Here is a 144,179-nt window from a genome sequence, read left to right on the forward strand (position 1 = left end):
TTACACATGGAGTAAAATGATTTAAATATATGAAGTTGTATGGACTTTTGCTATTTTTATTTTTCAGATAATGACTTATATGATATCATGTGCCAAATTGAGGGGGGTAAATGATCCTTCATTGATTAAAAAATCAAAAAGAAAGGACAAATCTCATAACTTATAATGTGCACTTTTCAAAAATACCTTATTTAAAAAAAATGCAAAAATATTCCTTTTTATAGTTTATTAGTAGATTGTTGGTTACTCATTACTAGATTAGGAGTAAAAGGGATACTTTTGTAAAAGTTTTTAAAAATGAGGTATAGATGGTAATTTTTCTTTTTTTCAATTCAGTGTGATTTTGGACAATTTGTTCATAAAACCTAATAGTTGTTAAAGTATTGAGAAAATTAGGATAAATACTCAATTTTTTAAAATTATATGATTTCCTACCTCACTAATGAAAAGATAAAAAAAAAAATATCACCCTTATAATGTTTTTGTTTTTTTACTCTAACACCTATTTATATTTTTTCTCTCTCAGAAAATAGGCAATATATTAATTTGATAAGAGATTATAAATATAATAAAGAGACACAACTATAAAAGTTGTTGTATTGTACAATGTTTAACCTCTTGTGCTAATTTATGTGTCTCTTTATTGAACTGTCTATTAATATACATAATATTATATTTCTGAAGCCGTTGTTGGAGACACAATATATCTTGACAAATACCTCAGGCATGACTGGTTTGCACAACTGTAGAAGAAATAGAGTGAGATACTTGAAGAGCGTCCGTTTCCAAAAATTCATATAAACAACCTCTAGATTTTTCCCACATAAGAGCTTCTCTAACAGCAAGAAATTCAAGAATACCCATATCGCAAATCCATCGAAAAACGAAATGAAAACTACCAATTTTGTTACTTGTGTTAGAGAAAGTCACTGCCGCTACAGCTCCAAACTTGTAATTTGTGGAGGTAGTTGTATCTACTTGAAGTCGAACTGTATCAACTAGAATTTGCATGGACTGAGTGTGATGATGATAGTTCATAGTAGTGGCAGTAGAAAACATATTCTGAGATTGAAGAAACGACTGAGTTGTTCTGTATTCAACATGAGCTTGACAGGCCAACTTAAATACCTCATTTTCAAACTGTGTTTCATGTCTAAATATTTTGACATTTCTGGCATTTCTAAATATACCATAAAATAAAACAAAAGAGGTGCAATGCATGTCCGGAAGCATCCATTAATTTCAAATAAGAAGTTAGGCCTAATTATAATGTAGATAGGCTTCCCTGTGAAGAAATAGTTGACTGCAATGCCAAAAGAGAGGACCATATACGTTGCACAAAAGAACAATTAAACAATAAATGTGTAAAGGATTCTTCTTGTGCACAATGAGGTCATATGATAAGGTGATAATGTGATTTTGTCTTATATTATCCAGCTGTATCATTACATTATCATATAATAATCAGCTATATACGATACTGGTAATGACATGATAATAAGATGACCATGCAATATCATACACTAATAATTACATGCTAAGGTGAAGCTGTGATAATCATATGATAATGTGATACTGTGAGTAAAAATATAAAAGTGTTGGAAACGTGATGTATTTTTGTTAACTTTTTCATGTTGAGATATAATTTATAAATATTTTCTTATTTTAGATAAATATATAAATTTCCCTAAATTATTTTGAATTATTTTCATTTTTAAATAATGAAATTCTCGGTCGCCTAAAAAAACAAAAGTCATTTCCAGGACTTCATTTCAAGTTTGTTTTACATAAGTGTATTTGGAATAAAAAGGCAAAAGGTATTGATTGGTCCCTATGGTCGGAATCCCAGAATATTTAAACCCTTGTGGTGGATGTCGTCTCACATAAACCCCTATGGTTTTCAAAAATGGTGCAAATTACACCTAAACTCTAACCCTGTCTAATTTCTCTATATGTCTCTGGTCCTTCGCCACAATACCACCACCACCACCAACATCAACACTTTATGTTTGGCCAATTATCAAATTAGTATCTTTTGCATTGACCAATTAAATGTGTATAATTAAATCACAAAACAAAAACAAAAAATTATAGGGGTTTCGATTCAATTGACATAATTTTCTTAGTGATTTTGAAGAATCATCGATAGAGATAGACGAAACGTTAAATGCTTAGCAAATAAACTTATTTTCTGCATACTAAAACTTGTCATCAATCGATTCCAAGTTCTTCAATCTTCTCAGTCACTAACCGCCGCAGCACCGTTTTAATTCTCACTCTCTACCCTCTCTGATTTGAACCTCTGATAAGCTTTTTCACTACCGGAGGCGATTTAAAACATAAACGCGGAACAAACAATATGTCCATTTCACCATCTTCATCATTATATTCACCAGCTTTAGTAACATGATTAGTGATGGAATAAACAAAGTAAACAAAGGAAAAGCGTTAAAACCACAAATTCCCACATTGGCTGGGAAAAGGAGGAATAGAAAAACACGTTGGAAAACACTATAAAAGGGACACAAGCCCATACGTCCAAGGGGACCCGACACATCCTACTCACCATGCAACTAACGAATAGAAACCTAGGAGCGGATCCTGAGTCCTCGACCCTGCGGATCTCGTCTCTCTCTCTATTCCTTTTGACACAACTCCAAGGTCATAGCCATTTGTCAAACATCTGGATCCATCATTTGGCGCCGTCTATGGGATCCTACTCCCGAAAATATTTTACTGATCAGATCTAAAGATGGCGGATGTTAGCAAAGACGCTATGGGAGAAGCGGCTAAGGAAAAAGGCACCTTGCCACGTGGACAAGGAGGATCGGAAGAGGACAGTCCACGAACCCCCATGGCCCTAGGGGCAACAGGGAGATCCGGGATCTTCTTCCAAGGCTTCGGCAGTCCAACACCCACCCCGGAGGACAGATCAAACAAAGACTTCCAAGAAGCCATGGACCGCACGATAGATGGCGCGATGAGATGTTTTCGAGAAGAAGTGGCCACTATGGTCAAGGAAGTGATCGAATTAATTATGTGCCAGACACTCAATGGAAAGAACCAAGACGTAACCGGGGGACGAGCGAGCGAAGGGGAGAAAACGCTTTGTGCAGGTGGCGACATGGAAGGAAAGGAACCGAAAGTGCTCATAGTAGGAGATGACGAGAAGGAAGAAGCAGGCACGCCTGCTCTTTGGCGATCAGAGATAGGAACAGAAAGCGTGGATCTGAAGGAAGTACAAAGGCTCATAGCAGAGGCGATGCAGAGGGCCGTCGAAGAAAAGTCAAGAGAACACGTCCAAACCAGCAGCATAATGGAAGGAAAATCACCCTTGGCTACAAACCTGCTGTTCGAGAAGTAGTTGGAGAGGCTCAAGATACCAAATTTTGATAATTTCGACGGTACCGGGTGCCAGAAAGTCATGTCAAAGTTTTGCAACAAAATGCTCCTATTGTCCCAGATGCAATACTCTGCAAAACATTCCTGACCACGCTGAGCGACACATCACTACGATGGTACAACGGGTTGAAGGCCGGATCGATAGCTACATGGAGGCAACGTAACCGACAGTTTGTGATAAGGTCCTTCACAAACATATCGCCAAAAAGAAGCTCAGAAGAGCTCTGCAAATGCTGGAAAGGTGAAGGAGAGACACTCGAAACGTACATTAAAATATTCAACAATAAAGCCATGAAGATTGAGGATTTAAACAACGACACGGTGGTGCAAGCCCTGTAGAAGGGTACGCGAATGGGAGTGCTAGGAGACAAGTTGAGTTCAAAAAAGCCAAAAACATATCAAGAAGTGATGGTAGTAGCCCAAAAATGTATAAATGTGGATGATGTAAGGAAGCTGAAAACTAGCGACGCGCCAAAAAAGGAGGAAAACAAGGGAGGCACCTCTCAAAGACAATCATCTCACTCGTGAAAAGATTATGGCATGAGTGACTGCAGCATCGGTAAGTACACATCGTATGAAGACAAAAACCATTGGAGGCACGACAACAGGTACACCAGCGATTACCAATCAAGGTACGGTGACAGAGCAGAGGCATTCACGCCACTAAACACAACAATGGCGAATGTCCTGATGTGGGTTAAGGAAAATTGGACGTCCGTGACATGGCCCAGAAAGATGATCCACACATGAACGAGAGATAAAAACCGGTACTGTAAATTCCACAAGGATTACGTGCAAGACACAGAAAAATGCTACGACCTGAAGAAGGAAATAGGAAAGCTGATAGAGTCTGGAGCGCAGAGAAAATTCACAAGCCACAAAGAAGAAAAGGAGCAACGGAAAGAATGAAACGACAAAGAAGAGAAGAAAGAAGAAGAAAAAGGAAGGAAGGATGAAATTGCAAGAGTTATCAACGTCATCATCGGAGGAAAAAATATGAAAGAAGGAGTAAAAAGACCAATGGCTGAAATAATGCAGGTAATGGAGCAGACATGGAGAAGGACAGAAGCAACAAAGACAATTACTTTTTCGGCGGACGACGGAACACACGTAAGGGGACTGCATAGTGATGCATGGTGGTAAAGGCAATTATCAATAATTTTCTGGTCATGAAGCTACTAGTAGAAGATGGAAGTGCAGTAATAATAACAAGAAGAAAAAGGAAGAAAAACAAGCAAAATAAAAAACCAAAACGCAAAGATGTATTATTTAAATTACATGTGCAGCACATTAGGAGGCCACACTCTCCATAAAAAATATAATAATAGAAAAAGATAAAAGAGAAGGAAATAAAAATAGGAGCAACAAAATCGGAGTGATGTTCCGTCAAACGCCACCGATAGAAGGAGGAAGAGAGCTAATCACCAAAGAAGAAAAGACAAAAAAAACAGCGGGAAAAGGAGCAAGAGATGCTGCATTTGTAACCAAGGCCGAAACTGGAGAAGCGCCTCCGTGAGAGGGGGAAGCACTAACTAAGGGCTCCAGTGCTGACTTCTGAGCATCTAAGGTGGAAAGACGTTGACTCCGAAATCGAGCCAGATCAACATACTGAAAGGAAATATCCGCCACCGGATAATCCTTCAGAATAGCTAATCTAACGGACCGGCGATAATGTTGGAACATCAGAGGAACCGCCTCGGTGGCTTCCTCCAGTTGAGTTTCCAGGGCCTGATTATGCAGCTCCAAACGCTCACTCAGCCTCCACCTCCGCCCGATCCAGGCGAACGTTTTCAACGTAGCTTTCAGGTCCGCAATATGATTCTCCTGCGACCGGAAAGAACCCTGCAGCATCTCCACCTGCTTGCCTCGCTAGTCGAACTGCTTCTCTAGAGAAGCGGCAGTCACGGTCTTCTCACGAAGGTCAGCCTTCAAGGAGTCTTTCAAAGCCTTCTAAGAAATAATCTCCTCAGCCTGATGATGTCTTAACTCTTGAATCCTCTTCAGAGCGGAAGACATCAGATCGAATTGAGAATCGACCTCCGACCGAGAATTAACATAAGCAGAAAGACGAGTCTGGTCATCCTCTAACCAACGAACGTCGTCAAGAAGGCGAAGAGCGCTAATATAGAGAGAAGGTGCGCCTCCAATGCCAGGAACCTGTTCGGAAACAGGCAGCGGGCACTGACTCCAAAGATAAGCGGCTAAGGCGTTACGAACGTGGTTAAAGTCCAAGGGAGAGCCCTTCGGCAGAATAAAACTATCTCGGTCAACAACGCTACCCTTGAGGAAAAAAGTAGAACGAGGAACATCCAGACGGGGGCGAGAGGCTGGCTCCGAGGAAGACTCCGGATGACTGGTAGCAAGACGCTTCCTGGTCCCCTCGTAGGAAACCGAAGGAAGAGAAGCGGACAATGTAACAGTGGGAGAAGATACCACAACAACTGATGCGGAATCAGTGGCGACGGAAGAAAGGGACCCAGAAGAAGGAATAACGAACATACCCACTGGGAGAGAAGCCAGGGAAGCAGCAGTAGTAGAGGGAGGAAAGTCACCGGTAGAAAAAGAAGGCTCATCTTCATTATCAGACAACAGGGAAATAAAGGGCGTAGATGGTCGGTCAAGCAAGGGAAGACTAGACATGACAGTGACTTCGTCATCGCTCAACATGCCCGCATCCATAGCATCAAACATGTTCTTGGCTATTTTGATGAAAGAAGGAAAACAAAAACAGCAAAAATCTAGGAGAAAATTTTGAAAGAAGTAAAGAAAAGAAATGATAAGGAAGAGATCTATTTATATTCTTTCCGAAGAAGGTAAAAAGAAAGAATACAAAGGGGTAAATGAGGCATGCGACGAAGCAATAAATGGCAATAAAGTAACTACAACCACTGCAACGCTAGGCACAAACAATCCAACCGTCAAAAACAACCAGGAGAGAGAAAGCACGATACGCGAAAAAAGAGGAAATTCAAACCGACGTAACAAATATAACGCACCACCCCACGACACTATAAAATACAAGGGAAAGAAAGAAGAAAATCACACACGAAAGAGAAAAGGCTTACGAATGGGGTCTCCTTGAGCCTTTTGGTAGCTTATTTAGGTTGGATTAAATAAAAGGCCTAATGTCTTAAAAAAACCCGACCTTTTAACCCCTTTTCAACCATACCCTGACGATGAAAATTTGTCAATTTTACCCTATTTTGCATTTTTGTGTTTCAATTGTACCCTGAAAAATTAAATTAACATCTTTTGCGTTTGGAAATTTGTTTAAAACATTCTCCATGTCTCGCATATATTAATTGTATATTTTTAAAATTTATTTAAATTAATTAAGAATTTAAATTAGTGTTAATTTGATTATGGTTTTTAGTTAGTTTTTAAAAATAAAGGACTTATTTGTACTTTTTCAAATAAAAAAGAATTTAATTTCATGTTTAGACTTAATTAATTGAATGATTTCATCATTTAAGTAAAAAAATTTAACAAAAATTAAAATATTGGGGTACAATTGAAAACGGAAAATTCAAAAGTGGGTAAAATTGACAAATTTTCAACGTCGGGGTGGAATTGAAAAAAAGTTTAAAGGTGAGGGGTTTTTGAGTGATTAGGCCTAAATAAAACCAGGCAACCAAAACAAGCTACTAAAAGCACAGACAGATCCCAAAAATGAAACAAAGAAGAATTAGAAGAAGGCAGCCTCGTCCACTCCAGACGTTCGTCCTGGTTCTTTCCACACACAAAGAACCAGCACAAACCGCAAAACAAAGTAGAACAAACTTCGGAATGAAGAAGGTCATCAAAAACCTAGAACCGCTGAAGCACAAGAGGAGAAGGTAACACCAGCAAAAAGAGAAGCGGAATAAAACACACATGACAAAAAACCAAAATTAGGAAGATTCAAGAGAGTTGTGAAAATGGCAATGATAAACGCTAGGCATGAATATTCAGTCATCGCAATAACTCATGGGGGGTTAATGACGGAATAAACAAAGTAAATAAAGAAAAAGCGTTAAAACCACAAAATTCCATATCGGCTAGAAAAGGAGGAATAAACAAACACGCTGGAAAACACTATAAAATGGACACAAGCCCATACGCCCAAGGGGACTCAACACATCCTACTCACCATACAACCAACGAATTCAAACCTAGGAGCGGATCCTGAGACCCCGACCCGCGGATCCCGTCTCTCTCTCTTCCCTTTGACACCACTCTAAGGTCCAACCCGTTTGTCAGACATCCGGATCCATCAATTAGTGTTTGAGACTATTATCTCTTTGTCTTGAAATTTAATTTCTAGAGATTGTAGGGAAGACTTAGCTGCCGATGGCTCGAAACAGAGATGATTTTTTTAACCAATTCTTCGTAAAAAAAATTAGTTTCAGTATTGTCGGCGGGAGCGAAAATAAATTTGATTTAACTACGAGAATAACAATGAGAGAATTACAAAATTATGAAAACAAAAACTTGGCTGGCTATTACTGGCCAGAATAATTTGACAAAGATAGAGAAGAAAAATGATTGTTAATTAGAGATTCAAAGAGAAAAAACATAGCAAGACCCAACTCGAGCAAATGGAACAGCTTCTATGAGGAACGCAAGTGGCGACGGTACCAAAATTAGAGTATAACATTTTTTGCCGATTTGACATTGTTAAAATTAATGAAATCAACGGAAATCATTGCAAAAAAATTGGACTAAAAGGTTATTTAGACCCTTATGGAAAATGAAACATCATCCACCATAAGGATCTAAATATTTGTGGACTCTGATCACAAGGGCAATCAATACCTTTAATCAAAAGAAAAGGATCAACACATGTTAAAATGGGCTAATAATCATGGACGGTCCTCGACCTTTTGCACTAAGCTTCCCTAAACCCCCTCACCTTTCAAAAGCTTCACTAAACCCCCTGACCTTTATGGCAGCGCCATTCACGGCCCTTCTGGAAAAAAAAACACAGAATCGCGGCGCCGCCAACGATTTAATCGTTTGCATGCGTTTTTCTCGCCACCTGTCGACCCACGTGACCTGTCCTTTGTCAGAAGCAACAGTTCCTCCGTCAGAGTTGCAGGTTGACTTTTCAAATTTTAAAATAAAAAAAAAAAAAGTAACCGCTCGGTAACTTTTCTCTCTCTTTCATCTTCTTTCTGACATACACTTACTTCCTTCCCTTCCCTTTTTTCTTCTAAAACTGTCATTTTCACACCACCATTGTTTCTTTGATTGCATGTTCATCTTCCGTGCTTTCTGTGTTCTTGCATTGTGAAGAAGAAAAAATAACGAAGGAACAAAACAGAAATTTAGAGTGAGAAAGATTGATTTTTACTCTTGTTGTCTGGTTCATGTGGTTTAGGGTTTGATTAACATTGTCACGACCCAAAATATTGAGCCGCAACCGGCGCTAGGGAACGGGAGTGGTAGCTCCGGAACCCGTAGCAAGCCACAAACCACAATTAATTTTTCGCAAATAATAAACAAATAACAACAAACAACGGAAGCAAATACTCATATATAACATAACCAAATATATACAGTAACTGTTCAAAAACCTCGCGGGCTCTAGTTATCGTACCCTGTACGAACTGGCCTCGCGGTACTATATCCATCAGTTAGTGTATCCAACATATCACTGGCATCTGGTGCCGTGAATAAAACATAAAACACGTAGCCTATCAAAACATATAAACAAGACAGCAAGTATTATTACAATCAAAATGTACTGCTGTCTAGACTACGACTCTGTTACACGGAACCACTACTGCAGCATTCACAGAAGTCAGAAACTATACATACACAGCTGACTTCTGGACTTCAAAATTGGCCTCTAGCTAGGTCCACATACTAAGTACCTGAAAGACATCAAAGGTGAGGGGTCAGTATTTGGGAAAATACTGAGTGAGTTTGCATTTACTAACGGTATTATTATAAAAACATAGCATCGCATCTCAATAAAACAATAATATAAAACATATAAACAGGTATTTGATCCGTACGAAACTAATATCCTAGCATGCGACTCATCTCTCGAATAATCATATATCATTCAATTCAATCGTAAATATCAATTGCGAGTCCAACTCGCTGGTGGCCCAGCCACTAGATACGGGAACTCCAGACTACACCGTAGCCGAGTACTCACTCGTATCAAAAACCCAATCGTAAATTTCATAATCATCATCAGCTCCCAGCTGTGTCAAGTCATTTATCAAATGCAAACATACTAGACTGACTCGATACTGGTGATCACACAGCCTATTGACACCCAATAGGTAGCTAGTTTCTTCGGATCGCATACTAGTTCTCGTATATAAACTTAATAGAAACATATAACATTTCAACCAAATTATATAACATGCGATGCGTATAAATAGTATATATATCTATATAAAATATCTTTAATAATAATACACAAAAGTAAATACAACTCACAATGACCGCAATCCAATCAATAATGTGGTCGATGAAATGATATGCCCTCGCTATCCCATGTCTACTGACCTCTCTGCTCTGACACGTCTGATAAATCGTTTAATAGTCAGACGTGAAACTAGTAATTTTACTCACATAATACTTCTAAGTTTTAGGGTTTAATTTCATTTTAAACTTATTTACGTATTTGATAACTTTAATCGTATAGTCGACTTCGCGAATACCATTTCTCATAATTGAGAATCGCTTAACGTCCTTGACGTTTTCCATTACTATTAGTTATCTAAAACGTCGAGCTAATCTCAAGATTAATGATTCTCAAAGTCCGAAATCCATCCTTTAGAGTCAAATTACTCAAAACGTTGAATTTCTACATCAAATATTCATCATATACACATGGATACAAGTCGGGGTGCACGGGCGTGCATTTTGGTGGGTACACGTTCGTGTAATCAAGTACACGTTCGTGCACCTCACTGGTGCACGTTCGTGTACTCTCAGTCCACGTTCGTGCACCATGAAAAGTGCACGTTCGTGTACTTTAGGTACACGATCGTGTACCATGCTAGGTGCACGTTCGTGTACTTCCAGTACACGTTCGTGCACCTGTGGTGCACGGTCGTGCACCACGTGCACAGCTCCCCGGAAGTCGATTTCCGGGGTTTTATCACCATTCCGACGTGCTTCACACACCCATACTCAATACCCATCTCTCGGTTTCTTCAAAAACACCATAATAACTTCAAAAACGTCAAAATCAACCTTTATACTCTAATCCATTACAAACAGCTAACATATTCAAATTTAACACCAATTCTCGAGATTTTTACCTCAAAACAAAGCTTGAGATTGATAGAGGACGAGATTCCGGAGAGATGGCCGCAAAAATCACTCGAATCGGACATCGAACGGAGAAACGGCGGCGGAACGATCATAATCGGCGTTATATCTCTCAATTTCTCTCGATTCTTCATTTCCTTCTTCTGATTCATGTTTCTCTCTATATATATTTTGGCAAATATACCACTTTGGTGCTTGTTCTTTTTATTCATTATCATTTATCCTTTAAACTTTTCTTTTGTACGATTTAGTCCATAACTAAATCAATAAACTCTTAAATTATAACTTATACGTATTATTTATATCCAATAAATAATACGAAGCTCGATATTAATACTTTCCAGTCAAAATCCAAAATTTCCATTTTCGACACAAAGTGGCTAAATTACCACTTTGGTCCCTCTATTTTATTTTGGACCTTTCTTGACATTTTTCCTTTTAATTCCAATTCTAACTTTAGAATTGAAATTTAGCCTTAATTTTCTCACAGTTAATTTCTCAAAACCGACCTACTTGAAACTTATTGACTTTATCTTTTCAGAAATTCTTCTGATATCACCACTCTGGCGAATCAAAACTGGACACGTGGTTCAATTAGCTAATTAAATATTTTGGGGTATTACATTCTTACCCCCTTATAAAAATCCGTCCTCGAATTTTCATAAATCTTGTTAGGATCTTAACTCATCCTTACAATTTCCTTGTCGTCCGTTAATTCGTTTTGATCGCAGCTTTTCCTTTTACTTAACTCTTACCTTTCCACGTATGGCGGTGATCCCATTAATCGATTATCTATTTTGGTCACCGTAGTCTCTTGCTGTTGTATAGTTGAAAATCTTCTCATTATCATCTTGTTTCATCTGTCGTCTTTCCAGAATAATGTAGCTGTAATTGCATCCTTAACATCATAATCCTTGCATCGTTGTTATTTGGTTGTAACTAATCATAACTTAATGTTTTCTCGTTTCATCATTTCATTCTTAGTAACCATAGGGTTGCTACTCGTCTCCTTTATACGTGAATAGTCACGACGTGTTGACTCCATCTTTAATAACGTACTTACTTTATTCATACTCCTACGAGTATTTTCCTTTGTAATCACAATCTACGACTTTTAATCTTTACTATGTTCTGTGTTGTCACTTTTCTTTCTTAGCTAGTTCTTGTCATTTCTCATTCCTTTCTATCATTGTCTAATACTTCATTCCTCATTAATCAATATTTCTCAACTTGCACCATGTCTAATACATTCACTTTTTCTTAATATAGCTAGGCCTGATACTTCCTTTACTTCTTCAATTTGTCCTTCCTTTGCTTTGCTAAGCTATCGTGAATCTCTCATCATTCTGTTAATTATGATTCTTTACTCATTTATCATTGTTTTTAACGTTTCATTTCACGTTACTTTCGATCATATGGCTTGTATGGTTGCCCTTCTTTACTAATACTACTCGTATTCTTATCCTCTTCACTTCTCTCTAGTTGCTCCTTTGAGGTTCGCCTCAAATCTCTTATTGAATTTATAGTCAACGATGTTCTTCTCTTACGTCACAGTTTCCTATTCATAATGACCTCATAAGAATCTCATATGTTTCTTTATCATTTAACTGTTTCGAGAATCTTCCTCGTTAATTAACTTTCACTTAACTTCTTTCTTATCTTTAACCTTTAATTAAATTCATCTTTAACTTTCATCCTTAACGGATTCAGTAGATCTTTAATAACTTATTTATTTCCTTAATCGTCATTCCTTCCTACTATATAATCAACTTCCTCTCTCGTCATATACTCCTTCTTCTTACTTTCGAATAGCTTCATAACTTTATTCTCATTCTTCAAGGTATTAACTTAATACTAATTACGATCATTTCTTAGTTTGTCCTTATTCTGTCTTTCATCTTCTTCTCGAAATGTTTCCTTAGTACTTATATCATGATTCTAATTATTCTTTTAAATAACTTGGTTTCTCTGTACTAGCATCATCTCTCGTCCTTATGACATCATGGCCTCTTGAATATAATTTACTTCTATCTGTTCAATAGCAATGAAGTATCATCTTATCCTTTACTTACTGTGTTCATTGTGTCCTTCCTTCACTTATAATAGCTCCATTAATGCTATTCCACTCTGATAATCCTTCTGTCGTATTTCTAGAACTTTCCACTTCTCTATTTATCTTACTAAATCTTAAGGGTATATGAGTTTCCTCATTATATTTTCTTTCATATTATCCACAATTCTTATATTTACTGACACGTATGCCTATACGTGTGCCTTTCTCTTTATATTAAGTCTTATAGCTTAACTTTTCTCCTTTCTGTTAACGCAATTAATAATTTTTAATGCTGATACTAGTGACTTCACTTAATATCAGTCCATTAGTATCACTATTTCTCTTGATCTATCCAACTTCGAACCTTTACATCTTATTGGATTATCTTCTTCATCGTTCATCACTCATATTATCGTCTTCTCGTCCCTTATACTTTCAATTTCCTTTTTCTAGTATATTTCTCGTTCGCTACGTTACTTATTTCACCATAAGAATAATCGTTATATTCTCCGTCCTTACGTATTTGTTACGTTTCTTTCGTCTAACATGACTCTCCGTCATTTCATCCTTTATTTTATCATAAGGATAATTACTATATCCTTAAATATTGCCAGCGCATTGCATCTTAACTGCGTTCGCTCTCCGGCAATAACTCCTCGTTCACATTTCACTGTAGCTCCCTTAATATTATTGCAATTATCATTAACAAGACTTTATTCTATTATTGGGATTTACTTTTAAATTTTATTCTTATTTACTAAGAACATTTTATTATCCGTCGCAGAGTTTCACATCTGAGTTCACTTACTAACAAAAGATTTCAAAACATTCTTTGGCTGGCCAGCTCTTTTAAATCACTTTTCATAAATCGTTTGAAATCATTAGTACAATTGTAGCTCAGAGTGATGATACCTCTCATCACCAAAGAGTTGCTCAAAATCGCATTTTCTTCATCATTACGAAAATATGATGCATGGTCTATATTTTGAAAATCATTCTTTTATACATTCCTATCGTGATTATGCAATGTCACATGCGATGTCTGAGCACAATTGTATCTTGAAAAATCATAAACACTTTCAAATTTTTCATAAAATCGTAAGTTTACTCTAGATTGTATATTCTGCGACTATCAACGGCTTTCTTTATTATTATTGGGTACATTTCAAATTTTTGTATTGCTGTATTTTTCTGTCATTTTCCTAACTATTCTTCTGTCACATCACTCCTTTCTCCATGTCTCCGATAACTCAATTCACTTCAAAGTTCTTTATTGCCGTAATCCCTACATCCCCTCCTTCGATACACTATATCATATTATATACAAACGCAGGTACCGATGTTCTACATCGATTACCTTTAGTAAACCATCTTTTCCTTCACATGTTCTAGAACGTAATATAGGAATTACGTTTACATCAAATGTATTATATGGTGTTTATTATGTTATTGCTTTTGTAAATTATGTTCATATGTTCTTTTATTAGTCGCGTGTTTATTAACATCGCTTCCTCTAGGTTCTAGCTATCGAAGGTATTATCCTATAGGCATATCCTTAATTGCTATGCTCTGTTATGCAATGCAGCATATATACACAATAATGCAACACGTAAACACAATTACATAAAGCATATTAATCATTTGATACCGGGGTGCCTGATGTGGAACGCTAGGTTTCCTAATAACTATTCCAATGTGTCGACCCTTAACTCTTCTACTGGAGTTGACTCCGCCTCTATGCACGGAGTGGGGGTTAGTCCTAATACCAGAGGATCGACTAGTATAATCCGGATAGAACGCACGTCAGAAAAAGTAGGGTCGAACAGGATTGCCATCCCACTCGCAGTCAGCCTCGATCTTACGGGCCATCATAGTGAGCGTCCCGAAGTGCTCGTGAACATACTCATATAACTCATCAAATTCGAGTCCCAAACCCCTAATTTATCTACGGTTAATCGTCCTATTATCTTCATTAAGGTCTGGAACTCTTTCGTCCATGCGGAAAAAGTCAGAGGAATACAGTCCCACTGGTAGTATTCTTCTAGAAAAGGAGCGTATTTGCCTCCTAACCTGATTCAAAACCACTTGTGCCTGACCATTTACTAGCCCTCCATCTTCTCTCAAATTGCGATACCTCCACACATTGGACTAGAAATGTTCACTTCGGTTCCTCAACGTCTGACTCGTCTAACAATTCTTCTTCTTCTAAGTCCTCCTCAGGATTCTCCTCACTTTCTTCACTGTACTCCATTTCCAGCAAGTGAGTTCTACCTCTAACCCTAGAAGAACTACCAATTTCTGATACTGACATGAAACCATTCTGATATATCTCAGATGATTTCCCAATATCTATGTGGAATCCATTCTGGTGGATTTTGGATGGTCCGTCTATTTTGTTGCGAAATCCATCTTGACAGATAGGAGGCACTTTCTCCTGTTTCTCTGTAGCATGTAGCTGAGCTCCATTTTGCCCAGACATGCTGAAAAGAAACAATTCCTAACGTCACCGACCATCTGAGCCCCTTTTTCCTTGCTTAATTTTATTATCATTTCATAAGGCATCACAAATATTAAACTTTCAATCAGTCTATACATAATTCATAAATATGGAATCACCTAATATTCCTTACACGAGCAATACACACTTAATTGCCTTAGCAGTTCGCATTTGCAAATATTAATCATTTTATTCGCTTAACTATCTCCGTTCGCGCGCGTTATGGAACTTACTAATAATGCACATATCAATTAAATGCAAACAACTAAGGTTTGACTCTCTTGCTGCAGTAGTTCCTAGGTTTACTTACTGACAGAGTATTCAAAGTCGAAAGACATTCAGACACAACTAGCAGTGGTAACTAGACCAACTGCTCTCAAACAAATACTGAAACAAACTTGCAGTGGTAACTGGACCAACTGCTCTGATACCAACATTGTCACGACCCAAAATATTGAGCCGCAACCGGCGCTAGGGAACGGGAGTGGTAGCTCCGGAACCCGTAGCAAGCCGCAAACCACAATTAATTTTTCGCAAATAATAAACAAATAACAACAAACAACGGAAGCAAATACTCATATATAACATATAACCAAATATATACACTAACTGTTCAAAAACCTCGCGGGCTCTAGTTACCGTACCCTGTACGAACTGGCCTCGCGGTACTATATCCATCAGTTAGTGTATCCAACATATCACTGGCATCTGGTGCCGTGAATGAAACATAAAACACGTAGCCTATCAAAACATATAAACAAGACAACAAGTATTATGTACAATCAAAATGTACTGCTGTCTAGACTACGACTCTGTTACACGGGACCACTACTGCAGCATTCACAGAAGTCAGAAACTATACATACACAGCTGACTTCTGGACTTCAAAAATGGCCTCTAGCTAGGTCCACATACTAAGTACCTGAAAGACATCAAAGGTGAGGGGTCCGTATTTGGGAAAATACTGAGTGAGTTTGCATTTACTAACGGTATTATTATAAAAAAATAGCATCGCATCTCAATAAAACAATAATATAAAACATATAAACAGGTATTTGATCCGTACGAAACTAATATCCTAGCATGCGACTCATCTCTCGAATAATCATATATCATTCAATTCAATCCTGAATATCAATTGCGAGTCCAACTCGCTGGTGGCCAAGCCACTAGATACGGGGACTCCAGACTACACCGTAGCCGAGTACTCACTCGTATCAAAAACCCAATCGTAAATTTCATAATCATCATCAGCTCCCAGCTGTGTCAAGTCATTTCTCAAATGCAAACATACTAGACTGACTCGATACTGGTGATCACACAGCCTATTGACACCCAATAGGTAGCTAGTTTCTTCGGATCGCATACTAGTTCTCGTATATAAACTTAATAGAAACATATAACAATTCAACCAAATTATATAACATGCGATGCGTATAAATAGTATATATATCTATATAAAATATCTTTAATAATAATACACAAAAGTAAATACAACTCATAGTGACCGCAATCCAATCAATAATGTGGTCGATGAAATGATATGCCCTCGCTATCCCATGTCTACTGACCTCTCTGCTCTGACACGTCTGATAAATCGTTTAATAGTCAGACGTGAAACTAGTAATTTTACTCACATAATACTTCTAAGTTTTAGGGTTTAATTTCATTTTAAACTTATTTACGTATTTGATAACTTTAATCGTATAGTCGACTTCGCGAATACCATTTCTCATAATTGAGAATCGCTTAACGTCCTTGACGTTTTCCATTACTATTAGTTATCTAAAACGTCGATCTAATCTCAAGATTAATGATTCTCAAAGTCCGAAATCCATCCTTTAGAGTCAAATTACTCAAAACGTTGAATTTCTACATCAAATATTCATCATATACACATGGATACAAGTCGGGGTGCACGGGCGTGCATTTTGGTGGGTACACGTTCGTGTAATCAAGTACACGTTCGTGCACCTCACTGGTGCACGTTCGTGTACTCTCAGTACACGTTCGTGCACCATGAAAAGTGCACGTTCGTGTACTTTAGGTACACGATCGTGTACCTTGCTAGGTGCACGTTCGTGTACTTCCAGTACACGTTCGTGCACCTGTGGTGCACGGTCGTGCACCACGTGCACAGCTCCCCGGAAGTCGATTTCCGGGGTTTTATCACCATTCCGACGTGCTTCACACACCCATACTCAATACCCATCTCTCGGTTTCTTCAAAAACACCATAATAACTTCAAAAACTTCAAAATCAACCTTTATACTCTAATCCATTACAAACAGCTAACATATTCAAATTTAACACCAATTCTCGAGATTTTTACCTCAAAACAAAGCTTGGGATTGATAGAGGACGAGATTCCGGAGAGATGGCCGCAAAAATCACTCGAATCGGACATCGAACGGAGAAACGGCGGCGGAACGATCATAATCGGCGTTATATCTCTCAATTTCTCTCGATTCTTCATTTCCTTCTTCTGATTCATGTTTCTCTCTATATATATTTTGGCAAATATACCACTTTGGTGCTTGTTCTTTTTATTCATTATCATTTATCCTTTAAACTTTTCTTTTGTACGATTTAGTCCATAACTAAATCAATAAACTCTTAAATTATAACTTATACGTATTATTTATATCCAATAAATAATACGAAGCTCGATATTAATACTTTCCAGTCAAAATCCAAAATTTCCATTTTCGACACAAAGTGGCTAAATTACCACTTTGGTCCCTGTATTTTATTTTGGACCTTTCTTGACATTTTTCCTTTTAATTCCAATTCTAACTTTAGAATTGAAATTTAGCCTTAATTTTCTCACAGTTAATTTCTCAAAACCGACCTACTTGAAACTTATTCACTTTATCTTTTCAGAAATTCTTCTGATATCACCACTCTGGCGAATCAAAACTGGACACGTGGTTCAATTAGCTAATTAAATATTTTGGGGTATTACATTAACGTGGTGTATTTACGCTCTCTGTGTCACAGGTTTTTATAGTGAAAGAATTACAAAAATGAGAAAGAAAGGAAAAGAAAAATCAAAGGAAAGAGATCTTGAATATATAGGACCACCTGGAACTGCTGGATGGGGTTTAATGGATGAGAGCGATAGTGACGAAGTAGAGGAAGGTATGTAGGACCACATAGTACTTTGGTTTCTGTAAATGTTTGTTATTCTATGCTTTGATTTGTTTATTGCTTTTGGACATAGGACTACAAGTTGCTTTATGTTTGTTTACTGCTGTAGGACCACTAGTTGGTTTGATTTGTTTAATCTTTGTACGAGTTGTTTATTGTTTTCACGTTTCTGTTGGTTGGCATTTACTATTCTTTTTGTGTTGCTTGATGGTTGTTGGTGTGTTTAAATATTTGTCTGTTTGCAGTGTCACCAGGTTTAGAATTTTTTCAAATCAACCTTCACATTAATGGGGAATTGGGGGAATGGGGTTACCATGATGGGGAAGTGTTCACCGGCATTTATTCTGTGTCTGGTATGACTATGATGAAATTAGATAAATGGGTGAAAAGAGAAAAAGTTAAGGGCTTAGTTGATTATTATTGGAAAGAAAAAGACAAGGAATTTCATGATTGGATTAGACCGATAACACGAAGACGATGTTATGGAAATGGCAAGTGCTGGGAAGAGGGATGGAGAAGTGGATGTCTATGTTAGGAAACTGACAATTAAAGACATTGAGTCTTTAGTCCCTCCGCCCCCGTCGCCCCCACATGTTGTAATTGAGGAGATACCAAACCCCAAAGATTTAGCTTATGTGTATCCCACTCCCGTGAAAAAAGTAAGGAGTAAACCATTGGCTACCAAGGCTGGTGGGAGTAATCCATTGGCTACCAAGGCTGTTGGTGAAGGTCCTTCAGAAAGTGGGGGGTCATGGTTGATTCCATATGTAAGTGAAGGGGCTTCTATGATCCAGGGAGATACGGAGGCTCAGGGGAATGAAGGGGCAGATTATTTGGGACAAACTGATACTGGGAATGATGAGGTTGCTGGTGAGGGGGCAAATGAAGAGGTAAGCGTTCAGATGCCTGATGAAGATTGCCATGATAAGGGGGATGGGGCTGCTGAAGATTGCCAACTGAATGGGGCTGAGGCTGGGGCTATGGCTGGGATTGAGGCTGGGGCTATGGCTAGGACTGAGGCTGGGGCTATGGCTGGGACTGAGGCTGGGGCTGGGGCTGCTGAAGATTGGCAAGTGAATGGGGCTGAGGCTGGGGCTGGTGAATATGTCCAACCGAATGTACCCCACGAGGAATATCATGGCCAACAGCATGGGCCACAAGAGGAAGAAGTTCAAATTCAGGGGCTGCATGAGGAAGCTCAGGATTTGGGGGCTGACGATGGGCCGCACATGGATGAGGGAGAGGGGCTGCATTATAAGGGTCCTACTCAACAAACTCAAGATGTGGACTTCGACAATTTCTTCCAGACCCAACATCAGCCCCCTTTTGAGGGTTTATTTGAGGACCAGAACAGGGAACTGCCGCAAAGGCAAAGTGAAGACCAGCCACCGATGCCCACTGAAGAAGAGCTTCATCATTCACATGAATGGGTTGAAGATTGGGATGATGATCTAGATGAGTGCATTGTAGATCCTGATTATGACATCTTGGATGGTGATGAAGATTTGACTACCGAGTTGAGGTCAAACGGTCAGTTGCCTGAAGAGAATGAACAGAATGAAGAGAACGAAGAGAATGAACAGGATGAACAGACTGAAGAGAATGTTGGTGCTTCGCAGAATAGGGCTGGTGGGAGACCCAAAGGTAAAGCCCAATTTGAGTCTGGTGGTGTTGACAGAACAATTCACCAGGACACTGTGGGTGGTGATTCAGAGTACATAGAGTCTGATGGTAATAGATCTATTTCAGATTCAGAAGAAGAGGGGGGAGGATTTTAATGTGTTTGATGAAGACCACGACCATGAGTGTCCAACTTTCTCTATTGGGATGTTGTTCACTAACAGGGAGCAGTTTAAGAAGGCCTGCCGTGAGTGGGGGATACACCACAGGTACCAACTGCACTTCCCTGTAAATGAGATAACAAGAGTGAGGGAAAAGTGCTACTCAAAGACCAAATGTACGTTCTACGTGTTTGCCTCAAAGCTGCACCTCAAAGATCCCAATGACAACACATTCCGAGTGAAGACCCTTGATCTGCGCCATTCATGTCCTAAAGTGAGCAAAAACTTCCACCTGACTAGTGCATTCCTCGCCGACAAGTACTTAGAAGAATTTAGAAAAGATCTTGAATATAAGTCTGAAGTGTTTGTGAAGAAGATTCAGACGGACCTAAAACAATCAATAAGCATTCAGCAAGCAAGAAGAGCAAGAAGGGCAGCATTGGACAAATTGGAGGGTGATGAAGACCGGCAATATGAGAAGCTGTATGATTACAAGAGGGAGGTTTTGAGAACCAACCCAGGCAGCACGGTGGAGTTTAAAGAAGCAAGGGGGAAGTTCCAGGGAATGTATGTATGCTTTGATGGGTTGAAGCAGGCCTTCGTGAATGGGATGAGACAGATTGTCTGTCTGGATGGGTGTTGGTTGAAGGGTAAATACGGGGGTCAACTTCTTTCTGCAACAGGGATTAATCCAAACGACTGTATGTACCCCTTAGCATATGCCTGGGTTAAAACGGAGAACACAGACACCTGGATGTAGTTTATTGGGCTACTTCAAGCTGATCTGCACCTTACAAATGCCACTGTTTTCATGTCCGATAAACAAAAGGTACATTCCATGGTTGAATTATCTTAGTTGATTTTAGTGATCTTGATTAATGTGTTGTATTAGATTTTTTACATTAAGATCAGGGTTGTTTGGTGAATAATGTACAAACTATAGGGTGTGTTATTGATTGCATGGGTGATTATATTTCGTGCGTTTGTGCAGGGTTTGTTGAATGCTGTGAAGGAGCTGTTCTCATATTCAGAGCATCGATTTTGCTGGAGGCATTTGTGGGCCAATTTCAGGAGCACGTTTCACATGCAACACATGAAGCCCTTCATCTGGAACATTGGAACAGCAACATATAAAGCAGCCATAGATAGAGCAATGAAAGCTCTGGAAGACAAACATGACGCTGGCTACCAATAGATCAAAGAGAGGGACAGGAAACACTGGTGTAGAGCGCTGTTCAAAGAGGAAGTCAAATGTGATATCCTCCTAAACAACCTGGCTGAAGCATTCAACAAGTACATACTTGCTGCAAGAGAGAAGCCAGTGTTGACAATGTTCGAAATGATAAGGACTCAGCTTATGAAGAGGATTAATGACAAGCAGAAGTTTGGGGGAAATATGGAGGGTGTGCTGTGTCCAAAGATCAGAAAGAAGTTGGCCAAAATCATTGATTATGGTTGGAAGTTCACCGCAGATCCTGGTGGTAGCCCTCAGTGGCAGGTAGAGGGCCCAGGGGGGCAGTTCGTGGTTGATTTGGCTAACAGAACATGCACATGTCGAAGGTGGCAGCTTAGTGGAATCCCATGTTCGCACGCTACACCATGCATATATGGAAATAATCAACGACCTGAAGAGTTTGTGGATGATTGCTACAGTGTAGCTACGTATCAGAAGGTATACAGCTATGTAATCAACCCTATGAATGGGCCAGACATGTGGGAAACAGACCCTGAGCCATTCAACATCATACTCCCACCATCCCCAGTACATAAGAAGAAGAGGGGCAGAATACCAACGGCTAGGAAAAAAGAGGCGGAGGAACTAGAGAAACAAAGGGTTGAAAAAGCCAAGGAAGCCGCTGCATGTAGGGAAAAGTTGCCAAGGAAAGGAAATATGAGAATGACTTGCAGTTTATGTGGCCAATTTGGACACAATAAGAGGGGTTGCCTAAAGAGAAGTGGGGGTCAGTCAACTCATGAGGTTGGTGGTCCGTCAGCTGAAAGAGTGCCTGGTGGTCAGTCTGCTGAAAGAGAGCCTGGTGGTCAGTCTGCTGAACGAGAACCTGTGCTTCATGACTCTCCAGTCACCCTCCGCTGGATGATGGATGTTAGTGAATGTGTGGTTTTGTTGTTTTCAGTTTTTTGGTTTATTATTCCATTAAAATTTTTTTTTGGTCTGTGTCTTTCCATGGCAGGGTACAAGTCAAGTTGTTCATAGGTCACCGAGTAGACGTGACACCTTTCCATTTTTGGATCAAGCAGTTCAGGCGGAACCTCCGGTTGCTGACCAAGGCCAACCAGACCAGAACAACTTGAACCACCCAGGTGATGCAGAAGAGCATGCCTTCAACAGCCAACGGAGCAGTGTTGAAGATGGAGCTCCGTCCCAACCTATCCCAACGCAAGCTGAAAAAGGAAAAGGGAAGCGAAGAGCTAAAGATGTTCCCTCTAGATACATGAACATCATGAGGAAGAGACCCAAAAACACGTAGTGCTGAAACATGGTTTAGTGGTAGTTATTTTGTTAATTATTTTTGTGGTGCACATAGGCAGTATTTTGTTAGGGTGTGCAGGTAGGTTGCCCATTGTGATTAGAATTTTAATGGATGGATGTATTGGAATGGATGTGTTTGAATTGATTAATGGATGTATTAAACAGTTTGTGTATTAAACAATTTATAACAGTTTATGTTTGTCTGTTGTTTTTTAGCAACCATAAGGTCAACTTTTTATATCATCACCTAAGGTCCTTATCCTTTGTTTTAAAGATCAGCCACGGTCCTCAGTCTTTTATTTCAAGAACAGACATGGTATTTCAACTTTTAAGCAAATATCACTTAAGGTACTTAACCTTCATAATTAAAACACTAAAGGTTCGTTGTTAATTTAAAAAGGGACATCTGTCACACCTGACAACAAAAAGCAAATCTGAACCCTGCATAAATGAAGGTGCAACACATTATTCAACTGAACACTCAACCCCTTTCTGAAAACCCTCGTCTCATTCTCTTTTTTCTTACCAGCCTTCCCATAGATCTCCAGTTGCAAGACACAACGACAATGGAAGGAGAAGCTAAACAAGTTGTGTGCGACTGTGGAATTCCATGCCGTATGCAGATTTCCTCTACCGAACAAAATCCAGGACAGAGATTTTACGGCTGTTCGAAGAGAAATGTAAGTATTTTAGATTTTACGGCTGTTCGAAGAGAAATGTAAGTATTTTATTTAAACTTAATCTTCCTTTGTTGCCATTTAATTGTCGTTTGACCTACACTACACAGAATCAATGCGATTTTTTTGCCTGGGTGGATAACGACATGGCCTATCAGATGACGATGGTCAGGAAGTTCAAAAGTGAGCTTAATGGCATGACTGAAGAACGCAATGCCGCTCTACTGGAACTAGTTCATGCCCATACTCAGGTGGCAGCTAAAACTGACGAACTAGAGCAACTTAATGAGGCCTTCGAGGGATTGAAGGAGTCCCATGAGATGTACCACGAAGAAAATGTGCTTATGATGCAGGATAGTGGTCTGCAACTTATGGAGATAGAGACTCTGAAGGAACACGTCAAGCTGATGGAAGTCAAGTGCTCAGACATGGGGAGGAAAAACAAGATCATGAAGCTAGGTTTTTTTGTGGCTTTTGCATTTGCCGATTGCAGTTTAGCCGTTGCTTGTTTCAAGAAAAATTGATGCATTTTCTGTTAAGTGACAATGGCTTGTGTTTGTGCAGTGTTGTTAGTAAATTGCGTTCCAATAATTTTTTGTATTATCTTAAACTCATTTAATTTGCTTGTTGGGAAAACTTTGTGTGATTCAAAAATTTAAATTACAGTACTGTCGTTGATTATAAAATATAAGTGCAGGTGCTGTCTTTCATAATTAAATATAAGTTCAGGTGTTGTCTTTCATAATTGGTCGAAATTTCAAGGGCTATATTAGACTTCACAGAGAAATAAACCGCCAAAAATGAAAACTTAATGGCAAAGATTAGAAATGGGTTTTCCAAGAAACCCTTTCATTACACCCGTTCCATCAGTTGTATTGTTCCAATGCAGCCTCTTCGTTAACTATAACCACTAATTAATTACATCCACAAAGGGCATCTAAAGAAATTGAAGAGTCATGATGGTAACTTATGTAAATAGGGAACCACAGCAACTGATTCAAGCATTTCAGAGTACACAAATTGTTCTTATTCTCAAAATAACCAGAAGATGTCTGATAATATTGTTGTGTGTTCACTTAATATGGAACTCATGGATTGCCCAATATGCTGTGAACCCTTTACAACTCCAATTATTCAGTTTTGTACCCATTTATTTCTCTTTACCATTTACTGTTATTTATTTCTGTAATTGTATTGTTTAGTAATTGTATTTTTTCTGTAATTATATTTAGTGTGAAAATGGGCATGCAACATGCAACGCATGCTCGGAGAAGACTCAAAAGTGCCATTCTTGCATCCTGCCTATCAGAAGAATGAGGAACCGGATTCTGGAAGATGTTGCTGACTCTTTGAGAGTTTGTTGCTCGTTCAAGAATTATGGATGCCCAGCAACTGTTAGGTACCCCGATAAGATCAACCACGAAAAGTTCTGTTCTTTTATAGAGTGCTTATGCCCCATTGAAATTTGCAATGTCAAGGGAACCTCTGAAATGATTTATGCTCACTGTAAAGTGATGCATAAAGATTTTGTGAAGCCGTTTGTTTTTTGTCGTAAATTCCCTGTTTCTGTCCGGCTGAATGATAATTTCTTTATTCTCCAAGAGGAAAACACAGACATTGTGTTTGTTCTGAACAACACAACGTGTTCTTATGGGAATATTCTTACAATGTGTTGTCTTGGACCGTTAGCAGCTGGATGCTGCCCCTATGAAATTGAAGTGAACGCCAACTCAAGTCACAAGTTTCACAGTGCTACCCAGAACATTCAAGGCACCGGCAATTACTATCGTTCTTTTTCAGGGTTCCTTCTTGATAGTGACCACAAATTTTTTGCTGACGGTATGATCAAGATGGAGTTTTGTGTTTATCGTGCACCGGAGCTTGCTTAAGAGGATGACTTGTTTATGTAGTCTTGTTTATGTATTTTTTGGTTAATTTTGGCGAAGATGGATATTTTTGTTCTTGTTCAGGGTTCGTGGATGTTAATGTAATTTTTTTCTAAACGTTCTGAAATGTTTGAATATTTAATGAAGTGAATTATTAATCTTACTTTTATGCTTGTTTATATGTCTTTATGAATTATATTTTACATGTTCTGTAAGTAATGTATGTTCTATATGTTTTATGTACATTTTTTTGTCCAGAGTAACAATTAGCAGGGTCCACTGCTCAATCCATTTTAAAAAGTCAGGGACCTTATGTGAACAAAACTATAAGAATGAAAGACAATGGTCATGCATGAACCATACATATTTCATTTTTCTAAAAATAAATTTATAAAATTTCCAACATATAAGTGTCTTTGAATAAAATAACAACATATCAAGAAATAATAAACAATGCTAAATTATGAAATAGGACATATAAAAAACATATAATTGTTTTAAAATAAAATAACAACATATCCGGAAATACAAAACAACGCTACATTTATTTGTTCTTCCGTTTTTATTTGTTCTTCTGTTTTTTGTTGCACCCTTCTTCTGGACCTTCAGCCACATCAGATGGGCCTTCAGCAGCAGCAATCTCCACTTCCAAGGCTTCTACTTGGCCCTCATCTTCAGTGCCATACCACTCTAGCAACAATATTTCATCACCTGGACCTTCTTCAACTCCCGCAGCATCTTCAACTGCCTCCACTGGACCATCTTCAACTGGCTCAAATGGACCATCTTCTTCAATTTCTTTCAATTCTAACTTGGGTCCACTCTCAGGCACCAAATTATGCACATCATCAGAGGTTAAATATCTAACGTAGACATCAACCACACCTTCTTTTAGTCCAGCCCTTGCCATCTCCTCAACATCTCTATCATGTTCAAGAGGTTTTATCCCTCGATGATAGTCGAACTCTGGCTGCCTCCAATAATACATAACCAACCCCTTCACTCCAATTTTTTTGGCCCACAAATCAAGCCTATTCAGTGACAGTTGGGAAATGTCAAAACATCTTGCACACACCTCGCCCCACAAATAACCACCTTCTCCAAATTCTCCATCGTAGTGCAGAACAATTTCCAGGATCTCAGAATCCACTTCCACGGTACGGGCTGTTCAAACAAACAATGTAGAGACATTCACAGACATTATGCAAAACAAATCAACAAATTTTACAACCAACTTGAGAATAACTCCTCCAAAAAAACATATCCATAAACCTAAAAATTTACAATAAACCTAAAATCACAATTTCAAGTATCCAAAAACACATACCCAAAAACCAACAAAATTACCATAAACACTAAAATTAAAATTCGAACCTGGCCGTTTCTTCCCTTTCGTCTCATCACTGCCGAAGAAGATCTTTTCTTTTCCCATTATCTTCTTAGCCTGTTTTACCATATAAAGATATCAATACCAAAAATGTGTCCACATGACAGTAACTCTATAAAAATTAATCAACCATTTTTTTTCATACCCGGATTTGTTCTTCCTCGAAATGCAACGCAGGTGAACTACAGAACGAGAGAAAATGAAGAGCAACCAAATGACGATGACAAACGTCTAGGTCAGAGGAGATGGAAATTAGAAAAAGACTGATTTCAAAAACAAATATAATGAAGAAGAAAGAGTATGTCAGAAGGTGAAAAAAGAGAGAGAGAAAATTAACTCAGTCGGTTAAAAAAATTTGATTTTAAAATTTGAAAAGTCAACCGACATGTCGGAGGGAGGAACTGTTGCTTCTGACAGAGGACAGGTCACGTGGGTCGACAGGTGGCGAGAAAAACGCATGCAAACGATTAAATCGTTGGCGGCGCCGCGATTCTGTGTTTTTTTTTTCAGAAGGGCCGTGAATGGAGCCGCCATAAAGATCAGGGGGTTTAGTGAAACTTTTAAAAGGTGAGGGGGTTTAGGGAAGCTTAGTGCAAAGGTCGAGGACCGTCCATGATTATTAGCCGTTAAAATGTAATCCATTGTTTCACGCTATTGCTTAAGATATGTTTGTAAATTGCACAAATCAAAGCTAATTTCTAAAGACAACAACATGCAACCAATAAAATATACATAGGCCTCGCTTCGTTCGTATAATAGCAATTTTCGAAAAATTAGCTTTCCGGAAAGTATAATTTCTGAAAAGTTAACTTTTCAAAAAGTTTGATAAATATTACTTGTTTCAATGTTTATTTTCCAGAAAATACGGAATTAATTTTAATATAATATATTATAATTTTAAATAAAAGACAAATATCCTTTGATAATTTTTATATTGTCAAACAAACAAGTATTGTCTTTTTTAAATAGAGCAATAAATACTTTAATTGTCGCTTATTAACTCATATCTTTTTCTTGCGATTCAAGTACTATTCAAGAGAGTTTTTAAATATTAAAATTAAAAATATAATTTTTTATAGTTTAATTTTACATAATATAAAAATTGTTGATAATAATATAAAATAAAAATATTTAATTTTATTATAAATAATAATTATAAAATAAAATAAGTATATTTTTCGGAGTAAATAAAAATATTTTATATGAGTTTTAGAAAAAAGTAAAAAGAAATAGTTAAGGATAAACTAGGAAAATACCATAAAAATGCTAGGGAAGTTCTACTTACCTAGGTTTTACTAGGTAAGTTACTTTTTTAGTCAAAGAAAAATCAAACATATAATTTTTCAGAAAAAAGTGTATAAATAGAACCAAATAAAAAAAATTACTAATTAGAAGTACAATTTTTCTATCCTACTTACCCACAACCAAGCGAGGCCTTTATATATATATATATATATATATATATATATATATATATATATATATATATATATATATATATATATATATATATATATATATATATATATATAAAATACATATTTTCATCAAACTATTTGTAAAATTATTTTAAAAAAATACACTTTTAGTAGATCATTGATAGCTTTTTTAAAAATCATGTTTTTGTCAAAACAAATTTTAAAAAATATATTTATATCAAAAGTTCAAAAATAAAAATATATTCATATCAAAAATTCAAAAAAACGCAAAGCATATTTATGCAAAAAAATACATATAGTGCCTAAATAAAAATAAAGTCTATACAATACAACATGGTGCAAAACTTTGACTATTTGAACATAAATCCATAGATTTATAAGGATTTTTTTTTAATAATAAAATTTTAAACAATTCATCATTCTCTAAAAATGGCCGATTTCAACTTTTCCAACATGCCAAATAAATGATGAATTTTAGAGGACGGTGTTATAAATTTAACGATAATAATTAGTAACTAATGAATACTTAGAATAACAATAATAGAGCAAATATTTGAGAGGATTTTACTACTTTTGTAAGTATATTTCACTTGTAAATTTTACATGGAATGGAACATATTTATAGACAATTTCACCCACCATGTAATTAATGCATTTACATGCATGTCAAATATGGAGGGTTGAAATATTTTCACCTAATTAGATAGGTAACTTTGAATTTGTCATCCATAATATTTCACACACTATTCATAACACTCCCCCTTGGATGACAAATTGTTTATTCTAAATTACGCTATGTCGTACTGCCTCATTAAAAACCTCACTAAAAAAAACCCAACGGGATAAAAATTTTAGTTAGGGGAAAAGAGTGCAGTGCGTAATTTCTCCCCCTCATTGCAACATAGATAATCCTTCATGTATTTCGCAGATGGTGCATTCCAATACTATGAACTTTTTTTCTAAATATTGTTGTAGGAAGTGCCTTCGTGAAGAGATCAGATGAATTGTTATTTGATTGAACATACTAGATGTCAATTTCTTGATTCTTTATGAGTTCATGAGTGTATGAAAAGAATCTTGGAGGTATATGTTTGGTTCTGTCACTCTTGACGTATCCTTTCTTGATTTGTGCTATGCATGCAGCATTATCTTCATATAGAGCAGTTGGACTTTTATGGACTGGAAGACCACAAGATTCTTGAATGTGTTGTGTTATTGATCTGAGCCACACACATTCCCTACTTACTTCATGTAATGCAATAAGTTCAGCATGATTTGAGGAAGTGGCTACAATTGTTTGTTTCTGTACCGCCAAGAAATTACAGTACCTCCACTTGTAAATACATATCCAGTTTGAGACTTAACCTTAGGAGGATCAGATAAATAATCGGCATCTGCATAACCAATCAATTCTAGATTTGAATCGTTAGAATAAAATAAACCAAGATCAGTGCTTTCACGAAGATAACGTAATATATGTTTGATTCCATTCCAATGTCTCTTCGTGGGAGCTGAACTGAATCTTGCTAATAAATTGATAGAAAAGGATATGTCAGGACGAGTGCAATTAGCGAGATATATAAGTGCTATGATTGCACTGAGATATGGTACTTCAGGACCAAGAATATCCTCATTTTCTCCACAAGGACGAAATGGATCAGTTTCAACATTCAATGATCGATTAACCATAGGAGTACTTAAAGGATTTGCTTTATCCATACCAAAACGTTTTAAGATCTTTTATATATAATTTGACTGATGCACTAATACGCCATTGTGCATATGTTCAATTTGTAAACCAAGACAATATTTAGTTTTTCCAAGATCTTTCATTTCAAATTGTTCCTTTAAGTACACACTTGCTTCATTGATCTCACTGTATGTTCCAATAATATTCAAATCGTCAACATAGACAGCTATAATCACAAATCCGGATGTTGATTTCTTGATAAAAACACATGGGCAAATAAGGTTATTCACACAGCCTTTATTTATCAAATAATCGCTTAAACGGTTATACCACATGCGCCTTGATTGTTTTAACCCATACAAAGATCTTTGTAATTTGATTGAATACATTTCTTTGAATTTTCTATTTAATGCTTCAGGCATTTTAAATCCTTCAGGGACCTTAATATAAATATCGCTATCTAGCGATCCGTACAAGTATACTGTTACAACATCCATGAGACGCATTTCTAATTTCTTAGAAACTGCAAGACTGATCAAATATCAAAATGTAATTGCATCCATGACAGGAGAATATGTTTCATCATAATCAATTCCAGGTCTTTGAGAAAACCTTGAGCAACAAGTCTAGCTTTATATCTTGTGATTTCATTTTTCTCATTTCGTTTTCGTTTAAAGACCCATTTGTAACCTACCGGGTTCACATCTTTAGGTGTGAGGACAACAGGTCCAAACACACTTCTCTTGTTAAGAGAATCTAATTCAGCTTGCATAGCATCTTTCCATTTATCCCAATCATGTCTATTTTGACATTCAATAACTGATCTCAGTTCGGGATCCTCATTTCCATTTATGATATCACATGCAACAGCATAAGAGAAATTTTCGTCAATATTTTCCATTGTGTCACGATTCCACACAATCTTTGTATTATTGTAATTAATTGATATTTCTTCGTTATTCTCATTTGTGTCCTCTTTTGGGTACTGCCTTGATTAATTACATTCATATCCTCTTCTGGGGCATTGTCGTGGTTAACCTCATTTATATCCTCTTCTGGAGTATTTTCTTTATCTTGTGTTTCTTCAGGAACACCTTTCTCTTTGCTAGCATGATTGAGATTTTCTGCTCCTTTTCTTTTCCGAGGATTTTTATTTTTTGAACCAATCGGTCTTCCACGCTTCTGGCGTGTCTTTGATTCACGAGCGACTTTATTTTCAGAATTCTCTTTTGGAATCTCAACTCTAGCAGGAGCATTAACTGCTGGTATATATGATTTAGTCACTCTTTTTGTATTTGTAAATGCATCAGGTAATTGATTTGCAACAGCTTGCAAATGCACAATCTTTTGAACTTCTGTTTCACATTGTTTTGTGCAAGGATCAAGATGCGATAATGAAGGTTCACACCATGCAATATTTTTATCTGATTGTTTATTTTCTCCCCCTAATGGTGGGATCTCTTCTTCATTAAAATGACAATCGGCGAAACGTGCTGTAAAAACATCACCTGTTAAAAGTTCAAGATACCTAATTATGGATGCGGACACATAACCAACGTATATTCCCAATCTTCTTTGAGGACCCATTTTTGTGCGTTGTGGTGGTGTAATTGGCACATATACAGCACAACTAAAAACCCTAAGATGGGCAATATTTGGTTCTTGACCAAATGCTAATTGTAATGAGGAGTATATATGATATGCACCGGGTCTAACACGAATTAATGATGCAGCATGTAATATAGCATGTCCCCATATAGAGATAAGTAGCTTAGTTCTCATCATTAATGGTCTAGCAATAAGTTGAAGGCGCTTAATTAGAGATTCAGCTAAATCATTTTGTGTATGTACGTGTGCAACAGGATGCTCAACTGTGATTCCAACAGACATGCAATAATTATTGAATGTTTGAGATGTGAATTCACCATCATTATCAAGTCTTACCCTTTTAATTGTGTAATCAGGGAATTGAACACGCAATTTAATAATTTGAGCAAGAAATCTTGCAAATGCAACATTGCGAGTTGATAATAAACAAACATGTGACCATCTGCTGGATGCGTCAATCAATACCATAAAGTATCTGAATGGTCCACATGGTGGATGAATTGGCCCACATATATCACCTTGAATTCTTTCAAGAAATAAAGGTAATTCATTTTCAATTTTAGCCGGTGAAGGTCTCACAATTAATTTTCCAATAGAACAAGTTGTACATGACATATTACTTACTTGGGGAATTTTCTCACCTTTCAGTGGATGTCCTTGTGCACTGTCAATTATTCTCCGCATCATTATTGATCCTGGATGACCCAATCTTTCATGCCATAATTTTAGTATTGAAGCATCGCAATACGTTTTCTTTTCAGCCATATGTGACTCGACCACATTTATATATGTATGATATAAACCAGAAGAAAATGTGGGCAATTTTTCAATTACATGTTTCTTACTTGAAACATTTGTTGTAATGTGAAGATATTACATATTATCATCATTTTCTGTCTCAATATGAAATTTATTCAGACGAATATCTTTAAAACTTAACAAGTTTCTTTGAGACTTGGGGGAAAATAATGCTTCATTAATGGTAAGTATAGTTCCCCCTTATAATAGAATAATAGCTCTTCCGGAGCCTTCAATTAATTTTACCTTACCAGATATTGTACTGACATTTGTCTGACATCTTTTAAGATTTGAATAATATTTTTGGTGTTTGAGTATAGTGTGGGTTGTCGTACTATCCACAAGACATATGTCTTCATTACTGAACTTGGACAAAACAACATGCTGAGAATTATCCATATGCTTCTTAATTCAAACAAAGAAAAATTCATCATAAGAAACTATAGAATAACATAACAATACATAAGTAATAATAAAAACATTACAATACATGCTGGATTAGTTTTCATTATTATTGTTCTCAAGAAAATCAGAAACATCTAAATGTGTCATGTCTATAGAGTCATTATGCATCAGACTGTGGTCAAAATCATCATCAGAAACAAAATTTGTTTCTATATTCTTTCCATTTTCCTTGAGCGAAGCTTGGTAAAGCTCAACAAGATGTTTGGGCGTACGACAGGTACGCGACCAATGCCCAGTCATGCCACATCAATAACATTTACTATCGACATTTTTCACTTGATGTTTGTATTGTCCACTGTTCCTGTTTTCTTATTTCTCCTCCTTCTTATCCCACTTCTGGTGGTGATTCTTATGCTTATAGGAGTTATTATAACCGACATGGTTGTAATTATTTCCACCTCGACCATAACCATGACCACGACCACGGCCACGACCACGAGGAGATCTATATGCGCTTGCATTTACTTCAGGAAATGGAGCAGAACCAGTGGGTCGTGCCGCATGATTTTTCATTAACAGCTCGTTATTCTGCTCAGCCACTAGAAGGCAAGAAATCAGCTCTGAATATTTCTTAATGTCTTTCTCACGATACTACTGCTGGAGTACCACATTAGATGTATGAAAAGTGGAGAATGTTTTTCTAATAAATCTTCATCAGTAATTGTTTCTCCACACAATTTTAGCTTTGAGCTTATTCGGAATATTGCAGAATTGTATTCACTAACACTTTTAAAATCCTGCAATCTTAAATGCATCCAGTCATAACGAGCTTTTGGAAGAATTACAGTCTTCTGATGGTCGAAGCGTTCTTTTAAACTATTCCAGAGAACAAGTGGATTATCTTCACTGAGATACTCATTTTTTTAATCCTTCATCAAGATGATGGCGAAAGAAGATCATTGCTTTTGCACGATCTTGAGTAGAGGCATTATTTCCCTCTTTAATAGTGTCCTCATGACCAGAGGCTTGCATATGTATTTTTGCATCTAGTATCCATGACATATAATTTTTTCCAGATACATCAAGTGTCGTAAATTCAAGTTTTGTAAGGTTTGACATGATTAAACTATCACATGAAAAATAAATATAATTAGAACTAATATTTATTTATGCGATAAAAGCATAGAAATAATAATCATTTATTTTCAAGATTAAACAAACAAATACAACCATCATATTTTTGGCTTATAAATATGCATAATCAACAATTATTGCAGCAACTAATAAAGGTAGAACAATAAATACAAAAATACCTAAATATAAATAAAATTCTTCCCACGGAAGATTAAATATACCAATAAGTATTAAACTAAGTAACATAATAATAAAAATACAAAATAGCTTCATTTTTTGAATTTTTGAAGATTAAGAGATGAAAAATTGTGTAGTGAAAATAAATAGTAAAGTGCGTATATATAGAGAGAAATATAGCCGTTTTATTACCGTTATATAGCCGTTTGTTACCGTTATATAGCCGTTAGATTATTTTATATTTTATTAAAATTATTTAGATGAGACAACAATAAACTAAATTAATTATGATATAAAAATATTTATATTTGTATTAATAGTGTCAACTAAATAAAATTGTTTATTGCAGAGGGATTACCACTAAAGCATCAACAATTAAAATTAAATTAACAAAGAGTTATTTATAGGAAGCTTAGCATTCCATATAAAAATTAATAACATAAATATAAACATATTAAATTTAATATTAAGTAAATGAAATTTGTAGGAGGTATAACCTTCCATTACTTAAATAATTAGATAAGTATTAAGGTTAGAGATTTACCTTTGGGATACTTTACCGAATCTTCTTGGATTAGGAAATCGTAAATTAATAGAACGATCGTGCTAATAACGTGTTATAAATTTAACGATAATAATTAGTAACTAATGAATACTTAGAATAACACAATAATAGAGCAAATATTTGAGAGGATTTTACTCTTTTGTAAGTATATTTTACTTGTAAATTTTACATGGAATGGAACCTATTTATAGACAATTTCATCCACCCTATGTAATTAATGCATTTACATGCATGTCAAATATGGAAGGTTGAAATATTTTCACCTAATTAGATAGTAATTTTGAATTTGTCATCCATAATATTTCACACACTATTCATAACAGTCGGAAAATTTTGGGGAAAGTGGGATTTTAAGAACCCATGGATTCTCACAATCTTTTATCATGACAAACAATGATTTTTAGTGAATCTAGTACAAAATCTATATTTTTGTCTATCTAAAATCCAAACGGTGCTTAAGAAAAAAAAACATGCGGTGGCCGCATTCTGTTTCCAATTCAAATCGTATTGCTCCTTTTAGTCATGTGGGATGTTCCTTTTTGTTCAACTGAAAGGCTTGAAGGGATGCATCCTAAGACTGAAACACCCCCAAAACTCGGACATTAGCACTAGATAAATTATGATGCCGACACATTTTTAGAGGGAAAATTCCTAACAAATGACATACATCATGTGCCATTTACTCGAATAATTATACAACGCAACGGTTGTGACACATTTTCAGAGGGAAAATTCCTAATAAATGACATACATCATGTGCCATTTGCTCCCTCTCATTCTACCTTACAGAAAGCCAATAAACTTCTGAGTCTAACAAGTCATGTCAAAAAGGCTAACCAGCTGATTTCAAGTAGATGTGCCACCAATAACTAAGATCTGCATATCTGCTTGTTGATATTATACAGTATCGAAATGGAACAGCGGAAACTTGAACAATAAAAAAACTTAACAGCAAGTAGAAACAAACAAAAAGGACAGCGATTCTACGTATAGTAACATCATCTAGAACAAGAAATCCAGTTATGTTCCTGAGCCAGACAGCACATGTTATGCTTTAACGAGTTGGAATTTGAAAGCTTATAAAACAGAGTAAGATATTATGTCATGCAAACAATAATGCAGACAGATTAATTAGTGAAAGGTAGTCATAGTCATTGTCTCTAAAGTATAGCTCCCAACACCAGATCATGCATGTGATGTCTTATTGACATATTATTGCAGGGTCCCCAGTACCTAAAGTCAATGATTTATGCTAAATAAACTTCAAGAATGAAAAGGAAAGGTAAGTTCCCTCCAACTATTTCAGATTTAGCTGCATGATGGCTTACCTCAATAGCATGAATCTCATGCACCTCAACTTTTCTTTTTTTCCCTGTATCCATTTTTCAGAAAATTACATAAAACAATTCTAGTGTAAACTAGGCTCTCCAATGTGCCACAAATTTTTGAACGCGTAACCCAGCTGTCTCCAATATCATTTGAACTCAGAAATAGCTCAAAAATCTTACACTGAGTACAGCCATCGTATAAGATTCATATGCTCAACTTGGTTTTACATCTTCTTATTCTTGCTTGGTATCAATAACAATAGTACGATACCCTGTTTGTATTCAATCTAATTTCTAAAACAGTGTTATTTATTCAAGCATGTTATATCTAGGGCAAACCAATGATAACGGTACGGGCCTACACAAAACAGCCTTCAATTAAAATATTCAAAAAGGATAAAGATTATTTCTTTGGAAGTAATATACATTTCTTTTTAATATTGTACATAAACAATAAGGAGCCCTATTATAACTTACGTCAAGTGTAGTAGCGGTTGTTGATCCAGATCTTTTTGTGAAATCATGGGAAACATTTCATTCTCTGCACATAGACACAGAATGAGACCAAATTTGTTCCAAACACGATGAATTTTCCAATTCACTACAATTTGAAATTACCTCTCTCTCAATTTCAATAGCAAAGGCGGCGAGTCTTCGCCTCAAGATTGATCTGTCCTCTTCACATGCCTCCATCACTGCGTCTAAAAGAACCACCAGAAAAAGAGCAACAGTAACTAATTCTATTCAAGATGGAATAAGACAACTTTGAATCTGATGCTTATATTTAAGCTATGTCTAGGAGCCTTTTGATAAATAAAGTTAACCACTGCAAATAGCAAGACTGCTTGTGAAAGATAGGCTTTTGTTAGTTAATTAATTATATTACAATAATTACTTAATGATATTGGGACAGATATGCCTTATCTGTGTTGTTATCAAATCCTAGTCTCCAAATGCCCTCTTTCCTCAATTACCTGCTGGTTTGAGGATTTAAATTATAAGGATATCTCAGGATTTCTTTTGTCGGTTCACAGTTCATATGAACTTCTTTTGAGCACAATGAACATGGACATACAGATAACCTTACCTCCTGTTTCCCTCTTTCATGTTACTTTCTCCCTCAACTGAATTACTAAGATCAGAAGTAACTAAATTCTTCTGCTAAATGTAACAGTCTAGTCCCTGGTTAGCTGTGTACTCAATTGTAAAAAAACAATCGAGCTCAGACTACCCATTGTATTAATTTTCTGATTAGTAAATTTTCGTAAAGTTTTAAAGCTCAGGGTTCCTTCTATTTATTTGCTTGCGTATTAGATTATCTAATTGCGAGCAGACAAACCAATCATTCCAATCATAAAAGTAAGACTAATTGACAGTTTGAGGAAACATGATCACAACTTGTATGCCTTAATAGCATTTTTTTAGTTCTAGAGGTAAGAAGTCAAATCAGAAACCTTCCAAATTTGTTTCTTATTGAAGGCTGCCTCCCATAGGCACATCCTGTCTCCACAATAATTAGTACTACATTAATGCTTTGTGGCTCATAAACATTGAACTTACTCAGAAACATGCTTCTAAAATTAAGTGGCTACAGACGATCATGCCTGCTCCCTGATAGGTAAGGTGATAAGGTCCCAACAATTTTGTACAAGAGTAGGAACAAAATAAGCATAAAGGTTTGCACTGAACACAGCACAAACACAAGTTCTGTGGGTACAGAACATATGTCTCACCAAGAAACCAATAGTTGTGCATTTATTGTTTAGAGTCGAGAAGATCATGCGTCCATATGTCCTTTTTCCTATTCAACTTAGAATATTATTGCATATATTCGCTCTACAGCCTAGATGGTTAAGTATATGCATGAAAATATCAGGATCCTCAGGAAATAAGACCTTCAACCCACGCTGATGGTTGAACAGCACCTTCAGATTCAATAGAAAATTCCACCAGGTAGAAAGTTGAATATCACCTTAGGATTCAGTAGAAAATTCCATCAGGGATTGTTAAGGATTCTCATAAGATTATTATCACTTAGCTCTAAGTGGTACTGGGAGAATTCTAAGATCATAATTTCCTAAACCCTTTTCCAGTAAACAAGTTATGTTCAGAGCTACTTGAACTTATAAAACAGTTAACCTCTGTGCAGAAACCACTAGTTCCTTGGGGAGCTTGAAAGCGAGTCCTCAAGCTTAAGGGAATGCATTTTTGTAGCTTCTTAAATTAAATATTAAAATATGAAGTATTTAAATGAGTACATATGAAAGAATAGCATTACAAACCTGCTTAATACTTACCATAGTAATATGAGGAAAGAATTGTGATGCGTTCAGTTGGCTGAGAAAAGGCATATCATAGGAATAAGATCAGTTCTTAAACGGCAGTATAATGCATATTGATATTTTCTAAAGTCAATCGTATATAACTAAATTCATGACCTGTTAAACTTTAGTCTAATAGGAGAATCCTATGACGTCCGCGCTAGATATCTAGTTTGAGTCTTAGGCTATAAAATGTCACTATAGCATAGTTTTCAGTTTTGCTCAAATTTCTGATATTATTATCTCACTTATAAAAGATAACATAATTCTACTCAGGATAATTAGATTTGAAGGTGAAAAAAAAGAAGCATACCATCACAAAAATTCCCTCACGGCGAGTAGGCAGCTGCTCAAGCTTTGTGAGAGTGTCATCCCCTTTAGTAACTTTACCGAAAATTGCATACTGAAAAGATTCAGATTAACAACACCTCTATATTAGAAACGAAATGTGGTTCGGGCAGTTGACTTAGCATTTACCTGGCCATCAAGATGAGGAGCATCACCAAGAAGCATGGAAAACGAAGACGACGCACTATTTGGATCAGAATATCTACACATCAAACGAGACGAATATTAAAACAACCGCAGCATCTAAAGTAAGCGAATGAGCATCTAAAGTAAGCGAATGAGCATCTAAAGTAAGCGAATGAGCATCTAAATTAAGCGAATGAGCATCTAAATTAAGCGAATGAGCATCTAAATGAAGCGAATTCACGTTAAGAATCAAAAGATCGACCTGCCCATTGAGAGAATGCCTCGAACATGCTTAACTTTACTAAATTCGCCGATTACCGTCTTTTCAGCTTCTCTTCTTTGCACCTCATTCATTGGAGCTGATCTTCCTCCCACTACATCTGCCACTTGTGCAACAAATCCTTTATCAACCTGCAATCATAAATTATCAATAAACACCTTATAATACACCTAACTTATCAATTAATCAATCAATAGATTACCCGAAAAAAATGATTCGTGTTGTAACATCCAAGTCTAACTAGCTTGTAAATGTGCTCCACAGTTTTGGGCGCCACATTAGGATAAAATCCAAACTCAATGTCTCCATAGTTAGTCTACAAAGAATATCAATTATCAAAATATTAATTACTGTTAATTGTAAATTTAAATCGCACCTGAAAAACGACACGAGCGGAACCAAACTCAGCATCATCCGACGAAGCGGCACTCAAAATGGCGGCGGAAGCTAACCATAGGCAACCGGCAATCCACATTTTCACTTTTCTGTCACCTAAATTTGAGCGCCTCGTCTAAAACAACTACTCAACTGTTTCTCAGTGTCAACGATACGATCAGTATGATGAAATTTGAACAAATGATCACCTTATCCCCGAACTTAGCACAAAGTATCAAAATCGTCCAAATTAGCAAAACCGGATTATTTTTACCCTGAATTTGGCAAAACCGTTTCAAAAACACCCCTATACTGATGTGGCACCTTAAATGGTGAGTGAGGTTCTAAATTTAAAATAATGAACTCTAATCAACTTAATTAAATAAAATATTTCACTTTAATTAATTTAAAATCCATCTTCCTCCACTACCACTATCCCTATTCCTTCACCTCCACCGACCACCACCATAATCCACCGTCCAAACCCATCCGACACCGCCGAAACACCGTCGCAGCGGCTGAGACAAAAATGGAGTTCGTCTCTCAGCAGAGAGACCAACTGAGTTCGTCTCTCAGATCTGAGAGACGAACCGATTCGTCTCTCAGATGAGAGACGAACTCTCATATGAGAGACGAACCCAATTCGTCTCTCAGACGGAGAGACGAACCGATTCGTCTCTTTGACGAACCCGATCTGGGTTCGTCTCTCGATCTGGGTTCAGAGAGACGAACCCAGTTCGTCTCTCGGACGGAGAGACGATCTAGGTTCGTCTCTCTGACGAACCCAGATCGGGTTCGTCAGAAAGACGAACTGAGTTCGTCTCTCAGACGAACTCCGTCAGTTCGTCTCTCAAACGAACTCCGTCAGTTCGTCTCTCTGACGGTGAGCGGCTGCCGGAAAAATTTCCGGCAGCTGCTCAGAAATTAAAAAAAATCGAATTTTTTTGGCAAAATATACAAAGAAGTTCTTTATATTTTTAGTTAATATAATTTTGATATGTAAGGTTTTAAAATTAAATTGCATTTTTTAAATTATTATGGACTAATTTATACAATGTTAAAAAATTTAAGATTATTTTAAACCTTTTGTCACTAAAAACCACGTAGGAACAAAAAAACCACCACCAAAATCAGAGAGTGTGTTTCACTCTCTTAGGTGAGAGTGGGGAGGGGGTTTTTTGTACCAATTTTGCCAAGTTCAAGGTAAAAGTTATCCAGTTTTCTCAATTTGGACGTTTTTGATACTTTGTGCCAAATTCAGAGGGTAAAATGATCTTTTGTTCCATGAAATTTGCATCAATACGCCGAGTTTTCTTTATGTGGGCTTATACTAAAAAAGAGGATTTTTTTTGAAAGAATTACATCATTTACCATTACAAATAATAATATTTTGGTCTAATTATTTAAAAACCATTTATGCTGAACTTTTTTTTTATTTATACTCCAACATGGAAAAACAAATATTTGTACCGTTTTTTGGATTTTTAATTTTCATCTCTATCTAAACAAGGGTACAATTGATGATTTAGTTAATTTAAGAATGAAAATATTTAAAACAACTAAATATAACGTTATATTATATTTTTATCTATTTAAAAAAATACAAACAAATTTTTTAATTTTAAAAATATTTAAATAAACCAAGTAATTAATTAATTTTTTAATTTTTATAGGTAAAACAAAAAATTATTTTTTACCAACCCCACCTGCCACACAGAAAGAGCTGCTGCTACTCTTTATCGGAGAAGGAGCGGCTCGCTCCTTCTCTAATGAAGAAGGAGCGGCTCGCTCCTTCTCTAATGAAGAAGGAGCTCTATAATAGAGAAGGACCGGCTACCCCTTCTCCAAGCAGCTCCTTTTCCATGGAAAAGGAGCTGCTCCGGTGAGCATTCAGAATTAAATTTGGATAACTTATATAAACCGCCTAAAAGTGCTATAGTGGTATATTTTTATCTTAGCATTTAGATTTGGCAAAAATCTCCAAGAAAAAAAAGTTTTCAAAAATCTCTCATTTATGCCTCCTTCTTCTTAACTTAAAAGAAAATGAAGAAATTGAAGATAACTCTCTGGTCGGACCGCGGTGGTCGAATTACGGTGGTCGGACCACCGACGAGATAAAGATCCACTGCCGGCAAGAGATGAAGAGAGTTTGTAATTTATCATGACGGCAGTTTTTAGATGCGGAGGATCAATGCTCGGACTAAGAAAGGAGATTGAATCGATCGGGCTGGATTTTTTTCTTACAAAAATGGCAGCATTTTATTCTTTACATTATCAACATATCAAATGCTTTTCAATTAGTTTTTGTTTTGGTTTAGAAACTAATCTGATGTTTTTGGAAAAAATTAAATTGAAGTAGTAATGATGTTCAAAGTTAAATCTAAAGAAATTTAAATTGAAATAGCAATTATGTATATTATGTTCAAATCTGGAGAAAATGAAATATAATGAGTTGTTGCATAATGATTTTGTTTACACGTGTTCCAGTTCATCGTTTATATTTAACAGACGAATTACATTCATTTTCTCTACTGCTTCTTTGTTTAGCATGTATACTGTGTCAAAAATTCACGCTCAAACCTTGCGAAATACTCATGTCCTCTTCTAATCTTTGCATATATAATTCAACCTCCTCAACCTTGTTTAACCACACTTGCATTTTATAGTTTATGCTTGCCCCTCTTTGTTGAGCTTATCCTTCACAACTTGTTGCACTTGGATAATATGCAGTGGCTTGATCCTTAACGCAACCTGTTTTCAAGGGGTCCTTGACGCAACCTGTTTTCAAAAGGGTCCTTGACGAAACCTGTTTTCAAGGGGTACATTATGCAATTTCAACAATAGGAGTGACCAAGATAGCCAAAATCGATGTTTGCTATGGAGTAAATGAAGTTTCATGAAACCATAAGAATTCAGACATTAGAGTTTATTGGAAGACGTTTACAAATATAGAGTAGAAGGGCATATATATGTTAATTACTTGGAATCATTAACCATCAACACATGATTTGTAAAAATCTTATCTTTGGATGGATAGTGGAGGCATTGTGATTCTTAAATGTTTAAAATATTATAGTTTAAAAAACAATCAGGTCTTCTTAGGCAAATGCATGCCATAACAAGCCCATCAGATGTCATGTTTATGAACACAACATGAAGACTTGCAAGATTATGTTTAAAAAAATAGTTCAATATGTGGCACTATTTCAAGTTCACATACGGTTCACATCATATTGATTTTCAGTTTTATAGATTGTCAATTACATTTCACTTAATAAAAATTATTCAATTTTTGTAATAGACTATATCTCAAAATTCTCTCTATATAAAATGTCAAATAGAATTGTAACGAGCATCAAGACAAATTTTATTAAAAAATTAAGATAGTTTAATTGATATAGGTTAACATCAGGTTGGTTTTTGATTTTTTATAGACTGCCAAATATATTTCACTTAAAAGAGATATTCAATTTGTTATTAAACTAAATCTCAAAATTTTATTTATATAAAATGTCATTTAAGATTGTGAAGAGCAGCAAGACAAATTTTATTGAACATTGAATTAAGGTAGTTTAGTTGATATAGGTTCACATCCGGTTCACATCAGGTTGATTTTCGATTTCATAGGCTGTCACATACATTTCATTTAAAAGAGATATCCAATTTGTATATTACACAAAATCTCAAAATTCTAATGTATTTAAGATTGTAAAGACCAGCAAGACATATTTTCTTAAAAATTGCATTAAAATAGTTCAGTTGATATAGATTTACATCCGGTTCACATCAAGTAATTTTTCGGTTTTATAGACTGACAAATAAAATGTTCTTGTACTTGTATAATCCTTTTACATTTTTAAAGAGATACCTCTTTTTTTTTTAGAGCAGATGATGTAAGAGCCTAAAAAAGAGATGAGAAGGTTTTGTTGCCAACTGTGTCTAAATGAAATAATAGTTTGGATGAACTTAAAAGAAAATCAAAGAAAAAGATTCTATTAGCTTATAAAATCTAATATTCCAAAACACCACAATTTCAATTCTATTGTAAACATATCTTACTAATACTTTTTATCATCTCCTTATTAAATCTGCAAATATCATTCAATTATATAAATTTTAATACATAGGAGTATAACCAATTAAAGGTTGAAATCACCAAACCAAACATAATAAACATAAGCAAGTTAAGTATTGAAAAGGAATTCGAATTATTATCAGTAATTCAAATTACTGATATAGCAAAATCTAAACATGTTTTCTGTTCAGTGAACTAATTTTTTTTTTATTTAGTTGTGTATGTGTAATGCCACTACCACGTATCCTACCACGACTACCTCGGGTATAATTAGATAAGCTAATCGTTTACTAAATATGAATCCCTAAAAGATCATCTGAGTAACTTCCACAAAATGAAAAAAAAAAGCCATGGATGTTGACTATGGCACATTGAATAAACCAAAACCATCAATACAAACACCAAACTCGGCCTTGTATTCTTCAACAGAGATTGTAAAACAACAAAATTTCACATATTTAAAACAATTATAACTCGTAAAACTCAGAAGCATACACTGCTACATTGTAACTCAAATTGATGGTCATAAAAGCAAAAGAAGAAGCAATAGGAGTCGGGAGGAAAAATGCTCACTAACTTTCTATGAATCTTATAAACTTTAAATCTTCTTCTATCGATAAATAAAAAACTTCAATTCAATTAAAAATCAACAATGTTAACAAATCATTAGCACAATTAAAATCAACTGTCTTGAATCAGAGATTAGAGAAGAAAAGAAACTTTATTATTGATAACCATCAAAGATTACAGCTTAGGAGCTTTATATACAGCTCAGAAAGCAAAACAACAAAGTAACTGCCTATACACGCTATTACTGTGTGGATCTTGAGATGAGTAGGTAAAGGGAACAGAACTGGCTTAGCACCAGTTAATCCAGAATCTGCAAGTATGTCTAATATGCATCTCTGTTGACTTAAAGAAATACCCTTAGGAGTTCTGTGAATTTCAATACCTAGAAAATAAGTCAAAGGACCTAAATCCTTAATGGTAAATTCCTTATCCAGAAACTGTTAACAACAGCAATTCGATGTGAATCATCTCCTGCAAGTAATACATCATCAACATATACTACCAATGCCAAGAAATGACATGCTTTCTGTCTGGTAAACAAACAATGATCATGTGAAGACTAAACAAAACCAATTGTTAAGTAGTGATTTTGTAAATCTAATATTCCACTGCCTAGAGGCCTGTTTTAAACCATAGATAGATTTGATCAGTTTGCAAACTTCATGAGGTTTAGCTTTAATATATCCTCATGGAGGTAGCATGTAAACTTCTTCCTTTAAGGAACCATGCAAGAAAGCCTTGTTCACATCTAATTGTTCTAAAAGCCAACCTTTAGAAGCAGTTAATGCAATCAACAATCGAACAGTAACAAGTTTAGGAACAGGAGAGAATCTCTCTTTATAATCTAAACCTTCTATTTGATTATACCCTTTTGTTACAAGCCTATCTTTAAGTCTATCCACTGTACCATCAGCCTTATGCTTAATTTTATAAATCCATTTTGACCTAATAGCAACTTTATCAACAGGCAAGGCAGTTAAGGTCCATGTATTATTTTGTTCTACAACATCTAGTTCTAATTGCATAGCACTTACCCATTTAGAGTCTTTTTGTGCTTGATTATATGAAAAAGGTTCTTTGATAATAAAGAGCAAGCATGATCACTAGAATCGGGTTTGGAGCTAGAAATAAGGGAAAATTGTGGTAAAGGATAAGGTTTTCCACAAAGTGGTTTAAGAGAAGTGGCTGCATTTATTTGATAATCTTTGTGCCAGAATGGTTTGGATATTTGTCTAGTACTTCTCCTAACAACAGGTTAATCAGAAAAAATTCTAGCTGGGGTGCAAGAAGAAGGTGTATTTGAGGTTGGAATAATGGGGTCAGGTGGAGAAGAAATGGAAGAATGAAAAGAAGGAATAAATTCAGTAGATGACACAACAGGAAGTACTATGTCATCTATAAAAGATTTATGCAACTCAACATATGGAAATATAGTTTTAAAGAAAGTAACATCTCTACTTACAGAATATTTTTCTGTAAGCAAATTCATCAGTTTATAAGCTTTCTGAGTGGAACAATAGCCTAAAAATATTGACTTGACTCCTCTAGAATCAAACTTATCTTTAGAAGGAAGTAGATTTAAAGCATAGCAAAGACAACCCAAAGTTTTAAGATTTGAATAATCTGGAAATTTAGAATAAAAGATTTCATAAGGTGTTCTCCAATCCAAAATCTTCATAGACATTCTATTTATCAGATAAGTGGCAGTTAAAAGACAAATCCCCCAGAATTGTTTTGGCAAATTTGCCTGAAATCTTAGTGCTCTTGCTATTTCCAAAAGATGTCTATGTTTCCTTTCCACCACTCCATTTTATTGTGGTGTGTAAGGACATGTGTGATGATGTATGATACCATGATTTTGAAGGTAAGAATTTAAGGTTTGGTTTAAAAATTCTAAACCATTGTTAGTCCTGATCACTTCGACTTGAGTATGGTATTGGTTAGAAACCATTTCTAGAAAAGTGAGTAGAGTTTGAGTACAGTCAAGTTTCTACTTTAACAAAAAAGTCCAAGTGACTCTAGTTTTGTCATCAACTATAGTCAAAAAGTAATGAGAATTTTGGGTGGAAGGATATTTGTAAGGACCCCATAGATCTATATATAACAACTCAAATGAATTCTTACTTTTGATGTCTGAAGTTGGAACAATAAATCTATGTTGCTTGGATTCTGCACAGATTGTACAAGGGGAGAAGGATGGAAGGTTATGAATCTAGGAAGGTAAATGAGAAAGAGTAAATAAACTAGCATGTCTAAGTCTAGCATGCCATATGGAAAAATTAGAAAGAGTAGTAGATGCATTCACAAGAGAACAATCAAAATTGTGAAAATTATTGAATTCAAATGCATTAAGGGAGTCGTCATTATCAGAATTATGAAAAACAACTTTATTTGTAAAGCTTTTAGAGTCAAGTCTATACAGTCCTCCAACTTGATTTCCTTGAGCTAGTATAGCTTTAGTCTTTAGGTCCTGTATCAGGCAACATTTTCAAAAAAATGTTACCTTAAGTGGATTGGTTTGAACCAATTTACTGACAAACAAGAGATTATATATGAATTCTGGTATAAATAGAACATCTTTTAGAGAGAGTATTATCAAGGACAACTTGTCCTGTTTTGTTAACTGAATTGACAGTACCATTTGGTAAACAGACTTTAATTGGTCGTGAAAGTATGGTTTTTGTTGAAAGTAGGCTGGGATTATGGGTCATGTGATCAGAAGCTCTTGTATCTATTATCCAAGAATTATTATCATATAATGCAGAAACATTAAAAGCATAAGATGAGTGTGTACGTGCAAATGTCAATGGATCTCCATAAGTGCATTCAACAGTTCCAGCAAACTTGCCTGAGTTGTTTCCAGTCTTCATTGATGATTTGCCTTTGATAAACCTCAGCATTCCAAAAAGAGTATTTCACATCTGTTCATAGTTAACAAAACTATCTAATGGTTCCCAATTTTCTCCTTTGGTCTCAAAAGATCCATCATTAAAAGTGTCATTATTTCCACAATAGATTTGTGTTTGTGCTACCATCCTAGTGTTTTGTTGTTGCGCCTTTGGTTTATTTCCCTTAAACCAGTCTGGGTATCCAATGAGTTTAAAACAACTAGACTTGATGTTTCCATTTTTATTACAATATTCACAATGCTCTTTCTCTTTATTATCTCTCTTATAGTCCTGTGCATATTTCTTCTTATTTTCCCAGTTATTTTTGTTGTATCCTTGTGGATTTGCATAGAGTGATGTGCTATCCACTAAAGGTATGTTACTCCCTGTGATCTGTTTTTGCTTCTCAACTAATAAAATCATTGAATAGGCTCTATTTTCATTAGGCATAGGATCCATTAACAGTATCTGATTCCTAGAGTGTTCATACTCTTCATTCAATCCCATCAAATACTGAATTTTGTGAGAGTTATAATCTGTCAATGCTTTCCCTAAACCACATGTACAATTTCTCATCACTCCACAAGTACATGCTGGCATTATTTTCATGCAATCAAGCTCATCCCATAACCTTTTCAGTTTTGTGAAATAGATTAAAACTTCATCAGTTCCCTGAGTCATCAATGCTATATCTTTCTTCAATTGATAAAGCAATGGTCCATTACTCTGACCAAATCTTTATTTCAAGTCATCCCATAGTTGTTTTGCAGATGATGAACACAAAAAAGCACCAGACAATTCACGCGAAATAGAATTAAGCATCCAAGAAATCGCCATACAATCTACTTTTATCCATTGTTCATAGCAATCATATTCTTCATCAGGCATCACACATTTTCCATTAATAAACCCTAGCTTTGTTTTCACTCCTAACGCAATTCTCATAGCTTTACTCCAACTAAAGTAATTGTTAATCGTTATAGGAGTACTCACTAGAGTTAGATTTGGATTATCAGAGGATTGCAACAAAAAAGGATCTCCATTGTATCTTGAGTTTTGAATTCCTCCATAATTATTGCTGCTGTTTGCAGTATTCTCCATATTTAATCAATCATCTTCTTCAATTCTCTTTAATCTTCTTCTTAAATCTTTGAAACCCCTAGGATCGATTTTTCCTAGAGCTCTAATACCATCTTGAATAAGAGATTAGAGAAGAAAAGAAACTTTATTATTAATAACCGTTAAAGATTACAGCTTAGGAGCTTTATATACAGCTCAGGAAGCAAAATAGTAAAATAACTACCTATACACGCACATCAGCAAGATAACAAACTATAGTGCCACATTAGCATAACTTCTATAACAAACTAACTGCTACTGACTTGTATAATAATAGCAAAATTAAGTTCTTACTAGACTATTAATGGTGGAACCACCACCGATCTCTGACCTGTTTCCGTTGAACCAGAAACCACCGAGATTGTATCAAGAATCATTACATGTTGAACCAGCAGCTCCAACCACCATGCCATCCATAATTCCTAATTTCTAATTTATAAGTGAAGGAGATAATAGGTCTAAATTAAAATGAGATAAACCTTGCAAATAAATTCTTAAAAATAAGAGATCGTTGCAAAAAAAAAATCTCGAGTCACTAATATAAAGATTTGGAAAATTGAGTCATACAATGTAATTTTCTCATCAAAGTTTTATTTTTTTTATAAAAACTATTGTTTACGGTTCTTGATTTTGAAAAATTATTGCTAATTAATGTAAATTTAAATTAAAAATTATTATTTTTTTAATTTTTTTGAAAGAGAAGGTATTTTTGTACAATTAATAATATTAACGTTTTTAATTAAAATATGGGCATTAAATGAAAGATTATTTTGAACTTTTTTCCAAATGAAAAAAAAAAGATCAATTTAATACTTTGGGATTAGGGGTGAGCAGAAATCGGACCAAATCAAAAACCAGACCAATCCAAAACAAAATTTAGTGTGTCTCCATTGTTTGGTCATTTCAGATTGGTTTGATTTTAAAATAGGGGAAGTTTGGATTTCGGTTAACGATTTGGTTTGAGGGTTTCAGTAACCGAACCAACTGAATAACCGAACCAACTGAATTTCCCTAAACTACGTCGTTTTGCTCCCCCTCTATTCTCTCCTAAAACGGCAGAAGCACATGGGCCAGCATATATAAACTACCCTTAAAATGTTCCTAACCTAACTCATTCCCTGAATCCTTCATTTGATACGTTGCCCTTTCTTTCTCACTCAAACTCGCTCTCTCTCTACAACTCTCTCAAAATCCCCTGAAAACCTAACCCTAAATCTTATTTTCTCTCTTATTCTCTCAGTTTCTCACTGATTGAATCTTACATCTTACAAAATACAGTCTTCGTTTAGCCCTAATCTGTTGTCACGACCCGATTTCCCCCTCGAAACTCGAGCCGAGACCGGCGCTAGGGAATGGGAATGGTTGTTCCGAAACCCGTAGCAAGCCTAAAACCTCTATAAATATTTCGCCTCCTAAATATAAATATATATATAAATCTAGATCGTACCTCGTATACGACCCGTTTTCAGAAAACATCGTTAAAACATTTTTCCGTTTAACGTGGAAAACACATTCTGAAAATATTTATATAAGCGAAATTGCGTTTTCAGAAATGCTGGTTGAATAACCCTAGTTATTCTGACCCACGCGCATTTCTGAAAACCGGTACAGTGGTACAGGGACTTGGCTCACGTGCCTTGCCTTGCAGGCAGCCCTATCTCAAATCACGCACCCGAACAATATGTTTAATAAAATATATCGAACACTTTCCTTTTCAAAGCGTTATATCAAACATATTAATAACATGCACAGCAGGCACACAAACGTAAGGCCAGCTAAAACTACTCACAGTGTCTTTGCAGACCAAAGACACAAAGCTTGGCCCACCCGTAGGGGACACCATAAAACACCATATGCCTATTAAGTAGCCACTTATTAGAGCTAGACAAAGTCAGGTTCCTATCAGAGTATATAGACAGAGGAACCATGACGTGGCCACAGGCATATCAAACCTATATACACTATTGCAGCATCTCAGAGTTTAAAGTGTTATTTACATAACAACAGAATAAGCTTCCCTGATGGAAAAGGGTGGAAGCTCGACCAGACCCGGTAGCTAGGTACCTGAAAATGATAAACAACAACGGGGTCAGAAATATAAATATTTCTGAGTGAGTAGATAGGTTTACAGTTAAATACCAAAATCGCGTATAGACAAAATATCGGTATATAAAAATATTACCAGTCCTCGATCCATATGAAACCCTAATCCTGATTACGTTATAATGCTATCATATATATAATGCATATGCACAACTCTTGTTTAATACAGGATGTGATGTATACATATGTATCACAGCCATCTTGACTCTGTATAGGGTTGCTGGGCCGGAACTTAAATCACTGCCACCTCAGGACTACCCATTAGGTTTAAGCCGCTTAGCAAGCATCTGGCTTAAAACCTAATCTCAGTATGTATGCTTATAATATTTACCTCTCATCTAGTTCTTTAACACCGGTGATCACACAGTCCTATTGTTGCCCAATAGATAGCTCGTTTCAGTGGATCTTCCTTGGCTAAGTTTCATACTTAGTGCGATTTGTGGATTTAAAAACAATTGAATACTAATATTCAAAAGTAAACAAATAAACTCACAAACACCGCTAGGTCTGGAACTTAATCTTGTGGTTGTGGTCAGACTGCTGGCTAGCTGGTCGGACTAAACACACAAAGCAAACAGGATAAAACACATCAATATATGTTTCCTATAAAACTTCTAGGTCCTTAAACCCAGATCTAGGTCAAACATATAACCATATAAACACGTAACACTTATGGTCTGTTTCTTTTAAAACCATATTATAAATTCTCGTTTTGAGAAAACGTTCTAACTTCACTTTAGAAGTTACTTTAGGTATTGCAATACCTAAAGAAAACCATTTATAGAATAGACCTAATTGTCAAAACAATTCTCGGTCATATACTAAGTATTTAGCAAAACTGATTGCTAAATCTTTTAAACCGTTTAAACATTGACTTTAACTCTTTAAAGTCTGTTATAAACATTTTACTTTACTTTTAAAACCTCCTTTTAAAAGTCTTTAGGTTTAGTTTTGGAACTCATTTCACTTTCTTCCAAAAGAAGTTATTGTTTTAAAACGTTTTCGGATCAACAAAACTATGTCAAGTTCTTAGGGCAAAAAGCCCCAAAAAGTCCCCCCTTATCGACATCTCGGCATGGTGCACGATCGTGCACCTTGGGGTAGTGCACGATCGTGCACAATTGGTGCACGTTCGTGCACCCCAGATGGTACACGTTCGTGCACCGTAGTGCACGTTCGTGCACCCTCAGATGGTACACGTTCGTGCACCGTAGTGCACGTTCATGCACCCTCTCATGGTGCACGTTCGTGTACCAAATGGTGCACGTTCGTGTACCAAATGGTGCACGTTCGTGTACCAAATGGTGCACGTTCGTGTACCAAATGGTGCACGTTCGTGTACCAAATGGTGCACGTTCGTGTACCAAATGGTCCACGTTCGTGCACCCGAGTGCACAGCCCCGGAAAAGTCAATTTTCCGGGCTTTCCGACGTGCTTTAACTCCATTTTTCCGTCCCTAAGACGTATACACATTCCAATCTATCCATATTCACGTTCGAAACGTAAAAATAATACGTTTACGTTCGATTCGATACGGTAACCGTTTATAAACGAATATATATTCGAAATATATCGAAATATATCAAAATAAACGTTTAATACGGGTATACTACCTCGATTACTTGAGTAATCGTTGAAGAAATTGAGTTAGAATCGAGAAACGGATCGACGGCGCGAAACCCTAGCTTCGGTTTCGTTTCAGAGAGCAAAAGCTCTTTTTCCTTTTGAAAAGGAAAAGAAGGTGCTGTGCCTCATTTGATTCATTTGAATCAAATTTATACTAAATGGCTAAATGTCCATTTTAGTACTAGCTTCCTAATTAGTCGTCCGTAGCTCAAACGGAAACGATTTCCAAATTTCGTGAAAATTTTACCAAAAATCAAATAAAATATAGAAAGAATAAAAATATAATTTTTATTCCCATCCAACTTATATTTTATTCTTAATAAATCATTTTCGATTTATTAAGCCTGCATTGACTGCGCTTGATAAAATTTCTGCTTCCAAATTTTATCAAATTTTCACGATAACCTTTTTAAAATATTTTGCGAATATTAGTACCAAAAATATTCGCTAGGGACTTATGAATTATTCTGCACCCAATTCATAAATCCATATTGTCTCCGTTAACTATATAACTATTCAAATTTAAATTCCAAAAAATTAAATTTGTAATCCTATAGCCATATTAAAAATTTAGGGACACTTGTAAATTAAATTTATCTTTAAATTTAATTTACCTACTCCCGTCTAATAAAATATTAGATACGTGGCTATATTTTAATCCTTAAATTTCCGGGTTATTACATCTGTATTCATCAACTATTTTATGCTTTGAATCGAAGGAAATGAAGGATTTCAACCTTCGAATTTGATAATCTCTTAAAGTCTCTAGATCTCACTGACTAATGAATATGTGAGTATATCTTCTATTATCCTCTGATTTAGTTTAATGTCAATTTTTAATTTTTAGGGTTTTGATTTCTGCGCTATTTGATAATCGTTTTTTCCGTTTTCATGTTCAAAAGATGGGATTTATCGATTTGCATGCGATTATCATGTAAATAATACATATTCCTTTTTCACTTTATTCTTGTTCTTACTGTTTGTTATAATTTTTTCATTATACTGTAGCCGATTGGTGTATTTCTTTCTTCCATTCCATATTATAAACTAGGGATTTCTTGAAATCCTTTCGGTTATGGCTTTGATTTTACAAGAACAGGTAATTACATTTTAGGGTTTTAATTTTTAATCTTGTTGTTATGTTTTATGTTCTAACTATCTGGATGTAAACTGATAAATGTTTTCTGCTGTTTTTTCTTCATGGCATGTTTATGAACAATTTAAAAGATTCACTCACTTAGTTAATGAGTGAATCTTTTGTGTTGGAAGCTCTTGGACCCTTGAATCACTCTCTAAGTGAATGAGTGATCAAATCTAAAATTGAGACTTAACTGATCCAAAATCTAAAACCTAATTTGCTTACATGCTGTTTGGTTTACATCTGCGAGTATGTTCTTCATTCGTTCTTATCTTTATTTAAGGGAAATTGGTTTGTTTGGTTTGTATATGCATGTTGGATTGGTTATTTTGGATTGGTTTGGTGGACTGTTTTGTAGTCTGAATTTGAATATATTGGTTTGTGTGCTTGGTTTGGATGATTTTTATGCATTTTGTTGCCTGTTTCTTGATGCCTCTCTATGGATGAAATGGAAATCTTTGGTTCTGTGCCTCTCCGTAAATGATTATTTGGTGAATCAAATAGTAAAAACTTTAAACTTTAAAGTGGTATGGAAGCTAGTTAGTTAGCATGTTGTTGCCTATTTCTTGATGCCTCTACAACTGTTAAATTCTAATATTTGGTTATGTGCCTAGCTGTAATTGATTTATGATGAATCAAATGGTAAAAACTTTAAATTTTAAAGTGGTTGGGAAGCTATTTATTTGCACTATAAGTCTGTAAATGATTTATTGAATAAATGCCATTCTTTTCTCACAGAGATGTCCAACCTTGAGCAACTTTGAGTTGCTGGTGTTGGTGTTGAGGGGGTTGTTGGCTCATCTCCTGAGTTACCCCCTTCAACTCAGCAGCAACAACCTGTTGCTGCTGGTGAGGGCTCATCTGAGCCTTCTCAGCAGCAACAAGAAGATGCTAATCCTGATGCTACTGGAGATAAACCAGTTGATAAAAAACGTAAGCAAGTTAGTGTTAGATCTAAAGTTTGGGATCATTTTGAGCGCATTATTGATGACAATGGAAATTTAATTTTGTCTAAATGCTTGCATTGTGAAAAGACTTATAACTGTGATACTAAAATTAATGGTACTCTTACCCTTAGATCCCATATTCTTTCATGTTTTAAGAACCCTCATAGTAAATATACTAGACATGCCTTGTTAACTCTACAACCTGTTGATGCATGTCCTGCTGGAAATGAGGGGAAGGGACAGTTGGAGACTTGGAAATTTAATCGGGAAGACATTAGGAAAGCACTGTCTTATATGCTAATCATTGATGAGCTACCTTTTAAGTTTGTTGAGGGTTCGGGGTTTAAGAAACTAATGAGTGTTGCATGCCCTAGGTTTCATATTCCTTCTACATGGACTGTTAACAGAGACTGCTACCAAATGTTTCTTGATGAAAGGTTGAATTTGAAAAATACTTTGAAAAGTGGAAGCCAAAGAGTTAGTATCACAATAGACACATGGACTAGTATTCAACGTGTTAATTATATGTGTGTTACTTGCCATTGGATAGATAATGATTTTGGTTGCTTCATAAAATAATCATTAATCCTGTACCTGTTTGTGGGCATAAAGGAGACTACATAAATAAAACACTTGAGAATTGCTTGCTAGGTTGGGGTCTTAGAATGTTTTCACGGTGACTATGCATAATGCTGGTAATAATAACACTGCAATTGCTACATTTAAGAAAAAACTAATGTCTTGGGGTACTGATGTGTCAAGATGTGAATATTTGCATATGAGATGTATTGCACATGTCATTCATATGGTCGTATCTGATGTCTTGAAAAAAATGAGTAGGTCTGTTAAGAAAGTTAGAGATTGTGTCCGTTACATTAGAAACAGTCCATATAGACTTAAGAAATTTAAAAATCTTATTGCTGATGCTAAACTTGGCACCAAAAAGTCCTTCTGTCTTGATGTGGCAACAAGGTGGAACTCCACTTATATTATGCTTGACACTGCTTGCTTATTTTAGTCTGTTTTTGAGAGTTATGAAGCATCTGATGAGAATTATAGGTCTGATATGATTGAAAGAATTCCTAATTTTTTTAATTGGGAAACTGTTAAAAAATTTGCTACTTGCCTATCCTATTTCTATGTCACAACTTTAAGAATTTATGGTTCTTTTTATGTCACATCCAACATGCATTTTCAAGAGATTTGTTACCTTTCTATTATGTTGGATGAAATGCTTGTTAATAAGGACATAGAAATTGTGCAAATGGGCAGAACAATGAGGGAAAAGTTTAACAAATACTGGGGTGATCCTCAGAAGATGAATGTTTTAATATTTTTTTCACATGTCTTTGATCCTACCAACAAAATGAAACATCTGTAGTTTGCTTTATCTAGTTTATTTGGTTCTGATCAAGGACCAAAATTGTTTGAAAATGTCAATGATAAGTTAACAAGTCTGTTTGTTGAGTATCAAAAGGCCTCTGTGAATGCTACTTCATCTGCATATGTTAGTCTTAGTCAATCTGCAGAGGGTGTTTCTGCTCAAACACCAGTCCTGCCACCACCTGCAAAGAAACATATGTCCCTTATGAAGGCCAAATTTGATATTTAGAATAAGGGTATAGAAAGTCGTAGTATGAAATCTGAGCTGGAAGTGTGCCTGGGTGAAGCTACAGTTGAGAATGATGAAGCATTCAATATTTTGAAGTGGTGGAAGCTAAACTCAGGGAGATTTCCAGTCCTTTTGAGGATGGCTCAAGACATTCTTGCTGTCTCTATCTCAAATGTTTCCTCTGAATCAGCTTTCAGTACTTTTGGAAGAGTAGTGGACTGCTTTAGGAGTTCTTTAACTCTAAGAATATTGGTGGAAGGCGTTGGTGTGCACTCAGGATTTGCTTAGAGCGGAACCTTGTCCTTTGGTGATTGAAGAGTGCCTGGATGAATTGGAACCATTTGAGCAAGGTTATGTGCTTCAACTTTGTTTTTTTTATTAATTCAAATGTTTTCTTTATATACTTCAAACTATCTAATAATAATATATGTTGTGTTTGTTCTTACTATAGAGTTGCCCAACTAAGAAGTTGGACTCTTGCTGCTTTTTGCTTTTGTGACAACTTGGTGTGGAAGCCAAATTTTTGTCGATGTTGCTTAATGATGCATATTGCCTAATGCTGCATGTTGCTAAATGCCTAATGTTGCGTGGACTGACCCTGTCTCTAACCAGAAAAACATGGCGGTGGAAGCATAAATGTTTTGATTTAATTTTGAAATTTACATTCATTTTAACTAGTATTGCAATATTTTAGTTTGAAATTTAAATTTCTTTCAAACTTTAAAATGCTTTACTTTGTAGTTTTACTTGTACATTACTTTAAAACTATTTATTTTAAAGGTTTTTAACTTTTCAATTTGCTGCTAAACTGTCTGTTTTGGTTTCAACTCTTAATTTGCTTTTAAGTTTGAGTTTTTGTGCTATGATGAAACTTGATACATAAGGCCTTGATTTATTTGCATGATGAGGATCTTTGTTAGCCACCGTGCGGGTTACATCGCCTTATCGTGATTTGAAAACCTTAGTCTGAGCCCCTGGTTTTTTAAAAATATCATTTTCTGACTTCAAAATGCAAATACTTGCTGCATTTTTATAGTTCAAGTTTGTTAAATTAAACTACTTGAACTCTCAACTTTTCAATTAGTTTAAGTATGTTTTTTTACTTGCTTTTTAGTTTGAGTTTTTGGGCTATGATGAAACTTCCACCACTTATATAATCTGAAACATATGTCTTGACATATTTGCATTATGAGGCTCTTTGTTAGCCACCATGCGGATTACATTGCCTTATAAAGATTTGAAAACACCATGTTTTTTTAACAAAATTATTTTCTGACTTTAAAATGATACTTTACTTGCTGTATTTTAAAAGTTCAAGTTTGTTAATTTATACTACTTCTGCTTCAACTTTCAGTTTTCCAATTAGTTTAAATTGGTTTCAATTCAGGAAATGATTCTGAATTCTGTGATTCGTCTTTAATGCTCTCAATCTGCTGTAAATGGTTCTTTTTGAATGCTATAATTGACAGTGGCACAGTTTAGTTATATGTTTTTGCTAACTTTTAACCATTAATTTGAGTTTTGGATGAATGTAATACATAACTTGGTTTTTGACATCACAGCTAAAGTAGGATGAATGTAAAAGTTTACTTATTGATTCATTCAGGGTCTGTAATTTTACTTGTAATCTTTCTATTTATACCAGTTTGTATTTAGCAAATTTTTCTGTAATTTATTCAGTCAGTTTGTTTAGATCAGATTGTATTAATATATGTATTTATGCTTTCAATTTTTGGATGAATGAGAATGAATGTTTTTATTATTTATGCTTTCAAATTTTTTTTACAAGGCTTTTAACTATTTCGGCCGTTAAAATTGATGGGCTTTTTCAAAGGCCCAAACTGATTTAAATTATCGATACCAAACCGAATCGACGGACATTTTCGGGTAAAAAATATTTCGGTTTTTGGTCAAAAAATAAACAGTTTGGTGCCCAATTTTATTAATTTCGATATGGTCAGTTACGGCTATTTTAGAACCGAACCGATCGATTCTTACCCCTATTTTGGATAGAGGTGAAATATGAAAACCCAAAAAATTATAAAATTGCCAAAATTGAGGGGCCAATCTCCAAGATCCCGCCATTTTAGCGACGACGGATTAGTCTTGAATGAATTAAATATCCAAGTTATTCTTGAATGACTCCAACAAACCTTATATACATACCATGCAAGTTTATGAAGATTTCCAGTTAAGAACTGACTGCTCATGAACCTCGCCAACTCCTCACGCTTGAGACAATTCAATAGCCTCATTTCGTTGTTGGGATCATGCAAAAGCAGCTCTGATACGACTCAAATTCATAGTTTTATGATCAAAACTGGTATAGACCGTGACCCTTTCGCTGTAAGCAAGCTTCTTGCTGCATCTTCACTACAAGACCTGAACTACGCAGCCTCCATATTCAAGCACATTCAAACTCCAAATCTATTTATGTTCAATACTCTTCTGAGAGGCCATTCTATTGGTAGTGATCCCAAACAAACTCTTGGTGTTTTCAAGAAATTGAGGGCCCAAGGCATTGATCTTGATCAGTTCTCTTTCATTGCAACTCTTAAAGCTTGCACCCGCGCGCTTGCTGTTAGTGCCGGTGAAGGGGTTCATGGACTTGTTGTGACATCTGGGTACTTGATGTTCATCAATGTAAAGAACACCCTTTTGCATTTTTACAGTGTATGTGGCCAAAGCGAGCATGCACGTAAGTTGTTCGATGAATTTCCTCAGTTAAATGATTCGGTCTCTTGGAACGCTTTGATGGGTGCTTATTTACAAGCATCTCAGCCTGCCGCGACCCTTAAATTGTTTAGGAAATTTTGTAGGAGTTGCTTTAGAGTGAGTGATGCCACATTGTTGATTGTTTTGGCTGCTTTTGCGGATTTAGAAGATTCGAATGGAGGAGAGTCAATGCATGGGCATTGCATCACGATCGGGTTTTCGTCCAATCTCAATGTGGTTACTGCTTTGATTGAAATGTATGCCAAAACAGGACATATTCACTCAGGACGTAAAATTTTCGATGGTGTTGTTAACAAGGATGTTGTTATGTGGAATTGCATGATCGATAGATATGCAAAGGTAGGGCTCCCAGAACAGGCTGTAGCTCTTCTTCATCTCATGAAACATGAAGGAGTAAAACCGAATTCTTCGACACTGGCAGGGTTGCTTGCAGCTTGCTCTGCCTCCGGATTGATAAAATTAGGCCGATCTCTTAGTAAATTCATAGAAGAGGAGGAATTGGAACTGAATGCGGTTCTCGGAACAGCTTTGATCGACATGTTTTCTAAATGTGGGTTTTTGAATGAGGCTATTCAAGTTTTTGATAGGATGGAAAGCAAAGATGTAAAATGTTGGACAGCAATGATTATAGGGTACGCAGTTCATGGGCAGGCAAGAAACGCCGTTAGTCTCTTGTATAAAATGGAGGACGAGGGATTTATACCCAATGACGTTACTTTCTTGGGGGTTTTAAGTGGTTGCAGCCATGGCGGATTAGTGACAGAAGCAATGGAATGTTTTGAAAGGATGGTTCAAGCATATGGTTATTCACCAAAGATTGAACATTACGGATGCGTGATTGATCTTCTAGGCCGTGCTGGCTTGCTAGAGGAAGCACATGACCTTATTCAAAGATTGCCCATTCGGAGCGATGCTACTGCTTGGCGTGCATTACTGGCAGCTTGCCGAGTTTATGGTAATGTTGAACTAGCAAAGAGAATATCATTTGAAATAGATGATCAACATCCTGCTGATTCAATTCTTCTTTCTAATACTTATGCCATTGTTGGGAGACTGCCGGTCAATTACATGTCGCAGCAAGGGGGCGAAGAAAGAATCAGTGCAAACTATGGAAATAGATCAGTTCTAGGGACCGGACGCAGCTCAATTGAAATTTTGTCATAACTCGATCAAACCTGACTATATTATAAATAACTGAAGTAATAAAATGAATTATGTATGCATCCTATCTATTAGTTAACTCATGCCATTAGAGAGACTCTGCTTTTGAAATAAAATTCAATCCATAATAAGTCTACTTTCTTTTTACACATCTGTTTGCTTCACGTGCATCTTTTTCTTTACCTACATTGAGGACAACTCAACAATGCGCTTCATTTATCGTTTACTTTTATCCTCTTCTCCTACTTTCCGTCAAACGCACATCCATGATCGTCATCAAAATTCCACTCGATGACTCGGGTCAAAAAGGGATTTTACAGTTTCCAGTGGAGAGGCAAAGGCTCATGGAAAGTAATGTCAGTCCGCTAATCTGTATTCTGTATGTTGTGCCGCTCACATATCCTGGTTCCATTTTCTGTCCACCACTTCTCTGCTTGTTGTTCTGTAAAATGTTTCCGACTGCACAAGATAATTTACTTGAATCATTACGCAAACAAGAAAAAATCAAAGCCCTAATGTATGATGCAGTGCACAATCACCAAATGTTCAAAACAAATATGTTTTGAAGCAATAAAGACAGGAACTGTCCGTGAGTTGACTTGAGTTCTTAATAAGGCTTCTATTTCGCAGAAAATGAAAATATGACAAGAGTTCCAAAGATTTAAAGAAAAAGTATGGAATTACATTCAACGAAACTTATATACTATATATGAGTCCTGTTCTAGGAAGACAGGCAATCAAATTGTTTGACGCAACTTGCTCTTCAAAATTGGTAACTTAATGATCAAAAGTATCCTAAAATTTACATGTTCAGTCAGTTGTATTGAATAACTAGAGTCTGTAACAGTGGTATAAGAACTGGTATAACCATAGGGCATGGTCCACAGGAACTAAGGTGTAAATGCTTTTAAATTCACTGATATAAAAGGTTAAAATCAATACCTGAAACGAATCCGTTTGAGCTCATTAGAACCACCTGGCAAGGAAGACAAAGTCATATACACGCCTGGTTCAGCTTGTATGACCCACTGCTTATCAGTTTGAGTTTTGGTTTTATACAACATTTGATGATCAGCTAAATTGCTGTTGGACTCAATTTCAGGAGAGCGTTCACTTGAAGAATGACTTTCACTCGATGATATGTTTTGAACACTGGAGACCTGTTTGATAGTAGAAGCTGAAATAGGGCTAGTACTCCGCCGTTCAGGCAGCTTTTCAGCCATTTGCTTCAACTGCAACATGCGCAATCTCAAAATGTTAAAAACGCATATTTCTTAGAAAAGGTGAATACAGCGTATGAATGAATAGCTGACCACTAAATATAACCCCAACACATACACAAATGTAAAAAGTGACAAGTAGAGTTAGTTACACTTTAAAAATTTACGGTTGGCTCCCGTTTCAAAAATTTATATTTAGATATTTTGTAAGTTTCCCTTTAAATACTGCTACGAAGGCTAGGAAGCTGTTCATTTTAAAAGTTACAGATAGCCACCATTGTAGCATTTCATAATTGTAATGCTAGGATATTGTAAATCTGATGTTGACTTCCTCCTTGTAGAGATAATTCTGATTCCAGGTTATTTACCATGCAGTCACCACTCGGTGAGCTTCACTCAAACAACTCCAGATATATGTCCCAGACGCTGCAATAGTAATCTTCAGTTCAATGACCAAACAAAAAATAATCTCAACTTGGCTATGCTAACTATATAAATGTTCCCAGTTGCTAATTTGATAGTCTCATCATAAATACTAATTCATAAAAGAGCATCAAAGTTCAAGGATGCAATTTCTTATGCTCATGCATTTACTTTAGTTATGAATCAAGCCATGTGACAAAATTCAACAACAGTTAGCAAGCTCGCTTCAAAAGATAAATGCAAAGAATCAAACTATATAAGCAACTCAACCCAACCTGAGCAGTGAGAGTCTTGATAACTTCCTTTGCAGATTTACGTTTTTCAGCTTCGTCTGCTGCTATTGCAGCAACCTCTTTAAGCTGTCTGGATTTTCTTTCAAGTTCAGATTCAAGGCGATAGGATTTCGAAGTAAGATCTTCTACCTGCAAGCAGAATTTACCAAGAATTCAAAACTTTAATCAAAATTATAACACACAAAATTTTATATTCTTTCCCCATTACCATTTATAAGTCTCCATCAAGTGACCAAAACAATTACAAATTGTAGTGAAATATAAAATTATGCCAAATTCATGAATATTTAATATGGGCAGAACAACATCTATCAATCATAATGGCGTCCAAAGTACAAAACCTCCTTTTAGCTATGTTGCAGTCACTAAAAGAACATGGAAAGTTTTCCTAAAACGGAATGGAGTCAAATAATCTTCTCAACGAGGTTCCTATCCCATGTTCAGTGGGTGGCTGTTGCATTATTAAGTTATTATTTTACTCCATGGCAGTACATTTCTGAAGAATCCAACATAACTATAGCATTTGGACAAAGTTATGTTATCGTTATCCATAAAATCTATAGTACAATTCACTAAGACGTTCTCCCTCATGTAATAATTATGTAGATTACCTGTGCCCTTAATCTTGTAACTTCATCACTTAAACTGTTATTTACAAGCTTTGTATCCTCAAAAGAAGATCTAGGTGGAGTAGCCCTCCCTGGAAGAGGGGGCATTCTGTGATAGGTAGCTGGACTTGGAGATCTAATTGAAATTCCACCTGGAAAAGTTGATACTTTGGATGAGTTAAAGCCCCCCAGCTGCCCATTCCCATGTAGATCAGAGAAGAGTCGGCTAGTATCTGATTCAGATCTTCCATCATGCGCCAAATTCCCGCCTTCCATCTGACATATAGACTCACCAGACGAAAGTCTCGAGAGTTGTGCCTGTAATTTAGGACCCAGAATCTCACTGTCTGCTGCCTCATTAATTTTTTGGTTCATATTTGGAGTCCTGGATCTAGGAATTCGTGGAAATGAACTAGGTTCCGCAGCCTTCTTCAGTTTATTGAAACAATCATCACAAACTCTATGAGGCTTGTTCATGTTTGGAGCCAATGAAGCTTTCAGAGATTTCCTACTGCTGCATGCTTTGCAAAAGACTAGACCACAATTGTAGCAATTGTGCCGTTTTCTTCTGAAGCCAAAAGGATTGCGGCAACCGGAGCATACTGATTGATCAGCACTAGAAACCCATTTATGAAGACATATAACTGCAGTGAAGTTTGAGCCGCATGCTATAGCCTTCACTTGCTTTTCTTTTACAGAGCCAACAACTGTCGGTGTATTTCTGTCCTCATTATCCCCATGGCCTAATTGCCCATTTGTGCCCTTTCCCCATGTATAAACCTCTTGTTTGGAAGTCAAAACTGCAACGTGATAAGAACCGCAAGCAATTTCTTCAACAGATTTGCCTGATATTTTACCATCAACAATGGCCGGAAACTTCCCAGTAGCCTTAGGACTTCCAAGTTGTCCAAAAGAAGTACTCCCCATTGTATACACCCGCCCTGCTGTTGTAAGGGCAAGTGTGAGGTCATGCCCACAAGCTACTTGACATATATTTTCATCACCTAGAGTAACCACACACTCGGGAAGAAGTCTAGATTCTGTATCACCATGTCCAAGACGGTATTTATCTCCATTTCCCCAGGTAAATAGTTTTCCAGATGAAGAGCCACCGGAAGCTCCTGGACTAGCTAATTCAGTTGTTACTTCAACCGCAGCAGCAGTGTGCCAAACACCACAAGAAACCCTCATTGTTTTAAGTCCTCTCAAGGTTCCCACTTCCCGTGGCAAGCTTGAGCTACTGTGATCTCCATGGCCAAGAGCCCCAAAAGTTCCATCCCCAAACGTAAACAACCGGCCAGCAGACGTCACTGCAGCAGTATGCCAAGGTCCACATGATATATATGATACGTGTATGCCGTCCAGGTCGCCACTAATTCTTTTAGGTATCCAATGACTCGCTTCACTTCCATGCCCAATAAGACCACATGAGTAAGCACCATCACCCCATGTGTACAAATCCCCAGAAAGTGTAACAGCACAGGTGTGGTACTCTCCACATGCTACTAACTCTATATTCATACCAGCCAAGCTATCTATAAGCTTTGGATGGGGAATATCTGCTTCTATGCCATGCCCCAGTCTACCTCCCGACTCTTCCCCCCAGCTAAAGATCTCACCTTGCTTAGTAACTAACACAGCATGCCTGCCACCACAAGCAATATTATGCACATCTAGAACAACTTTAGACTCCAATGCCGTTGGCAGAAGCGCGTCAACCTTCGAGCTAGATAAATTTCCAATTCTATGTACACCACCGCCTACAATTCCATCTCCAGTACCTTCTCCCCAAAAGAAAACATCACCCAAGGCATCAAAGTCTTCATGACAGGAACCCTGGCTAGATGAGCTTACTGCACTAGATAAACTGACTCTGACTGTGTCTGTCGTAGAAGTCCGCCCATTTGTGCTGTCTACACATGCAGCATTTAGTAAGCTAAAAGGACTAGCATGTAATTCTGCTTGTGTGGGACTCTTTTCTCCAGCAGTATATGATATTATATCACAGAATGCCCTTCCCAGTCTATTTGATGGAATACTTTCACAAAGAACGTGACTTCCTTTACCATCTCCTTGCCCAGGATCCTGTTATGATTTGAAAATAAACCAATCAGGAGACAGATAAAAAGGTGAAAGTTAGCGGTAAATGCTCGCTGCACTCAAATCATTTTTAGAAGAAATGATTGAAAATGCTGTAAAAACAAAGTAAGAAACAAAAAAATGCTACGAACAAAAGGTGAAATTGACGGAGAATGTTTCCGTGTACGAGTTTGTGGACTATCTGACGATGTACTTTCAGTTTTGGACTCCAATCTCCACTTGCGTTGGTAGGTATTACGAGTTATCAATGCCTTAAGGCCAACAAACCATACTTCAGCCTCATCCTTGTCCTTACATATCTGTCCATAAAGGTGTGAAACCAAAAGCAATTACGCGTTTGTAGAGATGTTAATCCGAATTCTCATAAAACAGATACAACCTATGTTAGCTATGTACCCTGAGGACGAACAGAGTGAAAAAAAAGAACATTGCGAAACTCACCAAGTCCAATGACCTATCATTGTATAAAAGAGAAAAGGATTGGTACTCCTTTTCAGGCCTCGGGTAGCGCTGAAATATTGCCTGAAAAAACAACACGGATGGTCATGTTTTGCATCAAAGTCTTCATGTAAAAAGTGAATAGAAACAGACTTACAGTACGTTGGCCAGGAATAATCTTGGAAACTTGAGTAAGTTTTAGGTGCTTCTCTTCTTTTCCGGAGTACCATACCAAGAGAGACTCATCCTGAAAAACACCCACAGTATGATTAGCTGTAAACAAGTAGAAAAACCCGAAAACATTACGAGTTGGGTGTGTCTACGTTTGAAAGCTGAAATGGGCAGAACTTAGGCTTTCCTCTGCGGCCATACTTGAGCAAATAGGCCCCTTTCTTAAGCGACGTAATGGCCTACACATGAAACAAAACGAGCTGTAACTCAAATGGTATAAACGCTGGACAGCAAACGCTCCCTGCCCGATTATAAAAACAAAAAAAAAACCATTACTAAAAACCTGGTCGATATCCCTCTCAACAACACCAACTCTCTGAGAATCAGCCATTCAACTAAAATAATAACACAAACAATGCCCATTTGAACACCCTAAAACCATTACTAAAAACAGCTCAATTCCTCCCACAAACAAACCCTAACACCAAATTCAATTTTCAAAAATTGAATATTCGAATCCTACATGCATTACCCAGAAGAAGATTGCCCCGAATTCTCCTAATATTTCAAATTCATCTCTTTGCAAAAACCTAAAAACATCAATAAAACCGCACATCAAAAAATGGGGTCTTGATTTGGGTGCAGGATTGCGACAATCGCTAACGTGCGCGGCCTCTCATGTAATGATCAACCTTTTTTGGCAGTTAAAACTGTTACAATTGTCAGTTTTTTTTCCTGAATGCAACAAAATCAAGTGAAGGCGACGTGTTGCGTGTGCGAGGTGCCACGTGGTCAGGTTGAAGATCTGTTTGTAAGAGCGGGACCATTTAAGGACAAATAGATTGGATTCATATTGGAAAAAAAAGATTGGAAAAAAAATAAAAAAAGATTGGATTCAAGTGTAAAAATAAACAATGGAGATGCGGGGTATCGATCCCCGTACCTCTCGCATGCTAAGCGAGCGCTCTACCATCTGAGCTACATCCCCATATATGATACTTAAACTTCTTTGCAACTTGTGATTGTAGTAACGTGTTAAGGTTATAATTATTATAGGTAAAAGGTACAAAAAAACCCTCGTAGTTTTCACAAAAGTACAAATCAGCCCTTTTACTTTTTTGGGGTATAATTAAACCCTCTTTATTTTCAAATAGAACACATCCAACATCATTAGAAACACTCGTTAATGGCTGACATGTCTCTCATAATCATATAGGAAAAAAGTTCAAAAATATTTTTAATATTTAAAATATTTACCAAAAATTTGAGGGGTTAAGTGTCCCAAAAGTAAACTAAAAGGGTTTATTTGTTCGATTTTAAAAATAATAAGGGTTTAATTGTTCAATTTTAAAAACACGGGGGCTTAATTGTGCCCAAATAAAGTAAAAGGGCTGATATGTACTTTTGAGAAAAACGCGAGGGCTTTTTTGTACCTTCTGCCATTATTATATTTATAAATCGAATTAGGATCCTTTTAAGTTGATTGAACATGATCTATCATATTTAATAAATCTATTCCATTCATTACAAAATGAATAATATAAATTAAAAAAGTATAAAATGTGTTAAGTTAATCTACACCATTTATTTTGTAATGAATGGTGTAGATTAATTGAACATAATACGTCATGTTCAATCGCCTTAAGAGTATCTTAATCCTTATAAATGATAAGCATGTCAACAAAATTGAAGCAATCATCCAATAATTAAGTGAAAATAGTTAATATCTATTTTCATACGAACAAAGCGGTTCTTAAATTTATTTTTCGGATTAAATAAGTAAATTTTATTTTATTTTTTTGTCAATTAAATTTTTAAATTTATCTTTTTGAGTCAAGTAAGTCGATTTTAATTTATCAGTCAATTAGGTCCCAAACACTTTTAATTTACATCAAACAACTCCAAAGTTATATACCTCAAATGTATACTTATTTGATCCTTAAATAATGGAGTATGCTTTGGATAACCAAAGTGTGAGCAGAGCGGGGTTTTTGGGGTTGCTCGCTCAGTCTTATTGCTGACTTTGGATTTGAAAATGGTTTGAAAAATGAAGTCGCCACCTAGTTTAACTACGAATACCATTTATACCGACTAGATAACCTTACTCGCTTATAGGTAAGGTTATCGTGCATCAGACCAAAAGACCGGGTTTGTGGACCTCCCCGAGACTCGTGTGCTTGGCTTATATGTTACTGGTTTTATTTACCGGATATATTCATTTTATTGTTATCTCAATATACAATTAACAGTCCACAGGTGTGAGCGGAGCGGGGTTCGGGGGCCGCTCGCCCAAGGCTTATGGCTGACTTCTCGATCTGGAAATGGTTTAAAAAATGAAGTCGCCACCTAGTTCAACTAGGAAATGCCTTTTAGCCGACTGGATAGCCTTACTTGCCTCTGGTAAGACTATCGTGCATCGGACCAAAGACAAGGGTTCGTGGACCTCTCCGAGTCTCATGTGCTTGGCTTATCTGTTACCGGCTTTATTTTCTGGACATAATCATTTTATATCTCATCTCAACAGTATATGCAGTTCACAGGATATGAAAGCTGTAAATAAACAGTGATGAAAGCAGTAAACACGTTTGACGCGCATATGACTCGATCTGAACTGGCATTTGAGGCAAGTAGCAGGTACTCCTAAGCATACATCTAACCTTAGAGGTTTCTAGCGAGTAGCATAAGTCTGGCTGGTCTAGATTAATTATATGCACAAAGCCTAAAACCGGATGTATATGTGTGATTGATTGATTATATTAGGTGAGTTTTGAAAAACCTATACAACCGTTACTACATTTTCGTATTAGTCCTATGATGTCTAAGTGATGGACTGGATTTGCATTAATGGGCCAATTTTGAGTGATTAGCCCTTTAACCAGTTATTATTGGATTTGGATGCTTTTGGAAAGCTGTAAACATTGCAGGCATACTCATGGGCAGTTGAATATACATATAAGGTTAGAGATACTTTTAAACCTCGTTGACTTTGAGTGCCTAGCACTCGCGCAGGTTTTGACCATCGGTCTGGCCAGAATGGGGTTCCGGTCAGATCACGAGAGTTGTGCGTCTCGTCGATCCGGTTCTACTGGTTTGATCCAGAGTCGATTCCGAGTTTGGGTTAGCCCGGAATCGGCTCTGGAAGTTGCTGGTTTGCTGGGTCTCGGGCTCGTGGGCCCGGTTTATACACTATGATATATATTTGGACTTCTGGGTCCGTTTTATATCGGGTCTGGCCCGTTACATTACATAATATTAAAGTACATTAAATTCTCTACGTCTGGGTTCAAACTAGGCCTGATTTGGAGTCCGGATGGGCCCAGAAACGTGTTTTGAAGTTTGGATCGCGTCTGAAAAGATCTGAGAGCAAGTCTGGGGAGCTGAGGGAGGAAGAACACGGCGCCGGTTCATAGTGCCTGTCACGACCCAAATTATTGAGCCGCGACTGGCGCTAGGGAATGGGAGTGGTAGCTCCGAAACCCGTAGCAAGCCTAAAATCGTTATTAATTTTTCGCAATTAAAAACATATTATTATATATAAAACGTTTTCAGAAAGCTCGTTTAAACATTTTATTAATAAATATCAAAATCTCATATTACTTTCTGAAAACCATTAAAACACGATTTGTCATAGCTAGGGTCTTACAGTGCGATATCCCATATCCAGCCCTGCTTCTAGTCACAGTCACTACCAATCCCACATATGGTAATTGGTTGACGAAATCAAACGGTTAAACATTACTGTTACGCACAGCTTCTTATATCAGAATTCATATTTCAAATACCGTTTGAAAATAAGCGTAAATCTCATATAGACACCTGTGGACTACTGCAGCTCTAAAGGACAACGTGCTTTGTGCAAGTCAAACGACTTCCAACACAAAGGAGATGGTCTATCTGATCCGACTCCGATCACCTGAAAACAACAATGGTGAGGGGTCAGTATTTGGGGAAATACTGAGTGAGTCTGCATTTTACTAATGGTATTATCATAAGAATATAGCATCGCATCTCAAGAAAAAAAAAATATAAAACAGATAAACATGTATTTGATCCGCACGAAACTAATATCCTAGCATGCGACACATTTCTCGAATAATCATTATCATTCAACCCAATCGTGAATATCAATCGCGAGTTCAACTCGCTGGTGGCCCAGCCACTAGATGCGGGGACTCCAGACTACACCGTAGCCGAGTACTCACTCGTATCAAAAACCCAATCGTAAATATCAATTGCGAGCTCAACTTGCTGGTGGCTCAGCCACATAAATTTTATAATCATCATCAGCTCCCAGCTGTGTCAAGTCATTTCTCAAATGCAAACATACTAGACTGACTCAATACTGGTGATCACACAGCCTATTGACACCCAATAGGTAGCTAGTTTCTTCGGATCGCATACTAGTCTTTCATATATAAACTTGATAAAACATATAACATCTCAATCAATCATATGTAATGCGATGCGTATAAACAATATACGTATATATATGAAAATAAATTTTATACTAATAATACGCGAAAGTAAATTTGCCACTCACAGTGACCGCTATCCCAAATTGCATTATCGTCCGATCATGTAGGTTCCATGCGGCATTCAATTACGTAGCTATTCCCGCTCGTCAGTCTAGTAGCTTGTCGGTTCGTCAATCACCTATTCAAGTTACTGTACGTTTAATTCATAAACGTCATCTGAATACTAAAACCCTAATCGTAAGCGATGTGTTTTACGTCCAAAAATCACGTTTTCGGAGTCCAAAAGTTACTATCGGGTTAGGATACTTAATGTCGGGCCTCGGAATGGCATTTCCATGAAGAAACACGCTTGGATAATCGTGCCAAGCCTCCCTCACTTCGTGAGAATGGTTTCTCACGTCGTGAGGCATCCCTCACGTCGTGAGGCATCCCTCACGTCGTGAGGATCATTCCTCACGTCGTGAGGAACCCTAAACAGACCAATAGTCTGCCTCGAGGTGGTTCCAACCTCTTAAAGACCCTTAAATCTATTCCTTCATACTCTCATATCACTTTAACACAAAACCCATATCGAAATCCATCAACAACGTCAAAACAATACGGTTACGATTAGTTCGACACGTTCATGACATAACAGCCCTAAACTATTGATTTCCAGAGAATCAAACATCAAAATTACCTTGATTTTTAGGGCTGAGAAGATAGATAATCCTTTCCTCTTTCCAACGCAATGAGAATCGATCAATTCCGAGTCCGAACGAAGAAGTTATGCCGATTGGAAGTTCGCTTGCAACACGAGATCATGTCTCACGTCGTGAGACATTGTCTCACGTCGTGAGACACCCTCAAACAGCCCCAAAACTTTCCTCGACATGCTTCCGACATCCCTAACTCATTCCGACATGTTTCTACATCATTAATACACAAAATTCAACTCAATAATCATCAAAAACGTCAAAAACGACGTGATTACGATTAGTTCGATTCGAACTCGATGAGGGCAGCCCTTTATTATTAAATTTCAGTACTCAAAATGACAAACTTACCTTGGTTTGCAGATTGAGGAATATAGAGAATCGAATTCCGAACAAATCGATATAAAGAACGCTCGATTTGGGCGAGAAACGGCGAAACGGCGACGGATCGAAGTTAATCGCCGAAAACCCTTCGTCTGTTTCTTCTTTCTTCTTCTGATACCTTTCCTTATTCTAAAGGAATGTATATCTATACTATATATAAAAGCACGAATGGGGGGGGGGACAGGCACTTTTACTAAAAAGCCCTTACTAATTGATTATATAACTAAAGGCTCTATAGTAATTTACTAATTATTTATAACTACATATAGAATTAAAATAATTATTTAATTAGTATAGAATTCTATTGTAATAAGGAAAGCATTAAACTTATTATTAATAAGGAAATTAAGATTTTTCGATTTTTGTTCTTGAAAGTGTAAGCTATATTATAAATTTTATAGAATTATATTGCAATAAGGAAAGCAATTGCTATTTTTATATGGAGATATTAGAACGTATAATGACTACTATTTATAACTATAATACTGTAAACTTAGAAATATGATAAGGTAAAATAAAAAGATATTACGACAATTTTTAATGAAAATTGTAAAACAAGAATCTGAATTTGGTAAAGTTTGTTCAACAATTCTTTGATTTTTTATTTTTGGTAATACTTGATTCTCAAAATCTTTAGTTTAAAGCTTTATTTTAAATAAAAATTAGATTAATTTTTAATTAAACTAATGATATTAAATTAGATTTATAAAGACATTAGCATTTTATTATGAACTAATTTTTTTTATGAATAAGACATTAACACGTAAAATCTGAATTTAATTAATATAAAAAACTTGACGAGTTATATTACGAGCCACGTGCGTAGCACGTAATTCAAAACTAGTATATATATATATATATATATATATATATATATATATATATATATATATATATATCTTGGCTAATTAGCCACTTTAGTCCTCCATTTCTCTAACTTAAACCAATTCTCTTTTAAACTTTCTAATTTAACCAAATGGTTAAATTATCCTTTTAACTCAAAGACATACGTATTAGTTATATTTATATAAATAATACTAACCCAAAATTATTATTTTCCGTCAATGATCTCTTAATTACTATTCTCGAAATTTAGTTGGCTAATTTGCACTTTGGTCCTTGAACTTTTCAAAAGTTGCAATTTAGCCCAAAACACATCCGCGTCCAAATTTTAAAAGGTCTCCGATTGACCCGAAACTTTTACCACATATATTATAAAACATTTCGCGGACCTTGGCGAAATAATTTCCATTTTAAGTCGTATTGGCTAAATTACCACTTTAGTCCCTGTACCTTATTTCGAGCTTTTCTTGACATTTTTCCTTCTAATCCCAATTCTAACTTTAGAATTGAAATATAATGTTAAGTTTCTCGAAAATTATTTCCAATATCACCACCCTGGCGAAACAGGACTGGACACGTAGTCCAATTAAATGCTTAAATATTTTGGGGTATTACAGTGCCGGCGCCGGCAGTTTAAGGCGGCGGCGGCGCCGGTTCATTGTGGCGGCGCCGTCGGTCGCAACGGCGGCGGCGGCAATTCGTCGACAACAGTTCTGAGATTTTTGTTTTGCTTCGTTCTCACTCGTTTTAACTTCGTTTTTCATGCAAAAGTAGTCAAAACCGCATAAAATTGGACAAGGAATCCAAAAAACATATAATCGAAGTGTTTTAAACTCATCTACGCGCATTTATTTTCTGGGCAGCAACTCTATTCAGGGTTTGTTCATGGCAAAAATCATTCAAAAACACTTAGAAACATGTATTCTAAGGTATCTAATCATTGTTTTTCTGGTCCTAAACATTGAAAACAGCTGATTACAATGATTAACATGCTTTCTCGTCGAATTTTATGGTGGTTATTGAAAGCATCGAATTAATTATTATGGCAATTTTAATGGCAAAATCAACAAAATAAGCTAACATGCAACCTAAGATAAATCACAGCAATTATGACAATGATATATACAATGGCAAAATCAAAGGAATTAATGAGGGTCCTTAGAAGTATCGTTCTGAGTCCTTGGCTCGTTTTCTGGCGAAGTGGATGCGGAATCCAGCTTCGAATCTGTGCAGGGCTGGCGTTCTTGGAGAATCAACACGTGTTTAGTGTTTTTCAGGACTGGATTTAGTGTGTGTGTGTGTGTGAGGTGGCCTAATTCTACTAGTTAATTTTAGGGTTTGTGTGCCACCTCTCTTGCCATGCTGGCTTAAGGCTGTATTTATATCGGTTAATTAGGTCTAGGGTTAGCTTATGTGTATTTACAGGTTCGTCCTAGCTAGAGTTTGGTTAAGGGTGGAAGAAGTGTTAAGTGATAAGTCTAGATGTATTTAGGATTAGGTTTTAATTATTTAATTAGGATTTTATTTATTTAATTCGTATTTACACTTGGTGGCTAAGTAAAAAGACTCTAAAAGTCTATTTTGGTGCCTAAAATATCAAAAAAGGCTACTAAGGTCCTATGAGTTTGATCAGGGTCAATTCCAGACCGTCAAACTTGAAAATTGACCCATAAACTTATAAGATATGGCAATTAGTCCAATTTCTAGACTTAGAGTACAATCTCTTTGGATTTTTATGGGCTATTCACGCCAAATTACATTTTAATACTCCAAGTTTACAGCTGTGCACAGATTACACATACTTAGATTCCAGTAAGCAAATCAAAAGCTCATCACCCTGTCACGACCCAAAATTATAGAGTCGCGACCGGCGCTAGGGAACGGGAGTGGTAGCTCCGGAACCCGTAGCAAGCCTTAAATCACTAATAATTTTTCGCAAATATTATAAACAAATAATATCAAACAACTGAAGCAAATACATACATATCTCATATAACAAAATATTTACATTAACTGTTTAAACCTCGCGGGCTCTAGTTACCGTACCTCGTACGAACTGGCCTCGCGGTACTATATACATCAGTTAATGTCTCAAAACATCTCACCGGCATCTGGGGCCGTGGATCATATATACAACACGTAGCCAATCAAAAGCATATATTAAAAGTATAAACAAAACAGCAAGTAGTATATATAACCAAAATCTACTGCTGTCTAAACTACGACTCTGTCGACGCAGGACCACTACTGCAGCATTCACAGAAGTCAGAGAACTATACATACATAGCTGACTTCTGGATTCCAAAATCGGCTTCTAGCTAAGTCCACACCCTAAGTACCTGAAAGACATCAAAAGTGAGGGGTCAATATTTGGGAAAATACTGAGTGAGTGAGAACATTACTAATAGTATTGTCAAAACATAGCATCGCATACGATAAAACATATCAGTAGTATCAATAATTGATATCAAAATATAATATAACGTGCTATCATATAATCCAAGTATTAGATCCGATTGAAACCCTAATCACGATACTCAATACGATCTATACTTATAAGCGATTCATAGCGATAATAATCAATTCGATCGATCCGATGGGTAGGGTCCCGAGATAATTCAACCGAGTTAAACCACTACCGTCTCTTAATCCCAAGGTGTGGGTCCCGAGATAGTTCAACCGAGTTAAACCCACAGAATACGGGTCCCGAGATAATTCAACCGAGTTAAACCTCGTATTCCATTCGATATACTCATTCCAACTTCGATACGATACGATACGATTCAATATACGATGTTCGATATTCGATATAATTCTACAACACGTTAACAATCTAGACACGCTAGACTGACATACTTACCGGTGATCACACAGTCCTATTGACTCCCAATAGGTAGCACGTTTCCTCGGATCACACACTGGTTTCAAAACTATAATATTGATAATAGCGGTAAACGATAATCAATAAAAGAAATTCGATATAAGATATATATAAACTCATGTACTATGCGATGTGGTTATTCATAAACTCGATGATCCTTAGTCGTACTTGCGACTTATCGAGTACTATTCCTCGTACTCGGGAAATATATAACTTTCTTAACTGAATCCTTATTTATCACATTAACATTCATTTGTATAGTATTTTATATCCATTTCAAGACATTTGACTGAGTTTCATACCCAAATCAAGCTATCGGATGCCATTTTTCGCTCCCGGAAGTCCCCCGGAGATCAGCGTCGAAGTGGGGCACGTCGTGCCAGCTTGGCACATCGTGCCCTTCATTTTTCATGAAGGGCACGACGTGCCCTTCACTGGTGCACGTCGTGCACCCCTGTGGTGCACGTCGTGCACCCCTGTGGCGCACGTCGCGCACCAGCACGACGTGCTGAAGTGCAGCACGTCGTGCACCGACGTGTGCAGCATTTTTTCGGCACTTACGGACCATTTTCGGGGCTCCAAAACTCCCTAAAATCACATCAATACATACCCACTTCAGTTAAACATTTATCCTATCATTTTACAACCCAAAAACGTCAAAAACAACTCGATTCCTAACCGTACGATTCGAACGAAATTTTCTATACAAAACAGCCCTCTATCCTTTGAATTAAATAAAACCTTGTAATATTACCTTGAAACAGAGGTTAGGATTGATAGAGCTTTCAATTCCGAAGAGTTTGCCGCGAAAATCGCTCGAAACGGACATCGAACGGCGAAACGGTGAAGTGACGAAGTGTATCGGCGAAATGAATTCAATTTTCTCGATCTTTCTTTTCTCTTCTCCTTCTGATCCTTTTCTTTCATAATCAATTCCTTATATATCATGGCTAATAGACCTCTTTGATCCTTGTTCTTTTTAGTTATTAATAATTGTCCTTTTTAACTTTTCTTTTGTACGATTTAGTCCATAACTAAATCGTTAACTTCTTTTATTATGACTTATTCATATTATTATCTCCGATAAATAATACGGAACTCGATATTAATACTTTACCGTCAAAATCTGAAATTTCCATTTTCGACACAAAGTGGCTAAATTAGCACTTTGGTCCCTGTACTTTATTTTAGGCTTTTCTTGACATTTTTCCTTTTAATTCCAATTCCAAGTTTAGAATTGAAATATAACATTAAATTCTCGTATATAATCTTTTCCAAAACCGACCTACTAAAACTTATTTATCTTAATTTTATCGGAAAACTTTCCGATATCGCCACTCTGGCGACTCGAAATTGGACACGTGGCACAATTAAATAATTAAACACTTTGGGGTATTACACACCCGGACAGATTTCTCTGGAAATCATCATCGGACGCTTCAATTCCTTATCACTTTTTAACTGTCCGAAAAATAGGTGTCTACAACAGATTATAGTGTTGGAAATGTAAACAAGTTTGAAAACGTATAAACATGTACACTCACATATGACTCGATTTGGACTGGTTATACTAAGCAAGTAGTAGATACTCCTAAGCATACATCTAATCCTGGCGGTTTCTAACAAGTAACAAAAATCTGGCTGGTCTGGATTACATGCACAAAGTCTAAACCGGAAGTCTAAGTTTGATTGATTTTATTAAGTGATCTTGAATGTCACATATAACCTTTTACTACATTTCGTGGTAGTCCTAAGATGTCTAAGGGATTTGGCTTGAATTGATTTGATTTAGCTAATTTAACGTGGTTAGTCCTTTAACCTGTTAATACTGGATTTGGCATGCTTTTGGAAAGCGATAAACATTGGAAACATGCTCATGGGCAGTTGGTATGCATATAAGGTGAGAAATACTTTTAAACCTTGTTGATTTTTGAGTGCCTAGCACTCGCATGGGTTTGACCATCGTTGTGGTAAGAACTGGTTCTCAGTCAGAACACAGAAGTTGTCCGTCTCGTCGATACGGTTATTTCAATTCAAACCGGGGTCGATTCCGAGTTTGGGTGTTCCCTGAACTTGGCCTGGATGTGGCAGGGTTTGCCGGTTGTGGGCTCATGGGCCCGGTTTATACTTTATATTACATCAGTGGACTTCAAGGTCCGGATTACATCAGGTCTGGCCCATCACAGTGCATAAAATTAAAATATATTAAATTCTCTTCGTTGGAGTTCAAACTAGGCCTAATTCCGAGCCCAAACGAGCCTGGAAACCTAATTGGAAGTTTGGATCGAAGTATGGGAGATCTGGAATCGGGTTCTAGGGAGCAGCGAAGAACAGATGGTGCCGCCATCTACAGTGCCGGCGGCGGCACCGTGTATTGCCTGCGCCGGCAGTCTGGGATGGCGGCGGCGGCGTCGTCTAGGGCATGAAGGACAACAGTTCATCATTTTGTCGTTTTGGCTCGTTTTTTCATACAAAAACACTTAAAAACGCATAAAAACACAAAGAATGCAAAAGTAAACACATATTGGGATTGATTATAAGTATCTAACATCAAATTTAAACTAAAAAAGAGTTGATTTTGTGGTGAATTTAGCTAAGGCAGTTTTAGATAAACAAGCTTAAAAACACCTTAGTATGCATTCCAAGCTCATAATTCTATATTGTTAGCATACAATGTGTATTAAAACTGCATATGATCATATAAATTTTGAATTTAGATGGCAATTTCACTAAGAACGCATAATTTGGCAATTATGGCACAAACAATGAATCTATTGTGTTGTAATGAAAATTATACTAAATTGAGTTAGTGTTGTAATGCAAATTATACTAAATTGAGCTCGTGATTTAATTTGCAACATGTCACGGGTCAAATACTGAAATCTATTTTGTCAATATACATGTTAATTCCGGCTTCCAACTCAGCAAAAATGTCCCGGGATTGTATTGATTTGCCAAAATTACAAAATCCGTTGATGATATTGTCAAGTTTAAAAGTTTATGTTGCAATTGCAAATTAGGCTAAAATTGATGGATTTTTTTGCAATTAACCCTAATTATTTCAATAACTTCTAATTATTAATTATATTTGATAAAGTAAAAAAGGAATTAACGTATTTCCCTTAAGTTACTGATTTGATATAAAATGGTAAAATTATGGGTTTGTTTGGTTCTTTATTTTGTTGGCTACAAATTGTTAATGTGGTTTTAATTTGAATGAATGCACATTTGCCGGAAATGAAGTGTGTGGCAGTTGAATGGCGGTAATTAAATACAACGGAGGCGGAGGAGGAGGCGGAGGAGGTATAATCAGCGGTGTGGTTCGCCGGAAAAAGCTTAGTCGTAAACCAAGCCTATTATGGATTTGGGTTTTACTTCTTTTGGCTATTTTCTTCATTTCTCTTTCAGTTTTTGGCATCAAATTCCAACTTCCAGGTCACACTCTTTTTTTCTAATTCAATTCATTTCAATTCTACGTTTGAATTATGATTTGAATTATGATTATTATGTGTACAGGTAATTTAGAAAGTTTGGAGAAATTGGGTGATAGTAGAATTCTTAATACAAGTAGTATTAGTGTTCCAAAGCAGCAAGAGTTGTCTGGATCTAATGTTAATGTCTCAAAATCGAAGCCGAAAAGGCGTAAGTCAATTCGCTAATTATGTGAATACAATGTGGTAATACATATGATTGTGAAGGTTTTATTCGTTCAATTTCTATTATATTTCTATTATACTTTTGTTGAATGTACTTCATAATCTCTTTCAGATGCTCCTTGTGAAATCGATTTCTCCGAATCAGTTAATTATGTTATCGAGCCCCGATATTTGAACAATTTCACCCAGTTTTCACTTCAATATGTGGCTATGGAGGAGAAACCGAAAAATTTTAAATTTAGATTTGGAGGACATCAAATGGTGGAACAACGCGAGAAATCTTTCTATGCTACCAATCAAACACTTCATTGTGGTTTTGTTAAAGGACCCCCTGGACTTCCCAGTACGGGATTTGATTTAGATGAAAAGGACTGGGAATACATGAGTTCCTGTCGAGTAGTCGTTTCTTCTTGCATCTTTGGAAGCTCTGACTTTCTGCGCAGGCCTACAACCAGAAAAGTAACTTCCTCATCGCTAAATTTTATATGTTTATATATGTTTTTTTTTTCGATATATGGTTTGTGCTTGTATAAGTTGATATGTTTAAAGTGTACTATTCCTTTCATATTGTTGCTTGTTCCAGATCAGTGAATTTTCCAAGGAAAATGTTTGCTTTATCATGTTTGTGGATGAAACAACGCTATCTAAATTGTCTTCTGATGGTCATACACCTGATGATAGCGGACACGTTGGCCTTTGGAGAATAGTTGTTGTCAGGAACTTACCATATGAGGACATGCGGAGAACTGGAAAAGTGCCAAAGTTTTTATCACATCGCCTCTTCCCTTCTTCTAGGTGATTCCTGTACTAATATATGTTTTATTATTTTTAAGCTCCAGGAATTATATTTACCTACTTTTGTACCCTCTCCAGTTACTCTATTTGGCTTGATAGTAAGATGCGACTCAATGCTGATCCGATGTTGATACTTGAATACTTCTTGTGGAGGACAAGATCAGAGTATGCCATTTCAAATCATTATGACCGTCATTGTGTCTGGGATGAGGTACTCCAAAATAAACGTCTGAACAAGTACAATCACACTGCGATCGATGAGCAGTTTTACTTTTACCAGTCTGATGGTCTAACGAAGTTTGACTCTTCAGACCCAACTGCTCCTCTTCCAAGTTGTACGTCTCTGTTTTGGTTGGGAAGATTGGTTTTCTTTTTCTCTTCTGAATTCCTTAAATGTTTAATGCTGATATTGCCTGTCTTACCTCAGATGTACCAGAAGGTTCATTTATTGTACGGGCTCATACACCGATGTCAAATTTATTTTCATGCCTCTGGTTTAATGAAGTTGATCGCTTTACCTCTCGTGATCAACTTAGTTTTGCATATACTTATTTAAAACTGAGGAGAATGAATCCAGATCAACCATTCTACCTAAACATGTTCAAGGTACTTTATATTGCTTAATCAATCTATAAATATGTCACGTTCCCTCAAAAAGTTAACTTGTAAATAGAGATTGTGAAGTTTCTTAGGGCCAGAACTGTGTAGAATTAATCCTACCTAACTCGTAATACCGTGACTATGGATTTGGTTGCAAATAAAATTTCTCAAATTTTGTCATCTATTTGTGGAGGATTTGAATTATGCAGCTTCAGATGAGAAAAATTAGAACCCTTTTCCTTTTTAAACAATTAGGAAATTGCAGGTTTTCCATTTCGGCTTTACATCCTTTTCCATCATATTTGGAAGTTTTATTGGGGAAAACCTCTCATGCTATTTGGTGTGCTTAATCACTTGATTTTACTTTATGCAGGACTGTGAACGTAGAGCACTGACAAAGCTCTTTCACCATAGAATATTGCCACCGCCGCCATCTGGTCCTTAAATCATTAAAATACTATTTTACAGATGCATATGGACTGGTAAGATAAAGCTTTCGCTTATCATTATTGGAAGATCAAGCTTTATCACTGTAAACGCAAGCTAAATAAAGAAAATGTTATATGCATCTGTTTATAACTTTAATGCCAATGTTGAAAAGACCACCATTAATGAGAATATAAAATTTAAACTTGTTTAATTTTGATTCTCCTAAAATAACCATGTAAAGTTCGACTTGTTTAAGCTTGATTCTCCTAATTGAATGAGATGGTTTATTCTAGTATATTAATAGGCTTCAAGTAAATGAACAGCGGGACTTTAGTCATCTTCAGATATGAAATAGTTCACCCTCTTATGCAGATCTTATAATTTTCTAGTTAGATTTATCTAATAGATCAGTCTATGGTCTAACTTGTGGGCTTTTTTTCAACTTTGACTTTTTCTTTTTTTGGTATGTTTTTTTTTTCTCTGTTTTGATAACGGAAGTCGATCCTTTTCAAACTTAAATTTTGATGTTTATTTATTATATTTGCGAATTCAAGCTGCTAAAGTTGTAGAGTTATGTATTACTGGAGTTGCTCAATGTCTTAGATGGCAGTCGAAGGTTATGATCTGTAAAATTATAACTTACAGACCAACAACAATCACAACGAAAATGTCAATGCAGATGGAAATCGACAGTGTTTCCAATGTTATGTAATGTAACATGAAAACTCTTCTGCTTTTGAGCTTGTGCTCATCAAAAGAGGTTGTGATTGCACACATGAGTTGTTACGATGTACCGGAGTTGATAAAAGTAGTGTTTGCATCCCTATGAGAATTAATATTTTATTTCAAAGTTCAAACTATTATAAGGCAGGTATTCGATGAGCCTCTCACTTTAATGAATCTTATACTGCTTGCAGATGTTTAAATTGAATGGAGAAAAACGTGACACTCCTTGCGATCAATTTTTGGAGCATAAGATGAATCCGGTCTGAGCCGTGAGCGGGGGTTGTGAGAGAGGATGAGATTGATTAGGTGATGGCCCGATTTGCATGGTAAATGACTGCTCAAGTAGTTTTGAGGATGGAGAAATGTGTTTTCTGGGCTAATTGGTTTAATAATGCAATTGCAGAGATAATAAAGCATTTGGGAGGGCATTTGTGGGCTACACTATAGTTGTTCATTGAGGCTCCAAATCTAGAGACTGGATTACATTTTTTCATTTGTTTTTGAATAAAATGAAATTCCAACACTTAAATTTTGTTTTGCTTGCATACATTTATGGAAGCAGCTTATTTGTGTTGGTGAAGATTATTGAGTGTTGAAGAAGTAATGAAGTTGCTTTGTTGTATCATATCGTAACTAACAAATCATCCATTTGAAACTGCCTATAAATATTAAATAATGCTTGAACAAAGGATCAAATCGCTCTCTCAACTTGGCACAAAATACCAAATGAGTTTATTTTGCCGCTTTTAGAACAATTAAATTCAAAACTTGCATTTTCGAATTAAAAAGTCTCTCCCCCACTCTCATCCAAGCAAGTGAACTTCACTCTCTGAAAAAAAAATGATTTTTTTTTAAAAACTCTTAATATTTTATTTCTTTCTTAAATTGGTCCTTTATAATTTTAAAATTCCACTTATCTCTTTATAATTTTGAAGATTTAATAATTATTTAAATTTGTATTAAAATATAGGAACTTTTTTTCCTTTCACCTTTTCTTCTTCTTCCTCCTACTTCTTTTTCATCTTCTTCCCTTTTTTTCTTCTTTTTCTTTCTCCGGCCACCATTTCTCCTCCATCCGCCATACGCCTCCGCTTCCACTGCCTCCGTTCCCACCGTGTGTGCACATCCACCAACGTTCATCCCTTCTAGGGATGAACAGCCGATCTGTTCATCCGTAAAAGGGATGAACATAATTAATCGGGCGGCGGCGGTTGGGTAGGGTGGTGGCAGTTTCCGCTGGAGTTAGGTTTAGTTTTAATTAGTTTTGATTAGTGTTTTAATTGTATTTAATTAGTATTTAATTATGGTTAATTATGTTTTAAAAATATAATTAGTTAATCTCATCTTTCTTTTATGTCAGAGGGGTCTTTTGATACGAAAACTCAAGTTGTGGGTTATTTTGATACGAAAACTCAAGTTGTGGGTTATTTTGATACGAAAAAATAAATTTTGGGTCTTTTTGTATCAAAAATGTCGAAAATAACTGATTTGATATTTTGTGCCAAATTGAGGGGGGTGAATTGATCCATTGTTTAATACTGCTTTGGTTGTATGTGAAAGATTTTGGCATTTCACGCTATAGGTAAGTGAGTACGAAACAAAATAAGCATTCTATTTTATGTGTTTTTGTTTAAATATCTCATATACAACCGGTATTTTCAAGAAGTCTCACCCTAAAAATGGATGTGTAGGTTGTATATGAGGGTTAGAGGAAGTTGAGGGGACGTTTAGTGCAGTTCTTTTGTAAAAATTTTAACTCTGCTTTTTAAAAAGTTTTAGTATTTGGTGAACTTTTTTTAATAATTGCTAACAAACTTTTAAACTTTCAATAGCTGATGTTGAAAAAAAAATTATTTTAATTTTTTTTGCCAAAAGCTGTTGTTAAAAAATGTTATTTTAGCCTTTTAGGGCTTTTTGCTAACAACTAATAGTTGTCTTAATTTCAAAAAAATTTACGTATTTACCTAAAAAAATAAAAATATTTGCATTTTTTATCTCAACGCAGAAAAGTTACAAAAAATTACCTTACATTTTTTTCTTCAGATTTATGCTTTTACTCTCGGTAGTAAAATAATTATGATCTTAGTCTGTTATCGTATATGTATTGGTGACATTATCATCTCGGTATCATAATATTTTTTGTAAAAAATATTTTTCGTACTTTATCATATTATTATCATAAGCTATTTTCATAAAAAATTATAATATCATCATAATGTACTTTATCATAATAGTATCATGATCTACTTTATTCATAAATATATCATAATTTTTTTATCATAATCTTATCAAACTATTATCATAACATTATCTATCTATTATCAAAACCGTATTATACTATTATCATAACATTATGTACTTTATAATTGGCCTAATGTCTTAAAAAAACCCCGACCTTTTAGCCTCTTTTCAATCATACCCTGACGTTGTAAATTTGTCAATTTTACCCTATTTTGCATTTTTGTGTTTCAATTGTACCCTGAAAAATTAAATTAACGTCTTTTGCATTTGGAAATTTGTTTAAAACATTCTACATGTCTCGCATATATTAATTGTATATTTTTAATTTTTTTTAAAATTTAGTTAAATTAATTAAGAATTTAAATTAGTGTTAATTTGATTATGGTTTTTAGTTAGTTTTTAAAAATAAAGGACTTATTTGTACTTTTTTGAATAAAAAAGAATTTAATTTCATGTTTAGACTTAATTAATTGAATGATTTCATCATTTAAGTAAAAAAATTAACAAAAATTTAAATATTGGGGTACAATTGAAAACAGAAAATTCAAAAGTGGGTAAAATTGACAAATTTTCAACGTCGGGGTAGAATTGAAAAAAAGTTTAAAGGTGATGGGTTTTTGAGTGATTAGGCCCTTTATAATTATATCATAACCTTTTATCATAACCTTATCATACTATTATCATAATTTTATCATATTATTATCAGACTATTATTATAACATTGTCTATCTATTATTATAATTGTATAATATTATGATACCGATAGGATAATATTATGATACTAATATGATAACGTTAATGATACCGATATGATAATCAAACTTTTTATTGACAAAAAATTGTTTTTTCTATATTGTTATGATAATTCAGTGATGGCAATATGACAATCAAGCGCTGTTTTATGCAAAAAATCGTTTTTTTAATCATAAAATAGTTTCTTATGCAAAATTTTGCATCTGAAAACTGAAAATATTTAAGAGAAATTTTTTAGATCTGAGACTCAAAATAAATCGTAATAATCACCTCGAGTTAATAAAAAAATTGCTAAAATTAAATTTGTAAAAACGGCAGAGCAATGGCGAAATGAGACGGATCAACAAAGGAACGACGGCGAAGCGACAAAAAAAATGTAAAAGACGAGAAAATATGAAAAAGAAGAAAAGATGGAAAAGAATGAGAAAAGAGAAAAAGAGAGATAGAGAAAATTAAGAAAAACAAATAGGTGGTAGAGTACAAAATAAATATTTATAATAAAAAATAGTAATTATTATAATAAAAGCACATCCTAGAGTAAAAAAAATAAAAGTGCTAAAAAGGTGAAGTACTTTTTCTATTTTTTTCTTGTTTAGGTAAAAATTAAAATTATTTTAAAAAATGAAGTGTTTTTCCTAATTTTCTCTTAATTTTATTAACTATTTAGACAAAGTTATTCCTATTAAAATATGTTATTTTTATGATAAAAATTTATCCCATGAAATGGATGTAACATGTCATTTTTACAATAGTTAATGCGAATTTGCAATAAGAAAATTTTGATCGTTAAATTTTTCACATTGACTAACGCAATATTGGTTTGTTGCACAAGTGACATGGCGCAAAAGATGTTTAGTTTTCCTTTTATAATATATAATATTATTTAAATTATTTAAAATTGTTTAATTTTTCTTTTAATTCTCGCTTGTAACTGGATCGTTTGTTCTGATGCACGATGATTTTATCTCATGAACAAATTGGGCATTCTAGTCGATATTAAAGACATTCCTAGTATTATTAGGTGGCAACACTTGTTCAGTGTTTACCAATACAATTGTCTTGAGTTTGAGCGAACTACACACTTTCACGACTGTGAGAGGAGCACGGTTCGGGGGCCGCTCGCCCAAAGCCTATTGATGACTTCTCGATCTATAAATGGGGTTTGTAAAATAAAGTCGCCACCTGGACATATTTATTTTATTCTCATCTCAATGGTGTATGCAGTTCATGGGATATGAAAGTTGTAAATAAACATGTATGAAAGCAGTAAACAAGTTTGATGCGCATATGACTAGGTTTGGACTGGCATTTAAAGCAAGTAGTAGGTACTCCTAAGCATACATCTAACCTTAGAGGTTTCTATAAAATAGGCATAAGTCTGGCTGGTCTGGATATTTCACATGCACAAAGCCTAAACCAGATGTAAACGTTTGATTAATTGATTTTATTAGGTGATCTTGAAAAACTTATACAACCGTTACTACGTTTTCGTATCAGTCCTAATTTATGTGATTCGTCCTTTAACCGGTTGATTTGATGTGCTTTTGAAAAGCGGTAACATTGCAAACTAGCTCACGTACAGTTGGTATACATGCAAGGTTAGCGATACTTTTAAACCTCGTTGACTTTTTGAGTATCTTGCACTCGTGCGGGTTTTGACCATCGTTTGGTCGGAATTGGCTCTCGGTCAAATAACGAGAGTTGCACATCTCGTCAATCCGCTTCTACTGGCTTGATCCGGAGTCGATTCTGAGTTTGGATTAGCCCAAAATCGGCTCTGTAAGTTCCTAGTTTGCTAGGCCTCGGGCTTATGGACCCAGTTATACACTATGTTACATTATTGGACTACTGAGTCTGTTTTACATCGGATCTGACCCGTTATATTACAGAATATTAAAGTACACTTAATTGTCTACGACTGGGTTCAAACCGGGCCTGATTTGGAGTCCGAAAATGCGTCTGGAAGTTTGGATCAAAGTCTGGAAGATTTGGGAAACGATTTTGGGAAAGCTGACGAACGACGAACATGGCGCCAGTGTGACTGCCACCGCCGGCAGGTCATTGTGGCGGCTCCGCCACTTTGTTCTAGCGGCGCCGCCGGTTTCAGGGGCGACGGCGATGTGATGGCAGTTTCAGGGGTCGTTTTGTTTTGCTTCGTTCTCACTCGTTTCAATTTTGTTTCTCATGCAAAAGTAGTCAAATTGCATAAAATCGAACAAGGAATTCAAATATGACATTGACGGAGTGTTTAAATCTGATTTAAATAAAAAAATTGACGGGAAGCAACTTTGGAAATTACTTTTTTCATGGCAAATAAGCTCAAAATCACATCTAACATGCATCTTACGAGCTATAATTAACCGGGTTTCCGGAGTTGAACATATTAAACACATTAAATCAGTCATTAACATGCTTATTCATCAATTTCATGGCATTTTATCAATTTAATAACTAAGCTTAACATGGTTATTATATGGCTAAAATTGGCAAATAGTGCTAGCATACACCCTAAATCACACAATTTACAGCAATTATGACATTTATGGCATACAAATGAATGGAAAATCAAAGGGGTAAATAAAAGGGTCCTCAGAATTACCGATTTGAGTCCTTGGCTCGTTTGCTGGCAAAGTGGATGCGGAATCCAGCTTCGAATCTGATGTGGGTGTTGCTTTCTTAGAGAATTAACACATATTAGTGTTTTTAGGATCAGAAATTGGTGTGTGTGTTTGTGTGTGTGATGTGAATTTCGGCTATGGCTTATTCTAGGGGTCAAATTTTCAATTTGTTTTTCTAGGATTTGTGTGCCACCTCCATTCAGATTGACTTAAGGCTGTATTTATAGGGGTCTATTAGGTCTAGGGTTAGGTTAAGTCTATTTACAGTTTTGTGCAGTTAGAGTTTGGTTATGTGTTGAAGAAGTGTTAAGTGATAGATTATTAGGATTAGGATTAAGTTTAAATTATTTACTTTAGATTTTTACATGTCAAATTCGTATTAATTAATTAATTAAGTGATAACCACGTCTAAAAGTGTTTTTTGGTGCCCAAAAGTATTAAAAACGACTCTTGAGACCCTGGGTTTGGGTTTGATCAATTCCAGTCCATAAAACTGGAAAATTGGCTCATAAACTTCTAAGACATTGTAGATCAAATTCTGGACTTAGACAATAATCTCTTTAGATTTTTATGGGCTATTTACGCCTAATTAATTTTCCAAGTTTGTAGCACTGCATTGATTACACCTGCTTAAATTCCAGCAAGAAAATCTGCAGCTCGTCACATGGACGAATTTCTCCGGAAATCATCATTGGACGCTTCAGTTCCTTATTATTTTTTACCTGTCCGGAAAATAGGTGTGTACAGTTTTCCCCCTCTTTAACAAGAATTGACAAAGTAGGTCAATTCTTGTTAAAGAATAGACTTGCTGTTAGACAAGCGATAAGGATACTGCCCACCATCAGAGGCACTCGCTCGCCCGACGGTATGGTAATGCCCTAGCCTGAGCATTACCCGTCGTGGGGCATGAATCTGACTTCATGCCCCCTGGTTCTGGTCTACTCCACATCTGGCCAAGAGTAGTCTTCTCAGCTGCTATTGAGCCTGGGCTACTAGAGTTTGTGCCCCGTGGATTGGAGCTATAAACTCTCATCCGTCTTGAGAGTGATCTGATGGCTCAGACCCCGGTAATTATCTTGTCCGGACATTCTTAGGTTTGTAGAAGGGACAGCATCCCCTTGGCCGTCCCAAGGGCCACCTTATTAAATAGGTGCCTGGATTCCGTTAAATATTCTACAACTAACAGATGGTGGTGTCTTTCTACCAAGCTTTGGCGTCTTTCTGCCATCTTCGGTGTCTTTCTACCCATCTTTGGTGTCTTTCTACCGTATGCTGGTGTCTTTCTAACAGGCTTTGTTGTCTTTCCGCCATCTTTATTTTGTCTACCGATCTTTGGTGTTTTTTCTACCATCCACTGATATCTTTCTACTAGGCTTTGGCGTCTTTCTGTCATCTTTGGTGTCTCTCTACCGATTTTTGGTGTTTCACTATCGTCCTTTGGCATCTTTATGCCATATGTGGAGCCTGGCTCTGTTATGCCTAGTAGGTCGTTTGAATCTCGTCTTCTGGAAAGCTTTCTGATTCTTTGGGGGGTTTTTCTGATCCTGTCGGGCTTGTTCTGATCCTTTAGGGTTTCATTGATCTTTTGAGGAATTCTGATCCTTTAGGTTGTTTGTATTTATGACTTTTATCTTCTGAGGCGTCTGTATTTCCGGCTATCCATCCTCTAGGGTGTCTATTCTGAAGGTTCTAGGGTATATTTCTTATTCTAACTCGGAGTCTGGGAGTTGCTTGTAGAGAGTAACTGAATGAGTTGGCCTGGATTTGTGCACACAACATACAATAAACTAGTTAGTGTTTAAACTGTATTTGACTTGTATAATTACTTAGAGTATTTTGCGGATCCATTCGTCATGGAATATCCCTCCGGGGTGACCTGGTTTGGCTGGCTGCAAGGCGCTATTGAGAGATCGGGTATGCGTTATTTAATGGGATTTTTACAAAAATACCAGAAAAAGTGAAAAACTTACTTTTTTACCATGTAAAAAAATGTTTTTTCAAATATATCATATTTATCAGTCATATTTATCTTTAGTTTATTTTTTGTTTATTTTTTATTTATTTTTTTCAAAAAAATAAATCTGGTATAAAAGTAAATAAAAGCAAAAAATTCTGGTATAAAAGAAAGTCTTTAGAAAAACATGGTAAAAAAGAAAGTTTTTTCAAAAAAGTGATATTTTTAGTAAATTTCCCTTATTTAATGCATAGTCCGAATTATCGGTCTTGGTTCTTAGGTGAGCGCATGATCAATTGATGGGTTGAACTCACTATTCATGTGTTTCCCGGTAAGCCACCCCTGCCAATGATGCGTGGTAGGGATGTTGTGATGCTTGCCCTCAGTTCGGACCACAAAGGTTATTCGGTGGCTGATTTTGTATCTGCTCCCTAATGAAGCTACTAGGATGATCTGGTGGTACCTCATCTTCTAGGTGAGTTGCCTCCGGCTGGCGTGTCAGGGCTTCAAGATTCGGACAGTGCTTATACGCTCCTTGGGAGATGGGATGGCAACCCTAAGTCGTTATCGCAAGAGTGGAACTCCGATGAGTAGATTGTACCTTCTCATACTGTACTTGTTTAACATTTTGGATGTTGTACCTCCTTGACAATGCTTTTTTATTTGCATTTATGTCTTCTACCTGGTGGTAACCTGATGTCCCCTGTCTTCTGGTTGGTTAAAACTTGATGCCCCCTGTCCTCTGGTTAGTGGAGGCCTGATGCCTTATGTCTTCTGGTTGGTGGAGACCCGATCCCCCCTGTCCTTTGGCTGGTGGAGCCCTGATGTCTCCCTGTCTTCTACTTTTAAAGCTGAAATTTGATGCTTGTTCTGGTGTTGGAGTAGCGATGACGCCTTGTTCTGATTATGGGGTGAGATGGAGATTCAGAGCATGTTGTTCCTGGAGAGGGTAGTTCCTTAAACGGTGGCCCGCCGTTCGGCTTGTAGGTTTTCTTCTTTGGGCGTTTCCAAGTGGTGTAGGCTTGGCGCCTGCTGATTTTGTTGGTGGCTTTTGAGGATAGAGGGCTGGCGCCTGTTGGTTCTAGAATAGGACAGAGACTTGGAGCTATGTATCGTATCTGCACATATGAGGGTAAAAATGCCAAAATGCAATATGATCTATTCTACCATATATGCATGTATGAATGTATGCAATTAAATCCTTGACTGCTCTCTAGTTTCTTCTACAATTTTGCATCAGTAATTTAGGAGATCGATTGCGGAAGGCTGAGCTAGGTCCTGCTGTCAGTGCGGATGATTTTCCTCCTGACTTTCCTGGCATTAGAGGTGGTGCTTTCCCTGTCGGCGGTCGTGAACTTGAAGCCCATTGTGGTCGTAGATACCCTGTTTTTTCTTCTTCTTTTTCTTCTAACAATGTGGAGGCTGGGCGCGACGATGACGCTGATGATGAGCTCTCTGAGAGCGATGATGGAGATTCTGAGACCTTAGTGTACGACTGGGATTCTGACGAGTAAGATTTTGTCCTTTGTAGTGACTTCTTGTATGTCAGTACATTATTTCCTACGCGCAAATACTTTGCTTGCTGAACCTCATTGTTGCTTTGCGTTCTAGCCATCTTGTTTAAGTTTATGGTATCTAAAAAGTGATTTGATTCTTCGTCTTTAGATAGGATCAACCTGACCTTTATTGTTGTGTTTAGGAGCCCGTAGTCCCGTGATGATCGAATTATGGAAATCCTTGGTCCCGAGATGTTTCCATGATTGGAAACCCATAGTCCCGTGACAATTGAATTATAGGAAGCTTAGTCCTGAGATGTTGCCATGATTGGGAACCCGCAGTCCCGTGACAATTGAATTGTGAAAAGCCTTGGTCCCGAGATGTTTCCATGATTGGGAGCCCGTAGTCCCGTGACGATTGAACTGTGGGAAGCCTTAGTCCCGAGATGCTTCCATGATTGGGAACCCTTAGGACTGTGACGATTGAATTGTGGGAAGCCTTAGTCCTAATGTGTTGCCATAATTGGGAGCCTGTAGTCCCGTAAGTGTTTTAGTCATGGGAGGCCTTAGTCCCATGAATGATGCCCCATACTGTCTAGTAGTAGAGGTTTGTTGACTTTTATAGGGAGGGGTATGATGCCCCTTGCTATCCGGATTTCCGTCTCAAGATAGTAGAGGCATCGCGCCTGCGTTTAAATACTCCCATATTGATTCTGGGGGAAGAGGCCCGACGCCTGTCTTGGGTACTTAGAGACTTGGAGCATGTTTGGAGGTCTTTAATGTACCCTGCTATCCGAATGTTCTTTGCAGGACGGTAGAGGTATAGTGCTTTTAGCTGAGTAGAAGGCCTGAAACCTGTGACGAGGGTTTCGATGCCCCTGGCTATCCGGATTCCCGCATTATGATAGTAGTGGCATGTCTATTACAACTCTATGAGAGGCCTATTGAGAGGACTCTGACGTTCGTTTGGGCCTTTCTGGTAATACAGAAAATTTGGAGTCTTATTTTCAGGGTTCTAATGCCTTCTTCTGACCTGATTATCGTAGGACGATAGAGGCATCGTGCCTAAACTAGGTAAAAGGCCTGAAACCTATGAGGAGGGTTTCGATGCCCCCTGCTATCCAGAATTCTGTTTCGGGATGCTAGTAGCATAGTGCCTGTTCCGGGTTGCAGAGGCTTGCAGCATGTGGTTTTCGAGATGTATCTTGCTTGTGGAAGCTTCTGGGCCGGTTTTTATTCTGTAAGAGGTCGGAGGCTTGTGCTTGATTCTTTAAGAAGCTGGAAGCCTTTTGTGGGGACTCTGATGCTCCCTTTGTTTCCATCTCGAAAATGGCGGCTGTTCAGCTGTACTTATAGAGTGGTGGGGACCTTATGTCTCCAAATCTAGATGACGAGGAGTTCTTCTACTTCCTTACTGTCTGGCTGAGGAAGTTTTCTACCCCCTTTGCTGTCTGGCTGAGAAAGTCTTATGCATCTTGTTGTCTGGTTGAGGAAGTCTTCTCCCTCCTGCTGTCTAGCTGAGGAAGTCTTTTGACCCCCTGCTCTTTGGTTTAGGAAGTCTTCTGCCCCCTGTTTTCTAGCTAAGGAAGTATTCTGCCCCCTTATGTCTGGCTGAGGAAGTCTTTTGCCCCCAAATTGTTGGTTGAGGAAGTCTTATGCCCCCTATTGTTTGTTAATGAAGGAGTTTGATGCCTTCCTTGCTATCTAGGTTCTTTTAAAGTGGAGTTTTATTGCCCATCGAGTTTCTGGTACACTATGATTATGGAAATTTATGAGCATGTTCGGGGTATCCAAATTTGCTAAAACTGGCCTCGTTTTTCATTTTTCTGTGCTTGTCGATTATGGACTCAGAATTCTGGGCTTGTTCGGAGCGTCCATATTTGTGAAAATTGGCCCCATTTTCCCGAGCTTATCTATTGTAGACTTTGTATTGTCCCCTCATTGAAGCATTCGATTTTCTGGTGTGGGACTAGATGGTTCAATGAAGAGTCTTGCTCTTTCTAGGCTTTGTAGTCCGACCTATGACAGATCGATTTGTAATTTTCATGATAGTTTATGCGCATTCAACTATTAACAGCGCTTCTGGAAAAACATATTGGAAAAAAATATTGCTCAAATGGTTTACAATCTCCAATGTTCCGCTCGGCTGTTCTGAATAGTTGAAGTCTTTTCTTCTTTTCAACTCTATGATGCTCAATCTGGTCGCTCTGAATGACTGATTGTTCTGTTTTAATTATCCCAGATGTCGGGAACTCGTCGTCTTGTAAAGTCCCATGGTGGTCTTGATGCCCCTGATTCTGTGCTGTGAATTCCTGAGCTTTGTATCTTGCAAAGTTTGGCTATACTTTCCTTTAGCCTTACCTTCTGGACTCTGGTCTGCTCTCTCATTGGAGCATTTTGTTTCTATTATAAGGGGGATTGGATGTCCCAATAAAGAGTCCGGATACTCCATTCAATTTCTTTAATTATGTGGCTTAACCCTGTAGGACTTGTTTGTTTTCCGTTTTGACAGTATATGCGCATTTCAACAATTACACGGCGCAACTAGGAAGCGTATAAGAATTTGATTATTATTATTATCATTTCATTGTTTTCCATTGTCTCAAATATTGTGCTTTAGAATTGATGGTCATGTTTCCTTTCTTTCCAGGTACATGTGCTGGTCAATAATCATGGTATGTATGCTTGATGAGAGATCTATATTGCTAACTCATTGAATAACCGGTACAATTGAGATACTTTATATTTCAAGGGGTCATACCCATGTCGTCAATTAGTCCTTTTTGGATTTTTGTAACTGACTATTTTTTATGAGCGTCTTACGTGGCTCACAGACGTCTAGAGGAGGTCTTGTAGCACACTCCTTCTTCCAATCTTTAGATCGTCCCGCTCTCGTAGATAGGTCTTCTGCTGCTTGGTGGTGGACTTCTTTGTTACTGGTGATTCCTATATGGGCTAGACGTCCGCTCAAACGTGTGCCTCTACTGCTAGACGCCTTTGAGTCGTGTAAGCCTTCCGGTTTATGGCCAAATCTTTTTATGCCAAGAGACGTGTGAAAGATCTCTTGTGGGTACTAACTCGCAAGCCGCTATCTCTTTAAAATAGTTATCCGGTTTTTCTCATGATTTAAGAGTCAAGTCTCTTGCGACAGAATTATCTCTAGAAGTTATTCACTTCTTTGTACCGGTTATTGAATGAGCTAATGACATAGCTCGATCTCATCAATGCATGCATATATGGCTATTGAAAATAACATGTCCATCAGGCAAGACATCTCATAAATGAGCAGAATATGTTTCATCATTTACTCTAGATTTTAAATGAAAATCAACTAAAGAAAATTGTTCATAATTGTTTGAATACTGGGAAACTGAAATAAAACTGTAAAACAGTAAAGATGGTCAAGGAGAACAGATATCTAAAAATGCCTCAGGCACAGGCGGTGCCATTGCTTCTTGTCTCTTTAATGCTCTGAGATGATCCCATTGTCAATCAGGTCTTGAATCTTATGCTGGAGAGTGATATAATGACCTGCATAATGTCCTCTAATTTGGTGTAGCTAGAAGTATGCATTGGCGACATAGTTTGGCCTAGTTGGATCAGGTACTATCTTCACTATATTGGCCCTATTAGGTTCAGAGCTCTCAATTCTTTGAATACGACAGATAAGGGTTCTTCAAATTTAGAGAACCTTCTGCTGGGAGCCCCTTGCGTACTTAGCCCTTTTTGGAACCTTTTTTGGGCGTTGTACCATTCTTCCATCGGCGGTCTTGGCACAACAAGTTGTTTGTTCACATTTCCGAATATAGCTGCGGCTTCATTTTTTATCTCACGCTTGAAGGCTTCCATCTCGACCCTTAATTCAGCAACCATGTTAGCTTTGAAACTTTCTAACTCATCTCGTTTGACAGTATTCCCTTCGGTGGCATGTGCAACATGCTCCAAGGTTGTGTATTGCTATATGGAGTATCTCGTCTCTTCACAAAACTCTTTCAATGGTAGTGGTTCTACCAGCCTTCTAAAAACAGAGGCGGTTCGTTTTCTCAATTTGAAAGAAGGTACATACTCCTACTCTTCAGAATTTTTCTTGTAGGTCTTGGGGAATGTTTGATCTTTTTCATTTGCTCCTCCACTTGGTCCTACGGACCCTTCCTCACACTTCTTCCTTTTAGCCCTCTTCTCGAGCAATTCTGAAATGCAGGGTTGATTCCTTATCTCTCGCTCCATTCGGCATGCAAACTCATATTCCGGTTGCCTCCATGTCTTGGTTTTGGCTATCAATTGGCTGATGCTTGGCATTCCGGATACTTTCTGGGTACCCAATGGAGCGCTCAAAGGGATGATGTTTTGATTCCTTTCCTCTGGGATTGGCTCGAACTCTGGAGTAGACTGTCTTGCCCCGACTTGAGCGGCGGCCTGATTCTTTATATCATAGTGCGTCATTTTGGAGATGTCATTGAGTAGCAGTTAGAGATGTATTTCCTATATGGTTGCGTCCACAAGGGGTTAGTATATGAAATTTTTATATTCTGTATGCATGAGATGCATGATATGTTATGCAATGATATGTTGGGGTTAGTTCGAACATATAGCTCATATCAAGCTTTGGCACATAGAACAGTTGATATCACGGAGACAAATTGTTCTTCTAACCTTATTTCTCCCACACACGTGTTCCAGGCAAAGTTTATTTGCTAGGAGTTTTGTCTGGACCCTCGCATCGCAATGCAAGAGTTGGCGTTCCTGCAAAACTCTCTTCTAACAATTTTAAGGCAGATACACGTCATTTGTCAATGTAATGACTCTTTTATCCTTTAATGGAAGGAGTTGAAACATGTAGGGTGGACGTAGAAGTCCGTTTTGAAACCTAGAGTTTGATTTAGCCTTGCGGTTGTATCTAGCGGAAGGAGTTTCCACTAGACTGGTTATTGAAGGTTTGATCAAGCAAAGGAGTTTCACTTGATCGCATTTATTCTTTTAGATTTGGCCCAACAAGATGTTTAGAAAATCTGTTTTTTTTAAACTAGAAAATTTGTTATGCCGGACCTAAGACTGGGATTGAAATAGCAGTTATTGAAACATTGGATTTAGAATCATTACATTGACAGCATGCCTCAAATACAAACATTATGTTGGTATTTTCCTAGAGGGTAGTGTCTAAGATGAATGCATGTGGGCTGAGTTATTTGGTTTTGGTAGTAACCGGTTTAAGGCACCCACATACTGATATACCTTTGATAGGTCTCCTCAATCACGAGTACAAACGACCGAGGTACTGGGTTGTGAGTGATACTGCTTCGCATAAGACGTTCTAGACATTAGAGTGCAACGCCAGAGCGTGATATCGGCTATGAGTATCGGGGCTGGATAGGGTCTCCTAGAGAGTAGGTTAGAAGAGAAATTTCTAATACGATGCAGTGAGTGCGAATATGTTTGGAAAATAAAGCTGGTGATCGATAAGGTTAGAGTCGTGCGGTTTAGATCCATGGCAACCGTTTTTTAAAACAATTATGAAAATGTTTTTATGTTTTAAAAGCAGTTTTTTAATCCCCAGTGGAGTCGTCACCGTGAGTGGAGCATGGTTCGAGGGCCGCTCGCTTAAGGCTTATGGATGACTTCTCAATATGGAAATGGGTTTGAAAAATGGAGTCGCCACCTAGTTCAACTAGTAAATGCCATTAACCGACTAGATAACCTTACTTGCCTTCGGTAAGATTATCGTGCATCGGACCAAAGACTAGGGTTTGTGGACCTCCTTGAGACTCTTGTGCTTGGCTTATCTATTACCGATTTTATTTACTGGACATATTCCTTTTATTCTCATCTCAACAGTGTATGCAGCTCACGGGATATGAAAACTGTAAAGAAACATGTATGAAAGCAGTAAACACGTTTGACGCGCATATGACTTGATCTGGACTGGCATTTGTGGCAAGTAGCAGGTACTACTAAGCATACATCCAACCTTATAGGTTTCTAGCAAACAGGCATAAGTTTGGCTGGCCTGGGTATTTTAAATGCACAAAGCATAATCCAGATGTAAACGTTTGATTTATAGATTTTATTAGGTGATCTTGAAAAACCTATACAACTGTTACTACGTGTTTGTAGTAGTCCTAAGATGTCTAAGTGATGGGCTGGAATTGCATTATTTGGCTAATTTATGTGATTAGTCCTTTAATCGGTTAATTTGATGTGCTAAGCAGTAAACATTGCAAACTGGCCCATGTACAGTTGGTATACATGCAAGGTTAGAGATACTTTTAAACTTCGTTGACTTTTTAAGTGTCTGGCACGCGTGCGGGTTTTGACCATCGGTTTGGTCGAAATTGGCTCTCAGTCAGATCACGATAGTTGTGTGTCTCATCTATCTGGTTTTACTGGTTTGATTCGGAGTTGATTCCAAGTTTGGGTTAGCCCGGGATCAGCTCTGGAAGTTACTGGTTTGTTGGGCCTCGGGCTCGTGGGCCCGGTTTATACACCATGTTACTTTTTTGGACTTATAAATCCGTTTTACATCAGGTCTGGCCCGTTACATTACATAATATTGAAGTACACTTAATTGTCTATGTTTGGGTTTAAATCGGTCCTGATTCAGATCCGGATGAGACTGGAAACGCGTTTGAAAGTTTGCATAGAAGTTTGAAAGATTTGGAAAATGATTCTAGGAAAGATGATGAATGACGAACACGTCGCCGGTGTGAATGCCAGCGCCGGCAGGTCATTATGGCGGCGGCGCCACTTTGTTCAGGCGGCGCGGCCTATTTCAGGGGCGGCGGCGGCGGTGCGATGGCAATTTCAAGGGTCGTTTTGATTTGCTTCGTTCTCACTCGTTTTACCTCCGTTTCTCATGAAAAATTAGTCAAAACGCATAAAATCTAACAAGAAATCTAAATATGGAATTTACAGAGTGTTTAAAACATATTTAAACAAAAAATAATTGATGGGCAACAACTTTGAAAATTAATTTTTCATGGCAAGTAAGCTCAAAATCACATCTAACATGCATCTTAAGAGCTATAATTAATTGGGTTTCCAGATTTGAACATATTAAACACATTAAATCAGTCATTAAAATGCTTATTCATCGCATTCATGGAAATGTATCAATTTAATAACTAAGCTTCTATGGCTAAAATTGGCAAATAGTGCTAACATACACCCTAAATCATACAATTTACAGCAATTATGACATTTATGACATACAAATCAATGGAAAATCAAAGGGATAAATAAGAGGGTCCTCAGAAATACCGGTCTGAGTCCTTGACTCGTTTGCTGGCAAAGTGGATGCAGAATCTAGCTTTCAATCTGATGTGGGTGTTGTGTTCTTGGAGAATTAACATGTATTAGTGTTTTAGGACTGGGAATTGGTGTGCGTGTGTGTGATGTGAATTTCGGCTATGACTTATTCTAGGGGACCGAATTTTCTATCTCTTTTTTTAGGGTCTGTGCACCACCTCCAACCAGGTTGACTTAAAGTTGTATTTATAGAGGTCTATTAGGTCTAAGGTTAGATTAAGTCTATATACAGTTTTATCCATTTAGTGTTTGGTTAGGATTTGAAAAAGTGTTAAGTACGTGATAGATTATTAGAATTTAGAATTAGGCTTAAATTATTTACTTTAGATTTTTACATGACAAATTCGTATTAATTAATTAATTAAGTGATAACTACGTCTAAAAGTGTTATTTAGTGCCTGAAAGTATTAAAAACGACTCTTGAGACCCTATGGGTCTGGGATTGGTCAATTTCAGTCCATAAAACTTGTAAATCGGCCCATAAATTTCTAAGATATTGCAATTAGTCTAATTTTTGGACTTAACCTACAATCTCTTTAGATTTTTATGCGCTATTCACGCCTAATTACGTTTTAATCCTCCAAGTTTGCAGCATTGCATACACCTGTTTGGATTTCAACAAGCAAATATGTAGCTCGTCACCAAATGTATTTCTCTGAAAATCATCATTGGACGCTTCAGTTACTTATCACTTTTTACCTATCCGGAAAATAGATGTCTACAGCGGCCCTTCCCGCTTTCACTTATATAATTATCAAGCGATTGGTTTGACTAATATCATAAATACCTATTTAATATATTTTTTTACTTTTAAAATTTATTTGTATAAAACAGATAAAAGAAGCAGGAGAAACCGAAAAACACTAGCCAGGATCAGTCAAAACCGTGTAAACGATTAGTCTAATCGAATTTTAAATTTTTTACAAATTATCAGACTGAATATGACTCTGATTTTGGTTTTGAATTTAATGAGCTGATTCGGTCTGTTTTATATTACTAGTTTATATATATATAAAAAAAACTTTATTTATTAGAAATTATTTTCAAAATACCTCATTTTAAAACATACTTACAAAAAATTTGTCCATCTCTTTATAATTTTCCATTCTACACTAATAATAAACATATTTATAAAAGTACATACTATATATAGAAGTCTTATCTTATTTTAAGTTAAAATTTTACATAGCTAGTCTCTTTTCTCTCCCTTCTCTCTCCTTTCTCTCAAAATTCTCTTTTCTTTTTTTCTTCTTTTTCGTTTGTCTCTTCCGGTTGCTTTTCCGTTCGTCTTCTTTTGATGGATTTCTCGTCGTTTTCTGTCGTTTTTCTGTTCGCGATATAGATTTCTCGACATCTTTTTTAGATTTATGTAATTTTTTAGGTTTTTGTTATGATTTAAACAATTTGTAAATAAATTATTGTAGATCTATGATTTTTTGTTTAAATTGTTCTATTATTCATATAATTATTTTGTCTTTTTCTTATTCATAAATTTGTTTATTTATTTATTACTACTAATTTTGTAATAAATGAATTGATTTATGGTGTATATGTAGTGATTTTATAATGTATTTACGTTATAGTGTATTTTTGGTGTATTTATAATGTATTTCTGGTGTTTTTTGGTATATCTATGTTATTTGGTGTCTTTCTGCCGTTTTTTATTATATCTATGGTGCATTTGCAGTTTTTATGGTGTATTTACAGTGTTTATGGGTATTTGCAGTTTTTATGGTATACATCATAAAAACACTATAAAAATAGCATAATACATTATATATAAAAGCCTAATTACTTTAAAACCCCCACCTTGTAACATGTTTTGGTTTATACCCTGACCTAGGAAAATGTTCATATGTGCCTTTTTTTATTTTTTTGTTTTCAATTGTACCCCAAAGCATTAAATTGAACTTTTTTATTTAAAAAAAAGTTTAAAATAGTCCTTCATTTTTAACCTTATTCTAAATAGACTTTAATGTTATTAATAGTACAAAAATACCTTCTTCTTTACAAAATTAAACTTATAATAATTATTTAAATTATATTAATTATTAATAATTTTTTAAATATAAAACCGTAAAAATATATAATTTTTAATAAAAAAAAAAATTCTGACAGCCCGAAGGAGGAGCCCGCTGTTCCTCTTCCATGGAGGAGGAGCAGCAGACTCCTCCTTTGGCATGGAGAAGGAGGAGCAGATCGCACTCCTCCATGGACGAGGAGTGTGACCTTCTCCTCCTCCCTTCTCCGGAAAAAATTAAAAAAAAGGCTCTCTTCCTTTCTTCAGAAAAAATTTTAAAAAAAAATTAATAAAAAAATTATCGGATTGTAATAGCAGATTCGTAAATCAAAGAAGTGTAATGGTGAGTTGAAAGTTTTTAAAATAAAAAAATTTAAAACGATTATTTTTTAGGATTTATTTGAATATTGTTAAAGTTAAATGATTTGTTTGTATTTTTACAAATAGAAAAAGTATAATATAACTTTTCTATTTAATTTTTTTTAATATTTGCATCCTTTAATTAATTAAATTGTAAAATTAAATTTTGGGGTATAGTTGAAAATGAAAATCAAAAAAAGGGTACATATGAACTTTTTTCTAGGTCAAGATATACACGAAAGAATATTACAATGTGATTTTTTTTAAGTAATTAGGCCACATATAAACTATTGTTACACTATAAAAACACCATAATTACACTAAAAACACAAAAAGTACACTTTAATATACCATAATTACACTAAAACACACGATAAAAAAATAAAAAAAATGCCAGAAAAAAACATCTATAAAAAAGAGAATAAATTATTAAAGTGTGAAAAAAAAATTATTTGTGAAATTAATTAAAAGGAATTTTTTGTAAAAAAAAGTTAGAAAAGTAAAGACAAAAAAAACAATGTAAAATTGTAATAAAACAGGAAATAGTGTAGTGTAGGAAATTAGCTATTTATTGACTTATACATATACTGTAATTTATATTTATTATAAGGGTTAATTCCTAAAAAAATCACGAACTTTACACGAACTTTTATTTTAATCATGACCTTTAAAAGTTGCCATTTAAAGGCATGAACTTTCATTTTGTTTCAAATCTATCAGTTAAGTGTATTTTTGTTGACTAAATTCTTCAATAAACCATTAATGAAAGACCCAAATTATAAATCAACATTAAATCTTATTATCTTTTAGTTAGAGTATATAGGATTAGGAATTTTTGGTTCGATAAAATACACCGGATTTTACTTTGGCGATAGATTTGAAACAAAATGAAAGTTCGTGCCTTTAAATGACAATTTTTAAAGTTCATGATTAAAATGACACTTCGTGTAAAGTTCGTGATTTTTTTAGAAATTAACCCTTATTATAAATGATAATTAATAATTATTTAAAATTTTAATTTATCATTAATAATTAAACAAATTAATAGAAAATAATAGGAAAGAATGACTTTGATAACTATTAGAAACCATTTTGTAAATTTTTTGAAATAGTTTTAAAAGATATTTAACTAGTTTTTTTATTTTAACTTAAAAAACTTGTTATAACAAGTTATAAACATTTGTTGGATATGAACAAACAAAGTTTAGACATTTAAATAAGGCTTAATTATTTAAAAACCACCCACCTTAAACTTTTTTTTCGTTTATACTCTGACTTAGGAAAAAATTCATTTATACCATGACGTATGTGTTTATGTTTCACCTCTATCCAGAAGCACTAAATTAACCTCTTTTCATTTCGAAAAAAGTTTTAAATAATCTTTACTTTTGAACATTTTTAAAGATAAAGTATTTTTTTGTATTTTTTTTAATAGAAAAAAGTATAGAATAATCCTTATATTTAATTGTTTTCAATAAATCATATTTTTTTTTTGAAATTTGGGGTAGAGGTGAAACATAAACACATACGTCAGGGTATAAATGAATTTTTTCTAGGTCAGGGTATAAACGAAAAAAAAGTTCAATTTGGGTGGTTTTTAAGTAATTAAGCCTTTAAATAAACAAAACATAAGTACATGTACCAAAAGAGAAGATATAAAAAAATTGGGACACCATAGATGCAATTGTTCCTGAAAAATTGGGACACCATAGATTGAAATTTGAGCAAAACATAAGAGTGGAAATTGGAAGCAGAGTTGCTGAAAAAGAAGAAGCAGGATGGAAGGTTGTTTGAGGAGATGGTGTTACAAAAATGCCATGTTTGGCAATTTCAAACAGTCATGTCGATGCTATTCACTTCCCATCCGATGCTCTGGTTATGATCTGAGTCTATGTTTGTTATGTTGTACCTTAAATTGGATCTGATATTCAGGTTGGTTTCAGGGGGGAGGGCATATGATGCATTATTATTGGATGCTGGTGGAACCCTTCTGCAATTGCCTCAGCCTGTTGAACAAACTTATGCCTCTCTTGCCGCGAAATACGGTTTCGAATTCTCAACAATTTACATCATTTTTATACAATAAATGAAGTTGTGAGTTTAATGTGTACTCTGCTTGGTTGCAGGCCTAACTATAAGTTCTGCTGAAGTAAAGAAGGGGTTTAAGCGAGCTTTCGCTGCTCCGTGGCCTCAAAAACTGCGTTACGAGGTCATTTTTGTGGATACTTGTCCTTTAAAACATGTGTACATCTCATATCTTGCTTTGGTATTGACAGGGAGATGCAAGGCCATTCTGGAAATTTGTTGTTTCTGAAGCCACTGGGTGTGATGATAATGATTATTTTGAAGAACTTTATACGGTATGCTTCGCACACCTTGTATCTTGGGATGTTGTGTTGACACAAAAAATGAAATTGATGCTTGCTTCTTACAGCACTTTGCAAATGGTGAGGCATGGCGCCTTCCAGACGGGGCTCATGAAACATTATCGATTCTCAAAGACGCTGGAGGTGAAGTATTGTCTGAACTAATTCAAGTGTTTTCTGTTTGGTTTTGCTAACTTTGTGAGTGGTGGCGCAGTTAAGCTGGCTGTGGTCTCCAATTTCGACAATCGTTTAAGGAAGCTATTAAAGGACCTGAATGTTATACATCTGTAAGCAGCGTCTCTTTGATGGTTGACGGGAGTTAACTGTAAGATTGGAATTGACGGTTGTTGTTGTCTTTGTTTCAGCTTTGATGCTCTTATCATATCCTCCGAAGTCAGATATGAGAAACCACATCCGGACATATTTAAAGCTGCGCTGGGTATGCAAAAACTATGATATGGGTACTACTGTTAGGGGATGTCTTTGGATTGTCTAAATTTGAGGTTTTAAAATGTTGTAGACCAACTAAATATGGAGGCTAGCAAAGCAGTACACGTCGGTGATGATAGTAAGGCTGATAAGGACGGAGCTAATGCAATTGGAATTGATTGCTGGTAACTGCTCTTCTCTGCTTTTTATACGTACTTATATGTTATACTCAAACTCAACCGAGTATTTGGTCAGGTTATGGGGATCGGATGTCACCACATTCCAAGATATACACAATCGTATCCTCGCTCTTCGATGATGTCTCAATTGCAATCTCAGATTTCTTTGCCTTCAGCAATGCAACCTTCACCTGATTATCCTGTTATATTCTACAGTTTAATTAAGTCAGTTGTCTACTTGTAACATTTTTCATGTCTGTTTACACAACCCTTTAGAGGCAGCTGTACAACATTTTGCTTATAAAGCTTACAATGGAGGCATTTTCAAATTTCTTAACAGCAAATCATCAAATGTTCAATCTTAATGTGCAACACAAAAAGTAGAAGCAAATATGCCCAAATATATCGGCACATATCTGCATTGCTAAACTTACAATAGATGATGCAAAAGCAGAAATAGATGGTAATTCATTAAAATCCAATAGAACAATTGGCAGCTTAAACCATCCACAAGAAAAAGAAAAACACCTCTCTTTAAGCAAGATACCGGTACAGTTTCCTATCAACACTATCCCTCTCCAAGAAATCTCGTTCAATAAGAGACTCCATACGTTTCTTAATCTCCGTAGGATTGGCCAGAAATCGTGACTGCAACTGCTTTGTAACCTCTGCAATTATATTGTTATGATCCAATACCCTCCTCGATTTCATGATCCTAACTATCGCTGCTTCAATCTGAGGCTTCCTATCCTCCTCCACTCTCTGCCGAGTCTCCTGTTTTTCAGGTTCTGATTCCTTCTGTGCAACTACAGTTCCTATTTTCACCTTGTAGAATTTGCTTGTGAACTTATCATTAACAAAAAAAACATCTTCCTCCCCAATCTCTTTACTCATGGGTTCTTTCCTAAGAACATTCTTTCCTTTCACACAAGCCATAGATTGCAGGCACCTCTTCAAGTCTGATGCAGGAATCTCCGTTGCTTGCTCAATCTCCTTGTAGCTAAGCCGCTCAGCATTGTTAAACAGCATCAGAACACACATTTGGTAAGTAGAAACATTCAACTCATGTTTTTGACCCTTTCCAAATGTTGCTTTTATATCTGCTGTACCCATGTTAGTTTGCCAGGACAGTCTCCTGCCAGTATGTGTCCCGAGGTAATATGACCTGAACTTCTCACACAGTGCTGACATTTCAGCGGGTAAGTTGCAAGTCACACTAGGCTGAGTTGGCCAAGATCCTGTTGTCAGAACCTGGACAACCAGTGTAGGTCCATCCCCTAGCTCTGGATGGCCTGCATAAAATCCTTGAATTGTATCTTGGGAGGTCTTCATGTCAGTAAACATGCCCTCTAATTTTGAAGTGAACTGATAACCACATTCAGTCTTAAGTTTGACAATCAAACTTCTCTCTGCATCATCAGACACAGTTTTTCCTGATAGAAGCCGCTTAGCCAAATGCTGTTTATAATACTTCTCAAACACATCTTTCTCCTGTAAGTAACGGAACAGCATCATGACCTTGTCAAGAATAATCTCAACATCCTCCTCACTAACACCCTTAAGTCCTTTCCGGAGTTTGTCATCCACAAACAAAGAGATGAATTCCGGAGAGCGATTGTTCAAATTAATAAAGTATTCAAAAGAGGAATTTAAAGCATTCTGGAATGTCTTGTCATTGCCAAATGCCAAGCTTATGATGCTATCATACTTGTCTCTTTCATCCAACAAACGCTGTACAAATTCTACTGGATCCTTCAACCTTTCTGGATCAGTAACTAGTTGCTTACCAGTCTCCCTGAGGTGAGACGTCAACACTTCCCGTATTGTTTGAAGCCCATTTGGTACTCTGCGGAACAAATTATACATTCTTCCCAAGTCTTCATATTTATCATCGAGAAGCAAATTTACCAGACCTGAATTCTCCATGTGGACCAGTCTGAGCATGTGATTAGCAATCATTTCCTTTTCCACTACACTGGTTATCTTGACTTCACTCTTGGTATCCAAGTAATGTGTCACCCTCTCAATCTCTTCATTTAAACGTTTCTCGGCTTTCTTCAAATACTCCCCACAGTCACAGCACTCGATGAAACTCTGAGACTCAACTTTGTAAAACTCTGCTGAAACCTCAAGAAAAGGCTTCTCGAAATCTTCTTGGTAAACCGAGGGGCCTAAATCCATAAGCATCTTGATAATGTTCCTCATGAGTCCTCTGTCTATAACTTCACCTGTGCGTTCTCTATGAACTAGTTCAAGAAGTGTATTTAGAAGCCTTGTTTGAATTTTAGTGGAATGTATGATATTGTCCCTCCACAAGTTCAATCCAAGCTCGTGAACAGGGGTTCTATTAGTACTTGGAATATACGTCCTGTCCATGTACATCAATATGTCCCTAATCATTTGCAATGCTTTGTTATGATCATTCCATTTCCTGTTAAGCTCCTCCAAAAAAGAATCCCCTTGAGAAGCCTCAATTGATTTTGATATTTCTTTAAGATGAGACGTCATCGTTGAGACAAGACCCGAGTATAACTTTTCGCCAAACTTATGCAGCACCATATTATAGGCATTCCTGAAACCATGCAAATCTGTAGGATTAGAAACACAATCTCATTTGAAACACAAGCTCATTTGAAATCTGTGAAATTCATCCCCTCTTCCTCTTACTTCTCCATTGAGACAATTAAGATGTGAAAATAACAATAGAAATTAAAGAAACCGATTTGATACTTAAACTATGCAGACACGGAGCAGCTTATATGAGAATACAGCCAGAGTGGAGCTGTAGAACGAAAAGAAAAGAAATCATTGGTATCCTTGTCTCCTCTACCAATAATAGGACAGAATCAAACACTGACATGCACATCCTATGTAAAATAAACATTACGACGGTGGATCATTGCTGCAACAAAGTAGTCACCATATCATATGAACTCATGAGCAGATAGTCTTAGATATCTTTTTGAAAACGTAATGGCACAGACTTAGAAAGAGGCCATACTAGGTGCAAAAAACTCAAAGAAACGGAAGATTTGGCATATGTTTATACATTCAGTATAAGTTAAACTTTTCTACATAAGAATATAAAACAGTATGATCAAAGTTTTTTGTTTCAAAAGCACCAAATTGGTATGCTTACGAGACGATTATGGACTTGCAGTGATTCTTGATTGTTTTTCTTGTAATTTTGGGGAAGCAATTTATGAATGAACAGAAGCAAAAACAATGAATAAAGAACAAAAAGCATTTCATTCTTAACAATTATCAAACAATTAGAGGAAACCCATAAAAGAATTGGTAAAAACAAACCTATAGAGCTCCTCAAAACTGAGGCCACTGGCGTTATGATTGTAAATCTCATGAATAGCATGCTCCAGAATCCTCCACGTCTTCTCTGCATATTTGGGATCCACCACCACCCTGTGTTTGAACGCCTCTATCTGAAAGTTCCTCTTCTTCTGATTACTCATCTCTCTCCGATCCCAATCCCAAACCACCCGATCCTAAAACACACACAACCAGGTCACCAACAAACAAATACCACAAATTCTAATTAGGGTTTCAAGGTTTTAGACGGAGAACAATCAGAAATAGGAGAAAATGAAATCAAAATTACTACGGTATTTCCTTATTATTATTATTATTATCAAGATTTTATATCATACAAACAAAACACAACGAATTGGATAACAGCAATGGGATGCATAGTGAAGAGAGATTTAGCCCTTTTCGGTGGATTTGCGTTGCCGTTTTGTTCCATTTCAAAGTTAAGTATATTTCTTTCTTTTCGCTTAATACATCGTTTCACCCCTGAACTTGTATCTATTTATCCGTCTAACATCTAATCTTAAAATTTGACTTATCAAACCTCTAAACTTGTTAAATTACCCTTGTTAACCCCTGAAATGGAGATTGAATCTCATATGCATTGACGTGGTGAAAGATCTTTAACTGGGCTGTCAGCTCGTTTGTCATATCACCAAATATATAGGGCTTAATACACCATTTACCCTTCAATTTGTATTAATTTACCTATTTAAACTTTTTGTTTAACCCATCACAGGGTTATTGATTCTGGGAGTCATTGTACTTTTCCAAAGTTGCAACATAGTCACCGAACAATTTTTTATTCCAAAATGGTCACTGTATTTTGTGATTAGTAACTTCTGGCGATCACCAAATGAAATCCGGTGACTTTTGTCCTATGTGGCTTGCCGGAAGCTTACTCACACCTTCCTCTTTGCCATGTCATTGTCGATATCACTCTTATTTTCTACATCATCATCTTCTTCCCTAATTTTTTAAACATTTTTCGGCAAAAATAAAGGTGTGAGTCAGCTTCCGGCAAGCCAAATAGGACAAAATTTCATTTAGTGATCGCCGGAAGTTACTAATCACAAAGTAGAGTGACCATTTTGGAACAAAAAATTGTTCGGTGACCATTTTGCTACTTTGGGAGAGTACAGTGACTCCCAGAATCAATAACCCCCCATCATACCTCTAAACTTGTTAAATTATCCTTGTTAACCTCTAAATTTGAGAGTTCTAAATTTATTTTAATATATATTCCATTTTTAATATATATTTAGTTTAATTAATAGTTAATAATTAATAATAACATACTTTTAAATAAATATTATTTTTCCATGCTTTATATAATATTTGTTTAAATGATACCGTTTATTTTTGTACATTATCAGTTCTAATAAAATTCCAATAAAAATAAATATATTTAATTTAATTATTATTTTCATTTAATTTAATATTTAAAAATTAACAAGATAATAAACATAAAGACACAATGATAATCATAAAATAAACATTTAATAAATTGAAAATAATTATTAGATAAGAAAATAATAATTAAAATTAACAAAAAAACAAAATAAATATTAGATTATTAAATAAGGTATAGCTTTTTTTTATTAGAATTTTATTCGAACTAATAATGTAAAATAAATGTAAAGTAAACGATATATTTTAAAAATAGTATATAAAGCATGAAACAAAATAAATAATTAATTATTAATTATTAATTATTAATTATTAATTATTAATTAAATTAAATATAAATTTAAAATGAAATATAAATTTAAAACTTTCATGTTTAGGGTTATGTAAACACCTATTTTCTGAACATGTAAAAAGTGATAAGGGACTGAAGCATAAAATGATGATTTCCAAAGAAATATGTGTAGATGACGAGCTTGTGATCCGCTTGTTTGGATTCAAGCTAGTTAAATCTGTGCGAAGTTGCAAACTGAAGGATTACAACGTAATTAGCTGCAAGTAGCCTAAAAAATCCAAAGAGATTGTGATTTAAGTCTGAGAAATTGGACTAATTGCAATATTTTAGAAGTTTATGGGTCAATTTGCAAGTTTGGCGTACTAAATTGACCATACCCAAACTTGTAGAGTCTCAAAAGTTGTTTTTAATACTTTCGGGCACCGAAATGAACTTTTAGACTTCTTTTGCTTGGTATTCATAATTTAAAACGAATTTAATTAATTAAATATATATAAAACCTAATCCTAACTCTAAATAGCTAGTCATTTCACTCATTTGTAGTTTTCAACTTCACCCCCTAACACTAACTAGCAGACTCCTAACCTAACTTAGACTCTAGGTAGTACTAACCCTAATTTTACCTCTATAAATAGAACACTAACACAGCCTAACTACAGGTAGGACCAAAGGAATCAGCATGTATAGAAAATATAACACTAAACCCCAGGAACCCTAGTTTGGCCGAACCAATCCCTTCCCTTACACACACTAGTCAATCAAACAAACTAGAAACGCTTCAATCACTCAAGAACGCACTGCTGCACATCAATCCGAAGCTGGATTCCACATCTGGATCACGAGCCAATGACTCAAAACGGTACTTCTGAGGACTTAAATCTTCTTTCCATCACTTTTTATCCCATTAATTTAGAACTGCTAAAATCAACATCTTAGATTGCATGTTAGGCTGTTTGCTGTGAACTTGCCATAACCTGTGTTTTTGCCACGACTGCAATGTTTTTAAGATTTTTATATGATTTTCATGAATTGACTTTAAAACATATGTATAGGCTGTTTATACATGTATTAATCATCACATGTTGAAATTGTTTACTTTTAATGCTTAGAACTCATGCTTGTAGCTTAAATTGCTATAACTGCCATGCTTATTGTGTTTTAGTTGTTTTGCCATGATTTCCATTAAATCAGCTCAAAAACATGTATATAAGGTGTTTAATTTGATTTTAGACACTGTGTTTTGATCCTAGTACGTTCCAGAATGTTTCTTTATGTATTTTGATTATTTTTTGAGATTTTTTACATGAAACTAAACCAAAACGACGAGTCCCCTCGACCCAGCCATGACACTGCCGCTACCCCATTGTGGCGCCGCCTCCACTTACAGTAGCACTACTGTTCATCCCCGTTCTTGATCACAAGATGTTCCCAGATCTTACAAATGCAATCTAATCGTATTTTTGTGTTTTGAGGTTGTTTGAACTCAGAGTTGGGCCCCGTTTGAGCCCACGGACATGTAATTAGTTGTAGGATCTTTTTTTATATTTTAATGGGTTAATCCCAATTTATTTCAGGCGCAGAAGCCCAAACTTGTTGTCACGACGCAAATTCATGGATCACGACCGGCGCTAGGGAATGGGAGTGGTTGCTCCGAAACCCGTAGCAAGCCTAAAAACCATTATAAATTTTTCGCGTTTTAAAACATAAAAAGGTTTGCAACCTCGTTGCGGAAACACTTTAACACCTTTATTAAAAAACGCGATCGCAATTCAAGATCATATATCACATATGATCTGTTTTCAGAAAATATCGTTAAAACCTTTCTCTCGTTTAACGTAAACACATTTCTGAAAAGTGGGTCTTAAGACCCTGATTGTATTTCAAGAAATCAGAGCGCAAACATCAATCTCAGTTGACGCACCTGCTCTGTTTTCAATACAATCCTAAAATGCTAAATCATGAAACCAGTGTATCTCTCAAACAACTGGTCCAAGCATTTTAGAAAACACGCAGCTTTTCAAAACTTATATCTTATATACAGTAGTTCAATCAGAGTATATAAAAATAAGTTTGAACTGCTGTAAACAGAAAGACAGACTTCCCAGTACCCAACTACTTGCAGCTCTAGAGGTATGACTGACATTGACTTCCAGAATTATTGTGGAAGTCCGACCTCGTACTTGATTACCTGAAAGGTAAACATTGGGGAGGGTCAGAAATATAAATATTTCTGAGTGAGTTTACATATTTACAATTGAATATTTAAATCGCATATATGTAAAGCATTTGTACATATCAAAAATATTACCAACTACTTGATCCAGATGAAACCCTACAAGGCAGACTATTGTATGGGTCTCAACCTACACAACATGGGCCTTAGACCGTGAACTGAATCACTGCCGTCTAAGCCGGGTGTCTGGACCGTAACCGTGAAACTGCCATCACAGTACTGCCTGTGACCGTGACCGAACCAGCCGCCTCAGACTGTTAAGTCAGGGTCGCTAGCACTTCTAACGCCCAATGACATTAACTGACCTCTATGTCAGACACAGGCTCGTATCTATCGTACTACTGGTGATCACACAGTCCTATTGAAAACCAATAGGAAGTTTGTTCCAATGGATCTTTCATGGTTAATTATACTAGTGCGATTTATTATTTAAAAACAGTTTAAATATAAATATTCAAAAGTAAAAACCACAAAGTAAAACTCACAGTACTGTCGTCCCCATTTTTTTAAAAACGTAAGCTCCAAGCAAGCTTGTCAGTCAAACACGTTGGTGTTTGGCTCACTAGATCGACCACTCGTCGGATCTAATTAAAATTCAAATGTCAAAACACATCAGACATTGAATTTCTAACTCTAGTCCTATCGTATAAACGATAGACACAATAAACAAACTCTGACACTATAAATATCGCATATAAACTAATCTCTATATTGAACTTCTCGTTCAATATATAATACCATTCTTGGTATATACTTATAGTCCTTTGGACATTAATCACATTGATTAATGTAGGGTTTTATTAAAACATCACATCGTTTTAATAACCCGACTATCCTCAAACGTTCAGGTTCTTTTAAACCTTTTAAACGTCCTAATTCATATTTTAATAGTCCACTTATATTCTTTTCGGATCGATTAGAACTAACCAGATCAAACCGAACCGAGTTAGGGCGAAAGCCCAAATCATTTTCTCCCACTAGCCTACTGTGCGTCCGCACAGTAGGGACTGTGCGTCCGCACAGTCTACTGTGCGCTCGCACAGTTTCAATACTGTGCGCCCGCACAGTTGAACTGTGCGCCCGCACAGTACAGACAACCCCAGAATCTTTGATTCCGGGTCGTACCAACCTATTTCCGACACTCCGAAAATATCCAAAAATATTAATTCAACACTCTGCTACACAATCCAATTCAATTCTATTATTAAAACGTTGAATCGATACGCACACGATCGATTCAATACGTTTACCGTTTAATATCGAATATATAATAATTATATATCGAAATAAACTTTATATACGAGATTAATACCTCGATTACTTGAGTAATCGTCGAAGAAACGGAGTCGGAATCGCCAAATGGATCGCGTCGCGCCGCCCTTGGCTTGCTATAACTAGCAAGCACGTCAACCATGTTGACGCAGAGAAATGAGATGCCCCCTCACTTCTATATATAGGCATTTGGATTGGCTAAAGTACCATTTGGTACTAGCTCAATCATGCACTTTAACTCTGATTTTAATTAGTCGTCCGTAGTCCAAACGGAGACTAATTTCAAATTTTACGAAACTTTACCGAAAAATCCAATAAAATATAAAACGAATAAAAATATAATTTTTATTCGCATCCGACTTATATTTTATTTTTAATAAATCTCCAAAGATTTATTAGGTCCAAATCAGTCCCACTTAAATAAAATTACTACGTCCAAATTTAATAAAAATTGGACCGTAGCTTCTTCGAATTATTTCGCGAATAATGACATCAAAATTATTCGCTCGGGACTTATATATTATTTTATTTTCAATTTAGAAAATCTAATACCATTTAATTAGTTTATAATTAAAACTAATTAAAGTAAAGAATTCAGGGACTAAAGGAAAATTTTTTCCTTTTTAAGCCGACATAGTCAGCCGCCTCTCCCTTATTCTTTTTTTTTTTTTTAATATATATTTTTATATATATCTTAATTTATATTCGTCCATAACTCGTCGAGCTTTCCGAGTTTCGACATTTTAATTTCGGGGTTTTGTCTGAAATCTTAAACTCTCCATTTAGAGTGGTACATTGATATTTTAATTATCAATATATTTTTATCAACGACGCTCAGTCATATTCTCTATTATATTAATCTCGTTCATATCCCTTTATTAAAATTTAAATTCTCGATTTAAATTTTAAACTCCAATTATTACGATATTCTTTTACGGATACGTATAAATTAAATTTACGTTTAAATTTAATTTACGTATTCCGAATTTATTAAATCACTTTTCGTGATTTAATTTAATAACCTTAAGTAGTCAAATCTTACTATTATCCTTTGACTATTAAACTTAGTCTTTCCGAATATTTTTTCTTAATATTCGAAATCTCAAAATATTATTTTTAATATTTTGATTACTCCAATTTGACCTCGTGGCATAATTAATTACTTAAAATAACGGGGTATTACATTCTCCCCTCCTTATAAAAATTCGTCCTCGAATTTAAAATCTAATGCCACTTATTAAACAACTCTATTAATTCTTAACATCTTTCATACCTCGATCCTTATGCCTTATATAGCATAAGCTTACTTCTACTAGAGGTAGATTCTAAGCTCCATCCTTATAGTATTCGTGTACGATACACGAAATACTTTTCACGACGGCAGCTCATCGGTTGCATCTTCATGCAATCTTCTTATATGTCATGATTCATCATGACTTGGAGTTAACACTCCACATTTTGTTATAACTTAAGTTATACTCTTTATCGTATTCTTTATAACCTCTCAATTACGCATTCTCTTTAGATCGGTGTCCTTCGTCTGTCAACGAAGTGTAAACCCTTACATTGTTCACTTGTATGTATACACATGATTTGTATCTTTGTCAAATCATGTCTTATATCGTCTCTTTTTATTCACTTCTCTTAACACATAGGAGATCAATTGCTTTGATCTCATAATGCTTTCTAATAGCATTACTCTATGAGTTCTCTAACTCCATAGTCTTTCATACACTTAAGGTGTGTATACTCTTACTATTGGGTTTACCCCTTTAAGTCGTTTGTTACTTATGGGCAACAAACGATACTATTGTCTATTTACTGATCTAAAACTTTTCACAAGTTTTAGTCGTCCGTAGACTTTACCTTTATCATTTAGACTCTCATAAACTTGTTGTTGTATGCAAAATTTTGAGAGTATGGAACGTATGATCTTCATCATATTGTCCATCACCATCTATATCAAGTCAAAACTTTCCCAATACTTAGGTATTTTGACTACCAAATCCTTTGACATCTCTTCTTATTCTGTAATTACAGCTTATATGATTCTTTAATATAAGCTCTTAGACTATGTACTTCTTTTCTATGTACACCCTTTTTTTTAATAAGCGATTTATCTTACACTCGTACGCTTATTCCATCGTAACTCGTTTCATACGACGTTACTTTCTATATTTCCTCATATAGATTTACTATCGGCTGTGTCCCTTCACGGGTCTACAGTCTTTTTCCTTTTATTGTCGCGAAACTCTTATCTTAATATCTGGATATTTCTACTCTTAACATGTTATTTACCTCAAACTATGGCTTATTCAGAATCTTTCATTCATTCTGACGCATAAAATTCTCAGATCTTACATCACTGATCTGACTATCGCTATTTTTCACCTCTTAACTTTATACATATATAGCTGTCTTACTCGCAGCTAAGAGTCATTCTCAATGCTCTATAGCCCCTACTATATTTAATTAACTGATTATCAACTTCTCGCTCCGTTTTTAAAACATTAAAAATAAAACATCTATATCACATTTTTCCACTTTTGGTCGGCCATACTTTACACATTTCTGGTCCGACATTCAAATTACATGTACTCTACATGTATATTCCGCACCAGCCAGCCAAGACTTCACAGTCACTAGGCCCGGTTATCGGAATTTTCACAATTTGAAACCACTGTTTCACAACAGTTTTCAAATTTATTTACATATCTATGGAGCTTACATTGATAATCCTAAGTTAATTAAACTTTATAATTCATAATATCATCACTTGCACTTTTGGCTCACTGCCAGAATTCACGCAAGTTTCCTATCGTTACTTTCAAAAACAACTATCGTCTACCTCTCCGTTCGACGATCGCAACGGTTAATCTCTAGGTAACCGTCTTAGGAATATCATATTCCAAAATTAAACCGATCCAACGGTTCAATTAAAAGTTATCAAATTTTTACTACACCTTATCGGTTTTCAGACATCATCTGAAACTTACTTTATCAATACACTATGTCAATCAACTACACTTTGAATCATGTATCTTCCACTTGCCTTGAGTCTTCCTAAACTCAAGTTACACTAATCGCTAGTGAGAAGTCACGTATCACTAACGTCTTAATCACTGCTCGATCAGTAGGTTCTATCTCTCCTTTCTTATTTCTAGTGTCGTAGGGTACAATGCCCTAGACATCTTATTTAAGGATATTCTTATCCTTAACTTTCGTATCTCAGATATATTTATCTATCTGATACAAGTTGTAGTTCATTTAGCTACAACTAGTTTTGTGCTTTCCGGTCCATAACTTTTATTCTCCAACTTCCATTCTCATATGCTTATGTTGCCCCTCTCGAGAATCGCTTACTACTTGATCTCGAGTATTTACTTTTGTTACAGAGTTCTGGTCTAGGTATACTTACAAGAAAAACAAATCTGTTTGAAATATTTCAATCATCTTTGGGCCCTTTCAAAACAATTTGTTCAAAAATTCATTTTTTTTTTAAATATTTGCATAATTATGCATAGGGTGATGACGTCTCATGTCTAGGCACAATTATGCTTTTAAAATCATTTAAATGAATAACCATAGCAGGTTATATCATTTGGTTTTTGTAAGTTTCCTTCTGACCCTAAACTCTGTAACCAATAAGATTTCTCCACAACTACTCCACTTCTCTGAATTCGTACTTCCTTTGTCAATCGTCTCCTTGTACAACTATCGAATGCCTTCGACAGTGTCTTCACGTTATTTCCATGCTTGATATTCAAGCATCGTTATCGAGTTGTCTAGACCGCACACACGCGTATATCGCAGTCTTATATCCCAAAAGGGAAGGCTGAGAACCTATGAAACATAAGAATATATGTAGGAGACATGACTCGAATCCTATGTGCTGCAGTAGTTCCTATGAGTACCTATGACGTCTACCCCATACTTTCTTTCCATGTATCAGCAATGTTTTTAAATTCTCGAGTCCGAGAACTATTGCTCTGATACCAACTTTGTCACGACGCAAATTCATGGATCACGACCGGCGCTAGGGAATGGGAGTGGTTGCTCCGAAACCCGTAGCAAGCCTAAAAACCATTATAAATTTTTCGCGTTTTAAAACATAAAAAGGTTTGCAACCTCGTTGCGGAAACACTTTAACACCTTTATTAAAAAACGCGATCGCAATTCAAGATCATATATCACATATGATCTGTTTTCAGAAAATATCGTTAAAACCTTTCTCTCGTTTAACGTAAACACATTTCTGAAAAGTGGGTCTTAAGACCCTGATTGTATTTCAAGAAATCAGAGCGCAAACATCAATCTCAGTTGACGCACCTGCTCTGTTTTCAATACAATCCTAAAATGCTAAATCATGAAACCAGTGTATCTCTCAAACAACTGGTCCAAGCATTTTAGAAAACACGCAGCTTTTCAAAACTTATATCTTATATACAGTAGTTCAATCAGAGTATATAAAAATAAGTTTGAACTGCTGTAAACAGAAAGACAGACTTCCCAGTACCCAACTACTTGCAGCTCTAGAGGTATGACTGACATTGACTTCCAGAATTATTGTGGAAGTCCGACCTCGTACTTGATTACCTGAAAGGTAAACATTGGGGAGGGTCAGAAATATAAATATTTCTGAGTGAGTTTACATATTTACAATTGAATATTTAAATCGCATATATGTAAAGCATTTGTACATATCAAAAATATTACCAACTACTTGATCCAGATGAAACCCTACAAGGCAGACTATTGTATGGGTCTCAACCTACACAACATGGGCCTTAGACCGTGAACTGAATCACTGCCGTCTAAGCCGGGTGTCTGGACCGTAACCGTGAAACTGCCATCACAGTACTGCCTGTGACCGTAACCGTTACTGCCGCCTCAGACTGTTAAGTCAGGGTCGCTAGCACTTCTAACGCCCAATGACATTAACTGACCTCTATGTCAGACACAGGCTCGTATCTATCGTACTACTGGTGATCACACACTCCTATTGAAAACCAATAGGAAGTTTGTTCCAATGGATCTTTCATGGTTAATTATACTAGTGCGATTTATTATTTAAAAACAGTTTAAATATAAATATTCAAAAGTAAAAACCACAAAGTAAAACTCACAGTACTGTCGTCCCCATTTTTTTAAAAACGTAAGCTCCAAGCAAGCTTGTCAGTCAAACACGTTGGTGTTTGGCTCACTAGATCGACCACTCGTCGGATCTAATTAAAATTCAAATGTCAAAACACATCAGACATTGAATTTCTAACTCTAGTCCTATCGTATAAACGATAGACACAATAAACAAACTCTGACACTATAAATATCGCATATAAACTAATCTCTATATTGAACTTCTCGTTCAATATATAATACCATTCTTGGTATATACTTATAGTCCTTTGGACATTAATCACATTGATTAATGTAGGGTTTTATTAAAACATCACATCGTTTTAATAACCCGACTATCCTCAAACGTTCAGGTTCTTTTAAACCTTTTAAACGTCCTAATTCATATTTTAATAGTCCACTTATATTCTTTTCGGATCGATTAGAACTAACCAGATCAAACCGAACCGAGTTAGGGCGAAAGCCCAAATCATTTTCTCCCACTAGCCTACTGTGCGTCCGCACAGTAGGGACTGTGCGTCCGCACAGTCTACTGTGCGCTCGCACAGTTTCAATACTGTGCGCCCGCACAGTTGAACTGTGCGCCCGCACAGTACAGACAACCCCAGAATCTTTGATTCCGGGTCGTACCAACCTATTTCCGACACTCCGAAAATATCCAAAAATATTAATTCAACACTCTGCTACACAATCCAATTCAATTCTATTATTAAAACGTTGAATCGATACGCACACGATCGATTCAATACGTTTACCGTTTAATATCGAATATATAATAATTATATATCGAAATAAACTTTATATACGAGATTAATACCTCGATTACTTGAGTAATCGTCGAAGAAACGGAGTCGGAATCGCCAAATGGATCGCGTCGCGCCGCCCTTGGCTTGCTATAACTAGCAAGCACGTCAACCATGTTGACGCAGAGAAATGAGATGCCCCCCTCACTTCTATATATAGGCATTTGGATTGGCTAAAGTACCATTTGGTACTAGCTCAATCATGCACTTTAACTCTGATTTTAATTAGTCGTCCGTAGTCCAAACGGAGACTAATTTCAAATTTTACGAAACTTTACCGAAAAATCCAATAAAATATAAAACGAATAAAAATATAATTTTTATTCGCATCCGACTTATATTTTATTTTTAATAAATCTCCAAAGATTTATTAGGTCCAAATCAGTCCCACTTAAATAAAATTACTACGTCCAAATTTAATAAAAATTGGACCGTAGCTTCTTCGAATTATTTCGCGAATAATGACATCAAAATTATTCGCTCGGGACTTATATATTATTTTATTTTCAATTTAGAAAATCTAATACCATTTAATTAGTTTATAATTAAAACTAATTAAAGTAAAGAATTCAGGGACTAAAGGAAAATTTTTTCCTTTTTAAGCCGACATAGTCAGCCGCCTCTCCCTTATTCTTTTTTTTTTTTTTAATATATATTTTTATATATATCTTAATTTATATTCGTCCATAACTCGTCGAGCTTTCCGAGTTTCGACATTTTAATTTCGGGGTTTTGTCCGAAATCTTAAACTCTCCATTTAGAGTGGTACATTGATATTTTAATTATCAATATATTTTTATCAACGACGCTCAGTCATATTCTCTATTATATTAATCTCGTTCATATCCCTTTATTAAAATTTAAATTCTCGATTTAAATTTTAAACTCCAATTATTACGATATTCTTTTACGGATACGTATAAATTAAATTTATGTTTAAATTTAATTTACGTATTCCGAATTTATTAAATCACTTTTCGTGATTTAATTTAATAACCTTAAGTAGTCAAATCTTACTATTATCCTTTGACTATTAAACTTAGTCTTTCCGAATATTTTTTCTTAATATTCGAAATCTCAAAATATTATTTTTAATATTTTGATTACTCCAATTTGACCTCGTGGCATAATTAATTACTTAAAATAACGGGGTATTACACTTGTAAACCCCCATGCCAATCGAGCCCCGAAGCCCAAGCCCGCCAAGACAAGAATATTTCAGACGTTATTCCAGGTTCATTTGAACTTGGAATTAACCCCAGTTCAGCAATGAGACAAAAAACTTCCGTGTTGTGACCAAATCTAAATTCTGATCGCACAAATTTCCAAATGGCAAATGGCTGCTAGACACTCCGGGTCTTAAGGTTTAAAAGTATCGCTAACCTTGTATGCATGTCAACTGCACATGGGTATGTTAATACGCTTTCCAAAGCATGTCTAAATCCAATATTAACAAGCTAATGAACTTAATCACGTTAACTTAGATATATCCAGCAAGTCCTATAAATCACTTAGAAATCATAGGATTGCAATGAAAAAATAATAGTGGTTGTATAAGCATTCAAGATGACTTAATAAAATCAACCTCACAAACACATCCAGTTTAGGCTTTGTGCATCCAAAATGGTAAAGACCCACAAATGTCTGTTATATGATAGAATCCACCAGGATTAGATGATTGTTTAAGAGTACATGCTGCATGTCTCATATGCTAGTCCAGATCAAGTCATATGCGCTTCTTACTTGTTTGCCGCTTTCAAACGTGTTTACATTTCCAGTACTATACCACATGGCCTGCATGAGTATTAAGATGAGATAATCGGGATATGTCACTCAAATATTCAAAGTGTTCGATAAGCCAAGTATAAGATTTTTGGTAGTGTCCACGAACACGATCTTTTGGTTTGATGTAAGGTCGTCTCACCCATTAGCGTGAGAGATCTACCAAGTCGGTACAAAAGGCATTTCAAAGCTTATCTAGGTGGCGACTCCATTATTTTCAAAACCTAACAAGATCTGAAGTCAGCCATAAGTCTTGGCGAGCGGCCCTTGAGATTTGACTAACCATCAAATGTGATTCACTTCTAACGGTAACACATTTCGCTTGAAAAGTTAGTTGTAAATATAGTCAAATTTGTTGATTCACTTCAAACATCCCTAAGATTTTGACTAACTATTAATTGTGATTCACTTCTAACGGTAACACATTCTGCTTTAACAACACTGACCATTTTTAAACCTGCCAACAAGGCCTCGTACTCTATCGCGTTTTTGGAAGTAGGGAAATAAACTTAATTGAACTTTGGAGGCCTTAAGGTTCCTTTAGTACTACTCTGGATCTCGAGCCATCCAGATTTGATGCTCCGTGGACCTCTAAGACCCAGCTTAAAAGTTGCTTGTCTTCTTCCTCTGGCTAACCGTGCATGGTTGTTTCTGCGACAAAGTCCGCTAAAACTGTGCCTTTCAAAGCAGGGATCGGCTCGTACCTGATATCAAAACTTCCCAATTGTACCAACCAACTTATAAGACGGCCCAAAATTTCCGGCCTCTACAACGCTTTTCTCAGAGGTTGATTCGTTCGAACTATCACCACATGCGCCTCAAAGTATCTTCTCAGTTTTTCTATCGCTGACTAAGCCAAAGAAAAAATTTCAATCTTCGGGTACCGTATCTCTGTCCCCTTCATCATTTTGTTGGTGTAATATACCGGCGTTTATAAGCCCTTCTCCTCTTTTACCAAGACCGCCGCTACTGTATTCTCGGTTGCAGCTAAATACAAATACAAGAATTCTCATGTTTCCAGCCTACCGAGCATCTGTGGAGTACTGAGGTAAGTTTTTAACTGTTCAAAAGCTTTGCCATATTCCTCCGTCCATTTAAAATTCTTGGTGTACTTCAGACTTTTAAAGAAAGGCAAATATAGTTTGGCCGAGAAACTCATGAATCGGCCCAAGGCCGTCACTCTTCTATTTAGGTTCTAAACTTCTTTGACCAACGTAGGAGCTTTCATGTTCACCAAAGCTTTTGTCTTTTCCGAGTTCACTTCTATACCCTTCTCAAAGACGAGGTGTCTTAAGAACTTCCCTGACGTTACTACGAAAACGCACTTCTTCGAGTTGAGTTTCAAATTGTATCTCCTCAGCTTCTCAAAAGTCTCGGCCAGATCACCAACATGATCTTCTGTTCTTTTTGATTTTACCACTATGTCGTCCACATAAAATTCCACATTGTTCACCAGTCGATCTTTAAATACAAAGTTCATAAGCCTCTGGTAGGTAACTCCATCATTTTTCAAACCAAAAGGCATCTTCCTGGAACAGTATGTCCCCAAATATGTCATAAAGCTTGTTTTTTTCTCATATTTTTTACTCATGGGATCTGGTGGTACCCTTAAAATGCATCAAGAAATGCGTATACCACAAAACCGCAGTTGGCATCTACCAACTAGTCAATGCTAGGAAGCGGAAAATTGTCCTTTGGGCAAGCATTATTTAAGTCTGTAAAGTCAATGCACAACCTCCATCTCCCATTGGCCTTCTTGACCATGTTAGCCAACCAATCTAGGTAATTAACCCTTTTGATAAAACCTGCTTTCAAGAGCTTCTCCACTTCTTCTTTGACAGCTACTTGCTTCTCCACAGAGAAAATTCTTTTTTTTGTTTAACAGGCTTGCACTCAAGGTCTATATTTAGGCAATGTGATATAATGCTGGGGTCTACTCCCCAATCTCTTTGGGAAATTTGGTGAATTCAGCCACAAATTTTTTCAGCTGACTTACTATTTCGGCTTGCACTCTTCCGGCTATCCCATGCCCATTTTCACTACATGCCATTTTTATCTCCCGACTCTATTGTCTCCAATGGCTTTCTTGGTTTTGGAGCCTTCTTCTCTTTGATCAGCAAACCTGGAGTTTTAATATTCAAAGTCTCCAATGCCTTTCCTATATAGGCTAAGTAGCAATGTCAAGACAAATTTTGATTGCCTATAATAGCGATAATCTCTTTGTCAGTTGGTACTTTTATGATTAAGTAATGAATACATGTCGATGCACCTGTATTATACAACATGGGCCTACCGAGAAATGCCATTATAGGATGAAGGTATATTGGCTATCATAAATAGAGATTTTACCTTCCGTGTTGGCTCCACTAGTATTCTCTCGCTGCCATTTCTCTAAGGTATTTCAACTCCCAGTTCCAGGTCTAACATTCTCTCCGGGCACAACGAAGCTCCTCCCAAATCGAGCAGAGGTACGTTGACCAGTTTGAGGTCAGCTTTTGATCCTCCAACTCCAAAAAAAACGGACAAAGTTAACAAGTTCATAGAACTGCCGTCGTCCACCAACAATCTCTTCACCCATATGGTTTGCACAATATCCAAGATGACCAAGGCATCCTCATGGGGGAATTCGACTCCCCTTGCATTTTCCGGGCTAAAAGTTATGCTTGTCCATGGCGCCCCTGCCAAAACCAACATTACCAACTTCTGCTTTTTCTTTCTTCTGTTACGCAATTTGGACTTTGGGGTTCCTCTGGAGTTTGTATTGATTACCCTAATACTTGTGTTTTCTTAGCCGTTGGAGCATTTTCTCGGCTACCACCAGGTACTGCTCTCAATGAGTTATGTAGGGATTCTCCTCCTTCTAGGGCTTGCCCTTGAGCAACAAAGTGCTTCAACTTTCCTTGACATATCATTTTATCAATCTCACTTCTTAATCGCCCACAGTCTTCAGTCTCACGGTCGTGCCCATCATAAAATTCATTGTACTTAGATCGATCACCTTCTTTCACCATTCGTGGGGGGTAGCGAATATCCTCGTTATTGTTCTTTATCCACAACAATATTTGTTCCCTCAAGGTATTGAGAGGTATATACTGCGTCTCCACCCCACTTCTATCCACATAACCCTTTGTTCCCCCTCAGATACTATTGTTCGGCTTATTCCCATGATAACCTGATGATTCATTCATTAGTCTATAACAATCCTGATTCCATGTATGCAATCTCGACTTATTTGGTTTGTGAATAAATCGAGATTTCATGTATGGCTTTGTAGCTCGGTGTTCTCAAGTCCACTAACTAGTCTTAAAACCCTTGTTCGAGATGATAGTTTGTTGGGATACAACTTTGTACTCGGTAGCTCAGTGACCCCCTAATCTTTAGGTCGGTTATTTGCTTGACTTAGCAATACCCTTTTTTGGAGAGGTTGCTTCACCTCTATGAGACGTTATCAGTACGTTATCAATACCTGCTCTTGATCCACTCTAGAGCACTCTCGCCCAAAACACAAAGATATTGAGTCAAATGGATATAAGGTTTCATTTTGGAAGGAAGAACGAAAGATTTGGGAGATTTCTTTCGTTTCTTCACAACAATCACCTCTTCTTCAAATTCATCCCCTTCCTCCTCTTCATCCTTCTTAATATGGTCCTTTCCCTCATTGTCTCTACCGGCAACATCATCAGCAAGTACAAAGTTCACCCCCACCTTGTCAAAATCTATGATGTTGGATGGTATATAGCAGACTAATTTTTCAAAAGAACCCTTAAAAGAAGAGGTGACAGAAGAAGACGACATTGATAAAAGAAAAGAGAAAATAAGCATGAAAACAAAGGATAAAAAATGGAAAAGAAAGTAGTAAACTTATTGGTCTCTGATGAAGATTGGAAGCTTGGACGAAATGCAAAAGTGTTGAGACCGGAACCTAAGAAAGTAAAACGAAAGAAAAAAAATCGCAGAATTGAAAGAATATTCTAAAAGCAAAAGATCCAAGTGTGCAAAAAAGAAAATTTAGACTTGATTACCTCCTTTTATAGGAACAAATAGTAGTGTAGTGCTTGATAGCGTGTCTTGACTTCCCCGATAAGACATTTTTTTTAGAAATCGAAAAGACGCGACTTTTTATATTCTGAGTATCCATCAGAAACTTTTGAAATTAAACATGTTCAAATTTTAAAATCTGAAATTTGAAGCAACAAAAAAACCGCTTAAAGTGTTTGACTTGGCAAACAAAGGGGAGACATTTGATCCAATCTAAAAATGTCTGAACCCCAGGCGAGCTATTAATCGCCACAAGAAGATCATAGCTCGTCCATGAAGTCATATCGGTCAAGATACATTTCTACTTCTCCTAAAAGGAGAGATCTACCTAATACTAATGTATCGGTCCTCCATTAGCTCACATAACTTAAGTGGAGCTCTTAACCCCACTACCCGAGAATATCGAAAGACGCGGCTACACACGTACAAAAGATGGTGGGATAAGCTACGATTTGAGATGTTAACTTAGGCATTCAACAAGCCTATAAATACTACTCCACATGTGCTTGAGAAGGTAATTGTTCTAAAAGCCATAAATACTTACTATTTTTATTATTTACCAAAAATTCTTTACTGACTTAAGTATCAGAATAGCTTTCAGGCTTTCACAATCTTAGACCCTTTGAAATTTAGTTTGTTCTCTGTGCAGGTGGGAGGCGATTTTAGAGTTCTCAACCCGCATGAAAACCCATCCAAAAATTATTTTGAAACTCGGAGAGGCCATACTATTGTCATTTTTATTTTGAACAAAGAATCACTTTACGCCCTGAACTTGGCACAAAATATCAAAAACGTCCAAATTAGCAAAACAGGATCATTTTTACCCTGAACTTGTCAAATTTGGTATAAACCCCCCTCCCCACTCTCACCTAAGACAGTGAGATACACTCTCTGGTTTTAGTGGTGGTTTCTTCTTTCTAGGTGGTTTTTAATGATAAAAGGTTTAAAATAATTCTAATTGTATAAATTAGTCCATAATAATTAAAAAAAACAATTTAATTTTAAAACCTTACATATCAAAATTATATTAACTAAAAATATAAAAGGCCTTTTTGTACTTTTTGCAAAAAAAATCAATTTTTTTTTAAATTCTAATGAGCAGCTGCCGGAAATTTTTTCCGGCAGCTGCTCACTTCAGAGACGAACCCAGATCTGGGTTTGTGCTTTCGATTCTCTCAGATGAGAGACGAAGTGAGTTCGTCTCTCAGCAGAAACGCACTGAGTTCGTCTCTCAGCAGAGACGAACTGAGTTCGTCTTAGTTTGTTTCTCGATAGCGTGTGGTGTTTTGGACGGTCATTGATAGGTTCCGGTAGTGGTTGATGGGTTTCTGGTGGTGGTTGATGGAGGAAGAGAGATAGTGGTGGTGGAGGTAGAGGAAGATGAGTTAGATTAAGTAGGGTTAAATATTTAATTAGATAAAGTTAATTAGAGTTAATTAGAATTAATTATTTTAAATTTAGAATCTCACTTTTCAATTAAGGTGTCACATCAGTATAGGGGTGTTTTTGAACTGGTTTTGTCAAATTCAGGATAAAAATAATTCGATTTTATTAATTTGAACGTTTTTGATACTTTGTGTTAAGTTCGGGAGGGTAAAGTGACCCTTCGTTCTTTTTATTTTTAGCATCTTGTCCCAAAGTTAAACGAGTGGAGCTTAGTGATGAACGACGTGTCGTAGAGGTTAAAAAAATTAAAACAGAAAGCCTAACACGGCGAGGCTGATAATCGAGTTTTGTGGGAGAGGTGGGAAAGAGAAGCAATGGCGACAGAGCTTGAAGAGCTAGTTGGCTTCCTCTCTTCTCCTTCTTTGCCAGTAAGTTCCCTCAAAATTGCTCGTTGGGTTTAATTTAATTTGGTAAAACAAATTTAACAAAATTTAATCGACTCACTTGAGCAGGTTCAAAAGGCAGCAATCCTTATAGTTAGGGACTTAACAGGATCCCAAGATGGCTTACAGTCTCTTTCCAACTATGCCAATCATCTGCTCTCCTCATTATCTCCTCTTTTAAACCAAACTAAGGTTCCTTTTATTTGTATGCTAATCCAATGCTATCGCGCGAACTTTTAATTTTGGCATAAACATACATGAAGTATCAAATTTTTGCAATAATAACATCGGCATCGTTTTGGACATAAAAGAACACTGTTTTTACCGAAAACGGTCCTGTTTTTCAAAGAAAATGCGAACATGGTCTTATCTGCAAAAATTAGATACTTCGTGTATTTTTATGCTAAAAGTAAAAGTTCATGTTAAATACCTAAAACACGCAAAAGTTGGTGACTTTTTGTGGATTGAAGGCTTATAACTATGTCTATTCTAACATTTCAGGACATTTCTGAGCCTGCGGCTGAAGCTCTAGTCAATCTCTCGCAAAACGCAGACTTAGCTGCAAAGATGATTGAGATGGGAATGGTTCAAATGGCTATGCATTTGTTATACAGGCCAGATTCCAGCATTACTCACTTGCTGGTAATGCTCCTAGTAAATCTTACTCACCTCGATGTTGGTATTTCGTCCTTGCTACAGGTGATTTCTCTGTTATTATATCTCAAAAACATATTTGTTGCTATTGAAAATACTCTTCTATTTTTGGAAGTTAGTAATGTACCAGAATTATGACTACTGATTGTGAGCATTTTACGTGTTCGCTAGACTGATGACGAGAAGATGCAAGGACTGTTTGTTATGAAGCTTGTGAGATCATTCTGTAGATCCTCAGGAGAAACTAGAGGTATGTTTCGCTTCTGCATGCAAGTTGTCTATTTTGGGAATTTTAGTATGGAAGTACGGGATTACATCTTACCGTTGCACGTTTACTTCATAAGAATAACTTAGGTGGCACTGATACACCCATGGTGATCTTACCTGAGGCCTCTCTCTATGAACTATGCTTGAAATCCTTGAAAAATGAATTAATTTGAGAACAATCTGTATGCTCGATTGTGTACAACACTCTCTTTGCAAGAACGGAAGGCCCCCGTCATTGTCAAAGATGCATCTCTTGATGTTAATGCATGTGATTGGCTGTATATTAATATATTTAGTTTCGCCGTACTGTATGATTTCTATTGCTTTTCTTACTTGTATAGTTTTAAATTTTCTATACTATAGGTCTAACATTTTTTGTGTATTTGCCAGATGACCCATTTGACCATGTTGGTTCCATTATTGTAAATATATCACAGAAAGAAAGTGGTCGGAAAATGTTATTGGACCCTAAGCGAGGTTTGATAAAGCAGATTCTCAGACAGTTTGACTCAACTAGTACATTGCGGAAGAAAGGGGTATGCATAATTAGTAACTTGCAGCTCTAAACTTTTTCCAAGCTTCCAGAAATAATTTAGTGGTCATATTAGAACACCTTTAGAGTTTGATTAGTAGCACTTGTCTTCTTCCCCGAATAAGGAAAAGTCTGTCTAGCTTTACATAGGTTGCTATCACTGGCTCTTAGAAACTCCTTTTAAGGAGTCACACGTGAGAATCCCTCTTCTGGTCTGTTAATTTTTGGATTGAGTAGTATCTTTGTTAGTGGACTTGGCAGTGTTGTGATGCTTGCCTATAACTGCTGAAAGAAACAAAGCCCATGTTTGGTTTACAGAATAGAATATTTTATGGAATAGCATAGCTATCCCTAAGGGATAGCATAACTATTCTTTAACTTTTGAGAGAATACTTATTCCATAAAAGTCTTGAGACCACAAAATTACTATCATTTTTCTTAAATTTGAACCACAGCAAGAAATGACTATTCCGTATAATTTTTGTTCTGTTCCTTAGCAATTTTCTATGTACCAAATGTTGCGAAAGAGCTGTAGTTTGATGTATAATACCTAAAGATAGAAGAAGCTTCTTTCAGGACATTTTTATGTGATCAGGCTCAATACAACTCTTGAATAAACACGCAGAGTGAAAAAAAATTAGAGAAATAAAGTTAACCTGCATCTTGTGCATATATGCAAGTAAAAGTTCGTTGCCAAGCTCAATTGAATATATAGAAAGCCATACTTGACAAATACACTGCTTAAGCTTGGCAATGTGACATCATATTTTGTTTCCAGGTTTCTGGAACAATTCGCAACTGCTGTTTTGAAGCCGAGAGTCAGCTACAAGATTTGCTTTTGGAATCCGAGTTTCTGTGGCCAGCTCTACTTCTGCCTGTTGCTGGCAATAAAGTAACTCTTGTCCTTTCCCTTCATCCTTCATCCTTCAATATTTCTTTTCTTTTATTTTTAAGTGGACTTATTTTAAGAGTTAGACATTTTATAAATGTTTTATGAGACGTAATTACAGTTTTGTAAAATCCATTGTTATAGGGAAATGTAATTGAGAAAGAAAAATATCACAAAAGGAAGAACAGAAAAAGGTTTAACATCAAAGAAATAAAACCAATGCTGATAGTAGATGCAAGCAACCTCATAGACAGAGGTCAAGCTAAATTCTATTTGGTGAAGGAAAAAACAATATAATTCACCCTAACAATAAGTATCATGCATAATTTGAAAAAATTTATTTCCACTCTAACAATTACATTTGAAGGCAATGTCAATAGAATCTTAAAGCATCCCCTTTTAATTCTCATTATTCGGTAGTTTTGCAACAAATGTAATAACAATAATCAGGATTATTTTGTTAAACTGTATAATAAATGTTAGTGGTCTCTGTATTTTAACAACACATACGTTCTTGATGGTAGCAAAAGTGAATGGAAGATCCTAATGAAATTATCCAGTTCATGATTCTAAGTAGTGAGAAATGTTGATCTCTCTTACCGATTAACCATCTCAAATCCTTTCACGTATTTCTCATGTCCTGTCATGAGCCATGTAAAGCCATCTTTGTGTAGGCATCTGCAGACAATATTGCATCTTGTCTTGACAGCATGAATCACTTGAAAGATCTGTGATAGGATATATGAAGCACCGAAACGGGTACAAGGTATGAGGAAAGACATTTTAAAAGATAGACTCAAATTTTGGTTCATCAAGGAATATATTAGCAATCTCAGGAGTACCTGCACCACCCGACGTCTCAATATCATCAACGCAATTGTCCCACATTTTTGTCTCTCCTTCCTCATATTGCGTTGTCTTTTGAAATAGAAGACGGAAAGTGTGTACAAACACTAGATCCTCCACTTGTTTAGGAGTAAACTTGTTTCTTCTTGTTGAATTGATAAATGAGTAAGTACTTCAATTCCGTTCACAAAAAGAGGAAGAAACCAGTTGTCATACTAGTTTAATTGCTATGATTTCAGATTTGGAGTGGCGTCATCATGAACAAGTCACCAATAAGATGGTTCCATGTGGTGGAATCAAAATCACCAAATTCTTCCCTTAAAAGATGAAAAATTGGAAAATTCAATTTGAACTTTTCTTCGATCATAAAAGAAGACCCATGTTAAAAAAAGATTTCAAATTAACTAAAATACCACCTTGAAGTGACCCGGCGTGTCCCCGATCTTTGAATAGTAAAAAGTGTCGGGACACTGAATTTGTGGTGTCAGATACGTATCCCCGTAGTGTCTTTGTGTCCCCGGCATGCCCCCCTAGATACTGCACCCTGGAGTAGTGTTGGTGCTTTATAGCTGTGGCGCTTATTCTATTTGAAAGTCTGGATTCCTTGTTTCTTGCTTTCTATGTGGCTGAAGTTAGTGACCCGTGCTTTTCCTTCCCAGGTATACAATGATCAAGATACATCCAAGATGCCTCTTGAGCTATCCAGTGCGCTTTCAATCGAGCGTGAACCATGCAATGACGCTGAAATTCGTGTTCAAGCACTGGAGTCTATTTACTTGATCATTTTACAGGTAAATTATCAATATTTATGTCCCTTGGCTATTAGTGTAATTTAAATATGCATTGTTTGGCGAAAAACTGGGGATAAACTAGCGGAAAGATTGCAAAAGAATTTCAAGGCTGTGCAATAGTTATATTATTTGTGTGTTAATTTTGCAAATAAATAGGTTTTTGAATTAGTCAGCTAGGATTATGTGTATATTTGTAGACTTAAAAGTATAAGCAACACCAGTCTAGATGGATTGTTTATATTTATTTGTCAAGTTTTGCTATTTTAACATGGTATGCTTATGCTAAGAATAAAGGTGCTACTCTGAAGAATTACTCAAGTTATGAGCACTCGGCAGCATGCTTTTAGCATTTCTCTTCATTATTATCTGTATCAAGGCTGATACACTGATTTCGACTTGCAAATTTTAAGCATGTAGCTAAGGTTCCTTCTGAGCCGGGATCAAACTTTTCTTCCGAGTATGATTGGACCCTGCACCTTTCTTCTCTTACGATTTTTGATAGTTTCTGATGTACAATCACAGGAGGCAGGTCTTAGAGCCTTTTGGTCTGTTAATGGACCACGAATACTCCAAGTAGGATACGAAGATGAGCGTGATGTTAAAGTTATGGAAGCATACGAACGAGTTGGCTCTTTGGTACGTCAATATTGATTTTTTTTAAGAATGTGTCGATATTGATTTTCAAACAGTTCCTTTTTCACTTAATTGAATCTGAGTATAACTGCATCTGTTTTCAGCTTATTCAAGAAAGTGGGAGCACAGCAGCCTCGTCTTAATATTCATGGTCACTGAGCATAGTATGAAGTTGCACTTTCTCCATTGTGCAAGTGTATGCTTTTAGGTCAGTAATCTAGATCAGTCTCAGTTTAGGAGAATTATTGTGTTATTGTGATCTTAATTTTTTTTTTTATCAATTTATACTTATTTTTGTTTTATTTACTTGCTAGTTTTGTATTACGTGCGTCGGGGCTCATAACATGACTCGTCAATTTATGTAGTAATTAAATTTATTATAGTCATAGTAATGTATTTTGTTATAATAGATATTAAACTAGTTAGATGTGTGTTTGATTAAATTCTACAGTGGAATTCATTTTATTTCTAAATGGATTCTTGTGTTTGTTAGTTTGAAGATTAAGATATGAATTGAATATTGTATTTGGTTTAATTTCATATTTAATTTACATATTTTATCTTATCAAATGCATTTTCTTAAAATCACTTAATTAAAAAAATTACCAAATGTCATCTTATCAAATTCTTTGTCTCTGACTTGCTCATTTATTTCCCAAAATGTCATTTTCTTTTTAAACAACACTTGTAGTTTCTTTTTTATTTATTTTTAAATGAGATGGACCCATTTCTTCCATAGCCAAGACTCATTCTCCACCTCAACATTCTCTTCGTCATTTTCATCATTCTCATTCTTTTTTAGTTTAATTCTTTTTCTTTTATTACAACTTATTCGATAATTTTCAGGTGATGAGTTGTAATGGATAGAGAAGAAACAATACATTTTTATCTTTATAATGGAAAACTAGCAAGTTGGCCAAGCGTTGCTTTGGCTTTCTTTCATCAATTAATAAATTAATATATTTTTAATTAACATATTTAAAAAACAATTATTGCGTAATATTAATTTTAGAATTTATATTATTTTTTAATACATATATCTTGATGAGAATTGTACTAACTGAAAACCACATCAATAGCAATTTATTTTATTTAGACATAAAAAAGTAAAATCTAACTTTTTAATAAAACTAATATAGAATAACGTCATCATATCAATATTTTTAATAGAATATAATTTCATACTATTAATAGAAATGTACATGTAAAATACAAAATAAACGTGATTTTACATAGAAGAAAATATAATTTTTCAAATAAAATATAAATTTTTAACGCGTTTCGCAAATTAAGCACATATTAAAAATGTGGCAGCGGCATCCCACATCTCATTTTTTTTATTTTTTTAACATAAAAAGGCCCATTTTTTTGGCCTTTATAGCCCAAATGTCTTATTTGATATCGTTTTAGTCATTCAAAACGGCTAGAATGACATTTTTTAGCGGAAAAAAATGCCATAATCAACACTGGGATATTGGGGGCAGAAGTAATAAAAAATTGCTATTTTTTTATTCTTTCTACTTACAATATAATTAATGAGGATATAAATGATAATAATTCCTTAAAATAATAATTAAGTGCTTAAAATTTAAAATAAAAAATTTAAATAATGTCTATAAATTAAAAATGGAGGGAGTATATTCAAGTTAAGTGATGGGGTTTGCCTTATGAACCGGTGAATGAGACCTGCAAAACAGGGTAGAAGCTAACCAGACAGTGGTTGTCCGATTAACTCTCTGATGCTAAAGTCAGTTTAGAGCTTCGAGCAGCGTTTTGAGTATATGAATGTAATTATGTTTCTAGGCATACCTCATGCTCCTTTTATAGTAGATGAATGCATACCTTGTAGAGTTGTAGTAGGTAAGTGAATCCTACTTTGTAGGGATTGGCCCTGATTTAGCGTGATCTACCTTATTCAGACATGAATCCTATTTAGGAACGTCTTCCTAAATAGTCTCGTCTTCCTAAGGTAGAGCTTATCTTCCTATGATGGAGATTCTGTCCAATAGGAAGATACTTCGAAATATCATAGTAGATCTGGGGATCGGTCCAGATCCAGGATTAACGCGCTTTAGGCGGATCCTAAGGGATTCGGTCTTCGTCTTATTGAATGTTACATCGGCGGATCCTATGGATTCGACTGTCTTCCTCATATATTCATGTTTCTCATTAGGAGTCCGGTAACACCTGAGAATGGATCTCCTGTGACTCAGCTCCATTGTAACTAGTATAGGATTCAGTATCCATCATTAGCCCCCCCCCGGAAGTGAACTGAAGTATTGGGTATTAATGCCTTAGTAAATTTTGGCTCTTTGGGAGCTGAGTCTTTTCATATTCTGGGCGAGTCGCTTCATATGTTGGCGAGTCGCTTTTCTTCTCTATTAAGATTCTGTTTCTTGCCACGTGTCAATATTTAATGATTTGGTGTTATCATGTTCCTCGTATTTAAACTCTTCATGTTTCTCTTCGAAAGTACTCTCATTCTCTGATTATATTCTCCTGACTTTTTAGGATTCTTCTGTTCTTCGTTTGCTCGTTGCTTTCCATCATTTGCTTTTCCAGATTTCAGGTATGTTTCTTTTGTTTGTTTGTGCTTTGAAGATTTAAAGCTATTTCTCTGTTTTCTTCTATATCTATAAATGACATTCTGGAAATTGTTTTGTTGTTCTTGGTGTTCTTCGATATTTTCCTTGTTTGATTTTTAGTTTTCATTTGTGTTTGTGATTTCCTGTTCTAGGATGCCTCTTAGTCGATCGGAAAAGCATACACCGCCATGGCCATCACCAGATCGGGACTTCGTAGGAACGAAGTCTTAGATATTTATTTTAAGTATAGTTTTTCTTTCGACTATAGAGTAATATTACCCAGTGCCGATATGGCTGCTTCTGAGTCCCCTGGTTCGTCTTGTAGGGCGATTGTTTTTGAAGAACAATTCGTTGCTGGTCTTAGGTTCCCTTTAGATCCTTTTTTAGTAGAAGTGTGTAGAGATTTAGGAGTTGCCTTAGGGCATCTCTATCCTGGTACGATTAAGATAATACTTGCTTTCGTGGAAGCGTGTAGGCTTCGGGGTCATACCCCTTCTCTTAATGTCCTTCACTATTTCGTAGATTTTAGAAAGTGTGACGGTTGCTTCGTGTTTGCACTTGGTAGGAGAGGTCGATCCCGTATTTATCTGCCTTGTTTAAATAATCGCTGGCGGAGGCTTTTCTTTATAGTGAGTGTATCATAACTTTTTTTTTCTTCATTTTCCGGATGGTTTTTCTACTCATCAAGTTCAAAACTATCTGTCTCCTTTAAATTTGTCCGATTCCATTCTTGCTTTTGACTTGTCATTCCATAGTGTCTTTCAACGTCACGTTTTAGACGTTTTGATTAGTAGTCATCTTCGATATCGATCGTTTCCTTTGGAGGATCCTTCTCGAGGCCTGGCGGATCTTCATTTTTCCTTTCTTCAAGGTTTATTTATTATTTGAAGTTTATTAGTGTTTCTTTTCCTTTTATAGGATGTCATCTTCTTCTGACGATTTACTTTCCGGGTTTCAAGTAGATTTGGATATTCCATTGGGCGGTCCTGAAATCCACATCGCCGAGCCTATTCCAGGAAATGAGGCTCAAGTTGCTGTGGTTCTGTCACGACCCAAAATATTGAGCCGCAACCGGCGCTAGGGAACGGGAGTGGTAGCTCCGGAACCCGTAGCAAGCCTTAAACCACTATTAATTTTTCGCAATTAATAAACAATTTATAACAAATAACGGAAGCAAATACACATATATAACATATAACCATATGTTTACACTAACTGTTCAAAACCTCGCGGGCTCTAGTTACCGTACCCTGTACGAACTGGCCTCGCGGTACTATATACAAAAGTTAGTGTAACAGAACATATCACCGGCATATGGGGCCGTAGATAAAACATACTACATGTAGCCTATCAAAAACATATAAACAGGACAGCAAGTAATATGTACACTCAAAATGTACTGCTGTCTAGGCTACGACTCTGTCAACACGGGACCACTACTACAGCACTCACAGAAGTCAAGAGACTATACATACACCGCTGACTTTTGGACTTCAAAACTGGCTTCTAGTTAATTCTACACACTAAGCACCTGAAATACATCAAAAGTGAGGGGTCAGTATTTGGAAAAATACTGAGTGAGTTTGCAGTTTACTACGGCATTACAATAAAACATAACATCGCATTTCAAGAAAACAATAATATAAAATAATACATATAAACAGGTATTTGATCCGTTCGAAACTAATATCCTAGCATGCGACACAACTTTTGAATAATCAAATTATACTGATCCGGATAGTTCGACCCGGGAGTGTTCACACTCTACCTCGTCGATCGCGACTCATCTCTTAATTCCAAAGTGTGAGTCCAACTCACTAGATACGGGGACTCCAGACTACACCGTAGCCTAGTGCTCACTCGTATCGAATTTATTATCCAACTTCGAAATTCATATTCATATTCGTATTCATATTGTGCATGTATATATCAAATCATTTCTCATATGCAAACACACTAGACTGACTCGATACTGGTGATCACACAGCCTATTGACACCCAATAGGTAGCTAGTTTCTTCGGATCGCATACTAGTTCCTCGTATATAAACTTGATAGAAACATATAACATTTAATCAAATCATATAACATGCGATGCGTATAAACAGTATACATATCTATATAAAATAATTTTAATATATATAATACACGAAAGTAAAGTGCAACTCACAGTGACCGCTATCCAAGTAATGGTGTGGTCGATCTGATAGTATGCCCTCGCTAGTCCACGTCTACTGACCCCACTACTCGCTGACACGTCTGATAAATCGTTTAATAGTTAGACGTGAAACTCGTACTTTTACACGTATTATACTTCTAAGTTTTAGGGTTTAGATTCGTTTTTATTCTTATTTACGTATTCGATAACTTTAGTCGTATCGACGACCTAGCGAATACCGCTTCTCATTCTCGAGAATCGTATAACATACTTAGCGTTTTCCATTATTGTTGACTATCGAAAACGTCGAGCTTAGCTCGAGACTATAATTCTTAAAGTCCGAAATATGTCCTTTGGAGTCAAATTACTCGAAAACGCCGAATTTCTAAATCGAATATGCATCATATACACGTGGATACGAGTCAGAGTGCACGGGCGTGCCCTTCAATACCATGGTGGTGCACGTTCGTGCACCTCTGGTGCACGGTCGTGCAAAGCCCCCCGGAAATCAATTTTCAGGATTTTGCCTCCATCCCGACGTGCTAAACTCTTTCCTACTCAAATCTCGTTCCTCCGTTTTCATTAAAACGCTATAATAACTTCAAAAACGTTGAATTCAATCCTAATATCCTATATAACTCAAAACAGCCCTTTTATATCAATTTTTAACAAAAATTCTCAAAGATTTACCTTGAAATGAAGCTTAGGATCGATAGAGCTCTCGATTCGGAAGAAATCGCCGCAGAAATCGCTCGATTCGGATGTCAACGGAGAAACAGCGGCGAAACGACGGTATCGATCGATATCTCTCTAACTTTCTTGAATTTTCTTTCTGTTCTCTGATTCTTCATTCATTCATAATGAAGTTTATATATATATCTTGGTTAAAAGCTCACTTTGATCCATCTTTTCTTTTTTTATTACAATTTATCTTTTAAACTTTTCTTTTATACGATTTAGTCCATAGCTAAATCGTTTAACACTTTAATTATAACTAATACGTATTATTTATATTCAATAAATAATACTAAGCTCGATATTACTACTTTCCCGCCAAAATCTACAATTTTCCATTTTCGACACATAGTGGCTAAATTACCACTTTAGTCCCTGCACTTTATTTTGGGCCTTTCTTGACATTTTTCCTTTTAATTCCACTTCCAACTCTAGAATTGAAATGTATTATTAAATTCTTCGCTATTATATTTTCCAAAACCGACCTACTAAAACTTATTTATCATAATTTTATCAGAAATCTTTCCGATTTCGCCACTCTGGCGAGTCCAAACTGGACACGTGGCCCAAATAAATAATTAAATCTTTTGGGGTATTACAGGTTCCTGCCGGGGCAGTGTTGCTTGTTGGTGACAGAGTAATCGTCATTGCAGACGGCGATGCTGTCGAAGAACCTTTAGGTGATGAGGCTGTTGTAGCTCTACTTCCCCCTCCAGCTCCACTGAATATTCCGGAAGAAGCTGGGGAAGTAAATTTGGACGAGGTGATTGTTATTGATTCGGAGGAGGTTTTACTGAGTCAAGACATTATGGATTCGCCGTCCAGGAAGCGGCGTCGAGTTAACGACGAATCTCCTTCAAGGGAGAGTCTTCCTGGAGGTTCTTCTTCTGCTCCTAGCTTGGTGCAGTGGGTTGAAGATCATGATCCAGACAGCTTGCTGAATCCTCAGGTTCTGGCGGAATACATCAGGACTTTGGCGATTTCTGAAGATATTACTTGGTTTGCCTCCAAGTCTAGGCAGGAGCTTTCGGACATTGCTTGTTTTCATTTTCTCGTTGGTTTCTGTCGTTCCTTCCCTCGTTTCCTCCATTCCTGGGTTCCCTTCTTCTGTCATTTCCTCCTCTAGTTGGATCTTGTCGGCTTGGGTTTGCGTTTTCGGTTCTTCCTCTTCTTCTTGCTGCTGTTGGGCTGAAATTACCCCTTAGGATTTTCATTGTTTCTTCGTGCCTGTCGTTTGTTCTTTTTGCTTCATTGGCCAATTTATCTAGGTTTGCCTGAACAGATTCTAGCACTTTTTTAACATCTCGTTGTACAGATCTTGTGCTGCCATGCCTGGCGTTGATTGTTCATCAGTTCTCAGATTGAAAGCAATTGGGTTGAACCTCTCATCGGGTTAGTTTGGTACTGGGGGGTTGAAAAAGAGGGTCCTCCGATATCACTTCTCCCTCCGGAGCTGTGCAGCCCATCTTCAGCGACGTTGATTATTTCCAGCGTGTTTTTTGGGTCCATTGGTTGTTTGTCTTTCAGGTTCATTTCTTCAGAAGTCATCTTCTTCAATGAAATTTGTTTGAGTTCAGAAAAAGCTCCTTCGAATTTGAAGTTGAGTTAAGCTTTTCCCATAGACAGCGCCAATTGATGGGGTTTGCCTTCTGAATCGGTGAATGAGACCTGCAAAACAGGGCATAAGCTAACCGGACGGTGGTTGTCCGATTAACTCTCCGATGCTAAAGTCAGTTTAGAGCTTTGAGCAGCGTTTTGAGGATATGAATGTAATTGTGTTTCTAGGCATACCTCATGCTCCTTTTATAGTAGATGAATGCATAGCTTGTAGAGTTGTAGTAGGTAAGTGAATCCTACTTTGTAGGGATTAACCCTGATTTAGCGTGATCTACCTTATTCAGACATGAGTTCTATTTAGGAACGTCTTCCTAAATAGTCTCGTCTTCCTAAGATAGAGCTTATCTTCCTATGATGGAGATTCTGTCCAAATAGGAAGATACTTCGAGATATTATAGTAGATCTGGCGATCGGTCCGGATCCAGGATTAACGCGCTTTGGGCGGATCCTAAGGGATTCAGTCTTCGTCTTATTGAATGATACATCGGCGGATCCTATGGATTCCGCTGTCTTCCTCATGTATTCATGTTTCTCGTTAGGAGTCCGGTAACACCTGAGAATAGATCTCCCGTGACTCAGCTGCATTGTAACTAGTATAGGATTCTGTATCCATCATTAAGTATCAGTTTTTAAAATTTTCATTAAATAAAAAGATATGTGTAACATGCGCTTTTAAAAAAAAATTGTATTCCTTTTTTATTAGTGTTATATTTTTTTCTTTTTTTAATTTGTTTAATTAGCAAAATATATTTATTTATAATTTTTTAAAAAAAATTAAAAAAAAATTTAGTTATTATATTTTAAATTTTTATTTCTTTTTAATAAATTATTACATGACTCAATTTATAATGTATGTATGTATTAGTTAATAGGATTATATTAAGATTTAAGTTATGATTCCACTTCACCATCGCTGACTTAAAATTTTATATATTTGAAGTTTTAATTTATTATATATTTTTAAATTAATAATACACATAAGATATATATATATATATATATATATATATATATATATATATATATATATATATATATATATATATATATATATATATATATATATATATATATATATATATATATATATATATATTCATAAAATTAAAAAATAAAGATAAATATAAATATTTTTATAATTTTATAATTTTGATATTCAGTATTTGTATTTTTATACCTAATTAACATAATAAGATAATTATAAGCGTAAAATATTATTTTATCAAATACATTTATAGAAATAAACTAATGAGATTTTATAAACTTAAAAATAATTAAATTGTTAAAATAAAATAAAATTGAAGATTTGGTGTAATTTTAATACATAGAAGGAGTAAAAGTATTATTTTTCCTCATTGTTTTATCTTATTAGGTGTGAGTAGAGAGAGTAAGCCAATTAAGAGTTGGCATATGCAACTTGCAATTCATTACTGCCGTTTTCTACCATTTAAATGTCCACTATTTGCATTCTCGTTTTATTTTATGTGTCGTTTATACATGACATTTTGTCGTTGTCTATCTATATCGTTTGACTCTTAACTTTAATGTATACTAGCAAATGGGCCAAACGTTGTTTTGGCTCTTTATCATTAAATAAATAATTAATGTTGAATTAAGTAATTATTTTAAATAATACATTTTTAATAAGAATTTATATATTTTTATTATATAACATTAGTTTTAAAATTATCATTAAAAAAATAACATCAATTAAATTCTATTTTATTGAAAAAACAACTAATTAAATAAATTACAAATAGTAATATAGAATATAAATTATTAAATTTCCATGGAGGTATATTAAAATACATCAATCCACCCGTTGATTGTTATAAATATATTATAACACCTCATGTTTTTTCTTGTTATACAATTAAACACATTTGATAAAATTTAATATGTCTGCTTTTAATCAAGAGGAGTTGTCTTATTCAATAATCTAATTAATAGAAATATTTATAAATTAATTATATATTGATCAAAAGCAATATCTTAATGAAAAATTTATATGTTGATACTTTTGAAAATTCGACAGTCAAAACACTATTTAACAAAAATCATATTTAGAGATGAACAAAATATTATAACATATTCCTTATTTATTGTTTATTGTCAAGTTTGAATTTATCCACCTATATTGTTATCTCGTATATTCACATCCACAGTTTTTTTCGCACTATAAGTGAATTATTATAAAATTACATGATATGCCTATGTTTTTAAAAAATAAAAGTAATAAATTATTACAGCTATCTCATTGTATGCCATTTTTTTCATCCATAGATAATAAAAATTATGGATATTACATTTGAAATAAATTAATTGTATATTTATAATATTTTTTTATTACATAATTATAGAAAAATGATTAAATATATATCTTTGGAATCTTAAAAATTTAATTTGCATCTTATTTAAGCTTAATATACTGTTACATTTTATCAATTATGAAGATAATAATTTAAAATTAATTGTAATGCTATCAGATTTTATTATATTTTTCTTAAAAAACTTAAGTATCAACATGAGCTTAATTTAGAAATAATTACAGTCGGGTCATTTGATAAAACCAAAATTCTTAACTAACAAATAGACTGACATATTATAGCATATGAGTTTAAGTGTGAAAAAATAGAATATGAGAGGTGTTATAAAGGACGAATAAATGCATTAACATACATGAGAAGGTGTTATTAATTTATCATAACATATATTACAAAAATATTTGAAATTATCATATCTGAATTATTAATTTATATATTAATAAAATTAATAATTTACTAAATATTAAAAAAATGTCACAAAAAATATTATTATTGGTTAAAAATAAATGAATCTATACTTACATAAGGATGTTCAAATTTTTGTATTAAATTTTCATTTTACTGTATAAATAAATATTTTACTTAGGTTATAGTATATCCTTACATTTAAGTTATAGTATATAATATTTTCATTATATAGATATTAATTCAATAATTGTAATTGTAGAATAATATCATGTTAAACTATTTTAAATAATAATTTGTTTTTAACTTTTTAAGTTTAGATATATATTTTTAAGATTGTAACGATTACATGGTTCATGATTAAAAAAAATTATGAATGAAAGAAACTCGTGGAAAAAAATAAATTCTAATAAAAAGATAATTCACAATATATATAAAAAAAAAATAAAAGTCATCATATTCAAAAATAATATTTTATTATTATTCACATCAATTTAATTATATTTTGCATTCATGAGGGAAAGTGGAAGCTTCAGAAGCATGTATATAAAAGTGATTGTATAAGCAAAATATTTAAATTAGTTTTTTTATATACTAATAGTATTAAAATATGTTTATTTAAAAATTGATAAAGTGTCATAATTTATCAGATTAATATTTTTTCAAATATACTTTAATCATTAATAAATAAAAGTTAAGGATTGAATTGTAAGTTTTAATAAATATATAGGCCAATAAGTTACTTTGCCATGCTATTTTGACTTATCAGGCGGATAAGAGCTTGAGTCCTTCTACCTTTATTGACACTCTCTGTTTTGTTTTTATATACAATCTAATGTCGTTTGGTCCTTAGGTTTCATGTATAGTATAATTATAATTGTTGGTGTAGATGGGAACTTTTAAATTTCAATATACATAGTCTCTTCAAATACAAAATTAATTATTTTTGTCTTTGGGTTTTGTTTCGGCTTCAGTGCTTGTTTATTTTTGTTTTCCAAATGTTGATTTCATCATGCTCTATTTTTCTATGCTTTAGTTCATGGTTTCCTCTCTAAGTAATGCATAAATTCTTTATTGCTCTTTGGCTGCTGTAATAAAAGGGTTTCATATGTAATAAATTAGAACTGTAAGCTAGTTTTGTAGAACTTGAATTGCAGCTACTGTTTGTGCTCATACTGCTCTAGCTACTATGATCATCACAATCTGAACTCGAAATTGGAATTTTTTTAATACACATCTTAGTGATAGATCTTTAATACTACTTATTCATGAGTTTGGATTCTTTTTCTATTTTCATTTATGGGTTTTCTTGGGTTATTTCTTATGTCACTATAAAATCAAAAAAAAAAATATTATTTGTTTATTCATTTCAAATACAATTAGCTTTTATTTGGTTGCCGAGAATTTTTTTTGAGATGAAATCGATATCCAGCTGAGCCGGTTTTGAGACGCATATAGGTTATTTTTGAGATGTATTTTAGTTGTTTATTAGTTACATTTTAGCTGTTTATTAAATGTATTTTAAATGTATCATTTTTATATCTTTTATGTATTATTTGATATGTGATGATCCAAGCGGACTTGTAGAATGTTACAATTCTTTAGAAATTCTGAGACGCATCTATAATGTTTTGCAATGTATTTTATTTGTTTATTAGATATATCTGAAATGTATTATTTTTATATTTTTGTATGTATTATGTGATATCTATTAATTAATTTTTGTTTACTGATTTTTTTTTATGTTTTGTAGTTTGATGGTTTTATCAATATATTTTGCAAGAAGTTTAGACTACTTTCTTTATTTCAAAAATGTAGCTGAGTTAGTTTTGAGACATCTCTGTACTGTTTTTGAGATGTATCTGAAATGTTTTTAAATGTATATGACTTATTTCTAAGATGTATTTGAATTATTTCTGAGATATGATTTGTTATGTAAATTAGAAAATTATAAATATTTACATTTTTAATTTAAATTGTGTAAGATTACAGCTGATGATAAATTTAATGAAGGCATTATATAGTTATTTGTTCAGTTTATTATGTATATACATATTGGATACATCAATGATAGTACACCACTGTTACATTGTAAATAAATCGCCGATGCACAACTGATAATTCACAGATTTTTATCCTTTTTGACTATTTTAACGAAATGAATTTTGTGGATACACCATTGATTATAATTTCTAAAATCCGTCTCCAACTCAGAATGATTATTTTCAACAAAATAAATTTTAGAATGGTTGATACATTATAAATACATTGTCGATACATCGTAATACATTTTTGATAATACCGATACATCATAGTTATAGAGAAAAAAATTAATAATAAAAATTCAATTAGCGTCAATAATAAAATTTCAATTAGCAGCAACTTTCGATAATCAAATCTCAATTAGCTGCAACTTTCAATAATATCTCAATGACTAAAAACAAACCTTTATAATTCAGAATATCATCAAAATTCACTAATTAACAGTCAAAAATATTTACGGAAACTAAATCATAACAAAACAAAACGAAAAATACCTTTTTTTTTCAAAATGTAAGCCTAGAGATAACCACCTATTTTTTCAGTCTTGAAACTCTTTTCGAATCTCTTTTAGAAATATAAGAAAATAATAATCAAATATGTTCGTGATACATTTTAGATATACAAATAATACATGTTTAAATATTTTTGACACGCTGACACGTACTGACGCGCGGGTCAAACATGTGTCAGCTGCGTTTTTGACCTCTTTTTACATGTTTTTGACTTTTTTTTTATTTTGAATGTGTCATGTCTCTTATTTAGTGGTTGGTTAGAAAAAGTAAAGTTTCTCCTTATTTTATCATGAATGTATAAAATTTGAATTTTGGCTATTTGAATAATGTTTGATTTATTTTGAAACAATTTTTTTTCTCTTAAAAAATCACTTAAATTTATAAATTTTTCTCTAAAAATTTTCCTTTAAAGTTTATGAATTTTATTTCTAAACCAAAATATTTTAAAATTTATAGATTTTCTTTTTTAATTTTTTTTCTCATTAGAAGTTCTGAATTCTTTCTTTGAAGATATAAATCTTTTCTATTTAAAACATTTTCTCTATAAAATCTAAAATCTGTGATTTTTCTCGCCTTTTATATCTCAAATTTTATAGATTTTTTCTCTAAAAAATTTTGTCTCACAAAAATCTATGAATTACATCTCTCTAATAAAAATTTATGAACTGTCTCTTTTTAAAATTTTATATTTCAACATTTATAAAATTTTTCTCTAAAACATTACTAAATTTTATAAATTTTCTCTCTCTAAATATTTCTCTAAAACTTATAAATTTTGTCTCTCTAAATTTTTTTAAATTTTATATCCCTAAATTTATAAAAAAAGATTATCTCTAAAATTTATGATTTTTGTGAGAATATAAGTGAGGCGAATCTAAGCTATATTTAAATTAAAATATTTTTTAAAAGTTTTTAGAATAATTTCATTAAGTATGATTAAGTATGTTTCGCCTACTGTACTTTATTATAAATTCTATTGATTTTGTTGAAATCTTAAATAAGAATAGGCAAATTCTATGGAATTAGGATATCGAATATTAGTGATAACACAACATAGGGGGGGTGTTGTGGGTATATTTAGGTGAAATGTATGAAAGATAACCTACTTGGCTACAAGCTTATATATAGAGTAAGAAAAATTGTTGATCACAAAGCAATAGTTAGTTAAGTATTTCAGTTATTTAGGCTCACCAAATAAATTGGGTGTTTGTTCTATTTATAATAAGAAACATAGACAAGAAAATAAACAAAGTGTAATATCATGATAGAAAAAAGAGTTAGACTTTAACCTATGATTGGTACTTTTATGATTGACTACTCCATATATGCCTTGATTGATTTGATTAGAGGATTTTAGTATAAGGTCATGTAAAGCTTATTAGGTCCTTTAGAAGGTGACCAAATGCCACGATCCGATCTCACGACATCGCGACCGATGCTAGAGAACAGAAGCGGTTGCTCTAGACCCGTAGTAAGCCTCGGAAAACGATAGATAAACTTACAAGCAAACATACAACCACATGCTCGGGGAAAAATCGAGACTCCAATTCTCATCTCACTGCTAACGTAAACATTAAAACGCGAGAAACAGAAAACAAAAACATTTTATAAATAAAAAAGTTTTATAACAGAGTGCGGAAAACAAAACGTAAACATAACATACAACAACTGACTCGATGTCTAACAACTACCGTGGACTAGAACTAAAACGACATTGAATTCTTTTGACAACCGAACCTCCAAAGTGAAAATGGAAGTCCACTCGCTTACTCGATAAACATGAAAATGAAAACAACAACGGGGGCAGTCGAAACTGAGTGAGTTATATAAGTTATATATAATTATAAAGTTCGAAAACCAAAACAATAATACATATATAAATAAGTACGGAAATCAATAACCCTAAACCTCCACTTGTGATATCCCACAATATCATCAAATCCAAGTGATCGTGAAGTCCGAGATATTAATCCATTGAGTACATCACCGACCAATCACTTGGACTATAATCCAATCCGTAATCTAAGGAGTCGTGAAGATCGAGTAATTAATCCATCGAGTACATCACCGGCTTCACTTAATCCACAAATTGTGAAGCACGAGAAATTAATCAATCGAGTATATCACTAGCAAACCCCGAGAAATTAATCCATCGAGTAAATCTCTACCACACATGGCCCGAGAAATTAATCCATCGAGTACATCTTTACCACACATGGCACGAGAAATTAATCCACTGAGTACCATAGTATATTTTTAATACACGTGTATAATCACATTTCCCATGTTCGATTCATATCGATGCGCAAGTAGTCTTAATGACGCCCATTATGTAGCACGTTCCAAGTCTTCTATACGATATTTAAAAACCAATTTCGAAAACTATACTTAAAACATTTCTCGTATATTAAAATATTTTTCTTAATAAAATAAACATAAAAAATAAAACTCACTGAAACGGTGTAATCACAGTATAATCATCGTCACTGGATCGCTCCTCGAGATTACACCATCTCCGACGCCAACTACCTCGATAAAGGCGAGTCTACCATAAATCGATTAAGTTAATAAACGATACGACAACAATCACGCCTAACTCTAGAATTCTAACAACCAAACTCATTGAGACAACAACACACAAGACAAGCATTCGATAACATCACAACATGTGGAAACACGCAAATCGAGTAAAACCATAAAAAATGAACGAAGGATCACTTTACCCCCCGAACTTGGCACAAAGTATCAAAAACGTCCAAATTAGTAAAACAGGATCACTTTTACCCTGAAATTGTTAAAAATGGTACAAAACCCCCTCTCCCCACTCTCACCCAAGGGAGTGAGATACACTCTCCGGTTTTGATGGTGGTTTCGGTTTTCTAAGGTGGTTTTTGATAAAGAAAGATTAAAAATGGTCCTTATTGTTTTTAAACATTTTAAATTAATACCTAATAATTTAAAGAACATAAAAATTAATCCCTATAATTTAAAACTATATATAACAAATTAAACCACAAATTTCATATATACAACAAATTAACCCTCAAGTTTATATTTTTAATAAAAAAATTAATTTTTTTAATTTTTTTTTTAAAATTTACAGACCGCATCTGTTCTTCGAAGAACAGACGCGGGTGTGTTCTTCAAAGAATAGATGTCGGAGCTGCTGCTCCTCCGAGGAGCAGCAACTCTTCTTCTCCGTCGAGGAATAGCTCGCCGGAAATTTGAAAAAAAAAATTAATTTTTGTTTGAAAAAAAGGTTCAAAAAGGCCCTTAGATTAATTAGGAGTTAATTTATATTTAAGTATGATTAATTAGAGTAATAATAAATAATTAGAAACCCACTCTCCAGTTAAGGTGCCAAGTCAGCGTAGGAGGGTTTTTGAGACGGTTTTGCCAAGTTCAGGGTAAAAGTGATCCGGTTTCGCTAATTTGGACATTTTTGAT

At 35.6% G+C, this 144,179-nt stretch overlaps 11 protein-coding genes and 1 non-coding gene across 17 annotated transcripts; 6 read left to right on the forward strand and 6 right to left on the reverse strand.

The window, feature by feature from the left end:
- The first annotated feature begins 20,204 nt into the window (after positions 1-20,204).
- Positions 20,205-22,647, forward strand: LOC126687739 (uncharacterized). The gene is made up of 5 exons (XM_050382294.1): positions 20,205-20,914; positions 21,051-21,079; positions 21,150-21,235; positions 21,354-22,262; positions 22,351-22,647. The coding sequence occupies exons 1-5, from the start codon at positions 20,205-20,207 to the stop codon at positions 22,645-22,647; spliced, it is 2,031 nt and encodes a 676-aa protein (XP_050238251.1).
- A 1,506-nt stretch (positions 22,648-24,153) lies between these two features.
- LOC126687740 (E3 ubiquitin-protein ligase SINA-like 10) lies at positions 24,154-25,215 on the forward strand. Its single transcript, XM_050382295.1, has 3 exons — positions 24,154-24,198; positions 24,306-24,392; positions 24,559-25,215. Exons 1-3 carry the CDS (start codon positions 24,154-24,156, stop codon positions 25,213-25,215), a joined length of 789 nt encoding a protein of 262 aa, XP_050238252.1.
- Positions 25,216-29,062: 3,847 nt separating this feature from the next.
- On the reverse strand, positions 29,063-29,757 carry LOC126687741 (secreted RxLR effector protein 161-like). The gene is made up of 2 exons (XM_050382297.2): positions 29,367-29,757; positions 29,063-29,325 (listed from the first exon to the last, which is right to left on the reverse strand). Exons 1-2 carry the CDS (start codon positions 29,755-29,757, stop codon positions 29,063-29,065), a joined length of 654 nt encoding a protein of 217 aa, XP_050238254.2.
- A 6,345-nt stretch (positions 29,758-36,102) lies between these two features.
- LOC126653939 (peptidyl-prolyl cis-trans isomerase CYP23) lies at positions 36,103-39,487 on the reverse strand. 2 transcript variants are annotated; one of them, XM_050347942.2, is made up of 8 exons: positions 39,195-39,483; positions 39,021-39,134; positions 38,801-38,949; positions 38,542-38,614; positions 38,378-38,467; positions 38,041-38,080; positions 36,362-36,444; positions 36,103-36,284 (listed from the first exon to the last, which is right to left on the reverse strand). In XM_050347942.2, the coding sequence occupies exons 1-8, from the start codon at positions 39,291-39,293 to the stop codon at positions 36,264-36,266; spliced, it is 669 nt and encodes a 222-aa protein (XP_050203899.1). In that variant the 5' UTR covers positions 39,294-39,483; the 3' UTR covers positions 36,103-36,263. The 2 variants fall into 2 exon arrangements, with proteins under 2 accessions (XP_050203899.1, XP_050203900.1); XM_050347943.2 differs by lacking the exon at positions 36,103-36,284 and having other exon boundaries at positions 36,357-36,444; positions 38,026-38,080; positions 39,195-39,487.
- Positions 39,488-44,524: 5,037 nt separating this feature from the next.
- Positions 44,525-44,863, reverse strand: LOC126687742 (uncharacterized mitochondrial protein AtMg00820-like). The gene has a single exon (XM_050382298.1). It carries the CDS (start codon positions 44,861-44,863, stop codon positions 44,525-44,527), a length of 339 nt encoding a protein of 112 aa, XP_050238255.1.
- Positions 44,864-57,333: 12,470 nt separating this feature from the next.
- On the forward strand, positions 57,334-59,226 carry LOC126687314 (pentatricopeptide repeat-containing protein At1g26900, mitochondrial). The gene has a single exon (XM_050381847.2). It carries the CDS (start codon positions 57,480-57,482, stop codon positions 59,169-59,171), a length of 1,692 nt encoding a protein of 563 aa, XP_050237804.1. The 5' UTR covers positions 57,334-57,479; the 3' UTR covers positions 59,172-59,226.
- A 30-nt stretch (positions 59,227-59,256) lies between these two features.
- LOC126687313 (PH, RCC1 and FYVE domains-containing protein 1-like) lies at positions 59,257-65,232 on the reverse strand. 2 transcript variants are annotated; one of them, XM_050381845.2, is made up of 9 exons: positions 64,765-65,223; positions 64,574-64,660; positions 64,408-64,497; positions 64,254-64,334; positions 63,944-64,111; positions 61,716-63,797; positions 61,087-61,233; positions 60,111-60,400; positions 59,257-59,627 (listed from the first exon to the last, which is right to left on the reverse strand). In XM_050381845.2, the coding sequence occupies exons 1-9, from the start codon at positions 64,810-64,812 to the stop codon at positions 59,534-59,536; spliced, it is 3,087 nt and encodes a 1,028-aa protein (XP_050237802.1). In that variant the 5' UTR covers positions 64,813-65,223; the 3' UTR covers positions 59,257-59,533. The 2 variants fall into 2 exon arrangements, with proteins under 2 accessions (XP_050237802.1, XP_050237803.1); XM_050381846.2 differs by lacking the exon at positions 59,257-59,627 and adding an exon at positions 60,757-60,814 and having other exon boundaries at positions 60,259-60,400; positions 64,765-65,232.
- A 104-nt stretch (positions 65,233-65,336) lies between these two features.
- TRNAA-AGC (transfer RNA alanine (anticodon AGC)) lies at positions 65,337-65,409 on the reverse strand. Its single transcript has one exon. It is a non-coding gene; the product is annotated as a tRNA-Ala (tRNA).
- Positions 65,410-76,834: 11,425 nt separating this feature from the next.
- Positions 76,835-80,530, forward strand: LOC126654013 (probable hexosyltransferase MUCI70). 2 transcript variants are annotated; one of them, XR_007632392.2, is made up of 9 exons: positions 76,835-77,134; positions 77,216-77,341; positions 77,468-77,814; positions 77,939-78,150; positions 78,229-78,485; positions 78,578-78,756; positions 79,124-79,232; positions 80,097-80,231; positions 80,309-80,530. XR_007632392.2 is itself a non-coding variant. In XM_050348047.2 (8 exons), the coding sequence occupies exons 1-7, from the start codon at positions 76,957-76,959 to the stop codon at positions 79,193-79,195; spliced, it is 1,371 nt and encodes a 456-aa protein (XP_050204004.1). In that variant the 5' UTR covers positions 76,835-76,956; the 3' UTR covers positions 79,196-79,232; positions 80,097-80,530. The 2 variants fall into 2 exon arrangements, 1 of the variants encoding a protein (XP_050204004.1); XM_050348047.2 differs by having other exon boundaries at positions 80,097-80,530.
- Positions 80,531-100,354: 19,824 nt separating this feature from the next.
- LOC126686678 (uncharacterized) lies at positions 100,355-101,967 on the forward strand. Its single transcript, XM_050380826.2, has 9 exons — positions 100,355-100,524; positions 100,593-100,694; positions 100,776-100,858; positions 100,926-101,009; positions 101,084-101,159; positions 101,230-101,302; positions 101,381-101,454; positions 101,536-101,629; positions 101,700-101,967. Exons 1-9 carry the CDS (start codon positions 100,428-100,430, stop codon positions 101,761-101,763), a joined length of 747 nt encoding a protein of 248 aa, XP_050236783.1. The 5' UTR covers positions 100,355-100,427; the 3' UTR covers positions 101,764-101,967.
- A 103-nt stretch (positions 101,968-102,070) lies between these two features.
- LOC126686676 (cullin-3A) lies at positions 102,071-105,377 on the reverse strand. The gene is made up of 2 exons (XM_050380825.2): positions 104,933-105,377; positions 102,071-104,195 (listed from the first exon to the last, which is right to left on the reverse strand). Exons 1-2 carry the CDS (start codon positions 105,091-105,093, stop codon positions 102,158-102,160), a joined length of 2,199 nt encoding a protein of 732 aa, XP_050236782.1. The 5' UTR covers positions 105,094-105,377; the 3' UTR covers positions 102,071-102,157.
- An 18,238-nt stretch (positions 105,378-123,615) lies between these two features.
- On the forward strand, positions 123,616-128,740 carry LOC126653610 (uncharacterized). 3 transcript variants are annotated; one of them, XR_007632278.2, is made up of 10 exons: positions 123,616-123,727; positions 123,812-123,934; positions 124,244-124,441; positions 124,568-124,646; positions 125,054-125,199; positions 125,974-126,087; positions 127,590-127,721; positions 128,244-128,357; positions 128,459-128,562; positions 128,669-128,740. XR_007632278.2 is itself a non-coding variant. In XM_050347542.2 (9 exons), exons 1-9 carry the CDS (start codon positions 123,674-123,676, stop codon positions 128,495-128,497), a joined length of 999 nt encoding a protein of 332 aa, XP_050203499.1. In that variant the 5' UTR covers positions 123,616-123,673; the 3' UTR covers positions 128,498-128,740. The 3 variants fall into 3 exon arrangements, 2 of the variants coding, with proteins under 2 accessions (XP_050203499.1, XP_050203500.1); XM_050347542.2 differs by having other exon boundaries at positions 128,459-128,740; XM_050347543.2 differs by lacking the exon at positions 125,974-126,087 and having other exon boundaries at positions 128,459-128,740.
- The last annotated feature ends 15,439 nt before the right edge of the window (positions 128,741-144,179 follow it).

The sequence above is a fragment of the Mercurialis annua genome, linkage group LG6, assembly GCF_937616625.2.
Source record: "Mercurialis annua linkage group LG6, ddMerAnnu1.2, whole genome shotgun sequence".
Lineage (NCBI taxonomy): Eukaryota > Viridiplantae > Streptophyta > Magnoliopsida > Malpighiales > Euphorbiaceae > Mercurialis > Mercurialis annua.

Excerpts from the sequence above, each read along its gene's own strand:
- LOC126654013 (XM_050348047.2), top strand. The coding sequence starts at position 76,957 with ATGGCGGTAATTAAATACAACGGAGGCGGAGGAGGAGGCGGAGGAGGT. Across the intron at positions 77,135-77,215 it reads CATCAAATTCCAACTTCCAG|GTAATTTAGAAAGTTTGGAG; the intron begins GTCACACTCTTT and ends TTATGTGTACAG. Across the intron at positions 78,486-78,577 it reads AACTGCTCCTCTTCCAAGTT|ATGTACCAGAAGGTTCATTT; the intron begins GTACGTCTCTGT and ends GTCTTACCTCAG.
- LOC126686676 (XM_050380825.2), bottom strand. The coding sequence starts at position 105,093 with ATGAGTAATCAGAAGAAGAGGAACTTTCAGATAGAGGCGTTCAAACAC. Across the intron at positions 104,196-104,932 it reads AGTTTTGAGGAGCTCTATAG|GAATGCCTATAATATGGTGC; the intron begins GTTTGTTTTTAC and ends GCATGGTTTCAG.
- LOC126687739 (XM_050382294.1), top strand. The coding sequence starts at position 20,205 with ATGTTGTTCACTAACAGGGAGCAGTTTAAGAAGGCCTGCCGTGAGTGG. Across the intron at positions 20,915-21,050 it reads GAGAACACAGACACCTGGAT|ATTTTTTACATTAAGATCAG; the intron begins GTAGTTTATTGG and ends GTGTTGTATTAG. Across the intron at positions 21,080-21,149 it reads ATTAAGATCAGGGTTGTTTG|GGTTTGTTGAATGCTGTGAA; the intron begins GTGAATAATGTA and ends GCGTTTGTGCAG.
- LOC126687314 (XM_050381847.2), top strand. The coding sequence starts at position 57,480 with ATGAACCTCGCCAACTCCTCACGCTTGAGACAATTCAATAGCCTCATT.
- LOC126653610 (XM_050347542.2), top strand. The coding sequence starts at position 123,674 with ATGGCGACAGAGCTTGAAGAGCTAGTTGGCTTCCTCTCTTCTCCTTCT. Across the intron at positions 123,935-124,243 it reads CTCTTTTAAACCAAACTAAG|GACATTTCTGAGCCTGCGGC; the intron begins GTTCCTTTTATT and ends CTAACATTTCAG. Across the intron at positions 124,647-125,053 it reads ATCCTCAGGAGAAACTAGAG|ATGACCCATTTGACCATGTT; the intron begins GTATGTTTCGCT and ends TGTATTTGCCAG.
- LOC126687740 (XM_050382295.1), top strand. The coding sequence starts at position 24,154 with ATGGGTTTTCCAAGAAACCCTTTCATTACACCCGTTCCATCAGTT. Across the intron at positions 24,199-24,305 it reads TTACACCCGTTCCATCAGTT|GGAACCACAGCAACTGATTC; the intron begins GTATTGTTCCAA and ends TTATGTAAATAG. Across the intron at positions 24,393-24,558 it reads AGATGTCTGATAATATTGTT|TGTGAAAATGGGCATGCAAC; the intron begins GTGTGTTCACTT and ends AATTATATTTAG.
- LOC126687742 (XM_050382298.1), bottom strand. The coding sequence starts at position 44,863 with ATGCAATTAGAACTAGATGTTGTAGAACAAAATAATACATGGACCTTA.
- LOC126686678 (XM_050380826.2), top strand. The coding sequence starts at position 100,428 with ATGGAAGGTTGTTTGAGGAGATGGTGTTACAAAAATGCCATGTTTGGC. Across the intron at positions 100,695-100,775 it reads CTCTCTTGCCGCGAAATACG|GCCTAACTATAAGTTCTGCT; the intron begins GTTTCGAATTCT and ends GCTTGGTTGCAG. Across the intron at positions 101,455-101,535 it reads CATATTTAAAGCTGCGCTGG|ACCAACTAAATATGGAGGCT; the intron begins GTATGCAAAAAC and ends AAAATGTTGTAG.
- LOC126653939 (XM_050347942.2), bottom strand. The coding sequence starts at position 39,293 with ATGTGGATTGCCGGTTGCCTATGGTTAGCTTCCGCCGCCATTTTGAGT. Across the intron at positions 39,135-39,194 it reads CCGCTCGTGTCGTTTTTCAG|ACTAACTATGGAGACATTGA; the intron begins GTGCGATTTAAA and ends TATTCTTTGTAG. Across the intron at positions 38,615-38,800 it reads GGCATTCTCTCAATGGGCAG|ATATTCTGATCCAAATAGTG; the intron begins GTCGATCTTTTG and ends TTTGATGTGTAG.
- LOC126687741 (XM_050382297.2), bottom strand. The coding sequence starts at position 29,757 with ATGGATAAAGCAAATCCTTTAAGTACTCCTATGGTTAATCGATCATTG. Across the intron at positions 29,326-29,366 it reads ATATGTATTTACAAGTGGAG|CCACTTCCTCAAATCATGCT; the intron begins GTACTGTAATTT and ends AAACAATTGTAG.
- LOC126687313 (XM_050381845.2), bottom strand. The coding sequence starts at position 64,812 with ATGGCTGATTCTCAGAGAGTTGGTGTTGTTGAGAGGGATATCGACCAG. Across the intron at positions 64,335-64,407 it reads TTATTCCTGGCCAACGTACT|GCAATATTTCAGCGCTACCC; the intron begins GTAAGTCTGTTT and ends TTGTTTTTTCAG. Across the intron at positions 61,234-61,715 it reads TTACAAGATTAAGGGCACAG|GTAGAAGATCTTACTTCGAA; the intron begins GTAATCTACATA and ends TTCTGCTTGCAG.